Source organism: Acipenser ruthenus, chromosome 23 (genome assembly GCF_902713425.1).
Source record: "Acipenser ruthenus chromosome 23, fAciRut3.2 maternal haplotype, whole genome shotgun sequence".
NCBI lineage: Eukaryota > Metazoa > Chordata > Actinopteri > Acipenseriformes > Acipenseridae > Acipenser > Acipenser ruthenus.
The window spans coordinates 5,519,123-5,660,708 of record NC_081211.1 but is presented as its reverse complement, the minus strand read 5'-3'; the positions used below and the strand labels follow the sequence as shown (position 1 = coordinate 5,660,708).

Genomic DNA, 141,586 nt, shown 5'->3' with positions numbered 1-141,586 from the left:
GTTTTTTAACCATCAATTAAAGTAAGTATCCTTCCAGAACTGTGGAAAGCCTATATAAAAAACCTAAGAATCTTCCACTTCGGTGTGGGATGAACTTGGCTCTTTTAAACGCATGCTCTAGTCTGAAAGCAGCCCCAGAGCGCTATCTTATAGAAGCCTGTCTCTCTTCATTCCTGAGTAACTGCACTAGCGGAATCCATTCTTCTATACACAGTCCCCATGAGATGGACACCTAAAGGGTGTCCATCGCCCTTCTTCCACCTGCTGAGAATCCCCCTACAGACTGTAGGCTGAAAATGTCTAGTCCTGTTTGAAGAAATGTCACTCCAACAACTATGCAAAAGAAAGGGAAACTTCACTCTCATCAAACAGCCCCAGAGCTACGTTTTAAGACACAAGGTTGTTCATTCAATGCTGTAATTGAATGCACCTAAGACAGTAACAATAAAAGGTGATTGACAATACAGATGTTCTCCACATGGTTTATGTACAGCAGAGATGTGCTGCTATTCTGAGCCTTCTCCAGTGGCCTCTAAAAAAAAGTCCATTATTGAAATATGGTTGAATGTTGGATAAATATCAGTTGGGGTTTAGAACTAACAGTAATGGAAATGCATAGCTGACGGGTCTATATTAAGATCACTTCCCACACCCCACACCCCCTTCCATATTGTATAATATTATTGTCTTTTCATACATTTCTTTACAGTTACTTCTTCACATATAAAGCAGTGCTCCTCAGAAAATAACTAGTAAAATTAATAATAAGCCAGAAATCATATTCATGGAATGAGCAGAGGTGTTCTGATTCGATCTGAAGAGATAGCGTGGTGAGGAGGAGTGATTCCACCGTGTAACAAATTATTATTATTTTTTTTGTTCCTGGGTAGTAAGTGTTATTTCCTAATTACTTATGCCTCAAAAGTATAGAAAATGGCTATTATTCCCCACAAACTTTGCTTTTGTGACCAGGACAGTGATATTTTGAAATTTACCTATTTTCCAGAACATTCCAGATAGATTCAGTGCTGAGTAAACTTGGAGTAACTTCTAGAACTTTCTAGAACTTTCCAGTAATATAAATAGTAGTATAAATACAGGGGCCTTAAGCCCACCAGTTCAGTTTAGTTCCAGCTGCCTAAGTGGATACATATCTGCATTTTACTGAGATGGCATCAAGAGGCTGCAAGCATCCGGCAGACGCATTTTGCTATGTCTGCGGCCAATTTATCAAGACAAGAGCGAAATAGTACTCCGTGGAAGCATCTGCTAAGATGTGTGAGGCCTACAAGGCATATTTCGGCATGCCTGTCGGGGATCAAAAAAAGCACTGCAAAAAAACTCTGGAAGGTAAGATGGACAATTGTTGCTCGGAATTTTATGTTATAAAATTTGTTAAAATTTTTAAAATTGTAAAAGTTTTTAATTTTAAAATGTTTTACAATTTTCAATGTTATTGAAAAAATATATCATATATGAAAAATGTTGCGAGAATCTCTTACACATTAGTCATGGGTGAAATAAATGTATTTTTGTAGGGGAAAAGAGAGCCATGAAGTTCGCTATCCCAAGAATTTGGCGGGAACCCACTGACCACTCAAGCAACTGCTACTTCTGCATCCAACTGCTACTTCCAAGCAGACCGAGATCTCTGTTGGGAGGAACAACGTCAAGTGGGAGCCACTGGTGGACCCCTGGAAGGTGCTGATGCCACCACTGCACATCAAATTGGGCCTTATGAAACATTTTGTCAGAGCTCTAGATAAGGAGTCGGCAGCCTTCAAGTACCTTCAAGACTTCTTCCCTAAGCTGTCTGAGGCAAAGGTCAAAGCCAGTGTCTTCGTCGGACCACAGATAAAGAAGATCCTGGAGTGCAATGAATTCCCCAAGAAGCTCACTAGTAAGAAGAAAGCGGCTTGGAACAGCTTTGTCGCAGTGGTTCGGGGCTTCCTAGGCAATCACAAGGCCAAAAACTATGTGGAGCTGGTTGAGACTCTGGTGAAGAACTACGGCACAATGGGCTGTAGGATGTCCCTCAAAGTCCATATCCTTGATGCTCATCTTGATAAATTGAAGGAGAACACGGGAGCGTACTCGGAGGAGCAAGGCGAGCGCTTCCACTAGGATATACTGGACTTTGAACGCCGCTATCAAGGACAGTATAACGAGAACATAATCGTAAATCTCGAAAAACTTTTGTAGTCATTTTTGTATTACTTTAGTATAAATACATCTTAATTTGGATTCATATGTTGTTTTTTTCTGACTTTATGTGAACGAAAAGACACAAATTCGCCTGTTTTCTCATTGGAAATAGGTAAATTTCAAAATATCACTGTCCTGGTCAGAAAAGCAAAGTTTGTGGGGAATAATAGCCATTTTCTATACTTTTGAGGCATAAACAATTAGGAAATAACACTTACTACCCAGGAACAAAAATTGTGTTACATAGTGTTCTCAGTGAGTTTGAAAAGGATTTCCATCTCTTTCAAGGCTTCCTGTAAGAAAACATTAAGTCTCACTGTGGTTTCCAGTAATGCAATCTTGAGGGGTCAAAGTGATATTCTGCCACACTGAGATTTCATTTTTGAGTGTGAGTGAGTGTGTGTGTGTGTGGGCAGGTATTACTATCAATGTGCAGACAAAATTTGAGAAAATGTCCCCACAAAGATAGTAACTCCTGAAAAAACAGCGTTGTGGGGACATCTCCCACTTTGTAAAAACACCTTTTATAAAGGGGACAGTTTTTAGCCACCTATTGTCCTTTGGGATGGTTAAACGTAATTCCGTCTATGGCTATTGCATGGTTATAAACCATCTATAATGCTTTATTAACACTCTATAACATAGTTATTAAGCATCTATTATCTATTTATAAAACAATTATAAAAAATTAATAAGCAGCACCTTAGTATAAAGTGTTACCGAAATTGTAAATAAAAATATAGTGAGAGTCAATGAGAAGTACCCACAAATATAGGAATGCAAACAGGTGTGTGTGTGTGCGTGTGCATGTGCGTGTGCGTGTGTGTGCACGTGCGTGTGTGTGTGTGTGTGTGTAGATTGCAGTGCATTCTACTATACTGTGCATGTGGAGCTCATAAGAGAGCTGTAAACATACTTATTGCAGTGTTCTGTGTACTATATGGTGCTTGTCTACTTTACTTTTATTTCCCAAAGTGATACAAAGTGGGGTGACTGTGTAACAGGTCAGAGAGGCCGGGGCGAGGACTGGGCAAATTCTTAAGATTCTCAACAGTGTTTTTGATCTCCCCTTCTGTATGTAAGGCAGGGAATTAACCTGTTCCCTGTCAATTTTATTTTTTTCAAAAATAAAAAGTTTTTCTCATAATTCAAACATAGGTATAAATGAATACTGATGGTGGGCTCCCAGGGCCCCAGACAAGCTATCAAGAGTGCAGGGTCTATCCACCCTGCCACAGACTGATACAAGTGCTAAATATTAACCCAAGTGTGTAATTAACGAGTGGGATATATTCTCAGGAGCGTGTCCCTATTCACTCCCATTCTATTCAGACTGGAGCATTTTAATGTGGTGATAATAATCAGAGGGTGGCATTAACTGAAGTGATATTAAGGGAGTTTGACTGTTATTGCTGCGAGGTGGGTAAAAGGGAAATGTAGATTATATGTATTATAATGAGTTTCTATCTCCGAAGTCCTCTGAAGGAGCAATCCCTGGCTTGAGGGTTTGTCACAAACCTTTTTGTTATCTGTGAAAGATCATCTAATTCCAAAACAAAGATGGATTCTGACAGCTGGGTAATGTTATGCAGAAAAATGAATTTATGTTATTTGTGTTAAAGGGGGAAAGGAAACTGTTCATTGAAAACATTAATAAATAACTAGAATTTTTCTTTTACATGTATTTCATGCCCGTTCTATAAAACTTGAGCCTGACGAAATCTGAGCTCATTCCTCACATTTTACAACCCTGTATCAGACTCCTTTCACATTTTTTATTAATATGAAAAACAAAAGCAGGAAGCAGCATTTGCAGCATAATAGTCCTGTCTTAATTTAATTTATAATGAAGTAATGATTTAAATTTGTAAAGTAATGTAACGTTACAAACAGAATGAACTTTATGAATGAGGAGGAAGATGATACATTTCCATTGTTGCACACAACCATATAATTGCAGAAAGCAGAGCCTTGGAATGAAAATTATAATTGAAATTGTTTTTGTTTTTTTTGTGGATCAGCATCTTAAATGGATCAACAATCTAATTACACTCAGATAATAGAGTAGCTGCAATTATCAACTTGGATCAGAGTACCATAATTCTCAGTATATAACACGCACCCAGTGCATTGTGAGCATGATTGAGCCATTCGTTTAGCATCTTATATACAGTAAAGTGTACCCCTTGTATAATGCATACCCCTTTTGTAAAACGCTATCCCCTTGCTAAACGCTCTACTCTGGTATGCTAAAAGCAGAAGGGTAAATGAAAGAATGACAAAGCTCTATGTAAACCATGATAATTTAAAAGGTAACTCACCTTCTTAACCCTTTGCGGTCCTATGTCGGACCCTGACCGACATCATCAAAAAGACATAAAGCACGGGTCTCTAGTAGTTTCTTCTCTGGAAAAAGCCGAGAAAACCATTTAATGGCCATGTGAGACTGATAGGAGCTGAGTGAAGCCAAAAAAAAAAAAAGAGGCAGATCTGAGCAATTCACATAGCCTGGCACCATAGAGATGAAATGGCCATAAACAAACAAGATGGCTGCTTCCACATCCAGCGCTCAAAGAATATCACAGACATTTGCAGAGCATTTTGAGATGTTCTAGTAATAAAATAATGACTTGGATCGCATTATTGAGGAGTTTGGTGATAAAACAAGTGATCAGGAGATGATTTATCAGTATGCACGACAAGGAAGAGATATGTGATAAATACAGCGAACAAGGGGTGGGGCGGGGCTGGAGATGCAGTACTGAGTGTCCTGTTGATATGCAGTGCCTTTTAAACCTGTTTTACTGTGAAAAAAATACTTTTAAACAGCGCATGTCAAATAAACAGCACGTGTGAAAATAAATTGGACCTGACGCACCTGAGACGCGCTGAATAAATGGACCACTAAGGGTTAATATAACAAGGGTGAAGACTGAGGCATCAGTCAAAAGGAACTATCTACTGGGTAATAAACTGGATCAGAAATACCAGGAATATTGATTGCCTCGACTGAGGTGTCTGGTTTAAAACACAAGAAGAGACTTGCCCACTCAGAGTGTATGATACACATGTAGACTGCACTCTAGGATAGCACAAGCCTCTATAACATTCATCCTGGGTATAGTACAATATTGCGTAAACTACGGTAAGTGGCAGTGCAAGTGGTTAGTCTTTGAGAACAGCAGTCATCTTTCATTTCTACCTTGGAACAACTTATATTATTTTGCTACTCAGCTGTTAAAACATCACTGATACATTGCTCTACAGTATTTTGGTGAGCAAGCAACCCTTTTTTAACCACCCTGCTAAAGGCTCAGATCAGCTTGGATGAGTGGTTTTCGAGTTGATATCCCATTACTGTCTCTCCTCACCTCTACAAGAGGCAGCCTTGTCCTTTACACAGTGCATCACAAGACAACTACAACAGTTTAGTTTACAAACTATATTCTGGAGATAAAGAGGGTTCTTTCTCTGATCCAACATCACACTCTAGCTGTGCCTTATTTATACCCAAGTTATTTACATCTTTCTACTCTTTCTTCATTTCTCTAAGTGCGGTTTTAACATTTTCACATTTTCAAATTCCCCTTCCTCTAGTTCACGTCTCAGAATTTCTGTACATTCTTTGCGAAACAAGCCTTCAGCATCATGGCAACTCATGGGCTCAATTACCCATATCCTGCTGACAGACATTTCAATACAAAAGCCTGTAAGAATTCATACAACCCAAATAGTCTATCTCCTTCTCAGTTAGACTCCTGCTCACAGTTAGACTTATTCTTACATTCTAGAATGTCACTGAAAATTCTTGTCTTTACTGAAGCCTTCAATTCAAACAAAGTACAGAGAAAATAGCAATCGATATTTCATATCATAACAGAATCCATATACATACTGTTACTGTAATGTTTTTTAAATATAAATGTTTCTGTGTCAATGACACTGCAGGCCTAATACAGCCCAATCAAATACCACTTTGGGCAGCCAAAATGTATTTTGCATTGCAAAGATGGGTACTTATGATTTTAAAAACAAAGGCACCATATGCATTACACTGTAATCGGAAGCCTTGTGAAGTGCTAGGGTACACCAAAACCATGTAAGCCACAGCTTAACCAACTTGTTCATTTTCAAACAATTTTTTTTTAATTTTGTGCAAGTTAGGGACATTTGTTTTAAAAAGTCACCTAGGACTTCAACTGGCAGATAAATCATGTTTATATCCCTCCCTTAATTGTCAGAATCAGGCAGCCAGCACTGACGGCAAGGAAATGAAAGCTCCTAAGGGAGACAGCATTTCATGTTTCACTCGTAAGTCCAGACATCGTTTGAATAAAGGATTGCACAGCTGCCAGGTGCCTTTCTGATCAAATAGGATCAAAAAGAATCTTTCACGGTCCCCAATGACTCCCTCCTGACTGCACACATTACTCATCCCATTCTGTAACTGAGCATCTGCTGTGGAATAAATCCTCTGACAGCACAGCCTCCTCTGAGCCTGTAATGTCCAGGGCTGGAAGCAGTAACTAAGCTGCACACAATTGATTTCATTTGTGTCCCACATGATTATCTCCATTTTAAACCACCAGTATTCTGTTTGAGAGGCGTACAAGCACCTGCCTTTGTATAATGCACCTGGAATACTGTGCTCAGTTCTGGGCACCACAGCACCAAATGGACATTGTGCCCCTAGAGAGAGTCCAAGAAAGAGCAACCAGACTAACCACACATGGCTGAAAGGACTGGGCTACAAAGACAGGCTGAAAGAACTGAATCTATTTAGCCTGGAACAAAAAAGCATTAGACATTACTGAAGTCTTTAAAATCTTAAAAGGAGTTGACATAGTTATCCCAAACCAATACTTTATGTGCAGTACAGAAACCAGAACCAGAGGACACAGTTGGAAATTAATTAGAGCTTAACTTCGGACAGAGGAAAGGAGACACTTCTTCACACAGAGGCTGGTGGGAGCATGGAATGGTCTGCATAGTCGTGTTGTTGAGGCAGAATAACTTGGATCCTTTAAGACCCAACTTGACAAAGTTCTGAGATCACTCAGCTGCTAAGAACTGGACGAGCTTAAATGGCTCAGAATGGCCTCCTCTCTTTCAGAAATGCTCTTGTGATTTCTGTAGTATTTACTGAGCATAGCCTTGATTGGAGGGGTTTCTCAACATCACCAAGAGAAAAAGAATTTCTCTTATACAGATTGCAGTGTATCCAGATCATGATCCCCCCTGCAACAATGCTGGTTTTATGTCCCCACAACACGCCTCTCATTTCAATCAGATCACCAGCATTGTTGCAGGAGGGAGCATGAATTTGACACACTGCCATATTTATAAGAAGAAATCTCTTGGCGAATGTTCCTGAATAAAATGTGAAAAAAAGTAATTCATTTGTTAAGTTACCTATAATGTGTGAATAAGAATATCAAAACAATGAGGATTACATTTAAAAATGTATTGATGAGATATGACCAACATCGGATACAGTAAGTAAATTCATGTGTTTCTGTAAACACTGCAGGGGGGTCAGAAACACTTTGTGCTGAAAATAACTTCCTTAAAGAAGGAAATAATGTTCTGATTCTCTTTAAAAGAGAAAGCTGTCTAACTGATCTTTAACTTTTAAAGCAAGTGTTGCAGTAAAAGACCAATGGCACATAGAGCTCGCCTAAGGACATTTGTACTGTATTTCTTTTTGTCATTCTCACCTGGGTTTCTTGAGAAACTTTTTTTTCATCTAGTTTAAAATACAAGCTTTGAAAAATACTACAGCTCGAGTATTCATTAAAGTCTTTTATCCTTTTTTAAAACCTTTAAACCAAACTTCTTACGTTAACTTCCCCTTTTTTTCTTTTCAAAGGTAATTCACGTCCTAGTGTGAGCTTGAGATAGAGAGTTTAGCATTTCCCTTCCTATTGAGGCAGTAACAAGATAGGTTTACGTCTGTTCACAGCTGATAACATGGAAGAAGGTTTGAAGTCAGATTTTTGTGAAACTGTTCAAACAGAGAAAGGTAAAAAGAAAATTCTCTCTGATGTCAAGCAGGGCTGGTTTATATATAAAGAGAGCAAGGTTATGCATTTCTATTTCAGTCTATAATTATATTTGTGTGCTATTCGATTGCACAGTGAACTGAAATTGAAGACTTTAATGATTCAAAAATATATACAAACACTTTCTCAGTTAAAAACTGCTCCTCTCCTTAACAAAAAAAGGCAGGAGCTAAGAAAAAATAGATTGTCAGTCATACTGTATGCTTTCTGAAGTTGCTAAGAGTGTGAGATTTACCTACTTAATACAATGTCTGCTTAACATTTGGTGGTGGTTGCAAAGATTTTCCCTCTCAATCATGTCATATTTAAAGGTGTATTTCCTGCTTGAAACCTTACAGAGCTTTACATATGATCATACCAGCTGTGACGCATAGCATTTACAGGTTTCCTGTCTCAAATAAAACACTGGGCTTACAATTCACTTCCTTATCAACAACTCTCCTTCAAGTAAAAACATGACTTGGAACAGGCTTCCTTCAAGTCAAGTTAAGCTTTAAAAAGAACTCTGTAAGCTTGTGATTAAAAGCTGAAGAGGTTCAAGGCATCTGCTTGTGGGTGTGATTGCACATTATCCATGACCTAAATCTGTCCAAGGCTTGTATTTCAAACATGCTTTATACACGTTTTGTGGCACAGGTCATCAGTGGGCTGCTGTGTAAATATACCAATATCCAACAACTAAAATGATACATTTTGAAAAGTTAAAATGTAATAAATCGATATAACACACACCTCTCTCCCCATCAAAGCATTTTTCTTTAAAAAGTTAGTGATTTAACACTGGGACCTGGACCCTAACTGTGGTGCAGCATTTTTCTTAAAATGTTGTGTGCTTTGGATGTTATTGATGGTTTATCTCTGAGGCCTGACTCAAACAAACCAGGTCTCATTACAAAAAGAGTTACTCATCCTTGGTCTCTAAGGATATTCATGTTGCATCTGAACTTGAAACCTTCCAATGAACGACAGGATTCCCACTTTTCATCCTACAAAGTGTTTATCAGGGGAGCTGTGGTGCAGCCTGTAAGGGTGTTGTATATCTATGTGTATCCACTTGCAGCTGGTAAATAAACTTCCTCTAAAGAAGATGTGACTCATATTCAGTACAGCTACTAGGATGCAATTGCAGGACCAAATACTATCACCTAGCTTTAAAGAGTAAGTAGCGGGGTTCTGAAAAATATAGTGTTACCTTACCTTAAACCTGAATAGTTTACTTTTATTCTGATACTAAGAGCATCCTTGTTTGACTCGATAAATGGGAGGAATACTCCAAAGTCCATAGAGTTAGAGTTAGGGTTAGGGTTAGGGTTAGGGTTAGAGTTAGGTTAAGCTGGCGACTAAAAAAGGAATATTATTCACTCAGTATGCAATCCCTAAACTGAAAAACAATTAACCCGAAGCATGCCACAAATACTGTAGCATCCGCAATGCCTCAAGGGACACCTCAAACGTGAACCCCCATGGACTGGCTTCACTGCCAACTATCCCAGGTCTACCCTACTCTACCACAGGTGGCCAAACCAGTCCCCAGGCTTTGTCATCCCATCTTACATGTTTAAAATCTTATTACTGCATGTCATTTCTCATTTCCCATTGCTGTTTCTGCTCATCATTACAATATCTTGATGCGCACTCGGTTGCTGTTCTATTTAGATATCCTGTGAGTGGTGCTGAGCCCTGCAAGCAAGGGCGCTTCCCTGCTGCTCTCCAGGGTGCTGAAGCGGTCAAGTGACATCCGTGATGCTGCCTTGATCTCCCAGAACGGGAGCTGGAAGGCCAACCCTCTGGAGTAGAGAAACCAAGCTTTACTTTCTGTGTAAGTCCTGACTACAGCGCATTGTATTTTGTAAGACCTCTGTTGGACAGTTTATTTTTGATTACTGTCCCCTCTGAAACTGTGATTTTCGTAAACAGATTTTCCATCCATTTTACTAACTCATTTTTCATTCTTTTCAGAAGCAGCCCCTGTGATTGAAAAAGAACCTTAGTCAGTTAATACACTTGAAAAATAATGATCTTTGCAGAAACAACCACAATGTAAAATCCATAATTGAAGACACTGAAAAATTAATTTTCATTGAATTCATGAAGTTCCTTTTAGAATGTCTGAATTTTAGCACCTTTGATTGTTTAATATGGATAATTTACAGAAATGTTTGAAACCTTAGCAGAGCCATGTACGAACCACAGCATCACCAGTAAATATGATCACAACATTACCACCATTTTACCAGTACTATCAAACCAGCTCTGGCCTCTGTCTCCTCAGCTTTAACAATTTCAGACACGTTTTGTGCTAAAAGGCTCTTAATTATCTTTTTTATGGGTCTAATCTGCCATTTCTAATGTGAATCATACACTCTCCCTGTATTAACTGCTGAAGGTGGCTGATTTGCACAGTTGTGAGATAATGAAAAGCAGGCATTGGGGATGCACTGAAGAAAGCTGTCCCTACTGTCTAATGCAGCCTGACTTGGAAACTCTCAGATGGCCCAAACTAGAAGCACATGTTATTTGTTTCTGTCTTTGTGGACAGGCAGCAAATCAAGAATTATCACATGTCCAGGGGCATTGGCAAAATATACAGTAGCTTGCATCTGGTAACACGTTAAGTGTTTTGATTTTAAGCCGGAACACTGCCAGACCTAATTTACTGTAATGTTAATAGACTGCTTATTTAGTCAAATTATTCTGCTTGCTTTTTATAGTTTTACCTTAGAATTCTGAAGAAGCGTTTTGAAGTTATGGCTACGCACTGTGGTTGATCCCCGAAGCCAGCATCGCAGCCGTTGTGTGTGCTGATGCGCTGGGGAGGCAAAATAAGCTGATCCCTGGAGCCAGCATTACACTTCAGCCATCAACACCAGACAGAAGGATATCTACATCATCAGATGGAAGGAAACGCAAATGGATGGAGACGCAGATGGATCACATTAGTTTACTGTAAAGCTACATCTTAGTTGGTGCTTATCATGGCGAGAGCCGAGTTCAAATCAGCATGAAGTTTTAACATCTACTCTCATGTAATGGAAATCAGTGTACAAGGGAATTAACCAACAGCCTTATTTGACTCTCTGGATCTCACTATGTGATTGTCCTCTCCATCACTCTGCTGTTTGGGTTTACGTATCTTCCTCCATCTGTGCTGCATATTACACTTGCTATTAAGTAATGAGAAATAATGAACATTAAGGTTCCCTGCCTTTGGTGCAAAAAAATATTGTACTAAATGTTAAGCTATGCTGGAAACTCTAAATACATTCGAGTATGCCCACCTACAGACAAGCATAGTGGTATTGCCTGTATTTATTGCCAACATCCTGCTACTATGAAAATCTTGTATTCTTTATTGCTGAGATTCAGCCAGCTATGATCGATTCAATGTGTATACAGAGCTGATCATAATCCTTTAGGTGAAAACAAGCCTGGCCTACAGCCTCTTTTTACAGTTCTGGATGCTAATCCTCATGCTTGTCCTTATTCAAAAGGTCCTTCAATAAAAATAAAAAAAAGCTTGAAACTTTATTCTTTTTTCATAGCCATGACTGACAGGAATTTCACGGTCCCCTGTAGCTAACAGTGTCATTGCTGTAGGGGAAAGCCGCGGGGCAAAACTGCCTCCCAGCCAGATAGCGAGAGAAGCGTCAGGGCTGCTCAGCCGTTTCCCATGGGCAGGACTTTTAGCAGCGTCCCCTCTGTCTGAGGACACCAGAGTCAGATACAGCTCCTCAAAGCATCTCTTCTGTTCAAGCGTCTCATTTAATCTCACATGTCAGGTGTCATCTGAGATATCTGTCTTAAGGGTTGATACGGGATGCGCTGGCTTCTCTTTTAAAGTTTCAAATGGCTCTTGTCCACCTTTTTTATCAGTTGCTTTAAACATGACCTTTTCAGCCATTCTGTAAGTACACCTAAGGCTCATTTTGTTGTAGCATACGGTAATTCTTGTCTTGCCAGAGCTTGTTTGTTTTGGGTTTTTTTTAGTTACATGTTTTTTTTCTTCATTCTAGGAAACTTTACAGGAAAAACTAAATTGGTACACTGTTACAATAGCAGGTGGTATTGATACAACATACAACCAGAGTGGGAAGATTTTCATATTTTAAAATGCTGATGGTAGTGCTGTGGTATGGACCAATCACACTGGTGTATAAATATTGGTTCCAAATCCATTGTGTTCTCATGCTGGTAATGTTGTGGTCTGTTAATGCTTCTGCCAATGAGTCTTACTGGTGTTATGGTATCTCGTGTACCACAGCTTTAAGAAATCATTTCCAAGGTAGGGTTCTAGATAATGGGGACCCCATTCCCAGCTTCCCTGAAGGTAATATCAATACACCGTCTCACAGATGTCTGCTGCTTTGAACTCTACAGGCTTGATCTCAAAAGCTTCTGATCCATTTTTTGCAAAACCAGAAGTAACTCCAAATGTCAATGTATTATGTACAGTTGACCCCATCCCAGTATTCTTGTGAGCACTTCTGAAGTGCTGACGAGAGGATGGTCTCATAAAGCAGTGGTATTGATGCTGATGCTGATGTGATACAGCCATTGGCTTGAATCAAATTGTAATTTGTTCTGATTTGATGTAAGATCAGCTTTACTAGTTAATTACTTTTATTGAACAAAATATAGAGCAACATAAAATACCATGCCACTCCCATGGGGCTGATATCAGTTTACATAGCAATGCACTGCATACGATATTCTATATAAACCATGCTTATTAGAAATCTTTGTTTTAAAAATATTAACCATTTATTTAAAAAAAATGCTGGCCCTAATTACATGAAAGAATAAGGATTAAAAAGCCACAGTGCCTCTTACAGTTTTACAAATATTTATACAAATGTAAGATAGTTATCACTGCTTAAGCACATGCTGTTAATATGAATGTTAGAGAGTGCATACCTGATCAGTAAATGACAATACAAATGAAAGAAACATTTGTGTATATAACATTCTGACGCTGTTCAGTTTACTTTCGAGTGACGCAGTGGGAAGAAAGCTTTAAGAAGGAAAGAAAGCTGAAAAACATAAGCAAAATGAGAAGCCATGTCTGATTTCTGAGTACACAGAAGGCCAAACTGTGGAAGAATCTAGTGAAAATCCACCCAGGATGAATCATGATGGTGTAAAATTGAACATGGATGTTGAGCACTTTATAACATTGATAGGTTTTCCCTCTCTAGAGAATATGGTCCAAACATCAGATTTCAAAGCACTAGCCAGCTGCAAGACCATATTGCTAGCCCCCCATGGGGAATTAGCCTGTATAATTTATCAAAGCACTCAAAAACGTTAAGCCAACATTAAAGCCACAATGAAATGGTTGCGCAATAAGGACTGGACTCGGAAGTATGATGAGAGTTCAGGGGGGAGCAGCACACTTGAATTTAAATCATAATATGGGCCTCAGTCAATCAGGTTACAAATAGAGCATTATCCAAATCCTGACAGGACTATAAAATCTTCAAACTCATTTTAAATGGTAACATACATTGCAGGCAGCCCATATGATCCAGTCCAAAACATAGCTTAAAAAAACATCAAATATGTCTTCATTGACATCCTCTGCCATGGTCAGCACCCTGCCTTTCGTTAATCCCTTGCTTTCGGCTCGGGACACTTAACTGTCGCTGCATTCAATCATCTATCTGACCGCTGCGTCAGACATTAATGCTTAAATAAACCACCGTGTGATATTGCAGTTTATTAGCTTTCTCCTTGCGAAGAGGGTTGCTACTCATAGAGACGGGTCTCCCATTAAACCTAAATCTATTTGGGTTAATCCTATTGCACCAGGAACTGTCCAAAGCCCAATGCTGCCTGACATCTCATTGGTTAAAGCACAATGCTGCCTGACATATCATTGGTCAAAACACAATGCTGCCTGACATCTCATTGGTTAAAGCACAATGCTACCTGACATATCATTGGTCAAAACACAATGCTGCCTGACATCTCATTGGTTAAAGCACAATGCTACCTGACATCTTGTTGGTTAAAGCACAATGCTACCTGACATCTCATTGGTTAAATTAGAAACTGGTCTGCAGTCTGTTGTGTTAGCTGGAAAGAGCTGGGTCAGCATTAAACTGAGTAGACGGTTCAGGATTGAAGTGAGGGGTCTTCAGATCAATAGACTGCCTCAGGTAATGGGATACTGTCCTATCCCATTATCTTATATATTTGACATGAATTCATCTGACCAATTATTATTGCATGTACTTGTATACAAGGCCCTTAGTGACACTTATACTGCCTTATTCTCCATGAGTTTAACAGAGTCTTATTTATTCCTAGCAAGAAAAATCTAACTCATGTTACTGAACTAGTAATATACAACTAAGGTGTATGTTGGAGTTCGTAGGTTTATTTAAGTTTTGTAATATTGTAATCCTTGGAGGAGAATGTCATCTGTCCAATGGCATGAACCAGCAGAGGGCCATCAATGTATTGCAGGAGACTACAGAGTAAGCTAGTGCCTGGAGAGGGAGGAATGACAATGGGAGTTACCATCTTAATATGCTGTGATCATATGGTGGTCACAGCAAACCACCAGAGATGGGCAGGAGCTGGTGGTAAAGCACAGTCGGTACTAGCTGCTCTAGATGGAGTAGACCCACTGAAGTGCCCATGTAGGGGAGAGGTTTGCCAGGACTGCTGAGGGCCGGTAGTGGACAGCAGAAGACCTGAAGCACTGAAGTGGCAGTCGACATTAATAGAATGAATTATTATTGCCTCAGGAAACTTTGATTGAATTTGCTGTGGAACACAGAAATAATGCTAATGGAAAAAATCCCTGCTGGCTGTGCTTCCTCAGCAGGGCTGTTGTTTTTCATTGGGGTAGATGATCACATACATCATCCTGCATCTCCAGATCGCCGGATGACTCAGCTGCCAACAACACGTGTCAACAGACCCTGAGGTCTTGAAGGAGCACATCTTTAAATAACTGTGCTTTGTGAATAGAGCCCACTAGGTAGGTGGGGGAATTGTTTTGTATAGCAACGTGTAAGCACATGGACAGGAAACAGCTCACAGTCGGCAGGTAGGGTCAGTTGCTTGGTGAAGATGGGTTCATCTGGGCTGTCATCGCTACAGAGATCAGTGTTGTAATTTGCACATGTCCAAAGGTCATCTGGGTACAGAAATGCCAGAACGGAAATGCCACTGAAGAGGCAGAGCAGGGGTTTTGGGATGAAGGAGTAGTTTGCTCTGTTCAGGATACCCAAGGTTTTTTGCGGATGTATAACATTGCACCTTGACTGGTTCCTCCACCGACTTTTCATTCCCAAAAACACAAGGCATTCTTTATTACACTCAGATAACCACTGGGCATTTTCAAAGGGACAACTTGGCCAGCACCCTGGCAAAGACTCCAATACGCAGCAAGCGTAGCCACTGGAGAAGCAGGAAACCAACTTTGAATCAGGTTAATTGGGAAGCAACTGTCTTAAAAAAAAGAATGCCAACTAACAAGCAGCACCCAGTTCCCAAATGGCAGCCAGACAGAAAAGTGGAATAGTGTGGTTCCATTGTGCACATGTAGTTTTGGTCTGGAAGTGTAAGACTGCCTGAAAATAAGGAATGCAAAAAGAACTTTCTTTAATACCATATATCATTTTTAGAATGAAAGTATGTTTGCTTTAGTTTGCTTCCAATGCATGCTATTCACAGGTACTATTTATGGGGGTATTTTATAGCTAGAACCCCTTCATGGTCACCTCACTTTAAACTTCCTATAAAGGGTTCACTCCTTTTATCTGAGAGTTAGTAGCCCTCTACTATGCTGGCAAGGGGCCGAGGAATGGGTCTTGAAGGAGTTTGAAGAAAGAAAGAAACAGAATGAAAAAGACCGCATGAAAGTGAGAAAGAAACTGAGGCAGAAAAATGGAGTGTGCAGAGGCAGTAAGGAGATTTTCAGTGTGAGTGGGTGAGAGAAAATTCAGAGCGACAGCAAATGAAACTGTATCTCAAAGTGCGAGCTGCTATTGAAGGCAGACGACAAAGACAACAAGCCTTGAAAGACAAAGAGGAAGAAAGGGGAGGCAAAGGGTCAGGGAAGAAGGGAGGCGAAATAGAGATTCGATACTGTTACAATAGTGCAGTGTCGGTGTGTTTTATACAAAATGGTAGCTTGGCTATACAAACATTTTATGTTCTAATACTGCAGATCTTACCTCCGTTCTAATAAAGTCACCACAGGTTGTATAAAGAATGGGAAACACTGGAAGTAAAAAAAAATGTTTTTCAAACAACTAGAAATGTACTGTACAGAATATTGATTCGACAGGATTTCTGCTTTGAATTCCTCTGTGTACTTCTATTTAATTTTTAAAACAGTTGCATGTCTTTTAATTGCATGCTCATCGATACTCCCAGTTAGGTAACCTGAGGTTAATGATATATCTGATGTTTGCATTTTGTGGTGAAGGGAAGGGGGAAAAAAGCACTTTTAATTGATTGATTGCATAACTAAATAATGAACTAAATGCAGATATTTAGTAAGCAAGTAAGGTCGCAATATTGTTTTTTTTAATTATTATTCTGAATTATGTATCACATGAGGTCATTATTGAATATTATCATAATTTTTGGAACCAAACCAATTCTAAAAATGATTGATTTGATTAATGAGGTGTGGATTTTCAGGAATGCCTCGAACATAGACAACCAATGTCATCCTTAATTTAAAAATGAATAACTGTGACCACAAGAGGGCACTGAAACACGCTGACGAGCGACACCATCACCATGAGTCTTTGAGTCCACTAGAGGGAGCAATAATGTATCATGATGTTGCCATCTAGTGTAAGCCCAGGGAAGAACACGACCATGCTGCCTTATAGGTGGTGCCACAGTGGAAAGGGTCACCTTGTATGTCTGAAGACAAAAACACATTATGCTGCTCTATTGAAAGAATGAGATTTGCATCTCACGTGGGACTGACTGGACTTCATTAACTTCACTTGAGGTCATACTTTGGATTGAGGGCAAATCTAATCTAATGTTATCGTGCACATTAACGTTTTCGCATGCATGCTTTTTTAATATGCTTACCATACGTCCATGGGGTTTGCAGTGACTACTATGCTTTCCCATGCTCTCACTTTGCTTTAAAAAAAAAAAAAAACCTCTGGTGTCTGCTTGAGCTTATCTAACCTTTAACCTTTAATATAAAACATTGTTTGGCGTTTCTGTGAGAGAAAGGATTAAGTGTGATCCTGCTGTACTGAGTACCATCATGGCACAAGATTTATTTTTTTTTTTTTCTGACAGCGTTTCAATATCCTGTACTATTTGTTGAAATGTAAGTCAGGGATTTCTTTTCAGAGAACACCACTTTAGCTGATATAAGAAGAGATCATTCTTCTAAGTGTTAATTCTTCTGTGACCGCTGAAGAGACAGCTTGGGGATTGCGCTCTGACTCCAGCTTCTCTTCACTTTAATACAATGCGGCATTTAATACAGTGCTAAAGGTCTCTTTGGTGCTTCTTTACAGCGTCCCCATGGTTTAGTCATTGACTGCACTTGGTTAGGTCACCTTTCTCTGCTGAAACTGACAGCAACTGCTGGTGGCTAGCATACATTGGAGGATACCCAGCACGTAAATAAAAAGTGTATTTAAGATTAATAAGCAATTGTTCTCAAACTGGACAGCTGTTCAACCAGCATTAAGAGCTACCCTGCAAGAAGGAAAGACAAATAAAATAGATAGCCTATTTGAAATTAACAAAATACCGCCATTATATCAGAACACATTTCCCCCTAATCCACACACAGGAAAACTGTTTTATTCTGTCACTCCATGCAGACTTGCTCTATAAAGAAAACAGGTCAGATAAGAGCAGTTCTGGAACTGCGCAATGTTTCAGTCAGCGTGCTAGCGGATTAGCAAGCTCTAAAGCACATCAGACGGATTTACTGCAAACTGATCATCTTAAGTTGAGAAAAGGAAACTTTTCCTCCTTTTAGCATTGCATACAGTCCGATAGGCTTTCATGAGCCTGGTCTTGAACCAATTTTCTTTTTATCAGGTCCAAATGTAATGCCAACAGTAGTAGCAGGGGATAGCGAGGAGTATGTCTGGAGCTTTGCTGAAGCTTTGCTGTCTTAAATGTGAACTTGTAAGCCTATGCTGACAATATCAGAATCTATAGGTATTGCAGTACCTGCAATACTAGGCTTCATGAGCAAAAGCAGTTAATGGGGTCTGTTAAATTATGGAAATAGTGGTGGATTTAAATAATACTGCACTTTAACAATAAAAACACCTTTTTAGGGTCTATTTAACCTGAAAAACAAAGCTCTATGGTCCTTGATTTATATAAACCAAAATAAACTAACTTGTAGTCTCTGCTAAATCACATGTGATAGCAACAGCTGCCCTAGAGAGATACAGAATGCAGCAACGGTGTTAGTTCCAGGACTGAGGGACTGTGAGTTATTCAGGTACTAAGGACATCTGTCCTTGTCTGAAATGTATCAAAGCAGGTCATCCACAAGTTATAAATTGGTTGAAGTTTATTTTATAATAAATGGACTTGAGTGTTGTTGCTTCTTGCACAAAACTGCAGTTGTTTGCATTTCCATTTCATTCATAACTATAAAACACTCAATAGTGGTACATTTAAAATTGTTGAAAAAATAACTTTACTAGTTTTTATTTCATGAGAAGGTCAAGGCAGAGTTGTTCAGGATATTACAATACATGTGAGTCAGTAGGTGGCGCTGTGGTACAGCAATAAGAGTCATCACTGCTCACACTGAGCATGAACAGAGATCTGTATAGATTTGTTTGACAGTTAGACATCATTTCTGTTATCAAGTTTATGAATTCTTAAACGCACTTTTCAACTGAACTGAACAGAACTGACAGGTCTTTTTGAAAGTACAATCTATCATCGTTTCATTAGAAATTATGAAATTTGTACGCATCTTACTGATAATAAGCAGAAATTCACGGTGCATTAACCACACAGACACTGCAGTATTGCTTTGTTAGTTTTACATTAATTGAAACAAATTCTTTATGTGCCTCGGCTCTTCCAGCAGCAGAAAAAAAAAAAAACCTTATACTCCTATGCTAAGATTCGGGGGGGTGGGGGTGGGGGTGGGGGTTGAATTTATTTAAACCTCTATAAAACTCATCTGTTTGCTGCTGATTGCAGAAGCAACTTCACCCAACATCTGATTTCCCAAACCTGCAAGTTTACTGCAGTGCTTCCATTCAGTCTGGTTCGATTCGAACCAAGGTCTCCAAAGGAGAAAAACCTGAGATGCTGGTTGCTGTGCCATCTAGTCCTCTGCGTTTCGTATGAAAAGCCTTTTCTCCCTGGAATGAACTTTCCTATAATCTTTATCATATAACAAAATTAGCTTTCACAAATGTGATTAAAAGATATTTGCGTGACAGCTTCAGTTATATTCAGGTCCTTGAACACTTGACCTAATGAAGGAGGCTGTTTCAAAGGGTATTCTGTTATGCAGACATTTCAATGTTTGTTTGTTTTTTCACAATCTTGTGCATCAGTTTGCAAGACTAATCTCATTTGTACCATGGTGGAATACCTATAAGAGTCACTGTTGTTTTTGATGGTCTTCTTAGGATAAAATCTTATACCTGTGTTCCTGTTGTCAGCTTTCTCTGAGTAATTAGTTGAGTCATGGATATGGGATTTATATAAATCTGGTAACTGTTTTTGTAATGGTAACTGACCAGACTGGTGCAACGTTCAATGTAATAACAGACTTGGCAGCTGGGGTGCTACAACTTGCTCATTCAAACCTGCAGTATCTGGGATGCTATTTACTGTATTATGAGGCACATACAGTTGTACCAAAGGAGATGGTTTCATCTAACCCTATCTCTCCAAGTGCAGTCTAATTAAATAAGCCTTTATTGAAAAACTCCCCGCTCTTTTCTGCTTTGTATCTTGAGAAGCATTGCGGATTATCCTGTTTACCTAATGTCACATGGATATGTAGTCATCTGTCACCCCTAATGGAATTTATAGAAGTAATTGAGTGGTTCACCAGGGTTCTGATCTGTCTCATATAATAAGCATTGCAAGCGAGGCAATTTCATTTGTATTTTCATGACAGCTGGATATATGCAATATGTTAGTGTGACACACATACAGATGTGCGGACGTACATATGACTGCTTCCACCATTAGAGATAATTACCCTCTGCAGCTAATGCTTCAAAGTAATTTCCATGTGAGGTAGGTGAAGTTCTCTTTGAGTGAGGCCAGGTGGCGCTACAGGCTGAGTCGCTAGCCTTTCATTATTTTCACATGTGGAGGTTGGGATTTGAATCTGGACCAGAGCACAAGTGAAAAGAACTTGGTGCAAGCCCTTTATTGCAGATTCCAGTGTGATAAAGAGAAGATGTATTCTCAGGTGTAGCAATGAAACCCTGTAGGATCCTGTCTATATAGAACTATTAATGCTGGACTCACAGAGGACCGACAGGGAGGGAAATATTTTCTTTGTGAATGAAGAATCAGAGCAGTTTTTATTCCTTTGAAAACTGGCACCAATTTCCAGTCTGTAATATCACAAAACCTTGTAGATAGATGACTTTGAGATACAGGCTTTTACACCGAATCACAAGGGAAAGTATCAGAATACACAGCTGATGTTTCGACAAAATGAAGTACCCACCTGCGCACTGAAAACGATTTTGTCTGTGTGTGATAAAAGATTAATGTGATCGATGCTGACGTAAACATAAATCGACAACAGATGCAGTTAGATGTTTGATTTTCAGAACCTGGATACACAATGGTCCCTATATTAAAGTGATTGTATAGTGAATGCAATCACAAGTCTCAAATGTACACTTTTGAAAGAGACACGTTATAACAGGACATCTGGTCCTGCATTCGGTTAAAGAATGTTCTCAGTTTCCATGCTTTGGTCTTGGGGAAATCTGTTGCACTTCCTAGGTCATATTCACCTCAGCAGTCTTTGGGGTCAAAGCATGTTACTGGCTGAAAGCATGTCAATCAATAGAGAAATGACCAAGGAAGGAAGTCTGTTTGAAAGCAATGCCTACAGAGACTTCTTTAAAGTTATCTACTGGATATCATGTTTTTAAATAAAATCTCATGTTTTACTTTAACACTTCAGACCTTTACAGCAAATACAGTACTTCAACCTTGTTATCTGTAATATAAACTGCAGTGCAATGCAGTATTTTGCACACAATTGCATTTACAGTACAGTAATACTACTGTGCAAAACCATACTTGTAAATGTATTCTAGCTACCCTGCAGTACTATTGCAAAGCCATTGCATACAGATACTGCAGTGCTTTTATGGAAGGGGAATGCATTTGGAATAATTATCAATGGTTTGAGATCTGTTGTCCTGCTGGAAACCTAACTGAATAGTCTGGTTTGTCTGTGCAGACAAGTCACTTTTCTGCAGGCAGCCCTCTCAGTACGAATCATTATAATGATCGCAGATCCTGGCAGCACTTATTGTAACATGCTAACAATCACAATGGGATGTTGTATTTATGATGGAGAGTGGTCCCAGGGCACCTCCTCTTCTCATCAGGACGTGTATTTTTCCAATCAATTTCTCCAAATAATGAGGGGTTATTTCATTTAATCACATGTGCACTGCTTGGTTTGAAAAGCATCTGCTTTACCTTTTGCTTACCTAGCACAAGAAATAGGCTCCCTCACAAGCGCCATTTGTTCACTGTTTCAGTATTTCATAAGTCAAATTTCTGTATAATACTTAACATAAATGCAGTCGCTGACATACAGTAAGCATTGCCATGAGAAGAGCTTGCAAAAATCAGCATTACCATATATGGCAAAGGATTTTTTTTTTTTTTTTTAAGAAAAAATGTAGTCACTCAGCAAACATACTGCTCAGTCAATTCTAATAAGTGACTACACTGCTGTTAAACCATTCTACAACAAAATTAAGTGTAAGAAGTATAAATAAAATACAGGTGTGTACCAAATGTGAAGACATCATCTCAAAGTGTGTATCATTTATATTACCAGAGGTTAAAACCATGTATTAGAGCAAGTTAGTTTACTGGACATCGCCTGTAATGGAACTTCAACCATAGAATACAGCTGTGTACCAAATATGGCAACAATATCTCAGTGTGCTCTTTTATCACACAGCAACCACATGACCTCAACTGAACCTAATTATATATAGGAATTAAAATGTGCTGTTTTATTTTTTATTTTATTCTTATGTACTGGAAACACTAGAAGTTTGTATCCCTAGTCATTGCCGTCTTTCCACACAAATAAGTTTCCGTTTAATACTTGTAAGACTCATCCAAGTGGAGGCTCAGTAAAAAAAAAAAATTCTGCTTTTCACATCTTTCACTTGAAAGGAGCGGGTGTTTTAGCGCTGGGTTGCCTTACGGTGCTGTTCTGATTTAGTTATAAGAGGCCACTTATAACTAGATCTGAAAAAAAAAGTTCTTTTAACTTCCACTACTTTTACATTTGATGCATTTTTATAAAAAGAAATACATGTCAGCCCAACTCATGTCCTCAAATGCGCATGGTACTCTGTATGCAGGTACACTGTACCTGGTTGAATAGTTTTGTAGTGCCCTCTAGTGGTTTGTTTCTGCCACAGCATGATCAGCAGGCCAGCCATGTTTCTGCTAGGCTGAAAGTAATTACACTTGCCTTGTTTCCAATAAGAAAAGGAAGTAAAATGTTACTATGATATAATGCACTTGACACATTTACAGTGCAGGGTTGGATTTATGTTGTACTGTCATTTGTTTGAAAGAAATTGCAGACACAATGCAGAATGCTTCTTCTCCTAAATACCACCCTCACAACCAAAGTGCTCTAAAACCCATAAAATATTCTTACAGCATAGTATTGTCTTTACATAATCACCAATGCAGCAAATTGCAAGAACACTTAAAAAAGAAATACGATTAGTAAAAAAAGAAGAAAAAAAAATCCATTTTAAATAGTAACAATTGCACATTTTATTCCCCAGTTTTTATTTATTTATTTGGCTTCACACTGCTTGTTTATGTGTTCCTTTTTGGCATGTATTATTCTGCCTTAGGGAGTATTATGTTTTTTAGAAACAGCTTTTTATTTTTCTACATCAAGATAATAACACAGTGGAAATGATAGCTATAAATGCACGACACCCCCCAAAATGTCCACAATGAGGTGCTGCAACATCAACTTTTAACAATACACAAAAAAAAAACCCTGCAGGTTAAGGGTTTGGTGTTCTAAGTGTGATGGCACATCTTTTGGGTGACCATTGTTTTGTATTTTAATTTATATTATTTTTGTTAATACAAGTGCATACACCACTGCTTTAAATGCTACCCTTTCTGCCATTGCAATAACGTGTGGTAAAGAATTGGATAAGATGTGTAAAAAGAAACTGTGACTGCCACCAGCCTCAAACACCTACCTATCATGAACTTCCTTCAGTAGCAGTATTTGCATCCTACGTTGTTTAAATCATTTAAATAGGCCCCACTGTCTGTAAGCAACCACTGCATTCACCTATATCCTCTGCCTGTACACATTTTGACACATCACAATAAAACACATACATTTACAAAAAAAAATCACAAATGGAATTAAGATTAAATAAAAAGTCCAGACTTGTTTGAAACAAACACACTTTATTTATACATGAAAAACCTTAAAGACGTTTAACAAAATTACTTTGCTGGATTAAGTAACTACCAGAGCTGCTACAAAGCTATGACTTTATATACCTATAAGACCATTAAACCCAGACTAAGTTTTATTATTAATTTTTTTTTTTCACTTTCAGTTTTCTTGAATAAAATATCCCCAGTGAATATCTATAAAGTATAATGCATTAAGTTAATTTAGGATATTTAATTCATATATATAATTTTGTATTTCAAATAAACTTCATTTCTATATTGAATTCAGTTTGTTATTGTTTCGAAATTACAATTAGTTATAAGTTGTTGTTACTGTCGGGAGTGTTCTAAAAATGTGCTTCTGTTCCACACCTGGATTTGAAATACATTTTAGTTGTCATGTACACTTCAGATTTCTTTACATTTATTGCACTAAAACAATATAAACTAGTGTGTCTAAAAGATGTGGAATCAAGAAAGTCTGTAATAAATAAAGACATGGAAAAAAAAATAAAGAAATCTTTTGAGCCCACCTGTCAGTGATGTCAGCAACAATCAGCATATTCCCCAAAGGTCATGGAAGAGTACCACCACAAGGGGGCAGCACCGTCAGCACACCATGCTGTCCCGCTCTTCTGCTATGCATGGGAAGGGAAGCTTTGCTAAACGGTAATAATTAAATCTGTTTAGCTGTACAGAAGGATATACGTATATTATGGTACACTTTCTCAAATATCCTGTTTTCCCCAGGCATGCATTTCAATACCTAGTAGCACTAGCCTCTTTTCATAGAAACCTATATACATCACAGACAGCTAGAAAATATCTGAACTATCAGTGGGGGATCTATTCATTTAGCTCAACAGACAGACTACTGACTGTTTTATACTAGCACAGCCATCAGCAGCCATTTCTATGGGCTACTCTGCAGATCCATCAAGAGGCATGCTCTGAACTGGATCATAAGCTGATTCATAGCCATTCGTTTATACTGTATTCCGCTTGGTGATGTCAAATGTCTCTGACAAAGCAGAAAGGGTTAAAAAGCAGTGGAAGAGGATTACTATCATTTGGTAGATCCAAATTAATCAAGAACCATCTCTGGGGTATTGCATACTTTTAAAAGACAAAAGGAGAGCCTCAAATGCAGTTAAAAGATGTTGGTTTGCTTAACCTTGGTAGACCAAGGATCCTATTGTAATGACCTAAACAGTTTCACTGTTGAGATCAACTGAATACACCTCAGGTCTGTTTTGTTGCTGTCGAACGTGGTTGCTGCATTGCATTAAATGCTGGTCATCTGCTCTGGGTTACTGAGCTGTGGGCTGAGATGTCAAATACCATGACCGCAATGTCTCTCAAATTATTTTACCAAAGAGGCAGGACTTGGTACCACAGACATGTATTATGCTTCACATGCAAGCCTATAATATGGCTTCTGTAAATCAGCTTTGTTTAAGCGACATGGATACACTGTACTTCATACATGACAGGTTTGTTCATAACAAGATCATTTACAGCGACAGCTGACAAGTCGAGTGTTCCTGCTGCTTCAAACTAAGCAGAAGATACAGTGTGAGGGTATCTACTGTAAGGTAATGACTGTTGTACTCCTCTAAATGTGCACTGTATTACAGAAGCTTATTTATGCAACAGCTTGAGTTGCATTGGTTTATTTATTATAAATATTTAGCATGTTATACAAGTAAGCCTAGCCTTGAGAAGCTGTGCTCCTTGTTAACAGTCATACCAGATGTCAATCTCTAGCACGTCCAGGAAACCATTTGATCAATGCTGTGTGGGCCAGCAGCCCGTAACTCAGGACCATATGTGACACTGGCGAGACAGTCTGAAACTGGATGATTTACATCAGCCTGGTACTCTATCAGAAGCAAATGTGTCTTAGATTTGCCAAGCCTGAATTTTCGCTCAGAAGACACCTCCGGGCTTTACCCTGACAACCAAGCAATAGCGTGTGTGTGTGTCTGTGTGCGTGCGTGCGTGCGACTCTGTTTTTGGCTGAAAGCAATTCAACTTGACTTGCTTTTTGTGTAGGCCAAAATTGTTCCTCATTATTTGTTTATTTAGTAGACGCCTTTATCCAAGGCGACTTACAGAGACTAGGGTGTGTGAACTATGCATCAGCTGCAGTCACTTACAATTACGTCTCACCCAAAAGACGGAGCACAAGGAGGTTAAGTGACTTGCTCAGGGTCACACAATGAGTCAGTGGCTCAGGTGGGATTTGAACCGGGGACCTCCTGGTTGCAAGCCCGTTTCTTTAACCACTGGACCACATAGCCTCCTTATGTGCCCCTAGAACCAAACAACTAGTTAATTTGGGGGCACAAGCTTGCTTTGCACATACCTTAAATATACATTTTTTTGTTGGATTGATTTGCAATCTGAACACACCTTCGTAACGGCAGGGGAACGAAACATGCCCAACAGTAGACTGTTACAGCAGACTGAAACACCCACCCACTGGCTATAAATAGATCTATGAGTATAACTGTTTGCAAGAGCACACTGCTGTGATTTGCCTTGGTAGGAAAACAGCTTATAATATAAAGGCCTCTTAAGCACTGTTTATTTATTGTATTGTAACTAATATGGATTTTAGGAGTACATTATCAACTGGTTGTAAACAGCTTTGATGATAGGTTTCTGCAATAGTGGCTGTGAAGACAACACTTCAGCTTAGGGAACAACCTTGTGATGAAACTGAATTTTCCCATTGTAAACTTTGGAATGTCGTTTAAAAGAACACCCTTTTGGCACCGATAGAGATTTTGTTTTGCAACCCAATAACTCATCATCATAAAACTCAAATTCAAATGGTTTATTCAATCTTTTCAAAACTGACTTGTCATCGCAAGAGTAATCTGGAGCTGCTGCTGCATTTTTAACATGTGTAGGGATGCTGCTTATAACGATTGTTATAAAAATGAATTCTCCTCTTCATAATTCCTGTTATAGTCACTGTTGCATTTTTACTGTCTGTAGGAGTGCTTTGTTAATTTAGTTTGTCAGTTAGTTTATTACTGTTAGTTTGACTGTTAGTTTATTATTATAGTTTATTAACAGACACTTGCCTACTGTTTATCTCGTACTTATTCTGTTCCTTTCATATGCTGATGCACGTGCGTCATGGCATAAGTGACAAATACATTTGTATTTATTACTTGATATCGTTACTGGCCTTGGCATATTGTGTCCGGTGGTCATCTCTGTCTTAGCCAGAGACGACTGCATATTTTTTCTTTGTTACAAATCATGGATGAATACACTCTGTACTGGGTATTTTATGCTGACAAGAAAATATATCAAGACAACTCTGTTAAATGAGTGAAACAGAATCAGTCTCAGTCAAGATATGAAGGTAAAAACAAGTGACATTGTTTTGTAATTAACAGCTTTTCTGAGTTTAATGAGGAAAAACAGAATCGGCTCAAAATAAGTTTAAAGGGACGTCATGTGATCAAAAATAAAACCTGAAAACCTCAAGCCCTATTTATAGCCTACTGTGCAAGTGAGGTAAATTACTTTATTTAACTGTGCTATCTATTACATCAACATGAAAAGTCCTAGTTGGCTTGTATTTTCTTTTCAAGCGTGCCTTGTAGACAAGTCTGCGGCAAATGTTCGTAATGTTTGATCGAAACATATTTAGTCTATATTTAACCATTGCTGTAGTTTTCATTCAATGTACATTCTTATTTGACTACTGTATATATATATAAGAATATAGTATAGGGTGCTATGTAAGATACAAGCTGATTTTCATGAAGTGCTGGACAGAGCGGCTGGCGAACTCTGACCCCTCGTAAAGTGGATATCATCTTGTAGCACCCCATACAATCCCTATATATAATATTCCTTTATCATTTTTGATAGAATTGGAATTTGAAGCATAAAAATGCCAAATTATTTGTTTTTGTTTACTTACATTAATAAGTATACCTTGGCAAGGGGAAAAAAAAGACATTCAAAATCCATTCTTACCCTGGTGTCCATAGTCTGTCTTCATCACAGACCCCACCTAGCAAGCCGACATCATGACATGTCAGGTCAGGTCAGGGCAGGGCAGCTTCAAGCACGCTTCCCTGATAGATAGTCAGGTGACAAAAGGAAGGAGTTAAAACACAAAAATTAAATACTTACATACTTCTTGGAAGTCATCTGAAAATCAGATTTTTCTTTTTTGCTGGATTTTTTTGTTGTAAACCAAGAGAGCTGGAAACAGCACATGGATTTCTGTGTCAAAGCATTTAAACTATATTGGATCATTTTTTCTGCTTTCAGCATATACGTAGATTACATCACTCACAATTTGTCTTGACCAGTCAAACAATAAAATGTTTTTTTGTTTTTTTTTCTCACTGCGGTCGAACTGTTTCTGCATTTCATTAACAAACAGAAACCAGGCAGTGACTGAATTTATGTTTCTCGAAGTTCTTGGATGCGAGTCATACAAGGAACTGGATTTGGGTCAATCTTTTATGTCAACACCCAAAGGGCTGCCAGTTTGAACTTGCCAATTTTACTGTACAATGAAACACTAGGGAATGTTCTATGGACATCATTTCCCATTCTAATGCAGGATCTGTTACTGAAATTAGGAATATGGCACTTGTCATAATATTAGTATTACTTGGAACAATCTCGACATTGTACTCTAAGTTTTGATGTCTTCTACTGAAAATGATCAAATTAAATGTCTGTGACATGCTTACTTGACGGGGTAAGAAATTGAGGGCACTTTATGTTCAGGATTCTTTTTATGTCATCATGTAAAATTTGATGAAATATGTATGAAAAAGCACCCAGCATATGGTCTGTAAACAATGTATGTGAGTACAGTGCATGAGTGATCAAACAGGTCCAAGATTGTTTTGCTTTTTTTCAAGCTGGGTTCTGCCAATTGACAAAAATGGGAGGGCAATTATTATTATTTTTTATAGTTTTCCAACAATAACAGGTTTTAATGAAAATATGCATTCCAATGTATAAATTAAGAAAAATTGCAGTAAAAAAGTTTGTATTCCAATACCTGTTGTAGAAGAAAATACATTTCAATTAATTCCATCTTCCACAGTATTGAACCCAGTACCACTTAAGTTTGCTGTTTTTAAAAGTATTGGTCTACCTCAATTTAGATTGGTATTATCAGTGCAATGTGTTTACTGCACAACTGTTTTTTTTAAACTACTTACAAGCAACCTTTTTAGTGACAATCTGCACTATACGTATTCAATACTCTGAAGAGTATCAGATTATTTCTCATAGCGATGTAACATCAGGGACTGAATGAATACAAATCCATTTTCAATTTTTAAAGAAAAAAATATATGATAAAATGTGCATGCATATGCCAGCTCTTTAATAGATTCAGCAAAGTCTTAAATCATGTATGCACATGGAGTTAATCTATTTATAACATGAGAATAGATTCTGTTTAGTTTTTCAGACAAGGGCCAAATTACAGCAAACCCAGTATTTGATTAGCATTTGGTGATTATCAAACTGAACCGAATCTGTTGCAATTGCTGGTGACTGACAAGATAAAGATTGATACATACTGGTTTATATAATGTATACCTGGAAGGCTGACCACACTAAACTACATAGCAGCAACAACCGTGGGAGAATAGCCCAGTAAATAGATTACAGTAATGCACAAATAAAAATGGCCATCACAATTCAAACAAGCTATTTTCCATGCACAAAAAACATGAAAATATTACACGGTTATCCCTCTATGTATGTTACAAAACCATATTACTAACCAACACAGGGGTAAACTTAAAAATAAAAAGATCAACACTGATGTGAACTGCTAGTAGGTTTGACAAAGGGGCAGAGCCAGGACAGATGTGCGATTGATAACCAAAGAGGATAGAAAAAGAGAAGGAGATGTGACACCTTTTACTGGACTAACTAAACAATAATTAAACCAAAGAGGAAAACACTTTCACCTGTTACGGAAAAATAAAAAAAGTTGACACTTACCTTTTCAGAACACATAAACCCTCAGTTTAGATTCACTAAAGGTCTGTGCAAGCACCACAGCTCAGATTTATTCACCTATTCACAGTATTCACTTGCAAAAATAAAAGAGACTAAGACTGATTGATAAATAGGGGGAAAAAACTAAACTAATTATCTTCTAAAAAATCTTCAAAAGCATTGAAGGTTTAGTTGTTTTATTCATTGTTTATTTAAGAAATGTAATGTTTCTTTCCAATCCAATTCTTGCAAATCCTTTTGAATAGTACATTTTCTTGCATAAGGTGAGAAGTGGTTTTGTATTCTTTAATGTGGTTATTTTTATGTGTCTGGGCTAGCAGGACAAACACGTTTGCAGTAACGTTTTGACACACTGCATGCACTGTGAGTTTATTTTTTTTTATCATATAACAGCCCGAATCCAAGAGGTGACCTAAACATTTAGAGATTTCTTACCACCTATCAGTGGTTGTTAAACAGGGGCTTGTGCTGGCAGCACAGTGGTCACTGACCATCCCAAGCAAGCAAAGACCTCAAGGGGAAGTCAGTTTAACTGAAGTATATTCATAAAGAGCTTTCTATTCCATCTCGTGATAAAGTTATTGTTGGGTGGGAGCATGTCTGAACTGCAAAACATTTAATACTTTGCCAATTTTTTATTATTTTTAAATGCTGGTAACCATTGGACCAATATACAAGTTCAAAGCACAAGCTTTCAAAACAGGTCTATTCATGTGACACTCTTGAATTTATGATATATGCTGGTTCAATAAAGATTCTCACCATCTACATTGTTCTTTTTTTTTTTTTTTTCTGTACCAATATGACTAGCACCAAGTTTTTCACATTCCCATACAGATAAAAGGGGTTTAAAATGAATCATGCCAAGTCCTATGTAGAAAATAATGAATCTGTAAACTTGACCTTTACTGTGATCTATTTGTATCACCAGATCTTTATAGAGAATCCTTTTGGTTGAAATATGACAGAAGAATGGCTAGTATTAACCTTTAATATTGCATGTTTATATAATTAAAAACAGGCTAATAGCTGTTTGATAGAAATATGTATGCAAATAGGTTCTGGTCAGAGTTTTCGAAGAATTTGAATAGTGAGAGAATAAAGAACTTGTTTCATTATGGGTTTTAGAATGATACCCAAGTTTGTCCTCACAGCTGGCATTTATTTGTTATTTTATGAAGAAAAGTCTAGTTCTACCTCTGTAGACACGTTCCTGATAAGCCAGCTTTAGTATAGGAATTTAGTTAGCATGGGTAGTTGATATAAAAAAAGTTGTATTCATAAAGGATTATATTGCCCAGGCACAGGTTTTTATATTTACTGGAGCCCTCATGCTTCACACTATGTTTACTTGAAGAAAGTCATTAAAAAGGGCAAAAACTAAAACTTGACTTTAGTATTACAGAATGGATCTACCTCACAGGACATTACCTGCACAGAGAAAAAACCCTGTCTGGAATCCTGACTGACAATATATTCCATCCAAAAAGTACTTACAAATAATGAAATAATGCACTCCACAGTATGGGAGATTACAAAATTTGGTAAAAGTTGGTTTTTGCAATGTATTAAAAAAAATTTTGGTGCAGCCCTTACATCCATACACAGTACTGTATCATCTTTTTTTTAGTTTTATGAACACTGTAAAGACGTTACTGCTAAAATTATAAAACATGCAAAATAAGCATATACTATAACAGAATAATAGAGCGAGTAATTCAAATGTAGGTCTATTCTAAATTACATAAACAGTGATGAATCATGACAGTAGACACATTATCTTGCTCACCATACTATAAATTAGATCAACAAAATATTGTTTATCTAGCTAAATGATATAATCACAATATAAATAAAATAAATATATAACTTTTACATGTATTGGCATATCCACCCTATACAATAGCCGGTGCCCGATCATGATCAATGATCAATCGGGTTGTCCGTCCAAGTAATGTAATGCACAGGTTTGGTGCCAATTGTACCAGCAAATACATGGAACTGGTTAGTCCTCAGATTTAAGAAATGTAAAAGAAGAGCCATGAGGCTCAACTCAGTGCTGAATCAATCTTCTCAGGCTGGGAAAATCCTTTTTACCAGTAACAACAGAACACAGTGGACTGCTGCCAAACAAACTGGAAGAAATGCATGTTCTTTGTTGTTTAACCTTGAAGTTTGCCCTCCCAGGGTATCAAGCGCGATGGTCCTGACTGCAGGACTTGGGGAACGTTTTTTTTAATACATCCAATAGAAATCCGCAAACACATATAACAGTCTTAAGTGGACTACAACGTGTTAACAGTTGTGCTTAGGGCCAACCTTAACAACATGTTGCAGTTCAGAGCACCGTCTCCTGCAGATGTGACTATTTTACAAAATTTGCGCCAGCCTGCTATTTGTGTCCGAGGGTCACGGATTCCCTTCAAGACATCCATCCGCAATTCTGCACCCAAATATAAATATATTAGGCAGTGCGTGCACCAACTGTAAGAAGGCTTACAGCTGTACTTGCCTGCCATTCTATAATAACCTTTCGTTTTAAATAAGGTTTTTATACTGTTTGGGGATGCTTCATAACTGAAGTCTTCATCTGAGGACTGAACTGTTCTTGATGTTTTGCTCAGTAAATAAAACGCTTACTCTCTGTTGCTTGTTGTCTACCCTGTACTGTATCTTAAACTGATTGAAGGATTGAAATGCTCATTAGCCTGGCTATATCAAAAACTGACCAAGTACTTCTGATTATTTTTCTTTATGGCAGTTTGGTCAACTTGCCATAAACACTAGTTGCAGACATACTGGGAAAGTGATGGATAAGTGGTGGTCCAGCTTTCCTCACAATACAGGTATTTCAATCCTTGTACTGAGCAAAACATCCAAAAAATGAAAGCAGTGCCATAAACCCCAGAGGAAGAAACCCCTCCAGTTAGTCGTGAAGAGTTGAAACCAAGCTCACCCTTCATGAAGAACACAGCTGTGATGTGTTCCTCACTCTATCGCTGGAGATGCCGCTTCTTCACCTGGGTAATTTGGAATAAAAGGAGAAACTTAAAAAACCGAACAAAAGTTTAAAAAGAAAACAAAATAAACCAAAAGGTCCACCAGGAGAGAAAAGATGATAAAACAAATATTAAAAGAAAAAAAATCTTAAAAGCGGATATGCATTTCATTTCTGTTTGTAAAGACATGCTTTATCTCTAAGAAGTTTAACCCTTTGGTTTCCCAGGAGTGTGTAATCCAGAATCCTGCAAACTTGTCTGTATTGCCCACTAGATGTACCCATTGTTTTGGGTACCTGCTCGTCTTTCATCAAATGTTCTATCTCAATAAGCTAAAAATCACTGTTTTCAATAAATAAACTTATTCTGCATAAAGATCCCAATAAACAGTTTCTTGCTAGATTTTCAGAGCTATCAATTTAAGATTTAATTTTACTTGCTCTGCGTTTGTCTATTCTCCAGCACAATACACTAGGATACAAATATAAAATTATAAAATTACACTGGCAATCAGCGGGTTAAACTTTTGTCAGATATAAATTTCAAGTTTGGGAAGGTTTATCCCATCTAGTTTTAATGACATGGATGATGGCATTGGGCCTTTTATCTCCATAATTTCAGTTTAATAAACCTTTTTTTTGGGGGGGGGAAAATGGCTGATTCAAAGAGACACAATAAAACCAAAATGAACTGCCCTTCTAATAATTTGGTGTCTTAAAAACAATTACTACTTCATTTTTGCCATTATTATTTAAAACATTTGTTTTCAATATTTGTTCTTCTTTTAAAGCATTGTTTGATTATAGCAGTCACATACAATTTTTCATTCAAATAAGGTCCTTTCAGATGTCACAATTGAATTAAATATTTCATAGAAATAGCCGATTATTGAATGATGTACTTTTTAGTTTTATTGAAATGTAACAAGAACAAGTTATAAATACAATCACATCAAAGAACAGATTGCCACGTCTCTTATAGTTTAGCCAAACCAAATTCTCTTGGGCAGATTTGCAAAAAAGGTTTGAAGTTAGAACAGTTTAAAAAACACAATTAACCTACTTCTACAAATGCTAAAACATACAATTTTCCGTTAATTCCCAATACAAAAAAACGGTCTTTTTTTTTTTTTTTTTCTTTCATAACTGGAACCCCCCCGCCCCCCATCTCTTTAAACCATTGAGAATAAAGCACTAGCTTTAGGCCTTTATGTACAAGCAAATCCCTATGGCAGTCTATCACAAATCTGAAGGGAGAAAAAGAAACGTTTGATTCCTGCAGGATAAGCATGATTAAAATGTCTCCCCAAACTTTTTGGAAATGAGTGTCCACCTTTTAAATGTTAAACTGTAGCCTTAAAAAAAAATACAAACAAAAAATAAAATATAAGCACTTTACTGTCATGTTTTTAAAGCCAGAAATGTCCCAAGTAACACAAGGAAAGGAAAAAGGATAATAAGTAAATAAGATGTGTATATTCACATATAGTGATTCTCATCTTCAGCCCAATACATACTGCAGCCAATCGAAACTTGAACGGTGAAGAGTTTAAGCCAATTTATTACATTTTGTTATGTTTTTTTTTTTTTTTTTTTGCAGGATGAAGTAATTTAAGAGCCAATCAAGTTGTTGCCAACCTCCTTTTTTTCCAATGCCCTCACTTTGTCTACTTCCACTGTTGCCCATAAGAATCCTGATAAAACTCCTGGTTGTCATTATTGTAACCATAGTTACCAGAATAGTCGCCACCCTGCTGGAGAGGCTGCTGAGCGATGGGTTGGGAGCCCCAATTCTGCTGGTTGTTGGTCTGGCGGCGCTTGGAATCCGGCTGGTTGTACACATCTGCCTTCCTCTTTCCCCCTACGTTCCCTCCGCGGTTCCCTCTGGCTCCCCTCACACCGCGGCCCCTCTGCTGCTGGGATGGACCCCCTCTGCCACCTCTGCCCCCCCGTGGGGCTCCCATGGGGGCCCCTCGCTGGGAATAGCCGACTCTGCCTCGTGGCGGGGGAGCCCCACGGCCCCTGGGGAGAGGGGGGGGACCCCTGCTAACTCGGCTGCCTCTTCCTCGAACAGCATAGCCATCATCGTAACCGTAATAGGGATCTTCATAGCCACCACGGTAGTCATGGTAATCACATCCATAGTAATCATCATAGTATTCTTCATAGTTGTAGTAATCTGGAGGGTACACATATCCACCTCTCCCTCCTCTACCTCTGCCTCTAACAGGAGGGGGCATGCGTGGCGGAGGATAATAGTAATAATCTTCATACCTGAAAAAATATATAGGTAAATGTTGAGAGTGGAAACTGGAAAGCATACCTATGCACCACCACCAACTAACTACGTCACCACCAAATACACTGACAAAACTCCTCGTTGATACATTGTTCATGTTGCTATTAGGTAGGGTAAAACTAGTAAACAAATGTTTTAGAAAATGTTTGAATCAGTTACACACTATAGGCACATTTTCTGATCTGTTCAACTGCAGTGTTCTTTGAGCTGGGTGTCTGTAGCCAGGGCTTACCCTGTGTTTCTGGTAGTCTGTCTGGCAGCCTGGCGCTCCTTTCGTTTCTTATCAGGGGGTTTCGCAAGGACTATTTCAATTTCTTCTCCCTCTAGTTCTCTCCCATTCATTCCCTGCATAGCCTGGAATGGTATTTAATTATTTACAAACAGAGCTTTAAATAGCACAACTATCAGCAGAATAGAAAATGACAGCAGATGTTATCTTATCAAATATTGATATTGCACTTCCCTTTTTCCTCTGTATGATTATTACTTTTAATCCCTGCCACACATATAAAGCAAATATATTTCACAGCACATGCTAATGCTAAAATGTGTTGCCATCTTGCTTTTGCAAACTGTTCAAATGTCATTACTTTAAATATTTGTACAAACCTTCACTGCAGCATTCCTGTCCTCAAAATGAACAAAAGCATAGTCTTTAAGTTTCTTCACACGCTCCAACTTCCCAAATTCAGAGAAAGTCTTCTCCAGGAGTTCCTCAGTTACAGGGGTAGCTAGATTTCTTACAAAGAGAACCTTGACCTGATAGACAAGAAGGTGACATTAGCATATCTCACACTTTTTCTGTATGTATTTTCCATTTCTAATTGGACAACACCTGTAATCAAAGGTGGACCAAATGTGAAAACACTCAACTGGAATGTAACGGAACTTGACGACGAGAATCATACATGAAGTTACTATCTTTAGGTCCTTATAATATGGAAATCAAAAAAATGTTCAAGTCCCTGCCCCACAATACATACCTTAGCCATAATGTCTGGATCTGGCTCCTCAACAGGGTCAGCCCACTCGACAGTGACCGGATTGCCCCATACTTTGACCTTCCCACTCATGAGTCTGCGTCTTGCCTGGGCTGCAGATTTGTGGTCTTCGTATTCGAGGAAACAGAAGCCTCTGTTTTTCTTTTTGTCGTCAGGCTGATGGTAAAGAATCACATCCACAAGACCCTCTGGAAAAAGCAGGGGGTAAAAAGGTCAAAAAAATGTTTTACCTCCCAACACAATTCCATGCACACATGAATCTCCATAATATGACACGTGAAAATCTAATTGAAAAAATGTAAATAAAGATAATACCTGAACTTAAATAAGACCAAAAGGCAATGCCTCATAGTTGCTTAGAAGACAAGTATACATTTCTCCAAAAAAAGAGATAATGAAGAAAAAATATCTGTCCTTCCTTGCATTTCTAGCTGTCCTATGAATAGAAATATACCAAATGGTACAAAAACAAAACCACAGTAAGGACAGTAGCAAGGAAGGACTCATCTTTCTCTAACCTGTGACTTTGCTGAAATCTTCCAAGATGCTTTCCCTGGTCTTGTTCTTTGGAATTGATCCAACAAACAGCCGATTGTTTGCAACAGAGATGCAGACACCCAGGTATTTACCAGACCGGATTTCATAGTTATCACACTAAAAACAAAAGGTTCAGGGGGAAAAACAAATCCCCCAAGTTAAGAGCACAAGAGCTTACAATAGTCAAGAAACTTATTTTATTCATTTTATAGATTTGGTAACGGGCCTCAGAAAGATCTTTTTGTAAATGTTTTTTTTTAAAACCTCTCTCATAGTTGTATACGGGGGAAAATGCATCTTGAAGAACCGTAAATGTATTTTTTAAAAATGTATGATTTCTTACAAGTTTGACAGCCTCCTGTGCTGCGTCTTTGTTGCAAAATGTGATGAATGCATATCCTCTGTTCTGACCAGATAATGGATCCATCATAAGCCGCAGATCCCAGATAGAGCCTGCTTTCTCAAAGAGAGGTACTAGCTCATCCTCGTACAAATCTCGTGGAATCTTCCCAACGAACACCTGCAAATAAGAAATAAAGAATTTAGGGACTTTTTTTTTTTTTTTTTACAGAAAGCTACTGTATATATATTATGTTCTGCGAAATGTAGCTGTATTCTGTTCATAACTGTTTGTTTTTTTATTGAAAATATTGAGGGTTGGTCTTTTTTATGCCCACTCCAATTTATTTGGATCTTTCTCCTACATAGACAGGACAAATGCTGACTGGCCTCTCATTGTAGTAACTGTGGGTTTATTTAGAGGGTTAAAATAAGAATGCAACAGGTAAAACCAGCTATAGAAATTTGGAAAGCGAGTAACGAACCTCTGTTCCAACTCCTGGCTGTTGTCCCGAATATATCTCTTCGGGTGGAGGGCCCCCGTACTTCCGCTGTCCTGTGGTCACATCCAGGGTGTACCCTGTCCGATCCAACAATGCCTGGAAAACACCCAATCAGTCAACAAAAAACACAATAAGCAACCCATAAGATACTCTCTGCACTTGCATTGCATCAATTACACTCAATATAATCACAGAACGTACAGTATTTTTGTCTTGTAGTTGCCTTCCATCACATATAATTCTATCATTAAATAAGCATGTTTAATCTATGACGTGATAACCTGTACTAAACCCATGTAATATCTCCACTACTGCATCTACCTCTATTTCACTCTAGCTGAATATTTTAAATCAAAATCTCGTTGTTGCTAACAAAAAGGGGCTAGTTGTTTGAGCAATATAAAGCAATACCTTTAGTTTAACTGCATTTCTGACAGCTGCTTAAAATCAGGTAATTTTCCATTGTGGTAAAGGACCAGTTTCTTCACAGAAAAGGCCACATAGGTTTTAGCGTTAAGTCTCACTAATGCTTTTTACAAAAGTAATAAGTGGTAAGAACAACTTTGGTCTTTGGTCTATCTATTTCTTTCTAGATCAATGACTTGTACTGAACAATGTAAGCGTACAATGTAAAAACAGGTGGAGATGCACATTCTATGCAGATTTTGATAACCAGACATACACACTCATACTGGCTCCTCAATTATATCAGCTGCCACTAATATAGATAAAGGTTTCGTTGTAAGGGCAACAGCAGCTTATAGCAACTTCACACTTGTTTTTATATGAAGCATAATAATGTGCTTTATTGAACCAGCTACAGTATAAACTCTTACCTTAATCTTTGACTCATCTGGCCCTTTTGTTGATTCCTGTACCTTATTCCCTTGTTTCTCCCGCTGTCTGTAAGTTTTCATAACACCACATAAAAATGCACTTTTATTCTGAAACACATATAAGAATTACGGTTCAGTATAAAAATTGATACCCTTTTGTGCAGTTATAAAACTAAAACGTTCCATAAATATTGAACACGCATTTAAAAAGTATGAGAATGTAAAATGCACAAAATGTATTTCCTATTACAAACATTAAGGTACTGTATATTCATTAGGCTATATATTAACAGCTCAGTGTACCAGAATAGTTCTAAGGAAAATAACAAAAAATAGAACACAGAGAGATAAACGTACGCCTTCTCTCTCCTGGTATCAGTTCTGAAGATTATAAAGAGCAGCACATTTATCATTTTGCCTCAGGCCCAAGTTTATACATTCTCTGTAATCTCACATTACATACTACTGTACAACGTGTTTTGGCCAAATCTCTCCATTGTGCAATCATCAGCTGCAGGAATATGGTACCTTGGGGGAGTTCCTCCTCACCTGTACGTGCGAAAGATCACTTTCTTTAAACTGCTGCAGCACAGACATGGCCCCTTCTTCGTTAAACTCTCTTAGAGCATCAATGGCCCTCTCATCTAGATCAGCATATGCCACCAACCCTGGGAATTACACAGCCATGGGAGTGGTATTTATTATGCAACAAGCGATGTATGACTTTTAAATTATTTCTCTGTAGTGTAAATTTGTGTGATTCTGCAAACTACGACTTGTTAGAATCATAATCTGCAAACTATCATAAAAACATTACAAAACATAATACCAGTGCACCATGTATCAAGATTTAAAGTCTTACCACTGTAGTTTCCTAACCACTCTCCCACATTTAAAAACCAGGATGCTAGTATGATTACTGTCCTGTTATATTAAAAGCAGCTTCAATGGAAGGAAAGGGCTACTTCATTGTTAAAACTCCATGTCGTACTATAACTTTCAATGTCAAGCAAAAACTAGAACTGTACTTGCAGGAATTTCAAAAGGTCGAGGAACACATTTTAATTGTTGATTAAAAGACTAAATCTAAGTAGCACCAAGGGCCTAATTCTAATAAACTTTTGTTCTGCTGGGAAAAAGGTTAGGACGATAAAAATTTGCACAGTAATGCTTCCAATGAGACTAACCCAGCACATCGCTCGCCGGTGCCTTTGCTAGGTGAGCCACTAAGGGGCCGCCCACCATGCCATGTTTGAGGCATTATACTCTATGTGATGTTTGACAATGTAAAAAAGGCAGTTTTGTATTATCAGTTTTTTTTTCCTTCTTGTTCTATTTTAAGAGGTTTTCTGCTTAGAAACAAGCCCCAGGCTAATACACAAGCTAAATTCTGCTTTGTTTGTTTTTTCAGTTATAAATGCATCTCTCAACTGAAGCATGAAGAGCACAGCATACCATATGACAGCCCTCTCAAACTATTCAACATACAATGCTTTTTGAAAATCTGTAATTAATTTTTCTGTTGACTACACCTGTCATAGCAGAAAGCATTGCGGCAACAACAAATGTACACCTGCAAGAATTAAAAAAGAGGAAGAGGGATTCAAAGATCAGTGGAAAGCTATGATAACGGACTGGCCCATTGGTATGAGCAGCCAAACAACTGAGCTCATAGGATCAAGCACAGTACGTTTTCTACATACCATTTATGTCTGAATTGTTAACAATGTAATTAATAGTCAAATAACCACACACAGCAAGACAGCGTATCCTTGTGCTGGTGTGAAGAACATACCTGTTTGAAAAATATCATCAAGTCTCTCTGCTACTTTCTGTGGCAATCCAGCATCTATAAGTGTCTGGTAGTGCTCTGTGTGAGTTACATTTGAGATATCCATGGGTTCCTCCTCCTCTTTAGCGTGGGTAGAATTGCCATTCACCTCAGAAGCCATTCTCCAACTGAAGCTGTGAAGAACAAAAATAAAACACACATGAGTAGGGACCTACCTAAATTGCAATTTCGCGGGAAATCGTGAAATTGAGGGATCACCGCGAAATTCACCTCTTAGGGGACAATGCATACAAACAAGTACTGAGAGGAAGAGAAAAAAAAGAAACCGCGTTTAAATGAACCACTGCACAATGCAAGCGACGCAAACTACGTATCTTCCTTGTTTAGATAGCCCGTTTTTATTCCTTCGCCGTCCCGTGTGCATTGCACTTAAGCAAAAAACAAACAAACAAAAAACGTCCACAAATAACATAAATTACACAAAAAAATTCTCCAAAGCAGTTAACGTTCTTGTTTACTATTCAAATGACAAAGTTTTAATCAGCCTATCAGTGCGTCTTTACTGCTTTTATGTGATCTGTACTGTGCAGTAGGGGGTGGGACAAGGTTGGTGCTGCATTGTTTTGGTTTATCTTTCTTAAATCTAGTTTTAAGCATTGGAGGTAAAATAGTAGAAATGGCCGACAAAAAAAGCAAAGTATATTTCGGATGATGATCGTTTCAAGATATTTCCCAGAGAAACTGTACATGCAGACTGAGGTAATTGTTTTGCATATCTTAATGTGTATTTGGAGAAAATACGATCAATCGCTATTTAACTTTAGAATCACATATTAAACAAAAGGCTACCACAGAGGCTGCTGAACAGAACGTAAAATAAACAGCTTTCAGAAACCAAACTGGAAAGTCAGCCCAGACAAAAAGTATTCCTGTCTGCAAGTTAAATCAGTACTAAAACGATCCAGCACAGCCACCTCGCTTCAACCTGCTGCTTACAGTTGTAATTTTAGACCCAAATAGCCACGTCTTCTTTATTTTGACTCGGTACTAATAAAATAAATTATTGGATGGGACAAATAACATGACAACGAACGTACTGCATACATTGACTTTATTAAAGTATGCCAGATACCCTTGTGTAACCGAGTTTTTGGGCTGTTTCTAATCGATTTCCACATCTGTATAACTTGGCAAAGCTTTGCCTCATCTTCCAACCAATTAGTGGATGCAGACGTGCAGTGTCAATGTATGGGCAAGTCAACTGCAGGGGGATGCTGCATACTCGCCTTTAACAAATGACAGCACTCTGTTTTAGTAAGGAAGCAAGTACCGCTATTTTTAGGCTTTTATAGTGCTCTGAAATACTGTCTACTTTGGTTTATTTAATGTTTAAACAGGTCCGCGAAATCCTAATTTTATTCCGCAACATACCCGTGAAAAATACGTAAATTTCCCACGATTTAAGTAGACCCCTACACATGAGGCTAGTTTAACTCACAATCGACACCTGTGACGCATTCCCCATTCTTAAACAAATTCAACCTTGTGTTAGATTCCATATTCAAATGTATAAACCATGCAAAACCAACTGCAGTTTACACAACACACATATTGACTGTACCCAATTCACAACGGAGACCAACTCACGCTTTGAAAAAAGCAGCATTAAGAAATTGTGTGATTAAACTCTACTATGCTAAAACAGTACATTGTGTACTACATTAAACTGTGCACGCAACAAATAAGCAGATTTAATATAGTGAATGAATGTAGTGGATTATAAATCTGAGTTTGGTTTAAAACATTTGGCAAATGCCTAAAAAGCTAAACTGATAAAGCGCAACATAAAGGTAATCCATATGGACAAATCCATTCCAACACATAAATCAAGGCTGGGGCAAAGGCAAGGCTCATTTAGGTCCTGAATATCCACTCAGCAAATTAGTGCAAAGCCAGCTTTAACAAACTAACCCTTCAAACACATTCATTGAAAACACAAAATAAAATGTTGCCATGTTCACGCATACTTTCCTTTTTTTAAATGAAAGTTCTGAAAAACATTAATTTGCACTGTTATTGCACTACAAATGCAAGATGTGTGGGTGGGGGGGGGGAGCTAGGATGTTTTATAAATTTGCATTAGGCCTACTTAACATCAGCATGGTAAGTTTTCATAGTAAAATTCATAATAAACCACATTTAAGCCTTGCAATTGGATTTCAAATTATTTTTTTTTTGCTTTCTTCCTTCCCTAAAATAGTCCACCATACAAGCCCCTGTGCTTACTTCCTTCAACAGATCCCAAATACATGACTGAGGAGTTTCATTAAACACTCTTTGTATAAAGCACATCCATTGTAAAACTAGGAATAATATTTAGTAGGATAAATAACACTTTACAATGCACAGCTATCAATTGCACCAAAACTATACACTTGTTATAAAGTCAGACAATCCCAATCTAAAAAACTTTGATTTTAGTTGTATTTTAAACATTAAGAAAGACTTGACTGTGTTTATTAATTATTTATCTAGTCAGTGATCTGCAAGTCACAGATGAGTATTTCAAATCTGATTAGTTAGTCATGTTTTAATACTTTAGTTATTCATAAGCCACTCCAATGTTTTGCAAATAATGCAAACATGCCTAATAGACAGAACATTTAAACAAGGTGTTACCTACTTATTTCATAATAATAATAATTGCACTGAAGTACTTAAAAATGTATTTCTATTATTTCTCAAGGGGGAGTTTTATTGGAACTTGCAGGGTTATGGCTATGACAACAGTATTCTAAAATATGATTGTGCTGTATCTAACACAAATCGAGTTAATTAAGAACTGCGCTACTGGAATACTATTCATTTTGAATGAACACTTACGCAGCTATTTTTAATTCATTGTTTTTAGTTTGCATGCTTAAATTCATACTATATATATATATATATAAAAAAACTATTTAAGTGCATCCTGTTAACATTGGTTAAAATCAGTCGGTAACATTATTGTGCACTTAATAAACAGATTCATACATGGTAGAGGTGTAATAATTTGTTGTCCATCAATGAATAGTTATAGTTCAGTTTACATTGTGGCTGTACAATAGTCTCACAATTTATTACACTTAAAAGGTGTGTTTTCAATATTGTATCATATAACAGTATCTTCAGTATGAACTACCGGACCCGTACAAAAGTTGTTGGATAGAAAACTATAATTTGTTAACAAAGGAAAGAACAGTGTCTAGTGTTGCATTTACTGTTGTAGCAAGGGCATGCTTAAGCGTAAACAAGTCTAACAGAGTGCACAAGAAGTCTATTAAAAGTTGAGTACAAACACATTAAAAGTGGAGTACAAACACATGTATTAGTGTTTAATTAAACGTTAACACAGCTTTTACTTTATTAAATCGCCCTATGTATACAGAGTTGGTAGTCTTTTTACCTAAACCTAAATTAATTATAATAATGAGAAAAAAATGCATTGGATATAGCTAGGTTTGACAGCAGTTTGAAAATATATACCAATACTAAACAGAACAGGTCTGAGAGACAACGTTGCACAGCAAGCATCGGACCCAATGCCACCCAAAATATTATATAACATGTCACCGTTAATGCCACCGCATTTATTATGCTTAGTTCATGCAACATTATGTTGGACATTACCTTATCTTCCGCGTGTGCTTTTTAAAAATATAAGTATCGGGACTAGGAAATTACACAAAATGCAAAGCAACCTGCACAAATGCATACAGATGCAAAATTAAATGCGGTACTGTATTGTTAACAAAGGCTTGTTTGTTTGTGACAACTGCATTTTTAATGTAAATTTGTAAGTTATGTACCGTAAGATACGCAGTGCAAGCAACTCGGTTGAACTAATAATATATAATTTGACAGCTCTGGGGGAGGGGACAAGGTATTGCTTCAATGTAAATAACTCCACATTATGTGCAGACAGCATACAGCAAAGCTCCCGCCCCTTTTATTCCATTACAGGCCTACAAACTAAAACAACAACGAAAAAACGTATATATATATACAGACAATGCATTACTCCACCACCATTATACAAAGCGGATGCTCACATGCATCCGGTGTCGTCGCGTTTTTATCTTTATTAGAACACGTTTTATTTAAATCCATCTCAGGGCCTAGACCCTCCCACCCACCCCTGAAAAAAATACCACCAACAGCCAACACTTACCGCTGCTGTATATTACAAATTCCGCTGCCGACACAGCCACTTCTTGTCGGCTTTATTTTGGTTTCAAGACGGAGTCGGACGTGTTTTATTTAAAACTAAACTGATTTATGGTGGTTTTTGTGTGTGTGTGTGTTCCCGGGATAAGAATCAGACAACGCTTGCCCACAAATTCCTCGCGGTCAACACGACCCTGTCTGCGCGTGCGCACGTCTTTGGGCCACGGGGTCTCCCACACTACCTTACAGGGCGGTGCGAACAGACAGGAGGAGAGCCAAACACAAACCGGGAAGCAAAGCCGGGAATGTTTTTTAGACCAATGGAAATAAACAATTGCAACAGACCACCAATTAGAATCTGAGATTTGCAAGTAGCGCCCACTCAAAGGACAAGCCGGCCATTTTCGAGAAACAAATTCAGCAGCATTTCTGTGAACGACCAATGTTCTAATGCCTGTGGCAAGACACTTAAAATACAATGTTTTAGCACGTGGGGGACACAGCATATAAAAATAAAATAAATTAAACCCAGCATATAGGTGATGCTGTACCTCATCCCAGCACATTCAGATTAACTTTTATTTAGGCATGCATATTTTGGCTGAAATATTTGTTTAACCAAAGTACTTAAGTAATGCATCATTTTACCAACCTGGGAGGAAAAGGGTGAAAGAGAGCTGTAGTCAGTTTAATGAAGATTTAGTTTACAAGCCCTCTAAATTTAGGGGGCCTGATCTTTTATTGGGGCTCCAACATAACATGCTTCTACCATAACTGCCATGTCAAACAGCAACCTCTTAATGAAAAATTCTTACCAAAACACTGTCCTAAAGTCTATATCTATACAGGTTAGATTACAGGTTAATCTGGAATTGCACTGCTATATTATTTGAACACTACACCCCACATTCACAGCATATTAATGGCATTTTGTTCCATCTTGACCAGAGGATTAGAAACCAGCTGCAACCACATAAAACTGGACCGAGGCTGGGTTCACACAACCTCACCAAAACTACAACTTCCATGCATTGAGAATTGCAAACAGGAAAATAAACATCCCAAAAGCAGCCGGTACTTTTTATAAACATTTATTTTCTTTGTCTCAAGAAAGCCATCTTAAACAAGGACTCCGTATTGCTTCAGGACATCGGTGTATTTGGCGATTTTGCTCTCAACGTTCTTTTCAGCCACCTTCGTCAGCTTCAGAGTTTTCTTCTTTTTATCATAGTGGATCTTAGCTTTAGCCTTTCGTTTCTCCTCCAGGGTGGCAGTGATGGCCTGGTACTTCCAGCCAACCTCGTGGGCAAGACGGCCGAGGAGGGCAAACTTGAGGAAAGGAGGAGAACAGGGATTTAAACTAACTACAGCCCTTCTAAAAAAAAAAAAAAAATTCTGCGCAATAAAAAGACCGGTGTCTGGTTTCACAAACCCAGATTATCTATTGCTTGGCTATAGTCTAAGATTAGTGCCAATCAGGGACGATAAAGCTAATCCTAATTTTGTGCTTTCTTACTTAAATGTTACAGCAAAATAATTTGACTGGAGTTTTTCTACCAATACAGAACTTGCATTAAAAATCAGTCAACTACAACACAAGTTAAAAATGTGACACACAAATTGTGCAACATTGTTTCCAAAAGCCAATGGTAGTGCGTGCAAGATATTCTCATGGTGGCGAAACTCAATTGTGTATCACCGCCAAACCAGCACTAAGAAAACTCAAAATCATTTTCTAGAAGTGATCAGCAGCTTTAAAATGATTTATTGAAGTTTACTGCGTAACCAGTCTCTCCTGCACTGGTTTTTGGGTGCAGGTAGCAATTGCCACAGGACAACCAAATAAGGGTTAGGGCTGAAATGTACCTTGCGAGTGGGTTTCAGACGCACAATCTTCAGAGCTGCAGGGACCACCATGCGCTTCCTCTGTAGAGAAAAAAAAAAAAAAAAAAAAAGAGTCCAGGGGTTAAGTAACAGAAGATAGCAGAAAAAAAAAAAAACTTCAAACCAAAAAGGGTCATGTCTCAGATCGAGTAGAATGTTCTCATTTACAAAAAAATCAAACAATGTAGGTAGAATGACATCACTGACAGGACAATAAATGAAAGCGTTAAGCATGATAATTCAACAGCAATGACCTTGTCATAAGGAGGGGGGATTCCATCAAAGACCTTCAGTCTTTCCAGGGCAGCCTGTCCTCTCTTTGTCTTGTGAGGAAGCATACCTGCACAAAAGTAAATGGGCTGTTAAAAGGTGTGACTGCAGGCTTCCATCTACATGCAATGCAAAAAATAGATTGCACTATATCCCCTACCCTCCCAAATCAAGTAGGTAAAATTCTTCTGCCAAGGACTCCAAGGTAGAACCTTAATCTCCTGTAAAATTACAAATGTATGCAAAAGTATCGCTCACTCAGTTTCACACGTAGTCCTTTATACCTCTAGCATGACTCGAAATTGCTTCATACATTAAATCAGTTTCTGTAGTTAAATATTTCACGTTACCGAGCACTATACACTAGTATCCACAATGGGCATGCACCTCATTGGCTGTGTCAGGAAAGTGTGGGGAATACAATGACACATTTTGATAGTTTCAAAGTTTAACCAATTAACATCCAAACTCAGCAGTCAGATCCATAAGGTGCCTCATCAGAACAGGTCAGGTTCGGGATTGACTCATCATGGTTCAGAAGACAGGTGCCCTATCCTTGTGTGTGTGTGCGCCTCACCTCTCACTGTCCTCCAGAAGATCCTGCTGGGGGCTCTGAAGTGGTAAGGTCCACGGGAGGGGTTGGTATTCATCCTCTTGCGCAGGAACGCAAGGTACTTCACTATAAACAAACAGAAGCTATAACCACCAAGAAACCCTCAAAGTACACAAAGAATGGTGAATTTACCAGAGTTGTAAGTCACAGAAAGTATTTACATATGTTTGGGGCTGCCCAAATCTAGCACAGATGGACCCCTTAGGTTTTAATGGCAAGTTTACAATATATGGTTTTGTTGATTGATAAGCAAATTAAATGTGACCCCTCAGTTATGCTGCGCTCAAATTACAGTAAAGCACCATTAACCCCACAGCTTTACTTCGTCTGCTGTCTCAGATGGTAGTGCATGTGAAGTATTCTCATGGTCGTGAAACTCAAACACTCAACTGTGGAACAACATCACTGACATGCAGCACTGAGTTTTGAAATCTGAAGCCAGTACCTGCTACAGCACACCAAACTTATGATACCTGTCGAACCAGCGAGAAAGAGTTGGATACTTACATTTGTTACGGTAGAAGTTACCGGAGATGTTGATGCCTTCGCATCTCACAATCACCACTTTGTGACCTGGAAGACATTTTGAATATTGTTACAGGCATTCAGCTGGTAATCTTGAAATCGTTACACTGTGAAGATGATCGACTCGTCTCAGATGGTAGTGCATGTGAAGTTCTCTCATTGTCGTGAAACTCGAAAACACGTTGGAAAAGCATCATCACGGACGTTGGTCAATTCCTTAGATAATAAAACATTTACTGCAGGACAGCAGCCTCAGTTAATTCAGATTTCTGTTGAGGGTTAGATTATAGGAAGCTCTGGCACATTGCTCACATTACCAGCCAGCCATTACAGGTGTACTACTTTCAGTTTGTTAAAGCCAAGGGTTTAGGAGTTTAGTGGTGCATTTTAAGCTTATATTAAGAGTAATAGGCAATTGAAATCTTATTTCAATCCTTGTACGGTCCAGTTGATATAATGGCACAGTACAACAAATGCATCCCAGATATGCCAGCTTATTGCAAACCCAAATTATCAAGAGTCCAAAAAGGAACTTACCGAGCAGAACTTGCTTGGCAACTATGGCCGACAATCTACCAAGGAGATGGCCTCTGCCATCGATGAGCAGAACCTGTAAAGAATACAAGCTATTTAACATACAATCAAGAATTGCAATACAACAATAAACTGCTTCCTTGTGGTCCACAAAACACACTCCAGCATCCTTCCACAGGGACAGAAAGGAGACTCCCATTACAGATCCCTTTAAACCATTCTAAATTTTACCAAGAGTTTAATAAGAAACACCTGAGCGTGTTACCTGTTCTCTGGCTACTCAAATTCTCCTGACAGTAACACAATCCACGCTGAATGAAGTTTCGTTGTCGGACGTTGCGCCTACTGTACTGTTAGTCTCAGATGGTAGTGCATGTGAAGTATTCTCATGGTGGTGAAACTAGAATACTGAACTGCGGAACATCACCCGACATTCAGGGCAGAAATGATACCTTGTATGTCTTACAGGGTAGCGTAGACTCAACGGTATTACTGTCTGAACAACTTTAGCATCATGTAACACGCGGTGCTTACGACAGCTACCGTGTTTTGTACGTGTACACTCAGGCCGCACACGTACAAGTTAAAATGACCATCTTTGTTTTAACTCGACCAAATATCCAGCATTCATTTAAAATGTATAGTTTGTTATACATACGTCATTCAAATTGGCTTCCCATGATGCATTTAAGTAATCAACAAAGTTATATACCGGTATTTAGAAAAAACAACCTTTAACTTAAAACGATAATCATTCAAGGAGCATCCGTATTTCCACTTCAATTTAAGGCAACAACAGATCATCCAGGCACAGTTTCTGATTTTAACCAGGCCCCCCTCATACACATTAAAACACCAAAATGTCACTTGCACTACACTGGGCATGGCATTTCAAATCGCAGACTATTTGTTTACGCACATTGCAAGTGTGCCGTGCTGGGCCTTCACAGCATGTACAACCCGTCTCATTCTACCACACCGAAAAAATAATTACTTTATAAAAGCCTGACTACCTCGATATCAAACAATGTAATCATAGGGACACTTATGTACATACTGGCCGATCATCAGCACCAAACACACCGTTTTCCGCTGATATTTGATCAATTTTTAGCAGCACAGTAACGCACCTTATTGAACCGGTCCGCCATGATATGGGAAAAGAGAGAGAGACGGGTCGACAGGGGCTAGAAAACAGGGGCGAGGGAGGGGCTTAAGCCAGGGCAAACGTGGAGGCGGGGCTAAGATGCCGTGCGTGCAGCGTGGACCGTGAACACTGTGGTTGTCAAAATCCCCGGGCTGACATCATTAGAACGCGGGAGCTGTGATGCTGGTAAAATAGAAACAGCAGAAAACTAATGCGAGGACCTCGTGGCGCAACGGTAGCGCGTCTGACTCCAGATCAGAAGGCTGCGTGTTCAAATCACGTCGGGGTCAAATTTTTTGATTACAATAAATATGTTCTTTATTTTCAGAAACAATAATGGCGTTAATTCAATGCTAACTGCACATGGATTTCGTTTAGAAACTTGAGATACGTTAAAATGCAGTTAAAGGGCGTGAGTTATCTTGTTCGTTTTGCAGATTTATTGTATGCGGGACGTTTAGCTTGCTTAAGGATTTGTGTAAGTGCAAACGGAAAAAAAGGATCGGCAAAACGAGCTGTATTCTGAGAAATACATTTTTAAAATATGCATATGCATTTATATTTAGGATATATTTACAGTGTATTTTCTCAAAAAGTACAGTATATATATTGATTTATTTGTTAATATATAATTGAGAGATTGTGTAAATAGTGGGGCTGTGCAAAACAATTTAAAAATGAATATACAGTATAAACTTACTTTTAATGCTGTCTCGTTGACATCTTGTGCAGTATCACCAGCAGACTGTATATTAAGTCTTGATGCTTTAAGTTGAATACCTGTACTGTAAACCGCTGATAATTTGTAAATGTCGTTTTTGTTTCAATGGATATTGCAGCAGTACATCCCTGGCATATCTCCTTCTGTAGTCTATTTGTTTGGAGCAGTTTTTATTTTTACATTTTAAGAACTACAATTGATAAAGTAACCTTCACAGCAAAAGGTGCAATCGGTCAAAACTACAGGCAGGAAATAACAATGTGTCACGGTTTTCTGTATAATAAATCAAAAAATATTAACATTAATAATTACATTTCCCATCAAATTGGTATCAGATTAAATGCATAATAAATTACTTTCAAAACATGTTATAAAATAAGTGAAAATGCTGAATACATTTTGACACCCCATATGCAAACACACACACGTTTCAGATGCTGAATTGCAAACCAAACTCAAGCAATTCCTTCTTTCCAAGTGTCCAGGAGGGTGGAAAAAACACTTGGAAAGAAGAAACTAGATAGGAAACCAGGCTGCTAGTTTCCTCAAACAAGTGTCCATGTCAGTATTACTACACACACACTAAGTAAAAGAATGAGACTTGAAGGAGTTCAAATGAAAATGAGAAGTCATTTTATTTTTGATGTTCAGTTACACAGCATGCTTGTGCTCAGCGAAGGGCTGCAGGTTCATGGTACAGTGCAATGGAGGGACTCTTGCAGGTTCATGGTACAATGCAGTGGAGGGACTCTGGCGTGCGGGCAGCAGCACCAGCCTCTCAGTCGTCGTGTTTCAGAGCCTTGATCTTGCTCTTGCGCCGATCGATCTCTTTCTCCAGGCGATCAATCTCCTTCTTGTGGTGGCCGATTTCCTCCTCGTGGTGCTTCCTCAGGGCATCCAGCTGCTCACGCTCCTTCTTCCTAGAAACAAGAGACAGCAGACCGAGGGGCTGGCATAAAGACACTTCTATTTACACAAGGGGCTTATTTAGGAGTGTTGGAATTCGGTACCTGCACAGGCAAAAAGCAATCCTATAGGGAGACAACAGAGTACCAAAAAATAAAAGGATTCATACGTTGTCGACACACACATCAGAGGGTGAATCAATTAAACTAGGATTACCATTACAATAATACAAATGCTAAACTACCTCACAGCTGCTCAGGAGCAATTCAATCATGCAATATGCACATATGGGCAATTTCTTTTATAACATACTGTGATGTCAACCATCACTACTAAGAATCTGCAGTATCAACAAATCACAGAGTGTGCCCTCCACCACCCAAGATGCTAATTGAACACTTGACATACTTGAAGTATTGCTCCTCTTGTGCTGCTTGTCTCTTTCCGAAAGCTCCTCCGGCTTCCCGGATCGATCCTCCTCCACCGCCCCCCTTCCCAGCTCCCTTTCCCAGCTCTCCCAGCTGCAACGCAGAAGACAGGGTGCATCACTAGAACAGGGAAGAGTGGCCAGGCAGCTCCAGGAAGCTGATCTGGGAATTCAAACTTGACGACCAACAAGTTCCCATGGGGTAGGCTGCATAGCTTTCAAACTGCTGCGTTCACTATTATTATATTAATACTGTTTGGTTTTGACCCGTGTCCTTGATGGGTAAATGCTTACAGATTGTGAAGCACAATATATACAGAACCATTCTAGCTTGGCAGCCCTAATGACTCAGCTGTGCAACAGGTGTTGTCACTACATTACTACATGCATGAAGCGCTGTGATCTTTTTTTTTTGGTTTAGAATCGGCTACTGCTAAAAAAATAAAGTGTAAACGACGAAGAACATCAGGGAATGACTAGTTCAATTTCACCAGATTACCCAAATCCAACATTTTCCGTTACCCGCTAAATGCACAGTGCGCATGCTTCAGTCACATACTGGGAGAAGGTATTGGGTTTGCTACTCTGCATAGCAAGGTGCGGCTTGACTGTACAGTAGATTATTAGTAGGTCTGTTGTAATAGTAGGCAGTTGAAGCCAGTACATTCCAGAATAATCTACCTGCTTGCACCAGCCCGTTCAGTAAGCAGATCCAAGGATACAGATCTCCTCTTAAATTGGATTAGTTACATTTATCTGCTATAATATGGAAGCCCATCTGTGAAACAAAACAAAGTCCAGCCATATGCTCTTACTGTACTGGTCGGCTTCTCGATTTCATTGCAGCAATAGCCACCGTTTTGGCCAATTAATCTACAGTACTCGATGTAGTTGCTGAAACAAAACGTCTACAGTAGTCTAACAGCGCACACTAACGGGGTCTAACACGTTTGAGATTATATTAATAGCCCAGTGGAGATGCAACATAGTTTAATGGTTCAGGCAACTTGTCACCGTTTAGAAAATAAGTCATTATAATACAGAACAGCAGTAAATATGTATTGTGTGTGTGTGTGTGTGTGTATCTGAACTTTTGTGGGGTTTTGCACACGACGCAGGAGTGACTAGGTAAAAAATTCTGTATCGTTGTTGTGGGGCAATTACTGACGCCTCGATCCCAAACAGACTTCTGCAAAAATATTAACATGTAACTGTTTCAACTGGCTAAAAATGAAAGGTTGTGTTAAAATATCCACTAGAATTAAGTCAACAGGTACGGTGCATCATCTTGAAAACATGTTCAAATTAAAACACTCGTTTAGCAGCTTACATCGCATATTTCGTTTGTTCAACACAAGAAGCAATACATGCATTATTTAATCAATAATAGAATGGAACTGATTAAAAAGCAAACCGTGCTTGACACACCATCACCTGGTATGAAATCGTGGGAGACTACATTCCTAGGCCTGCAGTTGCAAGTCGCCATCAACTGTAGTGTAACTTTAAATCTGCAGGTTAATAACATATTTATAGACTATAACGTTTTTGTGACAGCAGATGCATTACCTGACTGGAGTCAGAAGACATCCTAATTTGCGCAACCAGGACACTTCTTAGGTTCGATCTCAACAGCCTTGCCATATCTTTCCGTTTGCAGCCTAAATAATAATAGAAAGGAGTTTGTCCTTGTGTTTTATAGAGGGAGCAGGGACCGGCACTGACTTACACGGGGAAACTTAAACTTTTCAGTAAAACAAATACAAGACAATGACAAATCCACCAGCTCCCCTGACAGGAAAATGGCGTGTTTGTGTTATTTTAAAAATTAAAATATAATGAGCGTGTATCTGTTTGTTATTTGCGGTGTGTTAGAATGAACTTGACATTTGTAGCCTGTCACTTTGGGTAAAACTATAGTCGGCCCCTTATTGCAAATTAAAGGAGGACATTTATATCTTTTAAATGTGGTTGACGGTGTTTGACTGCTAGAGGGCGGTGTTGGGACAGGAAAATAATATATATTTGAAATACATGTAAATGAAATATAATACGTAGTTATTACCTTAAGAGATAAACATAACTGAATGAATATGGGTAATGGAATTAACCGGGCTGAATTCAAAATGAATTACTGCAGAACTGAAGGGAAGTGAATAAGATATTCAGGTTTATTCCTGTGGTATTCAGTCGTAATTCATTTTAAATTCTACCCACCTGAAACTTACATGGTCTGAAAACGTTCCTTGGTCATTACCTCTTTTAAGACCAGCGCAGACTCCTGACAGTGTTTCCTGTGTACACAGCCAAAACACAAAGCCAAATGTTATCTGTAAAAATAATAATAATAAAAAATCTGCAGCTATCAACCGTGGTTTTAAAAAGTTGCATTTCTTTGCTAACATCATTGATCTAAAGCTCAAAATTGGTCTTGGAGACGTTTTGACAAATCTTGGTGATCTTAAAAGCATGTACCGATCTTTCAGAAAAACACTGTGGTTTGACAGACTCTTCTCTTTACCTTTGGAAAGGTGGTGAAGCCGATCGTTTGGATGTTGTCTTGGAAAAGTCATGATCGTATTACCGGTGTTTGTTTTTCATTTGCGGAGGTGGCTGGTCAAGCAAATGCATCCGGCTGTGTTTATGTTATTTCTCAAATAGTGTTTTTACAGGTGTTTTCTCACAACTGTGATGTATTGACCTCTTTATTAGCATCACTAAATACAATAAAGGCAGTAGAAGGTGTACCAGAGCTTGCATGCACCTGCACGACACACCCCTACAATATCACACCAGTGTTTCCAATAGAAAAACACATCGCTGGTTATTTTAGAAGATAATGGCCTTATTAAAGCTGCATTTGACATTAAACTGTTGTGTTTTGCAACTGTACAGTTTCGCTGTGACCAGGCCTGTGTTACCATCTATACATGTGTACAGCAATGTGGAGACACAGCACACAGAGATCAGTCATTAATTGTGAGCTTTTATTCACAATATTGCAAAAATACATCCATTGGTTTAAAATGAAAATTTGCAAATACATAACACAGTGAGCAGTAGTTTTCTTTGCATTGTGCTGTACACAAGCGCCAATGCATCTTCTTCACACTACACTCGCACTTACACACAACAGAAATGCAGGTACCAAAAAAAAAAAAAAAAGGGTCACATCAATTAGAAGTCAGTTTTTTTTCCCCTCTTATTTTTTCTCCAAATTAAATACATATTTACAATTTAAACATGAAATCCATTTTTTTTTTTAAAAAAACATAAATGTTTAAAAATAAAAAAGTGGGATCACAGGAAAATAGCCAAAATCCAATGAACCTTTTAGGATGCATATCAAATTAAGAAAATCAGAAGGGGAAAAAAATCAGGTTTCGGATTTCAGGGTTAATAACCCAAACACTACTTAAAAATTCAGGTCATTCTAGACCCCAAGCAAGCACAGGTCAGTCTTGCTACCAGACAGACTGAATCAAATCTTCAGTGTCATGGAATATGTATATGCTGCTGCATATGTTTTGAGAAAGAGGATGGAGTGAGAGAGAGCGTTTTCATGTACCTCATGTAAAACACTTGGAAAAACCTCCCCCTCAGAGAAATGTCTGTCCGGTTCACTATTCTTAGTCAAATTCGGATAAGAATTTGTGTATGTGTACCTTCTACATGTGTTATGTGTGCATCTATTTGCATGTGGAGATAATGGGGAATTTTACTTAGGGGGTGGATGGGTTTCGATTGTAAGTCGCCCTGGATAAAGGCGTCTGTTAAGAAATAAATAATAATAATAATAATAATAATAATAATGGGTTTCGATCCTGGAAGTTTTGCTTGTTGTAAAACTGTGGTTCCTTAAGATATGCGTTCCAGTGTAGATGAGATTCTCTGCATCGCGTGTTTAAAACAAAAACAAAGGAATGGAGAATGAAAACGCAGGTCAGAGGGTCTGGAGGAGACGGCGGGCTCCTCTCCTGAGCCAGCGCAGCAGGGGGACCCCAGTCCCAGGCCGTCAGTCCTGTTTGGCCCCCTTGAGGGCCCGCAGCCGCTCCAGCAGGGGAGGGTGGGAGTAGTGCCACATGGAGAAGAGCCAGTCTGCCACGGGGAAGCCCAGGTTGTCCTTGTTGAGCTTGATCAGGGCGGAGTACAGCTCTGTGGCCTTCCCCATGTTGCGAGCGAAGGCGTCTGCCTGGAACTCGAACCTGCGACTCAGCACCGTCAGACAGAACGACAGCACCTGGAAATCATTAGAGAAAGAAATTACAATGAAATACAATCTAGAGGGGTGTTTACCTGCACGTCAATTCAGAACAATGCTATAGAATATTTTAGAAGAGTCGCTGGGAGGATACAAAAAAGATACAAATGTTGTGCAACCCACAATGATGCAGCCAGAAAAAGACAAGCACATATTTGTATCACAATACAGTATTTTGCTATCGGTATAATGAGGTGTATTACCTCATTGTAGGGGGAGAAGATAAACTGGAAGATGATCATCAGGCCAATCAGGGTGGGCTGGTTGTCATAGAAACCAAATGCAGTGAAGAGCTCCTTTCGGCCAATCAGAACAGCAAACAGGAAGAAACACAGGAAGGAATTCATCTGCCAAGACAAGAGAGACAGAGATTTTAATGATTCACTCAAGTTGGTTCTTGCAAAGTAATTACAGTACTTGGCCCAATGAACTTTGTTAAAACAGCATAGATTACCAATAAAATCAGCAACTTGCTGAATAATTCTAACATGGTTCCCCATGTAATGCAGATCGGTACTGCTCTGTGAAACAACCTTGCACCCATGCTTCAGGAGAAAGCCTCTACCTCTGGTCACTAAGCAGACCCCTTGTGTTCAGTTACCTGGCTGATCACGATATTCTTCACGGTGTGGCCCAGTTTCCAGTGGCCCAGTTCATGCCCCAAGACAGCCAGGATCTCTGGGTTGTTGCAGCCCTGCTTCTTATTCTGTGAACAAAGGAGATATGTTACTTTGTTGTAACCTATTAAAAGCACCACCTACCTAGATGAAACTTCTCTTTCATAGAAGATACCTATCTTCAGAGGCCAACAGCAACATTGGATACAAAGCACACATACACAAATCCTAAATTTCTGACCGACGTATAATCTAATGTAACAAGATTCACGGGTGAAAGTCAAGACTCTTGTAATGTGTAATTTACATATGTTGTGCCTGCTTATAGTAATAGTGAGACTTGAGGTCCATGTATACAGGTGGTCTTTGATGAGTAGGGTTGACAGCATGTTCTACTTCCCCTTCAGTTTAGACGTTCAGAACAGCAGGTGCTGTCTTCTTTGTCTAATGGTGAACACACTCACCTTCGGTTTGGCTTTGTTCTCAGTGCTATCGCTTTCCCCGCTGTGCTCGGGGACGGGCTGGGGCTCTAGCCCTGGCTCCCCTGCCCCCGGCTCCCCTGCCTTGTTCAGAGGAGAGTAGTCCTCCAGGAGTGTGTCGAACAAGACGATCCGTTTGTTCTTGAAGAACCCGTAGAAATAGGCATTGCTGTGGGAGGAGCGTTTGGAGCCTGAAAGACAGATGGAGGGTTAAAAAGATGGTTACCGATTTTTCCCCACACCAATGCCTCACTGGAAGTCAGTAAGAGCCAGCAGGGATCATGGACCTTAAATCAAATACAGACACTGTGGCTCCAAACAAAAATTCTATACAGCCTGATAGCTTTTTATATAACACTGTTTTTGTCAATGCCTCCTAAGCACCTTTCACACTGGCTACCCGGGTCACAAGCCTGTGTAATGTGAAACCACTTACCTGGTTTGTACTCAGGTTGACCCAGATCAGCAGCAACCCAGCTCAGGATGTGGGTCAACATGCTTTGACCCAGGTCGAGCGAGACAAAATGCATGATGGGCGTTTGTAAGCGGACGAAGTAACAATCAGCCATGCCTGTGCAAAGGTTTCACTTCTTCAAGGAACATTTCTGTTTAGCCATATTTCTGTTGATTGAAACACACTAGGGGGCAGATTGCAGCAGGGATGTAGAAACATTTGCTCTAATCAACATTTGGGCTGACGATTCAATCCAGAGAAGCTGACCAAATGAAAGGGTGGTCATGTGGACGTTGATGCTTCTGGGGCATTGCGTACGCACATTGTGTAGTTGCTTCTGTCATCCAGGTTGATTCTGCTTCAGGTCGTAACCTGGATAGGGTCTGACCCAGGTAGAGTATGTTAGTGTGAAAGGGGCTCCAGTCATTTTGCTTTTAACTCTCTACTGGTGATCAGTGTAAAGTTAGTATTTCAGTGCATTTTGCATTTGCTGGTTGTATTAGTAATGTCTGATTCTGAAAACAATATGGTATTATAAGTGGACTCTGAATTTCAAATCCCATTATCTTGCAATAACAGGACGTGGTATAGTTTGGATAAACAAACGTTCCATAATCAAAGAGCACTTGGATTTTGCCCATTTAGTTAGCAATTACAGGCACCTTACCTTCCACCACATAAACTTTGGTGAGGGGGAAACTGATTGACTTCGCCATAGACTCGATGTTTCCCCTCAGCTCCCCGTCAGGCAGTGGGGTGAACTTGTCAAACAAAGGAGCGATGTAGTCTGCGTAGATCGTTACTAACACCTGCCAACACACAGAGAGAGAGACAGAGGAAATCAAAATACTGAACATCACAAACGATTTCACAATCCAACAGTGAGATATGGGGCTTATACTGGCTAGACGTCAAGACCACATGTTGTAGGCCTACTTTTTGTAAAAGACAGGTCATTATTTTTTTAATGTCCATCTACAAATATTGAATCTTGATTTATATTAGCTGTGTTGTGCAAAATTTTCAACAGTTTTCAAGGCAGTAAAAGTATGCATCTTCTTAGAAAACTTAACACATCTTGACCCCCTTATTCAAATTCCAGCATGATGAACACAATGAAACAAGGGGTTAAACCTTGTTATATAAATCGGGGATCACAATCTGATACTAGTAAGAGCTCTATTTCCCCATCCCTTATATTAACCCTAACAGATCTGACATAACTCCAACCACATCCTGGAGACGCTGCATTCATGCTCAAGATCAAACGGGAGTCTGTTTGAACATCTGCTTCATTTAGATATGAGTCACGCACAGGTACGTCATCCCCGACCAGCCCCTTTCTTCTTCTCCCTTTTAAAACACAGACCCCCCCCTCTCATTATGTTTGAAAAAATTATGAAATAAAAATCCCTCACCAGAGAGACGCCCAGGGTGAAGAGCCAGGCGTAGATAAAGAAATAGTCGCCTCCGATCTTGATGATGTACAGCAACAGCGAGGTGACTGGCAGCAGAATGCACTGTGTCACCACAAACTTCTTCACAGCATCCTTCAGGAAGAAGCCCAGAGTCTGCAAGAACAGAGGGGGTGAGCTCTGGCTCTAGACTCCTACCAGGGAATCGAGCAAAATGGGAAAGTGCATGGCCAACAGGGTGACAAGTTCCTAGGCATTGCAGTTCAGCCATTTCATGCTTTACCATGAACTTGACGTAGTGGCTAATTAAACTCAAGCCTACAATCCCAAGGGGAGTCACCCTGTAGAGCAACTTACTTTCTAGAAGAGGCTGTGCTTGGGCTCAACAGAACTTTCAAATTCCTGTGCAGAACCTCAGTTAAGGCAACCCTAAACGTGCAACTTTCAACTGGCTACTCCTGAGTCATAATGAAACATGTTCGCTGATAGCTTGTTCTTTCCTGAAAATTACCCAGAATGCTCTTGGGGTGACCGGCTGTTGTTCCACCAGCATGTTCACTAGAGAAGCACCTGCACAATAGTGCTGATGAGCACCAACACTGGAGGTCATGCAGTTTAACAGACAAGGTCATGAGACAAGCAGGTGCCACTATTGTTTGCTTGTAACCCAATTTCTGCATGCAGTCACACACCAAAAGTGCATTGTATAATATGTACTGTGTCTCGACAAAAGAAGATGCAGGTCCTGCTGCGAGACAAATACAGGAATACGCAAACACATATGAAAAAGGACCAGGAAGAGAGAGAAAAGAAATGTATCAGTGATAGCTGTAGTTGAAAGTGTAAACCATAGCTTAGATTGTATGGATAAATTAATATGATACTGTAAGGTTTTGGTCTAGGTGTCCATTTTGTGTATAGTATTTGCAGTGCTGTACTGTTTGACTGTTCCCACCATGCCAAGAACCCACTGAAAATGACAGTAAATATTCAATGGGTAGAAGTTTTTTTTTTCTATTATTTTTAAATATTAAGTTTCATTTTATTTTTTAAAACATGGACACCATCTCGCTTCTATCCACTGGAAGTTCATTTTCAGCACAAACCAGTCCCTGTATCGGTGGCGGTGATCCCTGCTGGTTACCTGCTGGTTAAAGCCATGCTTCTCCTCAATGACGAAGGTGTTGTAGATGCTCCAGGGCATGCCAGTCACTGCACTGAACAGAGTGGCCAGCAGCAGGAACGCCAGGGACTGAGTGATCTGGAAGCACACAAACAAACAAGGCAGGAGAGCGTTCTATCAGACACAATTTTACTATGAAAAACAACGTGTTCTTTATCAGTTTGCAACATTCTTCCATAGTTTGGTTCGGAATCACCTACCAGCAGAAAAGATTTGATTCTTGAAGACCTTCCACCTATCTGAAGTGTTTAATACTGGTTTGACACATTTCATTCCAGCTCAATTGGACCAAATAGGGCTGAACCTTTGAGTCAGTGGCTTATGACAAAGTCCAAAAAGCTTACCTCATACTCCGGCCCAAACCCAGCCCTTCCAATGAGGACTCCAGACAGCTTCCATAGGAAAGGAATCCCGCCTAGCAGGAGAATCAACTGCAAAAACACAGGAAGTTCAAGAGGAAAACATTCTCCAAAGACAGCTCTATAACCCTGGTACCACTGACCCAGGACTAGGGGTGTTTCATTTTTAAAAACTATTAGAACGTACAACTTTAAACATTTTAAATGTTTCAACATATTTTGAATGTTTGGAACCAATAAAAATACCCATTACAAGAAGTCCTCTAATATCAGAAGTGTCTTTATTTTGTAATTATTATTATTTGTTTATTTATTATTATTTGTTTATTTAGCAGACGTCTTTATCCAAGGCGACTTACAGAGACTAGGGTGTGTGAACTATGCATCAGCTGCAGTCACTTACAACTACGTCTCACCCGAAAGACGGAGCACAAGGAGGTTAAGTGACTTGCTCAGGGTCACACAAGGAGTCAGTGGCTGAGGTGGGATTTGAATCGGGGACCTCCTGGTTACAAGCCCATTTCTTTAACCACTGGACCACACAGCCTCCTCGTAATACTTATACAAATATGTGGAAAAGACTGACAGAAATATTAATTGAATGTGGATACATACATGTATTGTGTTGTATTCTCCATACACTGCTAAATTATACGCACTTGGCTAACGTTTGAACTGAAACCAATTAGCATGGGTCATACAGTTGACGTTAATATTGAAATAATCAAAATATGTTAATAAGAACATTAACACACAAAAGGTAGCAACACATTTACTCGAGGAAAAGCTATTAAACTCAAACCCCCGGAGTTCTGTACGCTTTGTATTTGGACAGGAACCTGTGGATTAGACCCCAGTGAAATGACTTTGTGTGGATGAGAATACTCACCGTCCCCTCGGTCTCAGAGTACAGCCCTGACCAGAAGCTGAAGGTGCTTTTGTCCAGCTGGTAGAGGCGAGATTTCTCAAAGGTCTCCGTGTCCATGATGTTTCCCAGCTCCGTCGGCACATGGGTCGTGGACCTGTACACCTTCCGCTAGAGAGACACGAATTAAAGAACATGTTTGCTTAGGTTTCACAGAAAGCTTCGGCACACAGGTTTCTTACATTCTAAACCATACCCTGCTGCTATCTGACGACTGTCATCTCCATGCTCCGCTTAGGATCAAGAAAACGAAACGGTATTGTAAACAAAGGAAAACAGGGGGTCCTACTGTATTATCACAAATAGATTAAATATTAAAATATACAAATAGGTTAAATATTAAAACATACAAATCGCTTTTGAAATGCTGCTGTTATAAAACCACAATGTTAGTCTTTACATCTTTAGAGTTACCGTCTTTTCTTCTGTACAGGCACAAGGTTTCATGACAATAATACAGTAATATGTTCTAGACGCTCAATAAAAAATGTGTCTTCCGATTTGTCTCCTTATCTTACCTGTCTGTAAGCAAGATAGGCCTCCCATAGGTAGACGGTCCACGAAAACAGTAAAACCGAATAGAAGATCTTATAAGAAATGGAAAGATCAGCTACAGACTGCAACATTTTCACAAAGGCTGTCTCTGCTCCCCGGTTTCAGAAAAAGAAAACACACGGTCAAGGTCCGGGTGATAATTGAATGAAGATAGCCGCCCTGCGTCTCTAATATATTCCCTACAGTGCTCAGATGCAGAGGATTTTTTTAAATAAATGCTCAGATGCAGAGGATTTTTTTTAAAATATTATTTTATGAAATGACACCTCACCCTAATTACAACCTCCTTTCCCTTCCATGCCCAACTGCCTGCGCTACACTCTACTAATCCGTGCAAAACGCGTGCGTCAAGACTACTGACACCTTAGTTCCGAGAAGATAGGTTCCGTGGCTAATTATTATTATTATTATTATTATTATTATTATTATTATTATTATTATTATTATTATTATTATTATTATTATTACTTAGCGTAAATTTGTCCTTAGGGCCAATTTAAAATATAGATTCCGCTTAATATAACAGGAAACCATAATTACATAACGGCAGTGATTTTTAAAGACAGGTGGATTGTTATGGTTTTCAAATATTTCACTATACAAGTTTTGAAAAAAAATGTAAAAGATTATAGCAGTATATCTATATCTACATATCTATATAGATATATAGATACTGTATATGATAGAATATTTGCTACCCTGAATATGTGTTTACAGTATAGACTCAAAAGCTAACATTTTCATATGCCGCGCATTAAATGTTGCATGACAGGTAATTCAGATCATTTATTTGTGTTACATGACGAGAATGCATTATTTCTAAATATCTGGTAACAATTACCCAGGTCTCAGGTCAAGGTAAAGTTTACCCAAGAAGTTGATACAACGCTGCAAATATTTCTGTATCTCAAATAGTTCTTTAGATTAACTCAAGACTGTGGATTGCTATTTGCTGTGCATTTCACACACTGTGAATACCGTACAGCTGTTGAATAGACGACTTATCCGACGTCAATAGTTTAGTACGTCTATTTAAAAAATACCTATAAACTTTGTTACCTAACACTTGTGCATTTATTGAATATTTGAATGCAGAATAATGCAAAAAATAAATCACTTTTATACTTCATAATCCTAGCACTACACATCAATATCAAATACAATTAGTTTACAGCGGCGATCCTTTATTGCAGTTTTGGCGATCCTAGTTCCTGCTTGCTTCATGTTTAATGTCATTATCATCACGCTGAGAAACTCTGTTTGCTTTCTATCCCGCCCTCCTCTCCGGAGCTGCAGCGCGGGCTGGAGCAGTCTGCTTCAGCCATACTATCGGAACATTGGTCAAGCGAGGCCAGCCTGCCGGCGCGCCGGGAATAGGGATGCTGGCGTTTCTTCTGCGTGTAGTGCATAACCAATTCCTCCATCGCCTGCACCTTTTGCTCCAAGTGCTGGATCTTCCTCAGGACCTTGTTCTGGAGAACGAGCTCCCGTCGTAACCTCCTTCTCTCGACCACCGTTAACCGCTTCAGGGCGCCTGGAAGCCGGACTGAACTCAGACGGTATCGACACACGTTGAAGCCTTCCAGCAGCGACGCACGCAGCTCCTGCAAATATAACAGGAGCACTATGAATAAGAGACAGGTATCCGTGCATGATATGTGAGGCAGGACATGCGAACAGCTGATCATTCATGTGATTTATCCATAGACAAGCAGACACTCCTCTCAGGTGGCTGAACGTATATATTTCTATACTGTAACCTACATCATTTTTATTTTTATTTATTTTTTGTTTATAATCTGCTCCTTTAAAAACGAACTAAATGGAGCGGGCCAAGTCTTTATAAAGATATTGAGAAGAGAGCTCAAATATGCGCATGGAATAAATTATTATTTATTTCTTAGCAGACATTATCCAGGGCGACATACAATTGTTACAAGATATCACATTATTTTTACACACAATTACCCATTTATACAGTTGGGTTTTTACTGGACCAATCTAGGTAAAGTACCTTGCTGAAGGGTACAGCAGCAGTATCCCCCACCTGGGATTGAACCCACGGTCCTCAGGTCAAGAGTCCAGAGCCCTAACCACTACTCCACACTAAGCAAACCTTACACCAGGAGGATAGCGCTGCAGTTAAACTATCCATTCTATTACATATCTATTACATATATATATATATATATATATATATATATATATATATATATATATATATATATATATATATATATATATATATATATATATATATATATGCAACTCACGCGTAGTTGACGTTGCACTCGATCCCTGTATATGAAAATCAAGCAACATACTACTGCTAGAACCGCGATAAAACCATACAGAATGCCATCCTCGCCAAGCCAATACAAGTCTAATAATTCCAATTGGGGGTTGGGATTACTGCTCACCGCGGGGCTAAACCCCGTGTTTTTGAGCATGACAGTGCGGACCCTAGCCCAGACTGCTCCGCTTTTATCCGACATCGGTTCTGATTTGGAATTCGAAACCGGTTGCGGAACTAGCGAAGCGAATATTGAAAAAAAAACAACCATTGATGTAGGCTATACTGCGATCACCTTCATGTAACTAATCACTTTGGTAAACTTGTGTTTTTTGTTTTTAGTTTTTTACCTCCGGGTGCAGTGACCGTTTGTGTCACGGTAACGTTTATGAAGTCAAAAACAGCATAACATTTTATACCGCCCATATGAAAATACTAGATGAACATACTGAACATATAGTGCATTTTAATCTGTGATTAACCAATGAGCGATCGTTCATTAGGATGTCACACCACAACTAACAATGATGTCAGCGTGGCCTACTTTTCATAGCACGGGTATCTGATTTGCTTTGTCATTTGAAGTCTGTATATTCAGAACTGCTGACACGTTTTATATACTATACCAGTTGTATATTTATGTAACATACAGGTATATATTTTGTAACCATGTTTCATGCGCTCCCAGCATTGAAGTCCTAGTGCATTATGGTTTGTTTAATGTTTACAAACCAGTTTGCAATACGGTGCGTTTCAGCCGGCGTTTTAACACCCTGTTGCCATGGACGCACCTGCCTCTAAAAATCCCAGCACCCTCTGCACATCGTTGCCATGCAACAGCAAGTTTGTTGTTGCAGACTGAGATAAGCCGGTTGCAAGAATGGACGAGCAATCGACAGAAGAGGTAAGTTTATTTGTTTTAGTAATTGATTTGACCTTTTATTTCTTAATAAGTGTAATTCATAGCAAACCGTATATATGAATCTGATCAGTTGAAGGTTTTAGTTGGAACACGGTTTATAACTCCCTGTTTTGTATTTTTTGTAGACAGCATTTGTTGTGGATGATGTCAGCAATATTATTAAAGATGTAAGTATAATTTCAAGCAGCATGAAATGTCATTGTATTCATTTGTCCCACCTTTCCCCTGTTTTTTAATTATGTTTGCAATCACTGACAGTGGTTCTGGCTTCTCATGAACCAGTATTGAGTATTGAGTAGAGAGTGTTTCATTGTACGTTTGTGTGTTAATACAGTATAATAAGATGGTACGGTTTTCTGTTTTTAGGCAGTGGAAAGCACGATAGGGAGCAGCGCATACCAGCACAACAGGGTTAACCAGTGGACATCCAGTGTCGTGGAAACAAGCCTCAATCAGCTCACCAAACTGGGCAAACCTTTCAAATACATTGGCAAGTCTTTTTATTATACTGTATGTTTTGATGTAAAAGTGACCAAAACTCCGGAACACTTAATGATTGATGGGACTGAACTGATGGCCTTAGTTTGAGCTTGAGGGGATGTAATCAGTGAACAGTAGAACATAATGGAAGTTTTTGCTTCAGTGCAAAGTTTTGCACCCCTTTTAAACAGAGTAAATGTCCAGTTCACAGTATTTCAGGAAGTTTCTGTGGCGCACAATCCTTTTTCCAAAAAGGTTGTCTAGTGTTTTTAAGTGATGTCTTTTTTTGTCTGAAAACCTTGTAAATACACAATCTGCTGTCCTGCTCTGGTTTAAAAAATACTAAAACAAGGGCAATGGTTCAGAACCTGTTGGGCTAAGAGCCATATTCAGACCAACGCTGTGTGTAATAAACTCTCCAATGCTAAGTGTTGTAGACCGCCCTTTTAATAACTGAATCCCTTAAAAGACAGCAGATCCCTATCTAGATACATTTCAGAAAAAAAAATGCTCTTCTATTACTTAAATAATGACTACATTCTGTTTTAATATTAATAGTAGATGATAAACTAATATGCAGCTGGCTAATCTGAGTATCTGTGGTTTTGAAATGGCAGCAATGTTCACTTATTTTTTTAGCATACCTCTATATGGATTGAAAGAACATTTTTAAAAACAGTCTGATCTAGTAAGTATTTACTGTTAGGTTTTCTGTTTTTAAAACAGACCATGCTAGTGAAATACATATTCTCAAAGGTTGATGTATTCATGTATTTAAACATGCCAGTGGGGTGTGCATGTCTCAGTCACATGGGTCGATAAGCTGTATAGTCTGGGGTTTTAAACAGGTAATTATTTCACCTGTAATGGTCTATTGACAAGTACCATAGTATTACGTAAGGGTTTAAACATTAAACAATCAGCTACAAACTTCAGGATCTTGTAAATAATCTTTAACGGCTCTATCCTTTTAGTGACCTGTGTTATTCTACAGAAGAATGGGGCTGGTTTGCATACAGCAAGTTCCTGTTTCTGGGACAACACTGTTGATGGTAAGGGGATGAACGACAGGCACTGATGTGCGTACCTTTCACACTAAGGATTCTAGTGCAATTCAGTATTACGATTATGCTTTTTAAACATGCTACTGAACATGATTGAACTCCACTTTGATACTGTATTCAAGAAGGTTTGCACAATGCCTTAAGTCAAACCCTGAATTGACATGAAAGGTTCCCTTTCAGAGACCAATGTCTGAATTTTCACAATTGACGCGACAGGCTTTCCTTTAAGGGCCAACATTCACTTACGGTGGTTCCCCTCGACTTCCATAGCTACCGTATAATCTTGTGAAAACACACTTCCGCTTATGTACAGTATGGGGGTGTGCTTATACACGTTGTAAGAGTTAATAACGGCATTGTCTGGTTTGTGGAAAACTAAAGGGAGGGGGTATACCTGTAGTCCAGCAGCAAGACAAGATCAGACTGCAGGTGCTCTGAGCGAATTGCCAGGAGCAATGGGCCTTCAAGGCCACAGAGGAAGTTGCTGAGTTGGCTCTAAATAATGGGGTGTAGCTGAACAGAGTTTGAACAAAGCACCTACTAACATGGGCAATTAAGATATTCAGCAGCTTGTAGAGATAGAATGATATTATATAGACATGTACGCTTGCAGTAGTTATTTGTTTAGAATATCCCGCTAAGTCCACATGGATTGCCTCCCTGTTGTTTTCTCTTCTGTGCCAATAAAGGACACCTTATTAACCAGCTGCTGTTGTTCCTGAATGAATTCCTTACAAGATAAGCACATGTGCTTGTCTGCAGGACTGTTTTTGAAAGGAGTTGAAGAAAAAGAAAATTCTATTAGAAATCCAATTACGAGACTTCAGTGTTACTGCCACACACTACATTGCTTGGTGTATAATAATGCAGATTGTATCCCTCCCCCTGCCTTGCATTGGCATTTGATTTAGCTGTTGGGGCATTTCTACTTGGTGTTGAGGCTTATACTATATATGAAACCAAAAGTGTACCTGCATTTTCTAAGAAAACCAAGTATACCCAAGTGTAAGCCTATGTGCCTCTTTGCACAATTATAGTCTGCTTTACTGCACAGAGGAGTTCAGAACTTCGGTTCATCTTAACCACGCTATAGGTAGCTGGGTGTAGTAAGATTCAGGTGTTGATATGCAGTTCAGTGTCAGTATCTCCTTAGATCAATTGTATTTATTTACTGAGAAAATTGGCATAGCAATTTCTTGCAGTATTAAAGGTTGCAGCTGTTTCAAGCGTTTTCACAATTGCTCTTAGTTCACTAATACTAACCCTTCAGGGAGTAGCACACCCTAAAAAATATTTTTTTGTAATTTAATTGTGATGAATATAATACTGATAGTGTTGCTACAGGTTATTGTAGATGCACATTTTTTTTGTTTTGTTTTTAAAGCTTTAAGTGTAAACGAGGGTCTCCTCATATACAGATCAGCCTGTAGCTTGTCACGATCTCTTATAAAAATGAATCCACTTTTGTCTCTTTTTATAGGAAGCTGTACAGTGAGGTGGGAGAACAAGACCATGTACTGCATCGTCAGCATCTTTGGGCTGGCCCTTTAAACACAGTGTCACACTACGGATCTGTCTCAAACGGGGAAAAAAAAAAAAGAATAAATAAAAAACCCTAGTTCTTGCTTTAAATTGTGATCATCAAGACAAGCTGGGGTAAATGAGCAGGGACCAACGTGAAGAAAGTTGGAGTAAAGTGATAGATGTGGTTGCAGATTTACATTATTGAACTGGATGCCATTTAGGGATTGCTATAAGATTATGCTATTGTGCCAACTTCATTTTTAACTAAATACCAGTAGTTTGACTTTAAAATCTGATTATGGTCATTTCATTAATCGTGTATAAAATCACGTCAATCACGAACAGTGCTCCATTTAATGTTTCACAGACAAAAACGTCACATCACATTAGTACAGTATCTGCAAAACAAATCTCACGCCTGTGAAGTGTTTAATGTGCCAAGAAGTTGTTCTTCATGAGACGGACAGATCCAACCACATTTTGTATTTCTTGTATGTTACAGAACAAATAAAATCAGTGAGCCGTATTTTCACAATTTTTTGAAGATCTACATTTTTTTTTGAGATAGAGTATGAGCAATGTTAAATCAGAATTTAAAAATTGGATATAACTGTAAAGGTTTTTTGTATTGGAACAGCATATCTTCTGTCTGGCAAATTACTATAAAGTTAATGAAAGAAACAGGGTTCAGTACTTTGCTACAATTGACAGAGCCTTCCCTTTAACTGAATATTAACTGTCACTGCTTTCAAATGAAGAATCTGCACCTGTTTAAACCACAGGTACTTAGTAATGCATCTGTGGTATAAATACTTTTTTTTTTCTTTTAACAGAAACTAACTGCAGAGATTTTATTTATAAAATAAGCCCATTTAAGAGCCACATTAATATGAACAAAACACAACTTGTGAATGCTCAATAAACCTTTTCACTGTAAGTGTTTTTCTCCTTTGAATACAACATTACAGAGTGCAAACCTAGACCTTTCCATTGGACTCCTATTGTCTTGTACTGCATGTTACTATAAATACTCAATAAACAAGCAGCAGAATCTAAGATTTCCGGTTGATGCTTATGGTGTATCCAGCTTTAGATAAAATCGTGGTTTAGTGCACGTGTTACTGTGGGAATTGAGCCATGATCATAAGAGGGGGTTGACTACTATTTGTGTTTCTCTGCTACTGGAAGCAAAAACATTAATCCTACCATTAAGTGTCGGTACCCAAAACACTTTGTTCTTAATTTATATTATTTTTACAACACCCATTTTCTTTTGATTTAAAAAAAAATAAAAAACAAAATAAAAAACGTCTATAGAACAGAATTATAGTTTTGTGAAGATTTAAAATGCGCCTGAAAAATACATATTCTGGTGACAAAGGCACTCTGAAGAACATCTACAGCAAATAAAGTAATTGAAATAACAGCAATATTTGAATAATGACCTATATTAAAATCACTTGTAAATTGTTAACAGCCACAGACCACAAGGCTTTTTTTTTTTTTTATTAACATCCTTTTGAGAAACAGAAGTAGCAAGATTTTGAATTGTAGCAAGGCAGTTTGGACTGCATTTTTATAGGATTTCCTTAGTTTCGGTTTAATGTTTCATATGCAAACTAAAGCCAGTTTAGGTTCAGTTTGTAGTGGCACTTTTATTTAGAGACGAAGGACAATTTATGCCGTTATGCCTGTAACATCTCAGCTGGGTTATCCTGGGTAAAAAATAAAAAGTTTATAATAAGAACTACTGTAGTATGTAATTTACAAAATTGTCATGTTTCAGCAATAAGTTTCCCAATGTCCTGTTATAACTTGTTGAAACTTTATTACCAAGATTTATTGTAACATTACCCTGATGCTTCACTCTACAATCCTGGAATTACAAGATGAAGTATGAAATATGAAGAATTACTTTAAAGACAACATGTAAATGTCATCTGAAAATAGAAATGAACTCAGGAACTGCTGATGAGGGGCAGCTTTTAGGGCAGCCAACGTTTCAGGTTGATCTTCTGAAAATGCTTGGATTGGTCAGTTGTTCTTTGGCACCATGAATCAGAATCTATCGGACAACATGTCATAGAATTGAGGTCTAATTAAGTGTTACTAAGCATTATTAATTAGTACCCAGATGTACTGTTACAACCTTTTTTTTTTTCAACTTTAGTCTTGGTGGGTCCTCCCTTAGCATTGATCACTGCCTGGTAGTGTGAGGAGGTATTCCCAGTAAACCGATTATTAATTGTTTCATTTCTGCAATGAAACAACCGTGCAAGTGTTACACCATTTTGCTGCAAGGACAAGAGGGCACAGAAAGGACAACAGTCAGCAAACTTCTCGAAGAAGTAAAGGCAAAGTTTCTAACCACAGAAATGATGAAACAGGACTTCTTTCGGACAATCAGTTACAGGCTTTTACAGAACTAAATCATATTTAGAAAAGGCTGTTAAACCCACAAAAGGCTAAAAACCGTTGGAACTTGAATTATTACCTTATGAACTCAAAGCCCGTGTTGGACCACTGTTATGGTTGAAGAATTAAAGAGGACAACGCCCAAAGACTGTGGATCCCATTAAGATTAAAGAAGCATCGTGGAGAGGACTTCAGATTATAAATCACAACCAGACAGCCACTGAGGCAGTGTTGCCTCTAGGTGCAGTCTCCACATGAAACACAACTAAATAAAATAATTGCATGAAACTACAGTAACAGAATTACAGTTACATTACCTGTTAAGAGTAACTTTCAATGAACCTTAATAAGCAAGCAAAAAGTTAGTACAGATGAACAGCTTTTAAGTAACTGTAAACAAGTACATTTAGAACAGTTAGAGTGGAGGTTTGATACGATTGATCATCTTTGATGCAAAGCACATGATTTGTTCTTTTGTATTTCTGTATTGAAAAATCTGCTGCAATTTATTGAACTTTCCTCGAGTCTAGTGTGGGTATTTAGAGTAAGTCCTCAATTTCTTCAAACTTTATATAAAATATTTCAAAATGGAAACTACACAACTGTCCCTGCGGCAGTGTTGAGGCAAAATGGTCTTGGCTGTTCCTTTTGCCCACTTCATGGTGCCATTAAGAGGATCCTACAGCCCTATTCTGATTACAGGTCTGGTTGGTTCAGTCATATTTTGTTGAGAAAAAATGCAGATTTTAGTTAAACAAAAATGTTAATTAACAGAAAAAAGCTGCAGTATATTGACCACCATTATGAATGCGGTGGGATGTTTGAAACTGAACAAACAAAATTCATCAAGTCCACACTAAACAAAATTTTCTTTGATCTTCAAAAACCAGTCACGACAAGGAAAATGTCTCCCTTCTAAAATCTCCAAGAAAAAAAGGCATTTACATTAGGAAAAAGAAAAAGTTGATTAACTTCTGTTCTTTACCCTTGGTTGTGATAATCCACCGTTTGCATACAAACTCACGGTAATACTTGCACCTTACAAAATCTTTAAAAAAAAAAAACATCCAAGTGTTACTGACCTCCACAAATACTGCGGGGAAAAAAAAGTAAGTAATTTATTTGGTATTTAAAACTAAAAAAAAAAAAAAAAGTGACTTGTAGTGTACATTATATTACAAGCACCCTTGGAGTGCACATTCTATTTACTTGTGACATCAACCCCCCCTCCAAAAAAGAAAGATCTTTCTATGTATACGTTCAATACGATCATGCAAAATTTCATAAGGAAGCCCCAGATATCAATACCGTGTTTAATTTAGCACCACTGAACTTAATTTATTAGAATTCTTTATATAAAAAAAGAACCCTGGGGTTTTACATACAAACATTCTGTTAACACCTCATTTTACTACATGTTTTTAGAAAGCAATACCTGCTATTATTTATTGAAGGTACTTGAGCTTTTACAGTTTGGCAACTTTTTTTTTTCTTTTTCTTTTTTGATTAAAAACAATAACAAAAAATACTGGAATCAAAGTCTTTTAGTTAATTCTTGGTTTTCAAGAACTCGCCAGACAAAGTTCATCTGCCTTTTTTGTTGGAAACAGATCTAACAAAGATGTCGAAAACTTAGACCTCTCAAGCACCACCACTGGCTTGAGATAATGCAGCTGTTTGAGGGCTAGGTCCCCACAGTCTGCCAGTGCTTTGTCCAAGATGGACCTCAGGTTCTGCACTGTGGCAGATTCACCTGCAGACAGCAGAGGCTGAAACGCTGACAGCTTGCCATGTACCAGCGAGCCATTTTTGTTTCGCCCCAATCTTCTCCGACTGTTCTCTTTCACAGAGCAGCCCCGCCTGTGAGCATCCCTGCGTTTAATGACAACCTGGGGCTCAGGGGGGCTTTCCTCAAAGACCTCATCCTTGCCCTCACTTTCCTGGATGAACTTGAGGAAGGATGACTCAAAGCCCATGGGTTTATAGGTCTTCAGGTCGAATGTCCTGGGTGTGGGGCTCCGGTTATGGAGGTTGCGGGGGCATTGATAGTTCTCTTTGGCTGTCAGGAGGGGGTCCGCCTGCTCATTCTTGCGTTTCAGGGGTGGCCTAGAGACGCTGGAGAAGGACCCCGTCCCCTTGCCACCTCCCTTGCAGGTTAAATCCAGAAAACCGTCCTCTCTGCTAAAACAAAGCAATGTTGGGGGTGGAGGTGGTGGTGGTTCTGGCTTCTTCTCAAACCCAAAGCCGTTTCTCCGGGGCTGCCCCCCATTGCTGCTGTAGCATCTGCTTTTCTTTACTGCCTCACCATAAAGGAGGCCATCAGCGTCCAAAGTAAAGTCGTTTTCAGAGACCTCTTCTCCAAAACCCAAATGGTCCTGCTCATCCAGGGATGATTTTATGGAAGGCAGGCTTACAGGCAACTCTGAGGCCAAAGGGTTCTTCAGCTCCTTTTGGTATTCCATATTCACTGCTTTATCTAGCAGTGTTGGGACAGGTGGTGTGGAGTTCTTCTGGATCGTCGCCTCCAGTTTCTCTGCATTGTTGACCAGCTTATCATAGTGTTTCCCCAGGTAGGTACGTCTTATGTTGTGACAGTGCTTGTAGTGACGGATCAGGCTGCTCTCTAGTGTGACCACTGACTCGCAGTCCTGCACCATGCAAGGGTACGCCACTGGAATATTCCTGTCCTCACACATCTGCAGGGCCTCCTCGGGTGTCCTGAGCAAAAGATTGCCTTTCATAAAAACCTTCTTAGCAGGCCCTTTTCCCTGTCTTGGAGGTGACTGCAGTGGAGGGCTGACACTGGGAGATGGAGTGGCAATGACAGAGATTAATTTTTTTTGGCAACCACTGGCCCCTTTGTTTCTGTCCTCTTCCTTCTCATTCTGGAGCCGGAGAACAAAGGAGTCGTAGTTGTTCCTGTGCATGCAGAAGACATGCTGCTCGTAGTTATTGCGGTGGGAGAAGACTCGGGTGCAGCCTTCGTAGGTGCAGCGGAGGTTGCTACGTGTGCGTTTCCTATTGCATGGCTGCAGGGTCTGGTCCCTGTGTAACAGGTGCTGGTGCCGCAGCAAGCTGCTGTAAAGGTGGTAGCTGGCTGTGCAATCACTGTAGCTGCAGCTGAACTGAGGTATGGGTTCCTCTGAAGCCAAAGTCTGCGCCTCCAGGGATTCCTCTGGCTCTGGGGTTTCCTCTGGCTCTGGGGACCCTTCTGGCTCTGGGGTTTCCTCTGGCTCTGGGGATCCCTCTGGCTCCGGTCTGTGGAACTCCTCACTGTGCCTAGCCAGGCCAGATAACCTGCGAAAGCGCTTGCTGCAGTTCCTGTCCTTTTTGGCTCCCCCACCTTGTTGCTGGCCACCCTCCATACACAGCTGATCTCGGTTGTAGCGGTGCACTAACCGAAGGTGCCTGATGAGGCCATTCTGGTTGGTGAAGGCTGAACTGCAGCCCTTGTGCACACACTCAAAAGGCTTGTTGTATTTGGTCAGGATGTAACACAGATTGCCTTTGGCCACCAAACGTCTGCTTCCCCGCCCCTCCCTGGCCTCCTCCTCGCCGTTATCCTCTATGGCAGGTAACATGGCTTTTACAACAGTCTCCTCTTCCTCCATCTCCTCTTCCTGCAATTTTTTCTCAAATTCAGTATTGTAAACCCCAACCCTCCTACGTTTTTGGAATTTTTTCCCCCAGTTTGAAGCCTCCTTTTTCTGTTGCCCCTTTTCTGGCAGTTCTGGATCAAGGCTTACGCCACTGCCGTAGGAATCTGGCACTTTCTCTGCATTATTCTTATCTCTGTCGCCCCTCCTCTTCTTCGAACAACTCATCTGTGCTACCAATGTTTCGCTGAGCTTGTGCTGGCTCATCAAGTGCAGCCTTAGTTGTGATTTCCTGGTAAAAGCACTAGGGCAAAGGTGACACTCAAAGGGCTTGAACTTCCTGTGGAACATCTCCATCCCCATCACCTTATCCTTGGACATGCTGTGCTTTTTAAGGTAGTGAACCAAGAGAGCTGCCCGAGCCACACTCCTATACTTGCAATCCTTGAGTTCGCAGAAATAGGGCTTATTGCTGGCTTGAACCAGAAACTGGGATACCTGTTTGTTGTGCTGCGAGGGCAGCTGTGGTGGCAAAGGAGGAGTTGACGGTTCCTCAGCCGTTGCTGCTGGTAGTTCCTTCTTGTAGCCACACTGGTGAGGCTGGGATTTCAAAGCTGCCTTCTTGCCCGTTGGCTTGGTTGGGGGGTTATCACCAGCGGTGGAAGGAAGAGACACCTGTGAAAAGGAAGACACCACAACAGAATGGGTCGTCGGAGAGGAAGCAGCAATTATGGGCGTCTTCAAACTCAGCTGGCTCAGGCGTGCCAGTATTTCTATCAAAGACTCCTCATTGCTGGAGCTTGGTTGAGTTTCAGCAGGGTTTGGAAAGTCTATTTCAGTAGAAAGGGGATCACTGTGTCCCAATTCAGGGTCAGGCAACAAACTGGAATGGCCGCCTGAACTGTGTTCCTGAAAGCGAAGTGGTTTTCTGCTCTGGCTCTGGTGCTTTCTACTTGAGGCACTTTTCTTGCACATTTTTTTGGTTCTCTCTCCCTTTTTATGGCGCTTGAACTGCAAAGGATGAACGTTCTTCAGATGTCTCTGTATGTCTCTTGCCTGGATGAAGGTCAGACCACAGCCCTCAAAACCGCATGTGAATTTTTTGCCGTCAAAGCAGACTGCCACACTGGTCAAGGTGCCAGTGAGTGACCCACTGGCTGGAGGAACAGATGCAGTGGTGGGGTTCTCAGCTAATTGTGAGAAGTCTGGAGTCTCTGTTTTTATTCCACTCACGAGTTCTTCCAAGATGGATTTTGGGACATCTGTGTTTTCAGCTTTACTTCCTTCAACAGGACCTACAACAGATTCCCCTAGTGGCCCCTCAAAATCCTGTTTTACTTTCCTATAAGACATTAAGTTATCCTCAGAGAAGGTTAAACCATGAGAGGCCAGGTGCTTTGCAAACTCCTTCTTGGAGTAATAGAACTTCTTGCAGCCGGGATGAATGCAGCTGTATGCAGCATCTCTGAAGTGCTGGGCCTCATGGTGATAGAGCTGCCCCAGATCGCTGAAAGTCAGGCTGCAGCCCTTCAGCTCACATTGGTAGCTCAGCTGGTAACCGTGCGCCTGTTTATGGGCCACCAGTTCATTGGTGGAGTTGAAGCGGGCACCACAGCCAGCAGCCACACACATGTAAGGCAGCTTTCCGTAGTGCACACGCCTGTGCTGTCGATGGTGAAAGGGGGTAAGGAAGTGGCGGCGACAGAAAGTGCACTTTTCCCGACGGTCCTTCATCTCCAAATAGTGCCTTGCATTGACGTCTGACTCTGGGTGCTCCGCTTTGAGGTGCACACTTAGGTACTTGAAGTGCTTGAATAGTCTAAGGCAGTCGGTGGCAGGACAAGGGTAAATGTCTCTGTCCCTCAGCTCAAAATTCTCAGCAATATAGCTGAAGGTGATGTAATCGTCCTCCGCTGGCTTCCTAGAAGACTGTAATGCTTCATCCTCCAGGGTGGAGCAATCAATCTTAATCTCTCCTAGTTCTAACTCCTCCATGCCTCCTCCTTCCTCCACTATTTCCACCTTCACCTTTTTCTTCTTTTCTATTTTTTTTTTAGGTTGTTCACTTCTCCTGGCAGGCATGCGAACATGCTCTGCGAGGTGTGGCACAAACTTGTGCTTGCCCTCGAACTTTTGGAGGCAGATAGGGCAGGTGAAGACACCATTCACCATGTGTGTCTTGGCATGGTGCAGTATCCGTGCCTCAATCACCTCCCTGCTGCAGATCACACAGGAGAACTTGTACTGCAGCCACCTCTTGTATCGTTCAGAGGTGCCTACTTGCTTTTTCTTCTTTTTCCAACCCGCCTGAGTCTGTGTCACTTGCTGCTGCTCTTTCTCATCCTCCTTGTCAGAAAGGAAGCTCTCTCCTGAATGGCTTTGGTGGGCTACACTCTCCCCTTGATCGTTTGCTTGCTGCTCTCCATCATGGAGCTCCTCTTCCCCAGACTCATCCAACAGCTCCACACCCAACCGCTTAAGGCAGTTGCGTTTTAAAGTCTTCCAGTCCCAGAATTCAGGGTCGAAAGGCCAGTGCGCTTTGAGGGCCAGAAGGACTTCGCAGCGCAGAGAGATGGGGACGATGCTGTTCCCTTCGTCGTATTTCTGGTCAGGCTTCAGGTACAGCTCTTCCAGCAGGTTGTAGGCCTCCTGTGTCGGACCCAGGAGGAACTCTGTGAGCTGGCAGCCACGACGCACTTCCAGGTCATCAGGCAGAAGGCAAGCTACCATTTTGCAAACAGACATCTTGGTGTCTGCATTGTCCTGGGATGGGATCTGGAGGGCCCTTACACAAAGCTCAACTGACACAGCCAGACCAAGCTCTTCTGTCTGTTGGGTAAAACAAATAAGATATCGGATCAGAATTCCTTCAGTATAAGAAACTGTTGTCATGAAGGTTTACATTTCTATACAATAGAATTTTTTTTTTTTTCCTTTTGCGAAATAAAACAAAAAATGTATTTGCATTTGCTTCGGAATTAACCCTTTGCGGTCCACTGTCGGACTGGGTCCGACATTGCAATTATTCCTCACAGGTCCTTTGTCGGACTGGGTCCGACATCATTATAGCAACGCAATAAACGGGTGTCTAGTCGTTTTTTCGCCGGAAAAAGCCGAGAAAACCATTCAATTGCCGAGTGGGAGCGACAGGAGCCGAGACAAGTCGAAAAAAAAAAAAAAGGCGTATCTCATGAATAGTCATACATGGTATCAGGTATCAGATAACGGGGGCGGTCTGAAGTAAACAAGTTGGCTGACTGAATCAGTGCACAGAAAACACAGACATTTGCAGAGCTTTTTTGAGATGTTATAGTAATAAAATAATGACTTGGATCGCATTATTGAGGAGTTTGGTGATAAAACGAGTGATCCGGAGATGATCGATCGGTATGTACGACTATTATTATTATTATTATTATTATTATTTATTTCTTACATAGGTGAACGCTATAGCAAACGAAAGGGTGGGGCGGGGCTGGAGATGCCTAGTGAGTGTTTTGTTGATGTGCAGGGCCATTTAAACCCGTTTGACTGTGAAAAAAAATACTTTAACAGCGCGTCTAAAATTAACTGCGCGTGTGAAAATTAATTAGACCTGGCGTGCCTGACGCGCATTTAATAAATGGACCGCAAAGGGTTAAAGCTTTTTTTTTTCAAATATAGTAAATCCAATGTTCCTTTTTCGGTACCTTTTTGTTTGCAAATTAACCTCTGCATGTACGGGTGCAACTATCAAACTTTAGTGGCCTTAAATTAATGCTCATTCCAAATGCATCATCTCCAATAAATTAATACTTTCCGTAACTTTGTAGCTTTTTTGCCTGAAACATCGTAAATAAAGGACAATAAGATAAATGTTAGAATTTGCCACTTTAGGTAGCCTATAAACACTTCACACTAAAATTGATTATTTTAAAGTTTACACAAAGTAAAACAAATCTATTCTTACAGTTCACTGATATTCAGAATTAATGCAGGACAACCCGGTCGCATAACTAGAGATCAGGTTAAGGGTTGTAGGAAAGCAGAGAAATAGTATATAACATGGGCAAAATGTATAGAAGGTAATGTTTTCTTTTGCTTGAACTCTTCTTTTGTTTACATGTGCATTTACATTTGCTAAATACAGTGTATACAAATTATGACCGATTGCTAAATCAGAAATCTAGAATTACCTGCTTTATCCAAGATGTACTAATCCTGGTTTAAAACTGTGGTGCATAATGGAAAAACGTAATGGATTAAAACATAACCCCAGATCAACTAACCACAGATTAGCACTAAACTAAGTTATTTAATCCACGTTTGTGCATTCGACCCCTAGTGCATAGCAATTTCATCCATTCCAGGTTTTACTACGAGCTTCATTAGCCACAGTGTATAGAGAACAGGTACAGGTAACAAGCTCAGGTGTGTCTTATTAAACTAAAAGCAGGAATGGATCAAACTGCTATGCAATGGGGGTCTTATCTGCAGCAAAAAGATGGGGTCCAAATACCTATTGCTCATAGGGTGTGCATTTAAAAGCATGGCGGCAGGTTAAAAGGTACTTCACAAAAATCCAAAGGGAAAATAAATAGTTATGAACCCTTTATGGAGGGGAGGGGTGTCGTAGGAAAGAGCTGGAAGTACATACCTCCGTCTGAATAACTCTGACCAAGAACAGCAGGTGGTATGCTGTTTTAGCTATGACACCAAACCTCCGGCAGCGATCTAAAAAGGTCTCCAAGGAAGGATCGATTCTTCTTTGTAACTTGCTCCAGAAAAGGGTCAGCTCCCTGTGAAAAAACACAGAACGTTTCTTACGTTAGAAAGACAAGAATTGAATACTTCAGTTGCTGTAAAGTAATCCTAGAAGTGTTGTATGCTATTGCTTCCACCAACCAGGTAAAAACATTGTTGGAAGATACGACTTTGCAGCATACATGTAAAAGTATGAAGACATCAGTACTTGTGCAATGCAGAGAACGATGCGTGAATGTGTGTTTGGGAGCCATTATCAAAAACAAAACATAACAGGCAGCTAAAAAAGTGTGGGACAGGCAAGAATGTTTCCATCCTCAGCAAGGTGAATGGCAGAGAATGGAGAATGAAACGCTACAATAAAAGTTCAGAGTAATATCAATTTAGATATTGATCTATAAACGTGCATTTTTTGGTGGAACTATTTATTTTTCAAGACCCCAAGTTATTAGTAATAATGCAGTCTAGTAAGACTCACCATGAGCAATACATATTTCCCTTCTGCAGCTGCTGTGTGAGATATGTGGTGCAGAGTATAAAGGCTTGATTCTCCTGTCCTTCGGCCTCCAGGTTACAGACCATATCCAGAATCTCTTTACAGTCCACATTGGAAATCTAGGATACAACATACCAGATATATCACATACTAAAACAGTGCTTGGAAAATGCATTTAAAAAGGCAAGTTCAGTGCTCCAAATGTTTTGATCAAAGGTTCAAGATAAGACCGTATGCTACCAACATGTTCAATATTACTGTATGTCCTCACTCGGGTCATACCCATTGACCTGAGGTTACAACACCTATTCTGAACTGGCAGTGATATTTCCAAGTCTAAATCATATTGTATGCAAAAAAAAAAAAAAAAAAGCATTTGCATTTTTTATTTATTTAACTGTCACTGCAATTCCTATGCACAACTGCTAGTTTTCATCTTGCTTGGTTTATCTGCAACACCAGCCACGATCTAGACTTAAGATAATATAATAAGCGAGTAAGTCGAGTCCCCTGGTTAATGTTTTAATTAATTGACTTTCTATTGGCTTTCTATTTCATGGCAGCACATGAACAGGCAATATAATAATGTTAACGGATTCATTCCAGGGGAGCTTCGCCAAAGACAGTCTACAGCTAACCTAGTGGCATTGGTGGTTTTTTGTAATCGTCAGTTACCAGCACATCAGTTAGTTCAGACATCGCTATTTAACCTTGCTCAAATTAGTTCCCGATGATTCAGCTCACGGCCTTAAATATGAGAAAAAAGTTAAGAAACTTAAGATTTCACTCAACTAAAATGCTTCCAAATAAGATAACTTTTCTCTATAACATCACTATGCTGCCTAAATGCATTTGCAGTACAGACGCAAACACACACACAAATAACCCCTCCCCAAAAAATATCTAAAACACACAAACCCTGCGTTTGGCTGCAAGGGTAAATGTGTACGTTACCTGAGCACATTTCAAAAGGCTAGTATTCCAAATCTCTGTCTACATACAAAAACAGATTAACAACATACCTGCATGCAAACTTTATATATTCTGAATACAGAACAGACATTCAGAATATGGGGATATTCTTCTGGCTTTCTTTACCTAAACGACAGACTTGTATATATAAATTTCACCAAGTGTTACTGCTGTGTACTGACCTCCTGGATAGCCTCCTCGCTGGGCAGCATGTCACAGAGATGGGAGATATAGACCTGGCGAAAGGGCGTTTGGTGCGCAATCTCGCAACTCTCGGCACACAGCTTAGCCAGCAGCATGGCCTGAGGTACGTTGTTTGTCTTGATTAAGTGCTTTATCCGCATCTCCAGGAAAGCAGGACCTTCCCCTGCAATGAATTTACTCACTAAAACAGAACAGGCATTACTCTTGTAGGCAGTACTTCAAAAGGGTTCATTTTCAATTAAATTAAAGTCAGCGAAACTAAACAGATCCAAAACAAATGCAACTACAGGATGCATACGTACATGTGGTCAGTCAGTCATGTAATAAAACCATTTCATAAAAAAAAATCTTCTGCATGTACTGTATTGTCAATGTAGCTATTGACAATTCTAAATTAACACAGACAAGCACTGCTATTTGGTGTATGTTTGAGATTGCAATGTGCCGTGCACAGCAGCAAGTACAGGTCAGTGTGAACGGCGGATTGCAATAGAATACTGAAATGTAAGCATTTTATATTGAGACATAGGCCAGATTTAAGAATTAGTTCAACCTCACTAGCCAATACTGCCTCGATTTCAAATCATACCAATTATTCCCAAAAAGCTTTATAAAAAAAAACAACCTATTACATAAGTGGTTGTCCATTATATTTAATTTATAAAACAAGACCCAAAATAATGACCTTGGCCAATTTAGGTGGTTACTTTGTCAAAGTCATATGTAATATTCTAAACATATCCTATTGCTGCTGAATTTACAGCTGCATTTTTTTTTCTTTCTTTTTTTATAAAGCAAAAATGATTCCCTGGTCAATGGGAAATATCCTCATTTATCACTGAGCCTTACCTTCTTGTGGTTCAGTGGGCTGCTGAGTGAGAATTCTTAAGAGCACTGGGTTCCTCCAAGCACCGCCTTCACTGGTGATCTCCAGCAGAGCTAGCAGAACACCGTTACCAAATTCCAGCAAGGCTTTGTGAGCACTCTGCAACACCAAACCACTGAGGTCAGAGTCCCAACGGCTTGCACATAACTCACTCTCAGGCTATTCTGTTTAACCCAGTAGTGGTAGGCATGTTCGTGGAAGCACTGTACTTCACATCTCAAATCCAAACCACAATACCTCATTTCAGGATTAGCGTCAAGGCATTTTAGATTTCATTTTATGACATTAACAGAAACTACTAATTTTATATACTACAGGTTTTTGTAAGCTATATCCCCATTGTGCAATCCTCATACCATGATGTAATGTTACTACTATAATTATCTTTGTTAAACAGTTATATCCCTCTAGTTTACTCTCGCCCCATAAAACCAATTGTTACTCACCAGTACAGACTGATGAAACTGCAGCCAAACTTCATATGGTATTTCGTTTTCAGGCACTGAAAGTAGCAGCTCAAAACAGCTCCTATGAACACAAAAGGAAACCGGATAAACCACATCACAGAATGTATATATAAAATCACCAAGTGTTAAGTTTCTGCAGTTCTTTCCAACTTCAGAGCTTGAGCTAAAAGGAAATGAAACTTGAAGCTGACAAAGTACCACACTTAATCAAACTTCAACATGTTCTAGGACTGCCAGCTTCATGCCAGAGGAGGCACCATCCTAACATGGAAGTATAAGCTTGTGCAAAGCACTGCATGTTCCACTGCTTTTCAAAACTTGGTGTTGTATATTACTGCAATGTATATTGTGTGCATGAATCTTTCTTTAGTTTGGCTGAATAACACTCTCTATGTACATCTACTATTTCACCCCCCCTTTTTTCATGAACACACACCTGAAAGGAATGCTTGGCCAATGCACCCAGGTTAGTCTACTCATCTGCTTAAACAGATCTTTATAAAATTAAGTCCTTCATTTGTAAGCTATCTTGAAGAATTTCACTCTGAAGTACACAACTCTTGGATTTAGTGCAAGCAGTCATTTGGAGGCTGACAGAGACCAAAATAGAAACCGTCTTTCCTCTGGCAAAATCATTACAGAAACTATGTATAGTTGTTTAGAGTGCTGATTATATCCTATTATGTAATCTTAACTACTTGTAAATGAGGTCTACTTTCCAGTATAAAATTAAAACAAAACCCCCAAGGGGCTAAGCAGCACAGCAGGCTAACTTGAGTGAAATGTGTTTGGTTGTCTTAACCTAGCTGACAATGGTCCACATCCCAAAACAACCTCACATTTTGGCATAATTAGTACTAGTCTTTGCTTGAGACAGTCCCAAGACGGAGTGGCAGCAGGAGGTGTTCAGGTCCAATACCATGAAGTATTGGAAACAAAGCCCTTGTGCAGCCTTGTCAGCTCTGCACTCAGCTGTAACCAGTGTCCCAACATGGAATACTTACAGCGCTAGCCGTCCGAGTACCAACAGCACGTTTTCACATTCTGTGGTGAGGTGAGGCCTTGCAAGAGCAAAGCTCTGTATGGACAGCCGATAAACTTCCAGCAAAGACAGGCCATGCTCCTGAGCATTCCGACTGCCAGCATACTGAACAAGCATCTGGAGGAGAGTTAAAGGGAAGGGGGGGGGAGATTAGTGCTACATGATTAAAGCTTACAACGCATTCCTTGCAATCCGCTTGGCATGTGCTTCACTTCTTTTTAAACCTAACCACCACCAATATAAACAAAGGATGTTATACAGGACTTTAACTACCATACCATTGTTCCAGAATACCTGACCTAGTTAGGAGAGAAAAACGCTGTTTAAATGGCTTTGTTTAAAACAAATTATTCAGTCTGTGATTCGTGGCATTGGGGACACAATTCATAACATTGACATTTAGGTGATTAGTATTATAAATATATATTGTTTGAGATATATATACGATTGAGACACAAAACCATTTGCCTTGAGTATCGTTTTGTGTTACCGACTCTGCGTTAACCTTGTGCCTTAATCCAACTGAAGTGAAATTTACATCTAGTAATACACTTTTAGAATATTGTGGCAGCCCTGCTGGTGTAAATAGCGTGTGTGTTTTGGATTTAAGTTTGGCAGGGATGGGGTTAGCTCCATATTAACCCCATCCCTGTTTATAGATAAAACCATTTCCTCCATGGAGCTGCGATTACCGTACAAGCTGCAGTTTCCTTTAAATTTTATGCATCCATAATAGTTCAAACTACAACTTTTTTTATAAATCATATTCTTTATTTTCTTAAACATTTGACCTTGTATCAAATATGTATATACTGGTACTGTTGTAAACTTCAAATGTTACAATCATGTTTTAAAGATGCAGTACATGATGGCACTTCCTGAAAATCATCAATGAGAGACCAGTACATTCAGTTAATCTGAGTCAAATACTAAAAATGTGTTTCAGGTTTCATTTCCATTTACCGTTTATTAAGATATCAAAAGATACAGAGAAACTACACTGAATAAATCTTCATTAACAAATATAAAACTACACAAAAGTCTTGTGGAGAACAGTTTCTTTATAAAATATTTTGGTGTTTTTGCTTTCTTAATGTGAAAACCCATTAACTTGGCACACTTAAGTGAGCACTAAGACTCAAGTTTCAGAAGATTACTCTATCAATTTCCAGTGGTGTTGTGATTGCAAAGACAAAATACATCAACCAAGACTCAAAGAAAGTTTGTATTAATATTTAAAACAAATTTGATTTCCCAAACAGCTTTTCAGCTGGGTTCCATCCAATAATCGGATATCCAGTCTGTTTCTCATGTGTGTGCATGTGCGTGTCGGTGTTCTTCCGGGACATGCCTTCTCATTTCACTTGCCATAGGAGTTCCCTGCAGCCTGGCATAGCACCGACAATGCTTCAACCTGCCTGCAGCCTTATCTGTGCCTCTGCAAAGCTGCTACACAGAAGAAAACAGGCACAGAATAGCAAATTCAACACTGCCCATAAAAATGGTTAAAATATACACAGCTGACACCCATGGCTGAAGGTAAAGGGCCTATTTTCTGCTGGCAAACGACACAGAGTTTCTCTTCCTAAATACACAAGCCTCCTCCCACGATACAAAACTGGTGCACAGGCAGACAGACACCCCAATATACCCGATACCCCAAAATAACTTTTGCTAAAGAATGTCCAAACCAAGTCTGACTACTTGAGTTAGCAATTCTGTTCTAGATTTAAAAAAATAAAATTAAAACCTAACAGACAAGGGGGCCTCCATGTAACCCACGATTCTGATAAACTCTTGTGCTAATGGCAAGATTCAGTTGAAATGCTTCAGTATCATAATGAAACACTGAGTAGTACAGATTTCATAATTCAATAATTCAGTTTTGGTTAATTTTACATACAAAAGTTGTGCCTTTAATATTGCAATTTATTTTACTTTCTGTATAGACAGTAAAACAACACAGGAAGGAAGAACTGAACATTTGCGCAAATGTACATAAGAGGAAGTCTTGTAGATGTTCCTTATCTTACCCCGAATCCCCCCTCCCCTGGTTAACTGTGCATTTATTGCTATCTTGGAACGCGTCTCTCATTCTCCTTCCCAAACTCTTCCTGGAAAAGGACATCGCACAGTCAAAAACTAACCTCTAAAAATGTGCTTGCTACAATCTACACCCCAAACTGGTACTAACCCCAGGTTTGAAGAAGCCCGACATGGTGCTACCTCAATAACAGAAATCAATTCACTAGACAAAAAAGGTTACGGCTGTGAATGAAGCTCAAGTGTCTAGTACATAACCACGTTCCTGACCACATTAATTGAAAATAAAAACACAACGATCACTGCAGGTTTGATTTTGCAGTAAAATCAGCTGTACTTCGAAATAAAACAAAACATTTAATCTTTTCCAAAAATAAAAATAAAAAAAAGCATGCAAGATACGTGCAGACCTCACCAGAAAGGTTTCTGACAGTTTGAAACCACACAATGAGTGTACAATAATTGGAGTTGGGGGATTTCTGTAAATGGTTTTCATAACCGCTCTCAGTCTCTGTACCATCTGCACGGCTCTAGGCGCCAAGCTGAATATGCCTGTTGGCAACCAGGGAGGCGTTTCAGTGTCTGATCAGATGGAGACAATTCTCTGGTGTTCATAAGTGGGACTGGGACTACCCGCTAATTTTGATTGATGGCTACTACCTTCCACATATAAAAGGCGGCCAGGAACATCTTGCTGGACAATAATAATTGGAGAGTACTGAATTAGTTACTGGATATACAATAGCACTAAAAATAAACTATTTAGCAAGCATGCCGTGCGATGTTCACCCTCTATAAAAAATACAATACAAAATCTAAAACATGAAATAGTAGATCACCGCTTTAAAATCTACTAACATGTAAAGTTTGATAAAGACAAATGGACAGATGCTGTCCACCTCTACTTTATCCCCCCCAACAGGGATATGCATCCCCAGTGGGGGATCAGAAGATTGGAAAATGTTTCAATGAGAAGCTCTCTTGTGTTGAGACTCCTAGTTGAAATGTTTATTTAATTCTATTACCAAGTTTGTTTTGATCCCCCGCTGGCCATACATCTGTTTCCATGTATGTCAATGTTTTACATCTGTCTAGAGAACTGTTACGTGATGAAACCTGCTGATATTCTTTAAGTTACTGAGCGGATCACAACATGAAGTATATGGAGGCTGCTTGTCTGTTCGTCCGATGTCACAGTTTCATTACTACTAATATCTTCCAATGTTTATTCTGAATGATGTTAGGACATTTTTAAACCAAGTTGTGTGAAAGTATAAAAAAAATCAGGGGGTATATGGAGGATGTTTGATTTCTGATAGATATTTTTTTGTATTTACAGCTGTGGCGGATGAAGTAGGTTACTGGCATACCTGTTAGTACTACTAGATCAATTATTGGCGAATGTTCAACACAGTTATGCCAGCTGTTACAATATACACCCGAGATACGGTAAACGCTGGCAAACTTCCTAGCCAATTTACAGCACCTGGAATCCCATTCTAATGAAGTCTGCAGTTCCAGACTGTTTGGCTTTTTGCAGACAGGTACAATTGGGGGCATTTAAAAAAGCCTGCAATCAATCACAGCGGCATAGTCTACATTCAGCCTCAGGAGAAAAAGTCTGTTCCAACTTTTACATCAGAACACTAAATGTAGGTTACGGTTTTCCACCAAAGGTTATGGAGGGATGGGTTTGGGGGGGGGGCAGGGGTACGACGACGACGACGACGACGACGACGACGACAGGAATAGATTAGTATTAAAGGCTAGGAAACAATCTCACCTCTCATTTAGCAGGGGAAATGGACAGGCTGGCCATGAGGGAGAATATTTGTACTGTAAGCTGCAGTTGTATCATTACCATTGAAGAGAGCATGCAGACAAAATATGACCTTGTAGTTTACCTGCCGTACTAACATACTGCAATTATGGACCTTGCAGCTCTGATCTCATACCTGAGTGTAAGCTCATACCTGAGTGTAAACTGCTGCCATACTAACACTTAAAATGCATCTTAAATGCAACAAAACAATACAAAACAATATCTCTAGCTTAAAGTAAAATGAATTCAGTGCAATAACAATACCCTGGCTTTTATTTAATTTTGTTTGTAAAAACTGTCTAACCTGTATCGCTTGGGACTGGAAAATTGCTGGATTATACAGTGTGCTGGTTTATACAGGTACTGTAAAATCTAATATTGTACCAAAAATAAAAAGGCATAAACATCAAACTACTTTAAGGCTAAACATCAAACAGCTCTCTTGCCTACATTAGCCAGGACCATTTTATAATCTTCTTTGAAATTCATCTGGCAATGTACGATTAGCTGCTACTGGGAATATCAGTAGTACCTTACATCACTGAGTGTTCAGCTTTCTTTCCAAGCTGGGACCTACTGCATTATAGCTGGCTGCTGTCCACCACATCCAGTGTACCCTCTTTCTGCATCCAAACAATAACAATAGTGGGTTGTACAACTTCACTTGTCAATTATCAATCCAGTTGTGAATATTATAAAAAAGATATTTTCCAATACATTCCACAGTTGAAAAGGGATTTCTCTGACATAGGCGATTTACAATTCCAGGGTAGGAGTTTGTTCAAACAGTTACATTTTGTGACAAAACAAAAAGCAGGATCTGGACCACTTTGGTGAACACCAGATTGTAAGTGAATAAAAAAGGAAAGACAACATGTCTGTAATTGAACACAAACGTAAATTGATAGCAACTCTGCTAATGAATTATTCACAGGCCAGCTTGAGTGCGTCTCTGCAGATTTACACTCCACGCATTTCGTATTGATCAATTTCCCATTTTCGTAAGGGAGTTAAAAGAACAAAGTGAATCCCAGTGTAGGAGAACAATCCCATTATAAAAATTGTTTTTATTACTTTGTTTTTAAGGTACTGTGGTCTGTCAAACACTATTGAGAAAAAACGCTGGCAATCAAAAGGTTAAAAGACAACCAGTGTTAAAGAACCACGTGTATACTGTGACCCAGAGATAGGCAAACTTACTTTACTTCCCAGTCATGCAGATATTTGTGCGCAAGCTTGCAGCCAACACAATGTTTTTACACGGTTCTTGTTTGGTGACCACTCCAATGAATCTTTAACTATCCCCCAGCTACTGACGTTTTCTTTAAACAAGCTCCTAAATGTAGATTTCTCAGCAGGAGAACAGAGGAATCACTTCTTCCACCTTATCCAGTAAACAGCAAGGTCAGGGATTAAGATAAAATTCTGCTTTTATGTTTGCCTTTAGATACTTTTTGGTTGCCCACAATTGCTACAATGCTAAATCTAAAGAGAGAAGACACAAACTGTGATACTTCCACTTTTGATTTGTCTTTAATAAATAACTGCCTATATGTACGCTCTTTGGCTATCTGTTGTCAGATGTAGCTGTAAAGAGATTTGCAACTTAATTTGACCATGAATACCACCCATCTTTGTTTAAAAAGGTGTTTGGCTCCAACCATACTTTTGTGTTTGCTGCAGACAGAGCTGTCAGGACATATGAAGGAATGTCAGTAAAAGACTAGCTGGGATTACAGTTGATATGCCTTCAGGACCTGAACTGATTCCCTAATCACTGGAGTGGATGGCCCTGACATAGCCATGATAAAGTCTGCCATGGCAGTGCCATTAACTTTGATTTCACTAGGGCCACAATAACCAGACACGATATAAAGCTGCAAAATATTAAGACGTCGACGTGACCAAATTGTGCCTTATGTTCATTTCTTGTTTTAATATTTTCTACTACAGTAATCCGTTGCATATCCGACTGTGGTGGGACCAGAGTAAGGACGGATATGTAAAAAGGCAGATGAATGAATCCTGTTTTAAATACCACTATACACAGCTGTAACAATTACTATATTGATCATTACTGTTTTGGGATTCGTAAATCCCTTGTTTAGAAAGATACAGGGCATTGACAGAGTAGCTGTCTGCCGTGTGGGAGGATGCATTCGCTGCTGAGTGACAGGCAGGAGATCGAGACTGAGGTTGAAGTTGATACACCCTGCAGGCAAACAGGATTTATTTACATATCAACACACTGAACAGCTCACGTAACACTACAAGCAGCGCACGGAGAACATACAATGCAGTGTACGAAAACTTCGGTAGGATCTACAATTTCTGAACTAATATTCTCTGTTCAATAATAAAACTAATGTTGCTGAAGAGGTTGATCATGGCAGATAAACGGTTAGGACAGATATGCGACGGATTACAGTACTCCTCTTTTTAAACTTTCCTGAAAATATTACTGTGTTCTTTCTTGCCTAGTGAGATGTTTGGCTGGTTTCCCTTTTGGTTAATTTCTTACTCCACCTCTGAATCTTCTATATATAACCGGTACATCTCAATTTTAATTTGTCTCCTTTGCTTTGACTCATAAAACATCCCCTCCTAACTTTCAACCAACACTGCCAACGTAAGGACTTAATTATTGTGCCCACTTACCAGCACAAAAGTGCTGCAGAAAACCTACCCTTTTGAAAAGGTGTGGAATGCCCTACTGAATTATTTTGAGTCATCACCTCTTCACTGCACCAATTACAGTTGGTACTGTACTGTGATTGTGACAGTTCATTTTAAGTTATTCTTAAATCAATCTATTTTTATAGAACATCTTTCATCCAAGCCATCCTAAAGCGCTTTACAAAACAAGCAAACTCATTCAATAAAAGAGGTTAACATTTTGAATATACTTCCATTAAACGCAAATTGTTTTTACAAAAGAGAATCAACATAATTTCTTGATTTATAAATAACTTCACATATTAAATGGATCATTCAAGTTAATTCAATCTTTGACAATGTATGTGAAAACAGGGTAAACTCTAAAATCAGAACCAACACATATGAGGAATCCAAAATCCAAATGGATTGATACTTATTTTTGCAAGAATTTTTATTTTGCTTTTTTTATTAATGATACATCAGTAAGAAACTGTCCCTTGCTTAGAATGAAGGCTCCTTGTAAACAGCCTTAAAAACTAATTTGTCAGGCAATATCTCTAGGGTACTCAATGTGTCTTTATATTTTCAAGGAGGCTGTGTGGTCCAGTGGTTAAAGAAAAGGGCTTGTAACCAGGAGGTCCCCGGTTCAAATCCCGGCTCAGCCACTGACTCATTGTGTGACCCTGAGCAAGGCACTTAACCTCCTAGTGCTCCGTCTTTCGGGTGAGACGTAATTGTAAGTGACACTGCAGCTGATGTATAGTTCACACACCCTCGTCTCTGTAAGTAGCCTTGGATAAAGGCGTCTACTAAATAAACAAATAATAAATACGAGTTTGCATAAGCATAAGAAAATATATGCATATGTATATACATTTGAATATTTAAAAAAGGCTAGGCAACATGAACCTGTAATATACAGCTGCAGCTGGCAGCAGTATAGGCCTACATTTGGAAAAACAAACCTACATCATAGTAGTTCATTTTAAAACAATAACTGGCAGCTTTGGTTCAATATGTTGCGTTTTTTGTTTGTTTGTTTGTTTTTTGCCCGCCACATCCCATAAAGATTCAATGCACAACGTGTACCCCCGGGATATGACTGCTGTAGCGTTTTGCATTATTCAAAGAGATTATTGTTGGCACGCCAAAAATATATATTTCTGCAATCAAAACCACTAAGCTCATCAATGAATACAGAACCAAAGCTATAAATAAATAGAAATACACCGTATTTCTATTTTATTTATTTATTTATTTAAATCAATCAATGACTGATGATTTTTGCAATAACACAACACTGCATGATAAACGCACCCTTTGATCCCACCCCGCCCCTACAACTTCCACATTCCTCGGTGTCTCGAGGTGAGATGATCTATCAATTCTAGTAACTAATTCACGCATGCATTATCCAATTATATAATTACACCGCATCAGGAAGCATTAAATACCGTTGTTCTGTGTTACCGTTATTAGCTACCTACATACATGTCAGAATTGAATTAAAAAAAATGTTTAAACGTCCCAAATAGATATTTGATAATGCAAGACAAACACGTTATAATTTTACTACAACTACGACTTGACCAATCCCCTTTTACTGGTAACAATAAAAACTGGTGCATATCGTTTTGGCTGCCTTGTAACTGACTCGAGGATGCTCGTCATAAAATCAAGTCCTTCGGTTTCCTTTCGGCCCAGTTCCTTTTTAGTATTTCTTCCTCCGTGTGTACCGTAATAAAATCATCAATTCTGACATTCCGCGGACTGTATTTACCTCACAGAAGCTGCTGCAGTAGTCGCCGGACGAAGTAACCGAGACGTCCTGCTGCCGGAGCTCGTCCTCCAGCTCACGCAGGTTCTTCAGCAGGCTGTCCAGGGCGAAAGGAGAATCCTCTCCCGTTTTTTCTGCTCGTTCTTTCGGCCCCATCTCCGTTTCTCCCTCCCCGTCCGCCATCTTCTCTCTCAGTCACGGCGCGTACGCACTCACGTCATGTGGTCCGCCAGAACGGCTTCAAGTATCGAGCACATCAGCGTGGTCCGAACGTAGCGCTCGGCAGTTAAAGGTGTAGCTATAGCGGTCTTCAACTTAGCAGGAAGTGTATCCTGCACAGACAATGTAAATAAACTGGTATGGCAACAGTGTCAGGGTTCTGCAGATTGCACAGAATGCCAAACTCTCTTTTTTTTTTTTCTTTTGGGCATGCACTTTCAAAAAGGAAATTACAAAAAATGAATGCTCTAAACCAGGGCTTCTTGGTCCTGGGACCCCCCTGTGTCTGCTGGTTTTAATTCCAAATGAGCTCACAATTACTTAGCTAGACCCTTAATTGAACGGATCATTTGTTAAATTAGACTTTTTTTTTTACTTGTTTTCAGCTCTTAAACAGTTGCAGATTTCAAGTTAGCTCTAACATTTTATAATTAACTTGACCTCTGCAACTGAGAGCTGAAAACACCTAAAAAGGTTTAATTAAGCAAAAAATCCATTTCAATTAAGGGTCTAGTTAAGTAACTGAGAGTTCAGTTGGAATGAAAACCCCAAGACTTCAAGGGGTCCCCGGGACCGGATTTGAGAACCCCTGCTCTAAACGATGTGTTACCTTTGTTTAAAAAAAAATAAATAAATAAAAAAATTGCAACTACCGTCCTATTTTAAGGCTCACCATTAAAATACACTCGCGTGCTACAACCATTCATTACACCAAATGCTAACCTGTGCGTATGTTGTATTGTTGTGCTGTGGTTGCACCCTACAGGTCGTCCTCAGTTATGTACGTCTCCTTCAAGCGGTCCCTCGTTCCACCCGGAACGGTTGTTTGATGCACAGTGGCTGAGGTCGGAAGTCAGACACGTGGGATAAAAACAGAAGTGTACTTACAGAGCTGACACGGAAACAACTACTAGAACTACTAAAAAGGTACCGTATTCATATATTTAGTTGTACAGCCTGTGTAGCGTTGTTCTGGGTTTTTTTTAAACTGCGTGTGCGTAGAAGAGTTTTGTAGTGACGACAGTGTGCGTGCAGTCGACACTAACATTCTAAATAAATTGGCCTAGATTAAAATAAATCGCACAGACTCAATGAAGATGCAGTCTACAGTGAACATATTAAAATGTAATCCCAATATGTTGAATATTGTGAATAACTAAAACATAACTTGGGGGGGGGGGGGGGGGAATTAAATCCCATTTTGAATTTCTGTTTTGAATCCTAGTTTAGCTTTAATTCTTCCGAAATTCAATGTCAGAGTAAGCAAGCTGGAGTCCTCGGTTCCCCTGTCTATAGAGAACAACAGGTTGGGTTCACCAGACATAGTTCACGGTACATGTGGTGGTGCTGAAGTGTAATACGATAGGACCACTTCTGTTTGAATGCAAAGGTAAATGAGATAAGTGGAGAATGTGTTCAAGCCAAATATCCATTAGTTGACTAAGTGAATACACGTGATGTCACAGTATGACGTATACATGACATCATATCACCCCTACCTATTGCCTAACTGTTATAGCTGTTGTAATAAGGTATGAAGTGCAGCGTGTAACTAGTATAGAAGATTGTAGTGAACTGCCACACAATACCTGTAATTACATTTTAGTTTAAAATTAGGAGGACAAGAGATTGCAGGTTTTAATTAAGTGTTGTTTTTGTTTGTTTGTTGTAAATAGTTGTGTTTTGATATTTAGCTTGATTTATTAACATGTACATTTTTATTTGAGTTAAGCCATGGGTAAGTCCAAACAAACGGGCAATCACAAGAGCGACAAGAAAAAGAACATAGCGAAGCTCTGGAAAACCAAACGGAGGACCAAGGACTTGGATCAGATCCATCATGACATGAAGCCAGAGGTAGCGGCCAAGCTGCTGCACCAGGAGGTGGACTATGACGTCACTGGAAACGCCCAGCACTACTGCCTGCACTGCGCGTGAGTACGGCACTGTTTAGGGTTCTGTGTATGATTTTTATTGAGAACCCCTGATAAAACAGAGATCCAACACGAGACATTTGCTCATCAAGCTTACCGTGCATCCTGCGGTTCCCCTGCTGTGCTGTTATTATTTTCATTTGAGCTGTTCTCAAGCAGTTCTCAAGTCATAAATCATTGGTTTGTGACCCTGACAAAAGCCAGGTTCTGTAATTCCTAAAATTTTATAAAACACTCAATGTATATGTTGTAAGATGCAATTCCAAGTCAGGCGTTTCACACACAATATATATAATACATTATTTTTTTATTTTTATATTCTGTTTCATAAATAGGCGGTACTTTGTGGATCTGAGGAGCTTGAAGGAACACGTTAAAACTAAGGTGCATAAAAGGAGGTAATGTTTTATTGCTGTCTTTCTCTTGTTTTTTGTTTTCCGTCCTAAGGTTAAGGAGTTTGCAGTGAAAGTAACAGATGAAAACAGGTAGAAACAATTATTGGATTTATGTGATAAAAAAAAATAACTGAAAGAAAAGGACAGATATGAGTTTAACAGGTAAGAGAACTGCAAATGCGACACCCCATTGAAGGGTGTGAGCTGCTCACAAACAGCATTGGATTTGAAATCAAAATTGCAACATTGTGATTCAATATAAGAACCTGCTTGGAGTAAAAACCTGGACTGGGTTGGATCTCGAGGGCCAGATTTGAGTACCACTGGCTTAAATGAATCTCCCAAAGGGTTGCACTGAGTACAGTGCTTGATTTCTATCATAAATGCAATGTTCGTAAAAATTGGAAATATCTGAGCTGTTACGAAAATGTAATCCAATGGGGTCATTGTAGAACTATTTTAAACCACCGTATTTCTGATGGGGACTGCTGCCTCCGGGAGCGTGTATGAACCCCCCTCTGATCTGTGCTGTCTTTCTGTCCATGCGTCTTGCTTGCAGACTGAAGCAGCTGCGGGAGGAGCCCTATACCCAGGCGGAGGCTGAGAGAGCTGCAGGGATGGGCTCTTACATCCCGGCCAAGAAAGTGGAGGTGCAAACCCAGCCGCTAGAGGAGGAGGCCGAGGAGATGAAGTGAACAAGACTGCCTTTGCAAGCCCCAGTACCTCTGCCGTCGTCTAGTTGTGATAGCCTCCAGGGTGCGTGGTCTGCCCCAGTACGCCTCCCCGTGCTGCATTACACCACGCTAATTTGGTCCCTTTAAAACCACAGTAACATTTGCAGGGCTTTGTTAATCTGCACATTGCCTGTCTTTGAGCATTCACAACTGTTTGGCAGTTAAGGGGTAATGGTCCTTTTTTTTGTATAAGCAGACAGTCAGTACTGCAGGTTTAGAGTGTGTTTTGTAAGACCGGGTCCTGGTTTCAAATACCCGTTTAGTAACTGATGTACTAGTCTGAGTGTTAGCAACTTACCATACCTTGTTCATGTGCCTAAACCCTGATCAGCTATGCAACATGAACCACACTGTAAATTAAATGTGACAGCATTGTTTGGATATCCAGTTTAATTATTAATATTGCAAGGGTTACACACCAAAAATGTAAACTGCTACAATGCTGAATAGGGTGTTGGGGCCACCATGTGTAACCAGGAAGGATGGATTTGGCTGCATTTTATATATATAATATATATACACACACACACACACTTTTTGTTCTCATTTATATTTATACTGTAGTGCATGAAGAATTGTTTGGATAGGACGGATTACTGGAAATCATCATATTGTTTTATTATGCCTTCAATAATTTGGGCAATTTTGTCTGACGGCACCTGCAAACTGTCAGATCTGAAGTTGACTTTTATGCATTACAGAATGCATCTCACTGATGTAATTTGCATAACAATGACTGTCCTGTGAATAGACCATTTGCATGCTATATATTGCAGGAGTTTCTTATTTTGTGTCCAGTCCTTGTATGTGTTAATGATCAGTTCTTCACACCACGCAGAAAAAAGAACATTTTTAAGATCTAATTTCCCAAAAATAATGTTGATGGATGTTTAGGCAGATATCTGCCTCTATGCTACACATCACCCTGGTAAACATGTGCACGTGTGTTACAGGTAATGACTGTGCTGCAGATCTTTTAGGAATGACTATAATTTGTATGCTACTGTATATGAATGTGTACAAATAAAAGCTGCAGAAAGAGTTGTGCTTTCCGCGGGTGGTTTTCTGCAGGAACAGCAGGGAAACATTCTTTGTAGGTAGAGTGGTTGCACTGGCATCCACCAGTACGTCTCTTGTGAAGTCACTGTGATCCTGCTTTCCAGGGATTGTTTCTGAATAGTTGCACTCTGCTAATGCAGATCGAGTGCATCACATGACATGTGACTACATACATTCACAAGCATTGTATACCAGGGGGGGTTGTTATTTTGCATCTGTTTTCCAATGTATTGGTAATGGTATACAGTAGATACAGTCTGAGAAATTCATTTTTCATATTTCTTCTCACTTCTAAAATGGATTATAGTAGTTGAGCACACAGAATTTTACAAACAGAAATAAATAGAGGGAGTCAACATAAGTAAGTGTAATCTATTAGGAGAATAAAAAGAACTTTTAATGATTTGAGGAAAAACATGTAGGCCTATGTACAATTATGTTTACATTCCTGTGTGTTTTTCTTTTGGAAAATGTTGAATGGCGTGTTTGCGAGGTACTGTTTCTTTAAGAGGTACTGTTTCTTTAAGAGTGTAACAACACAGTGTAGTGCTTTCTCCCTGGGGATCTGACCAGTGGAAACGAGCACAATGCAGCTTTAAGACTACAGTGTGGCTGACTGTGTTAGTGCCACACACTATACACTACACGAATAACTTTCCCATGCACCATTAGACTTTGCACAAGCAGCAGCGCTACAGGAAAGACATCAAAGGCATCCAGTGTGCCCATGGTTTTCAGAAATGGGGTCAGAGCAAGCATGAACGGTTGCAACACGGGTAGATTCCGAGCCCAAGGAGGCACTTGAATGAGACATGGCCATGGACGTTAGGAAAAGAAAGAACGGCGAGAAGGAAGATTTGGCCTCGGATGATAGAAACCCGAAGTCGCCGGGAAAAGGAAGCAAAGCACCGCACCCTGAGCGCTCCCATCGCCGCCGCTGTTCCAAACTCCTTGCTATATTGTTCTTACTTTTGTTCGTTCCGATTGCTTCGCTACTCGGAATAAAATACTACCGCGATGGGCTGCACGCTAGTCGTCACGTACGTGATTTTTTTAAAATATGTATTTCTTTAAATGTATTTAGCACATTTTTGTTCTCTTTTGGAATGAAATAACTTCTTCAAGATAAACGAATGTGCATTGGAAATAGGTATACATAAATAACTGAATATGATTTTTTCATTAGAATGTACAATCGTTTTTTTATTTTTTTTATTTGTAATGGCACTTTGGAGGCTTCCAGTGTATGTTATTACTCTATGGGGTCAGAATGGATGGTTTTTCTCTCTCGGTCGCCTTCGACCGCACAAAAGCAGTTTGCTTTTTAAGAAGATGAATGCACCAAATGCTCACTTAGGGAATCCACTGACGCGCTACTTTCGTACTCCTGCAAGTTTTATTTAAACAAGCATTTTTAGATGGACCGCACTTCACTATACTGTTTTCAATATAACGTACAATTCTAAAAATAACAGTGTGTCAGACAGTGAGCGTGTTGTTGTATTCAAAGGCGTTTTGCTTTGCTGCTAAGGGATAGGGTGTGTGATAGCCTACTATAAAAAGTTACTTTGTTGCAGTAACAGCGCCAAGTCCTTTTTAAAAAAGCAGCTTTGTTCACAAACAAACGAGACATTGTTTACAAAACTGTTTAACAGGGACGTTCGGTTTTAATTGATTTTATTTATTTATTTATTTTATCATTGCTTTTTTACACCAAATTGTTTTAATTTGCAATGAATTAAATACATATCCTGTTTTATGTAAAATACACTTGTATAAAGCTATTATTGATTAATTTCAAATGCAATACGTTATCCCTGTGGGAGAGCAGACTCGCATTCCAACCCTCGTTCACTTTAACAATGCTATTAAAATGTGTATTTGCATATGACGGTTCTGCGTTACCACCTGGTTGATTAAAACACATATTTTAGTGAATCGTGCAGTTTATAAACGAGGCAGAAACCTTCAACCCAGACATCGCCATGGGGGAGGGGTCGGATGACCGGTCTCTTTGTTAACGTGTCTCTCTCGAGTGTTGGTAGCGCCAGTATCTGATGGAGTTACATTGACCCGTTTATTATATAATTTATGAAGCCTAACTTTATGTTGGTGTTAAATATGTGGGCAAACAAAGGACCTGACACTTGTAGCTCACCAGTGTGCCTTGAAGTAACTGCTAAGTCTAGAAGTGTTTTTTTTTATTGTGTGCTAAAGCTGTGTAAGCGATTTACAGTGGCTGCCACAAATTCCTTCAGGGAAGTCTCCTGCACAGGCAGCCCTATCACAAAACTGTAACAACCATTTTAAATAATGTTTTAGTAAGGACTCTGTGCAATGGGAGTCTTTTTTTCTATCCCTGTGTCCAGATAAATAAATTTATTTCCAAACGCAACATAAATTGCACAACCAACTGCCAATTATCCCCAGAGTATACTCTGTTAAATCTTTGTATTGGGTTCGATAATCCCTGAGAAACTGAACCAGCAAACTGCTGGCCTTCGGTATCCTATATATCGCATTTGGAGCTTCTAGAGAACAGAGTTTTGTATCGGTGGGGGAACAAGTTGCAGATTTTGGCAAAATGTAACCTCAGTTGGAATCTATATATTTCATATAATTCTGTCAAAATAAAATAAGTGCCTCCGTTGAAATGCATGTGTCAGTTTTATAAGAGGGCAATGTCTCAGCTTAATTCAGCCATTCTTAAAGTCTTTAAAGATGCCTCGGGTTCATTTATATAGTATGTAATGAATGCGTCCCCCCTGTTTGTTGGGTAACTCCAGTGGGTGTTGTGCTGAAGCAGATGCAGTGTGTGGAATACAAGCAGACAGGTCTCAGAGCTGTGTATCGTCTTTCAGGAGGCTGCCCTACACTGCCTGGGGAATGAAGGGCTGTTTCTCTTCTCCTCGCTGGACTCTGATAATGACATGTTCCTCAGCCCAGAGGAGTTCAGAACCATTGCAGAGAAACTCACAGGTGTTTTAAAATAATTCTTATTTTGCTATAGAGGCTTGTAATGATACCTATGTGTTTGGAAAAAAGAGAACTTCTTTAAACCTTTTCATTTGACAGTCTTACACAGAAATGTAAATGGATTATTAATACATTAAAAAAAAAGTAAAAGTCAGGGAACTGCTTTGTTGCCAGTGTCAAATTATCTAACATATGCAGCTAACCTACATTGCAAGGCACAGTTTTGGACACAAGTCTTTTTGAGCACTGTCTGTGTGATGTACAGTAAGTCAGGAAAGCTGCACAGACAGATAGAGTGGCAATAAGAATAAATAGACTTCTAGCCCATGTATTTACTGAAGCTGTAAAAGCACGGCGCCTGCTCTCTGCCTTCTCCAGGTATCTCCCCACCCGCGGAGTCCGAGGAGGAGTGGGGCCCCGATGAGAACGGAGAGACCCTCACTGTTGTGGCCAAATTCCAGCCTCTCGTGATGGAATCCATGACGAAAAGCAAAGACGGGTTCCTGGGGGTGAGTGAGAGAGAACAGAGAACCCTGGAATAACAATAGATCCCATTTCTTCATGTGAATCTGACATGGAAGACATGCTGAGGGTTCACATGTCCTAGCACCGGAGATAATAACGAGTATGATTTCTATTGAAAATCCCAACATCCATTTCAATAAATACACACACACAAATACGCACTGTTTAAATATATATACAAGAAAAGTAAACCTATGAAGGTCGCAGAATATTTTTGACAGCCTTTAAAGATGATACAGGTTAAACTAAAAGAAGTGAAGTCAAGTAGACAACATTTTTGACTTCTCAGAGGTAAATGCATCATTAGGGTGTTCGATTCTGTTTCATTTTAATATTAAACATGTTTGTTTAATCTTAAAATGAAACATGAATATTAGATACATAACCTTAGAATGGATAGTTACTACTGCATAAAGGCCAACATCTATATATTCACATGCATATTTCTAATAACGTTTAGACATTTTGACAAAACTATAAACTTAACATTTTGGATAACGTTTAAACATTTGAACTCTAAACTATTACTAGTGTACAAGTTTGTCTGTACCTGAGTGTTTCAACCTGGTGGTCATGATGCACAGGTTTGGGCAGTGTGGCTGGATCCTCTAAGGCAGGGGTCTCCAAGCCTGGTCCTGGAGAGCCCCTATCCAGCAGGTTTTATAGGTGTCTTTACATCATCAGTGACTAAAGATCTGCAACACCTGTTCATCTTGACTAATTAAGCCAATAATTGGTGCAATTAAGTAACTGAGAGATTGGTTGAAACGAAAACCAGAAGCTCTCCAGGACCAGGGTTGGAGACCCCTGATCTAAGGTGATGGTTGACCCCCCATTTGTACGCTGTGTCTCTGCAGGTCTCCCACAGCTCTCTGAGCGGGCTGAGGGACTGGAAGAGCCCTGCTTCCCCCTCCAGAGTCTACTCTGCCAGCCAGTTCAGAGCCTTCCTGCCCCCCAAGAACAAGCTGGAGGTGGGGGAGTCCTGGTGGCTCATCCCCAGCGAGCTCAACATCTTCACAGGGTACCTGGCCAACAACCGCTACCACCCCCCAGCTCCACGGTGCAAAGAGGTGAGGAGCGTCTTCATCAAGCGTTCCTTCCAGATCACATTCCCCTTTCTTATTCACATTGGACATGGGCTCAAATATGCTGGTTACTGTGCAACATGCATTCCGATACATACGGTGGTCCCGAGGATCACAAATCTCAATGTCACAATGTGAAGGAAGTAACACTTTGGAGGGAAGTGTCGGAAACATAGTAATTCTGTACCAGCCTTTCAGCATTTTCTTTTTGCCCATCCATCAGTATTCTTGTGAGAATTCCAGTTTTCTTCTTTACAGCCAGGTCTACTGGGCAAACAGTTGCTGGGCCTATTAAACTGTGAACAAATCTATCGTATTTTAAGCGTGGGTTGGGACATGACCATGAAGAGGCACCTTGAAATGCTCCCCCTCGCTTTGTTTCTGCTGATTTGGTTTGTGTTTGTTTCAGGTGCTCATTCACAGTCTCCTGAGCATGTTCCACCCGCGTCCCTTTGTGAAGACCCGTTTCGCTCCACAGGGGGCAGTGGCCTGTGTCCGAGCCATCAGCAACTACTACTACGACATCGTCTTCAGGTGGGCAGGCAGAGGGACTGGGCATGCATACCTCTCTGTGTATCACACTTAAGAGCTTTTTCAGAAAACAAACACCCTTGTTAATGCTGACTTGAGTGCTGCTTCAGAATATGGCCACTAGAGTTTTATGTAAACCGCTTGTCCACTTGCGATGAAACTTCCTAAGGAGATTCATGGCTCATATTTTTTCATGATGCTGCTGGTGCCAATTTATTCATTTATTTGATTTTTTTGGGCACTTCATATATGTACGTGTCACGATTGCTTACTTTTCATCACAGTCACTTGAAATGTGGCGTTTATATCTTGAGGGATATACACTACCCTCCAGCAAGCACAGTGTGTGTGTGTGTGTGTGTGTGTGTGTACATGTCTGTTGCTGACGCGCCGCCTTTTAATTGGCTCTTCAGGATCCACGCAGAGTTTCAGTTGAACGATGTTCCAGATTTCCCGTTCTGGTTCTCTCCCGGTCAGTTCACAGGAAACATCGTCTTGTCCAGGGATTCCTCCCACGTGCGTGAATTCCGTCTCCACGTTCCCAACAACAGGTCTGTGGTTGGATTTCCCTGCTCCTTTTATAACTCAGACTGAACTCTTTCAGCAACAAGTCACTAACTGCTCTGCAGACTGCACTGACGCTGATGTTAGCTGTGAAACATTTAATAGTTTGCTTTAGTTTTCATCAGTAACGATTAACAATTACAAACACTTGCTTATATACTACATAGCAGGTACTTCAGGGTACAGTACGTGCTAATTAAGCACTGGAGCTCGACAGGGTCTATTCAACCAACCTATTACCATATACAATGGCTGTGAGGCCCTTTGACCTCACATAGTCCATTGAAATGAACAGTAGGGCAATCCTTGCCGTTGTATAATAAGTTATCGCACATGTGAGGATGTCCTGACAGCAGACCGATGACGAAGCCTCCAGTCAGTCTGGCTGTTCTCACACTAGTCATTTCTTCTGCTCTCAGGTCACTGAATGTGGACATGGAGTGGCTGTATGGAGCCAGCGAGAGCAGCAACATGGAGGTGGATATTGGCTACCTGCCCCAGGTACAGCAGAGCTTTGCTGAGGGAATTCGGACAGGTCTGTGCGGCAGGTTTTGCTGATGCTGGGTTTTTGGTGGGTCAGCCCTGTCTTCACATTTCAGGTTATATGATCATTTATGTGCAGCTAATCCCTATAATCTTGCTGTATACCTATTTGGTTTGTATAACGGGAATCCTCAATGGAAAGACTCCCATTGCACAGCAGTTTGATCCATACCTGGTTTCACTATGAGTTTAATAAGACACACCTGATCTATGGCTAATCTGGCTCAGAACCTGGAATGGGTGAAACTGCTATGCAATGGGAGTCTTGTTTCCATTCCATTTTGTTCTACCACCACATTTAATCTGCGTTTGTTACAGATGGAGCTTGAAGCCGCCGCCCCTTCGATCCCCTCTTTCATTCACGACGAGGAGGGGAATGTGATTGACAGCCTGGACGCCAACGGAGAGCCAATCCAGTTTGTGTTTGAGGAGATTGAGTGGCTCTCGCAGATCACGAGAGAGGAGGCGGGCCGGCGCCTGGAGGTCACGCTGTACCCCTTCAAGAAGGCAAGTCTCCTCCAGCAGAAAGAATGGGGCACCAGAGGGTGTTGATACTGCAAACGTTTAGCATTAGCCTGTGTTAACTGATATGCATATGAAATATTAATCTTACCCCTCCTGCCATATTGACAATGAACACTTGAGTCATGCAGTGTCCCCCTTTTATAAGGCATTATATTGCAGAGCCAATTATAAGGTCTATTGATCAGGTAATCCAATGACAACGCAATACAGGGACAGTTCAAGGCTTCAAGGTTTTTATTCTCAGCTGCTGTGCACACGTTTAGTGGACCCATGTCCTTCATTGGCAGGTTTCGTACCATCCCTTCAGCGAAGCCTTTGACCGAGCCAAGGCAGAGAATAAGCTGGTGCACTCCCTCCTGCTGTGGGGGGCCTTGGATGACCAATCCTGCTGAGGTGAAGGGGGGTGAGGGGATTGACCATCTTCATTAACAATACTGTCTTTCACAGAATCACCATAATATCACCATTTTAAATTGTGTGATTGTTCATAGAGGTCATTTACCTGGATTTCTATTGTATGTTAATAAATCACTCCAGAGAGAGAGGTGCAGTGCAGTACAGTGCAGCTGGTATGTGATACTGGGCTAGCAGAGCTGGGTGTAATGGTTTCCTCGTCTCTCCCTCTGTGTGGCAGGTTCGGGGCGGACTCTCCGGGAGACAGTCCTGGAAAGTTCGCCCGTCCTGACTCTGCTCAATCAGAGCTTCGTCAGCAGCTGGTCTCTGGTGAAGGAGCTGGAGGAGCTGCAGGTGAGTGACTCTCTCTGGACCACACCTGTGGGCAATTCGAATTACAATTGCAGCAGAATTGTTTGTAATTTACAATTGCACTGAAAAGTAACCTGAACAACTACTCACATTAACATGTTTACTCTATTTATTCAAAATCACCCAGCAATAATCACAGCAGCAAATACTGACGCACACTCCTGCACACACACTGCGTTTTCAATTTTAATGATACAGTCTAGTTTTGTAACACTTGAAATGTATTTGCTTACGATTGTAAGTCGCCCTGGATAAGGGCGTCTGCTAAGAAATAAATAATAATAATAATAGTTTTGTTTTTACATCCCGATTGTGGGATATTTATTTTGCTGTTGTGTAATATCTTTAGGTTTCATAGGAAATATTACAAGTAACAATACCCATTCTTGTTTGAAAACATTCTGTTCACATTGAAATGTGAACAGATGCATTTTCAAAGTTGAATACATTTTCTGTCTCTGATTTAATCCAGCTCGAGATAGCTTCGCAAACAGATGGGCACAGACCTATTTAAAGGCCAGGGTCAGTTGAAATGTGTTTTTGTTCCAGAGCAACAAGGAGAACCCTGCCCACGCTCAGTTAGCCAGCCTGCATTTAGAGAAGTACAACTTCCCTGTGGAGATGATGGTGTGTCTGCCCAATGGGACTGTGGTAAGTCTCCATTTCTATAGAGCCCTCACTATCTTTGTATTTTTAATGCTGTATAGTATTGTACTCCATCATGTAATTATATATTTTTACAGGAACACATGAAATGGTACTCTTTTGTTGTTCTTGCGCTGTAGAATGAATTGGCTATGGTTTGACATCACTTCCTGTGCTGCAGGTCAGATTCACTTGTCTATGTGTATGATTTAAGCCCTTTAATTGTTTTGATCCTGCTCTTTGTGTTGCAGGTTCACCACATCAACGCAAACTACTTCCTAGACATGACTTCCATGAGACCCGAGGAGTCGGACAAGGGAAACCTCTTTGATTTCTCAGCGGGATTTGAGGACCCCTCCACTGCCACATACATCCGCTTCCTGAAGGAGGGGCTGGAGAAAGCCCAGGAGTACCTGGGGAACTAGAACGCACAGGAGAGCTTGGAAAGACTCCAATACCCCCAATGCTCTTCCAGACCAGTCCAAGACCTTATTTCAAGGGATATAGCTAATTAAATAATTCCCAAGAAATCTGTGCAGTTTGAGCAAACAGAACGGTTCGGCTTCACTTCTATAGTTCTCTTGCCCAAACTGCACAAGATGAAATGTCTTCTACTACGAGAGACCCCTGCACACAATTACTGCCCTGTCATGTTTACCTTCCCCTCATTCAGGGCAGTCTATTGTAATAGTTTCTTGATTTTCTCCCCTGTATACCGAACCAGCTGTTTAAAGTGTAGAAGGGTCGGTCTGTACAGAGGTCATTCACGGATGTTCTATGCGTTTGCACAGGAGCGAGAGTGAATTGCCTATTAGTCCAGCTGGATCACAGCCCCCCTTCAAACTCCTCATGCACACAAGAGAATAGACGCCACCTTGTTAGTCAGTGGTGGGTCTCTATTACCCACTTGTTGCCCTTGTTACCTGCCAGGATCGTGTAGGTTCTCTATGCAAAGACTGAAAGGATTGTAACCTCTCAAACAGGAGGTATGCTGAAAGAGAGGTGGCCTGCTGGCCGCCTGGGGGTTTTCTATTGGTTGCCCAGCAGGTTCCATGGTTAGTTTTGTCGTACTGGGGTTTAACCCACACACACACTCATTATATAGGTCTTTTGTTTTTAAAGAAAATACAATTGCATTTTAAAATGGTATCTGATTCTAAACAAGGCTAAAGAAATGTCTGTTTACAAGCTATGCTTACAGACTGTCTTGTACTTCCTGGGTCATTTTACCTGGAGGGTGAAGTTGTCCCCACCCCTTCAATGGCTTCTTTCCTGTCAATAGCCAATCAGCTGCTTCCCCTATTGGCTGACATGCTTTCAGCCAGTAACATGCTTTGACTCAAAAGCTACTGCCGAGGTGAAATGACCAAGGAATTTCTACTATTAAGATCTGAAATTCTGCCTGGAAAGATCCCAACTGGAGTTTGTATCAGTCGAGGCAACAACTGGGATCCCTGCCGACAGAATTTCAAATTGTATTGAACGAATATGTTGGAATTTAAAGTAGTCTGCTGGGCAATCCAGCCTTTTTTGTTACATGATTATTATTTTTTTTTTCTGGTTGTACCAAAAATGACAGACTGCAAAATGTACTGTAAGAATGTATGCGGTATGTATTGTTTTTATAATTTTACATTGTGTGTTTTCTATGCTGCATGGTAGACAGCCTGCTTTTTTATGTAGTACCATGGTAGCCCCATAGAGGGCAGTGTAGCGTGGACATTTGGTTCTAGAACCACTGCTCTTTGTGACGGCCTGCTCTGAAAGCCCTCTGTGGGCGGGGATGGGCCTGATGTTGAGTAGTTGTGTCTGGAAGCAATGTCCCCTCTCTGCTCCTAGAGGGAGATGGTGGGTTTCTTCATATATAGAACAATACATTTCCATTATCAAAATCCTAGTTCGAAAAAGTGTATTTTCCTTGACAGACATTTAGCAGATTTACTTTAGTTGTTGGATTCAAACGAATAAAGACATTGACAATGTTTTTTGTCTTAAACATTTCTTTACTTCACTGTCATATGTGACGCCCTGTAATGCTGTTAACACATTCATCATTCTCTCAACTACAGCAGTTAGTTACCATTTTAATTTGCATTATGGTCCCAGTACAGTGGTGGCCAACACTACTCCTCAAGCATCTGAGTCTGTATCAGCCAGGAGGCAAAAGTGAACCAACCCTTATGTCATGATTTTAAAATAAACTGTTCAATTACATTATATACAGGTTTGTTCAGACTTCATATTCACAGGCTAAATATGCCAGTAACACTCCCATTGCAATGAGCCACAAAGGACTTTTTATACTGTTTCAAACACTATAAACCAACTTTATTAATGCTCCTTTCTTTTTGAGCTGGATACTTAAGCAATACTTTTAATTGCACTAAAATTGCTAGTTATGAATTTCTTGTAAAACCAACCCGACTATGTTGAGAATGTTCAATGGTACCCTTGAGTTGATACAGAAGGGCTGGTTCATTTTGTACCATGTTAAACACTGTAGTGCTTGCTCTCAGTACAGATACTGGGGTTGACAATCGCTGTAGTATTCAAAGCCTCTACGTCTGCAAAACAATTATTTTACTAGCTTGCTGTTCAGGAGAAAATGTGGGAGTCAACATGCATTATAAACTGCATAAGACACATACTACCACTACTTTTAACTAGCCATGAATATGTGAATGTAATGCAAGTTGCTGTACAAGCCCTTCAAAGAGCATTATGTTATTAATAAAATGTTATTTTTCACTGTTGTGTAGGACTATTTTTTTTTTATATATATATAACTTTAACCACCTCTGCCCTAATTGTTACTTTTGTCTTTTTGTGAATTGTCCCATTTCAAATTCGGTTAGGTTCCTCAGTGCCTTAACTAAAAAAAACATTTAACAAATCATTTAGGCATTTTATTTATACACGATGATATTCATGCTTGAGCAGTTTTAACTGTGCGCAGTTTATTGTTAAAAGTAGAAAGATCTAAAAATCATACAAATAAATATTATACAACAGTGCCTGAAAAGTAAGACTGAGGGTTTTTAAAACCCCATTGTCTGAATCAAACTAATGTAATACACACAAACAGCTTGGCAACAAATTCGCTCTAAAATGGGACGTACTGTACGGTCCACGCAGAACATAAATGAACGAATGCTGCAGCTTTAATCATAGTGGGTTGACAGGACCCTTCAGTACACAATAATCAACATGTGTTAACAACAGCAAGTGCAGTCAGAAGCTAAGTGAAGCAAGTACTCTCCCAGGGTATGGAAGCAGTATCTTTGACAAGAGTGGCAGATGTGTCATGAGTGTGCAGCACAATTCTAGAAAAGAACCCCATTCTATCGCCCCGCTGCAGTAGCCCCATGGGAATATTCTAGTCCAGTACACAGCATGATCCCCAAGTCTTGGCTCTGGTATTCTCCTTGGCTCTCCTTCCAGGCGACTCCAGTGGAAGCTTGTTCACGCTGCAGTATTAATTTAGTTAACTAGTTTGGTTATACTGTGAAAGGGATGTTCACTGCAGTGCTGTGGGTGGTCCAGCAGGATGGACTTCTTGTGTCCAGTAAACCCCGGATTGTTTTTCGCAAGAGTGTTGCTAGTAGAAGTTCCACACCTCCAGCTCCAGCACTCGGAAGTCTGCCGTCTCCGACAAGGTGTCGTTGTCGAAGGTGCTGCAGGGACTGCTCCGCCCCAGGTAGAGGTTCTCATCCAGCCACAGCCCAAAATGACCACTGGGACAGAGAAGGAGAAGGGTTAGACCTCTCTCTGCACATCTGTGCTTCAGAGCTTCTAGTACTGTGACTTACGTACTTCCCTCTGAACCAGGAGTACAAATACAAATGAAAAACTCTTCATACATACATCGGCTTCACTCTAGTGACTGTAAGACTTCAGCAAACTGCAATGCAGACTTGCAAGAAAAACACGAGAGGATATTCAAATGTGTTTTAAGGTCTTACTTATTTATAAACATACAGGCTATGAAAAAGTGGTGTAGTTGGTTGAAGATACGCCCTTACCTTCCTCCACCAATTGCAACAGAATCCAAATCGCCTTTAATGAAGAAGGAATTCGCTCCCGTCCAATGGAAACACTGCAGATACAAGAACCAATAGCTGAAGCTTAGCTTTTGCTCAATAGCACACATTCTGCACTAGAGAGAACACTGAATAGCCACACATGCCATTACATCATATTCACAGGCTCTCTTCAGACATTGAACGGATTGTTTCTCCAGCTCAGTTTTCATCCTGATGCAGGATATTACACCTCCACAGCCACACTGCCTCTCCACACAGAGATCCATATTCAGTGTGTATCATTGTGTATATGGGCTAGCCCTCACATGCCTCATTCATTTGTTATGCAATCTGAATACCTGCTATGTAATCTGTAACACATACAAGCTGAATCCCACAGACTCCAATAGAAGGCTAACAGTGGGTGATTATTTGCTTGGTTAGTTCCAAGCAGGGATTCAATACTTTTTTAGTATGCATTGTTTTCCAGTGCACAAAATACCTCATTTGCAGTCTATGACACTTTAAACAGGGTGTAGCTCCTAATTGCTCGAGAGTCTACGTTCATCACTGGACTGCTATACAAATTGGAAAAAAAAGTAAAAGATGAGAACTGGTTGATAGAAAACTTTGGGCTTGTTGGTGGTACTTGAGGACCTGGCTGATCTATGAGCCATTCTGAAGAGCATGACAGCAGGTTTCCACCCCCTATCTCTCTCTGTGCAATTTAAACAGTTGTGCCCAATAGTGGACCTACACCTTACTGAGGCTGTTATGACATGGAGATGCCTACGACTGTTTCATACTTGTTCATGCAACACTCTGGCTCTGGTGCTTTGAGAATCACAAAGCGGGCGCTGCTCCAGTCATATTTACCTTAAACTCCGGGTAGAAAGTGAACAAGAATGTTTCTCCCGTTCCATAGAATGAGTCGCTGAGCCTCAAAGGGTGGGAGACGAAGCATCCAAAAATCTAAAACAAAAAACAATATATCCTAATAGTTGGCAAAGTTGAGGCTATTGTTTTTCCCCCAGTATCTTTCATTGCTTTCATAGACTGAGCTTGCTCTGTGTCTCTGGTACCTGGTTGTGGAAGTCCTTTATCACCAGCAGTGCTGGGGACTCTCTCTGTGACAGCTTCCTGTAGAGAGTCTTCAGGCTGGAGCCGTGCAGGGAGGTGCTGTACGCTAACTGCCAGGAGTGGATCAGGATCCTCAGGGGAAGGTGGCTGGAGAGCTGTGTGGGGCAACAAAAACACAAGGCACTTCAAACTAATGCATTTAATTGATCTCATCTTGAAGGCTGTGCTGTTCGCTATGGTTCAAAATCGTAGTTATGACAGAACCACAATCCATGAAACTAATATCTTACAGTAACAGGAAATTCATCAACAGCTTCAAGAACTTTGTTTTAGCTTGTCCCATGATTTGCCTGCATTATTTCTGGGTTGCTTGCATATCACTGATTGGAGAAAATTCTCAAAGCGATATACTCCAAAACTGTTTTCCCAAATTCTAAACAGAATACGAAACTACATTCATTTGCCAAGTTGTTTATTTCTGGCAACATTATTGGGTGCATTTTTCCTTTCTGAAAAAAAAACCCAAAACATCTCATAGCGACAGCTTGCTGCTACATGGATAGGATGTTCACAAACTTAATGATTTTCCATACCATGTTTCATCCCAATGGGACGATGCTTCTGGTTTAGTGTGGCCCGTGTGCAGACACACGTCTGCGGGACTGCCTCACTCCTCACCTCTCGGATGTGACTCTCCTCCATGATGTTTGACTGCTCCAGGATATCCGTCAGGGCCTCCGGCTCTTTGGCCTGCTCCCCTCCACCGTCATCCACAGAGATGATCTGGACAGAAAAGAGGGGCACCTTCATTCCACTGATGCTGCATTGCTGTGCACGTGCCTGGAGTCTTTTTTTAAAGTAGTTTCATATTGGTGCGTTTGATTGAACAGTGTCATAAAACTGGCTAATAAAGCAGGTCTTAAAGGCATGCTGTCCTTTTTAATGGAATCCAAGTATTGAATGATCTGTCAACACCTCACCTCCCAGTCCTCCACCACATGGGGAGCGCTGTGGTTCTCAGTCGGGGAGATTTCCTCCTCATCATCCACCAGTACAAACTCCTCCTCTTCCTCTTCCCCGCCCCCCTCCATGATGTACAGGTCAGGCCTCCAGTAACTCAGATAGGCATACAGCTCATCCGACCTGCCAGAAAAAACACAGGCAATAACACATACAGACCAGAACTGGAATCATGGTCTCTACAGCCATCATCTTATACAGAAACATTACCTGCACTGTGCTTTGCAAAAGAAGTCGAGGCACCTACTCTATAATACATGGCTCTGCAGCCAACTGATCTAGTGTCTGCATGGTGTTATAAAACACGTACGTTCTACCACTTGCTTGAAATCATTCACATATATTTAAAAATGGATACAAAGATGCTGAGTAAGTACGGGGTAAAACAGGTAACACATTTCCTGAATCATTAGCATGCATTTTAAAACGGACACTAAAACGGATATTTAGTAAGCAAATGGTCCAAGGGTAGAAAACAGGCAGCAAGCCAGCAGGGCAGGCTGAATAATCGAGTTACTATACAAGACAACGACTGCTTGCCTGCTTGGAGGGTTTTATTTTGTTTTCTGTATTTAATGTCTATTAGAAGACATGTTGTTATTATTATTATTATTATTTAGCTGCAGTGGTATCACTATCCCCAGGGCGTACTTGTCCTGAGTGAGGGTGAACCAGACGTCTCGGCTCTGCTGTCTCTTGTCAGCCCTGTGCTCCGGAGAGAAGACAGATTTTCTCTTCAAGGGGACCTGGAGCCTCAGCCGAAGGAACCTCAGAGCAGAGAGGGCAGCAGGTTGCTTGGAAGGACCTGGGGAGGTTACAAAGAAGGGGCTTCTTATCACTGGGAGAAACAAAGGGTTACATATCAGTAACACTGGCCTGCTTGACTTTCTTATACTTTTAGTTCAGAACCTATTGACAGTGTGGTGAAAGGTACTTCTTCATAATCACTGTTACAGATACACTGGCACAAGCTGTGCTATGGTAGCTATATGAAGGGTATTCCCTACCTGCGTAATGATCCAGGTAACCCTCTAGTTGTGGTTCTGTGGTCCAGATTTACAAAACGTCCTCAATTAAATCAAGTTTGTAGTTCATGAAACCTTTTGTTTGTTTTCGGGTTTGTTAGTTTATGGTCATTTTTCAAAGCCCTGTTTTAAAGCGTTACAGGACCCCCCTGTTTTGTGAATAGGAACCGGATTTCCTGTATGTCTGTGTACTTTTGAAGTCACAAATATATAGTAATGCAAACTGCAATAGTGATTTAATATATTATGGTCCATTTTAAATAGGGGTGATTACTTTTAAACTAGTTGTAGTTAGTATCTCTCTCTTCAGTTACTGCACAGAGTTACCTGTAGCAATGCATAACACTCACAGATCAATTCAATTTTGAGCTATACCTCTTTTGAACTGTTTGTCCAGCAGTGCGTTCTCCTTTTCATTTACTCCAGCTTTCACCTTTTCCATACGGATGCCTTTTCCTGACCACTCTGCTCCACCACCTCCACAGCAGAAGGTGGCAGCACTGCCCAGGACTCCTGCTCCCACATTGACATACCCCTCCTCCAGGTTCTCTCTGCCTCGAAACTCCCCCAGCCTGCCGCCCTGGCCTTTGAGGAAGAAAACAGTGAATTAACCAACTTGGAGGGTGAACTGTATTACAATATCAATTTGTCTTTACTACAGTATGTAAATGTTAAATGCGTTTTTTTACCTTGACCAGAGTCCATGGCGGCCCATGCTGTTTGAGAATGAGCCAGGGTTTCCTGGGGACCTGTTAAACACTCCTGCCAGATGTTTTTGTCTTCAACCGTCAGCTTCCGGCCTAAAAGCGAACTCAAGCAGCTGTCTGGTGGAGGGGGAGATGTGGGCAGGATGCTGCCCGTGTCCTGCTGGGGGTCTGAAGGCGAGGCTGATTTAATCCCAGGACTAGGCCTCACTCCACGTTTGAGCGACTCCAGGTTTAGTGCTTTGGGTTTTTTGACCTTCTTATTTCTCGCCCTGTGTAGACAACATTTACAGAAGACATATTCAGTTTAGTGCGGAGCTGGCAAATTAACTCCAGTTCCACTTGTTCTACAAATCTCACAAAACCAAAACAGAAAATGTTCTTTTGTTTTTATGTGAAAAATGATTCAATATTGTTAAAGAAACATACAAGAAGATGATTAGCATGCAAAGCAAGTATTCAATCACATCTTACTATCAACATGTTCAAAACGTGTTTTGAATAAAATATATTAAAAAAAAAAAAAAACAGTGTTAAGCCATCCCACTTAAAGATAAACTTGGTCTAAAATATCAGTTATCTTAGCTGATGCGTTTAAAATAAAACTTATCATTTTCTGTTTCAGTCATTACATCCTAGGCACTGAAAAGTTACAAACACCCCTGTGGACTCAATAGAGCGCTTATAAAAGCTGACCATGGTATTTTTGCATGGTATTTTGCAGTGTTCCCACTCTTTTCCCATAGTTATACTATGCATTAACCATAGTCTACCATGTTTTTGAATATGCTTTACCTTACCTCTCTGGGCTTTACAGTGCTTACCTATGTGTAACCATGCTTTTACTATACTTTTCACATTTTGCTATGCTTTTACTGCGAGTAACTTTTATAAGGGGGTACAGCTGATACACCACAGAGTAACCAACACTCTGCCCTTAATAAACCTAAGAAATGCAACAGGTGTTCTGCGTTTAATGCAGATGCTGGCAGGACCCTCTAGTATGGTATGGAGCGCTTGGTGAGAGGGAAGCCTGTCCTGTCCCCCAGGGAAGCTGCACTCACAGTGGGGAGGCTCTGGTGAAGTGCACCCCAGAGATATCGCTGAAGAAGGAGACCGAGACGAGGCTGTCGATGGCACAGGACAGCAGGTACTCCTCACAGCCGTGCTCGAGCACCAGGGGGTGGGACTTGTAGGGGTCGAAGAAAATCTTATTGGGCGTGACGAGCAGGATCCCTGTGACCACGCCCTGGAACCCAGAATCAGAACCAATCAGTTACACAGGAAGTAAAACCATGGCAATGGCAGCAAAATTATATTTGAAAACAAATGTGTCAACACTTATGGGCACCACTCAATGTATTTATCCAACGCCAGCCAATAAAAAAGATACTAACATTAAAAGAATACTTTATATGCGCTATACAAATCGCAATTTCTGAAGCAAGCTTTCAAAATGACCACACAGGGAGCGGTCTGACCTTCCTGTCGGTGATGTAGCGGCAGCACAGCTTCAGGTAGCGCACGGCGACAGGCTCCTCCTCCTGGGCGGCAGAGCACTCTGGGGGCAGGGCCAGCAGACAGAGCTGTCCATCAGGCATTGGGACTGCCTCCACGTCCTGCACACAAAAAGACAGTCTGGAACCTTGGGAGCACCGGCGTGTCAATGCAAAGTCCCTGGAGACCAATTTTCACAATAGGCCAACACAACCGGGCTAGACTCACCGCTATACTTTAAAATCAGACGAACCATCATATTTCTATTGCTGAAACAAAATCTTTGGAAACAGAGAAATTTCAAACAGAAAAAAAAAAAATGTGTTTAGTGGTAAATATGTCTGGGGGCTTTTTTGCTTCTTTTCCTAACTCTTCAGGATGTCTATATGACTGAAGCAGGGTCATTAATTCTGACCAGGTCACAGCTCATGTAAACAGTGAGAGAAAACCCTACACAATGCATGGAACCCCCTTGCCCTAGCAGCCAGCTCTTCTTACCAACAGCTTGTCATATTCCGCATCTAGGGAAGGAGTCAGAGGGCTGCTGGGAGGACACGAAGTGGGGCTGTCAGGGGCTCGATCACCAGGAGGAAGAGACGCAGCACCCTGAGGCGACGGCAGCTTCAGAGCGGGAACATACAGCCGCTGTGAGACAAGCAAAGAGACCTGCATCAGAGGAAGCCAGAGCTCCAAGCATAAGGGAGCTCTGGCATGGCTGTAAATTCAATATTAGACCTATCAGTATGACAAAAAAGTTGACAACCATGACTTACAACACTGTATATAATAGCACAGAATATGAAAATTGGATATGTGGTATTAAATGATAAGTGGCCTCAACTATATCCCTGTGTTGTCACTGGAAATTATGTTTTTATAAATTACATTTTTATAACTGTAATATGCCCTTCGATATTTCTAGAGTTATTTTAAAATGTGTTTTATAAATGTGCTGGTCAATTCACCCGTCTGGTAACTCTGCGATCAGCCAGTAATTCTTTATGATAGAGCACGGTGTGGATACTGGGTCAGTGAGTCTGCTGTACTAAGCGCTTACAAGCCGCAGGGTTAAAAACCAGGACAATGTAGTTGTATCTAGCGCCAGGGCATTACAGAGACATACTACAAGTCTGCAATCAAACATCAGTTTAATTTTCCTTTTCACAAAAAAAAAAAAAGGTTCAAATTGCACACTGGAGCACAACGTTTTGAGAAACAGGAATCACATGGTGCACTGGCCTGTACCCCTGCAATTTAAAACATAAAGACCCCGCACAGTACCTGTCCTGGCAGCAGTGTTTGAGTGTACAGTCGGTTCCATTTCATCAGCTGGCTTGGGGTGGTGTGGAACTGGGACGCTACACTGAACAGAGTGTCCTTGGAATGCACCTGGGAGCAGAACAAACACTCAGGACATACCGTACACGACTGCAGGGCTTGACAGCTATCGCTAGTCCTCATCCTTCACAATCATATACATTTATATTTCATCAATGCCTATAAACCACTCAACGATAGTATCTGCATTAATACCAAAATTCTACATTGAAAACACTGAGAAAGATTTCAAAATGTTTTGTCAAGGAATGGTATACGTTTCTTTTAGTACCGTTATGTAATTCTATGACAATTGAAGTTTTGAAAATAACAAGAGGGTTGATTTGCACACTATGGCATGCAGATAGCCAATAAAATGTTTGTGTTTCAGGAAAGATCTTCTGCTAAACAGATTGTGGAATTATAAAAATAAAATAATCCCAAGGGGTGTTGCTGGAGTATTTTAAGACAGGAGGCACATTAGAGCGACACAGACTGGTGGAAATCAACACTAATCCTGTAATATCCACAGCACTCACTGTGTATTCAACTGTTCCGTGAGGCTGATCCCAAACTGTGCCTTTAGCCTTTGTTTCTTCTTGCAGTGGAATGGAATCTAAAGAAATAAAAAGGAATGGTTCCTTTAAACTGCGAGTTCAGAGGACTGGCTTTTTGTAAGCCTTGTAATGCAATTGTTCTATTCAGAAGCACACTTCAGCACAAGTAATTCAGTTAAAGGGGAGCACATAAGTGTCCTTGTCATAAAAAATTAAAACTTGTCAAGCAGACAAACATTTCTTGTCCTGAAGAGGGCACTAGCCAAAATGTTGTCTGCTTCTATCTTTGAATTCTGATTGAGTGTTCTGAAGTTGTGGATGTTTTTTATTAGATTATTGTGCAATCAGAAACAGTTAAATATTAGCACATATGGTTTATATACTTCCTGTATCTTCAGCAAATTAAAAAAAAAAAAACATTTTATATATATATATATATATATATATATATATATATATAAATAAAACAAGGAAACACCTGCAATATGTACTAGTTTACACTTTTTGTAAATGCACCATCCCTCACAAGTTATGCAAATGGAATGTCAGACATGCATTCTGTCACATAACAAGACTGCATCTCCCTGTGTCCGTCACGCCCAGCTAGACAGCACATGTATGAGGGCTGATTTCGGCAAAATACATCTCATGTAACTCAATCCTGTCAGAGCACGGTTAAGAGACCGGAACTCCAAAGCTGTTTCTGAATCAGAGCCGAGACGACCAAGGTGGAACAATGGCTCTGCTGTGTCAATGTACAAGATTGTGAAAGACACAGGCCTTGATACAAACACAACCGGGCTCCTTCGATCAGCCTCACAGTGCTGCACACTAGAGCAAAACCCTCTCAGTGTCTGTTCCAGGGTCCAGCCTGTGTAAAGCAGTGCTAACCCAGGTTTTATATTATAAAACCTGGGTTAGCACTTATAAAACTAGAACCACTAGCACCTCGCCCAGTTAAACCGGCCCCTGGAAGACCAAGGCCAGCCCTTGAGTTTCTCCTACAGTAAGGTACACTGCAGGAGAAACACTGCCTGCCGATTTTGCCTCCCTAGCCCATGGAGGCGTCAGAGCCTATGCGACGCTCCCTGTGGAATCCCCAGCTATTTCATTCTCCAATTTCTTTCCCACTCAGTTTAAATGCAGCTGACTTTACCCATTAAGTAGTACTTGCGGAGCTCCGGGTGGCGGATGGGTCTGGTGTGAAGGCCGCTCCTGTTGGGGTTGCTTGGCGGTGTCCAACAGGGGTCGCTGTCCTCCCCTCTCTGCTGGCTGCTCGGAGGCTGGTCTGAGGGGCTGGAGGGGCAGTCAGCTATCTGCGGGGTGCTGTTCAACTTGCCTAGCCTAGAAGTGAGATTTGTTATATAGCATTAAAGAGCTTTAACATTTCCTTTCTTTAAGGAGTGACAGTGCTACAATTGAGACTGAAAAGTTCCTACAATGAGTGAGACTTGGCATGTCTGGGTGTCAGTTCAGTTCTGCTGTAACCACTAGTTGGATTTTAGACCAAACTATAGTTGGCGAGATGACATTTTACGAGTTATGAGCTATTTAAAAATGTTTCTGAATAAAAAAAAACTGTTTGTATGGCTGTCCTTTAACTGAGGGAAAAGGGGAAATAAAAGCAAATATGAATATATATAGTCATAAGAATTAATAAACCTGCCTCTCATCACAACAGTAAAATACCACTTCTTACAATAAATAAATCAATATGCTTTACAAAATAGAACTTTCCAGAATTTCAGTTGTTTTCTTCTGCCCATTCACTTCCTGTGTTACACATTAAAGAACCCCACCTGACCCCCTTAAGGCCTTCTAAAGTCAAACGTTTCGGAGCCTTGACCTGAAACTTTTCATTTAGAAGGCAAACATAATCACTACAGCATTTTTTCTTTTAATATACAACGATAAATCTAAAAATAAATGCATGCTTCAGTTCAGTTCTTTGCTTTTAACACTGCTAAAAAGACACAGAACAGAAGGCTGTCAGAATGACATCACTCCCGGCCTCCTACCTGAAATCACAGGGTGTCCTCTTTCAACCACAGCCAGATCTGTTGCTCTTGCCTTTTCTAGAATGGGCCCAAGACAGCCCCTGCATATTTACATTCTGATGGTGTTCAGGCAGGAAAACAAGTACAGATTCCAGAAATGCTTTTATGTACAGTACAAAGCCCCAGAGTTGATTACTGAATTCTCTTTAAGAACCCGGCTTAAAAAATAGAACTCCCTCAGGCGTTCCAAAGTGCTTTGTTGTAAACCCCACAGCCTGTTCTGGAACACTGAATTGATCCCTAGTCTCCCCAAGCATGCATGCTACAGCAGCATCCGTAATGCCAGATCCTTTACATGCACTTGCACGTACCCTACAGAGAGTGCAAGCAGAAAACTAAAGCAATCTCATTTCACCACCACCAGCAACCAGCACTAACTCTGTTACCATTCATTTCATTTGCAATACACTTGGAACCAATACGCCATATTAAAAGCAGCTGTGTGGACTGAGCTGCCCACGTACAAAACAAGCAAATGCCATCTAGCAAAATGCAAGTGCACAGTACATACATTTCCGTCACGGAAGAGATGGGCTGGCTAGTTCGTAGAGGATGCTGTTCTTTTTTTCTTACCGCTGCTTGCTTGCTTGCTTGCTTGCTTTCAACATAACAAATGCAGCTTTGCTCACTCCCATGAGAAAATCTGTCCTCCACCTTACCTTAAACACACACACACACACACACACACACACACACACACACACACACACACACAATAGCACTGCAGAGCTTGTTCAGTCTTGGTGAATGACGGTAGAATATTCAATCTGCTAGACCACTTCTCTGCCATTATCTGCACTTAGCTTTGACAGCTCGATACATTAAAAAAATGCTTGCCTTTTCAGCTTTATAGATTTTAAAAGTCACGTCCACATTAGAACCTTGACGGGGCGATAATGAGTTTCTAAGCATTTGAAGGTTATAATGCATAATGAAAAACATCCATAATAGAAAATATTTTTTCTTGAACAGTATATTCCTGCTACAAAGTATGATAGTTTCTGAATATGTTGTGTTGTTATTATTATTATTATTATTATTATTACTGGCATGAATAGTTATACAAGTTCACAAGAAGCATATAAAAAGGCAGTGCAGTAAGCTTCAAAATGAACAGAAGTAGGCATTCTCTTGAGATGCACCTGTTCATCAAAGCTTCCGCCAAGATCTCCATTCATTATCGCCACTGTGTGTGGCAGTGCTGCACAAACTGCTTATCCGATTATTCGGATCAAGCTCTCCACGGGTGATGGTCATTGTTGTTCACTGGGCTAATGTACCATTCAAAGTGCAAACACTGCTTGGATCTGTGTGGAGTGCTGTCCTCCACAGCAATCGTCACAAACCCTCACCTGATTGTCAGCACCTGATTTCTGTAGCGAGAGCAATCCAAATAATCGAAGAAGCGGTTCGTTCAGCACGAGCGTGTGGTGTAAAGGTAAGATGAAACGGAGGTCTTTTTAAACGTAACGTGGTAGGTTTTCACCTTGACTTCAATTTCAACACCGCTGAAAAGACTCAGCAGCCGTGAACACTGTTAAGTTTGGGATATGCTAAGGGGTCCTAAAACAAACAAACAAACAAACAGTGAACCCACATGACTGTGGATTTGTCTTTGATTAAAATAAACACACAAGAAAAAATAAAGCATACCTTGCAGTGTATTGAAATATTTCCAGCAGGCAACTAAACAAGCCCAGTTTTTAAATTACAGCCCACATGGTTGCGTGCTCTTTTGGAGGTCTAGTTGGTAAGGCCACTGTTAATATGATTCCAATAACATCAACCTGTCTGCTGAAGTTCCCCTTTCTATACCCATAAGTAAACTGAAACCACACAGTCACCATCTGATTCTTAGAAGCCTATTTTTAGTTGGTAAAGCATAATCAAGCATTGCAGAGCCCAGAGAGGTCTGGTCAAGCATAGTCAAGCATTGCAGAGCCCAGAGAGGTCTGGTAAAGCATAGTCAAGCACTGCAGAGCCCAGAGAGGTCTGGTAAAGCATAGTCAAGCATTGCAGGGCCCAGAGAGGTCTGGTCAAGCATAGTCAAGCATTGCAGAGCCCAGAGAGGTCTGGTAAAGCATAGTCAAGCACTGCAGAGCCCAGAGAGGTCTGGTAAAGCATAGTCAAGCATTGCAGAGCCCAGAGAGGTCTGGTCAAGCATAGTCAAGCATTGCAGAGCCCAGAGAGGTCTGGTAAAGCCAGGTAACCATTAGAAATGCAATAGTGGTTAGATGGTATTGTGAGGCCTGTTTGTTCTAAAGCTAACTACACCCATATAATAAGCAAATCATGAGATTTACAAGGTTTTGAAATGTTTTCTGTTGTGTGAAGGCATACTACTGTGTATATTCGCAATTTGTTTTATGTTAATAACTGTAATGTAAAAACGATGCCTATTCATTTTGCACAGTGGTAGTATCTTTGAAGCAGACTAAATGAATTCAGTCTCAGCTGACAATTAGAACTGTAATTAAATGAAATACATCTTAAATTATTTAAGACAGAACTGAGAGCTAAGTAGAAGTAGCAGCCAGTACAGACAATCACTCCGGTGGTGTTAAATTTCATTGACTCGCCAATACTAGCCATCATTACTGCTAACAAAGGAACAGCTGTGTGTTCTCTGGCATGCTTGTGAAGTCTGTTGAGATGACAGGGCTGCACTCAGTGCAGAATGCAGCTCAGATTTACAGGCTACAGCAGCTCATGTGCTGCTGTTTTCAGTTCGTCTTTAACTTTTCAGATTGCTGCTGAAGTACACTGTGCAGTTGTTATATTGTTGATAGAAATTCCTTGCCTTCAGGTTTTCTCTGGTGTAAAATTCACTTCAGTTTGTGAGGAAAATAAAATGAAATAAATAAATAAAACAGAACACAGTAGATCCTCAGTTCCAGTAATTATGCTTTTCCCATGATTATATTTTAGTTTTCCATTGGTTTGCCCTGATTTACCTTGACTTGACGTTGTTGAAATAGCTCTTGTGCCTCTCCTGTCGCTGTGGGTTACGGTCCATGGCCCCTCATTCGCTCAGCAGACTTGTCACTCTTGCCCTTTTCAGCTAGTCCCACCTCCCTCAGTCCTCATCACGGACAGCCTTGTTCCAGTCTACACCCCTGACAAGACAAGCACCCCGAGTGCCGGAGACAGGAAGGGAAAGCAATGCAAATGCACCGTCACATCCTCAACCCATATCTAACAAATACTGGCTATGAATGGCATATTAATCAAGTCTGCATCCATTCTGAGGTTCTGTTCTGTCGCATCACTCTTTCCCCTTTAGCTACCTCTAACAGGTATTTAGCCTGAAGGGCTGATTTGATGATTAGCACTGTCTGTGATCCCTATATCCAAAAGAATAATATGATATGGTACCTTTTGACTATGTTGTTCTATAGAAAATGCCATTGTCCCAGGAACTAAATTCATGATCCATATCACACAGCCCTGGCGGCCAATGGATTATTCACCAGGTTGTGTGCTTAGCACCATCAACTTAACACTGACCCATCAGTTAAGTAAAGCTATGGTAATACAGACTCTACATTTAAAACTAGGTGATCCAGGAGGTCAGAGGCCAGTATTGGAGCTGCTTGCTTTCTTATTTAATCAGTTTTGGCTCCGCTGTATTGAAATCCGCAGTGCACAAAGGCAGCCACTGTCTCTACCCTGATTCTCAGCCCGCTTGCCTGTCTCCCTGCCCAGAACGAGAAGCCCTTTCCTATTCCATTCACATGCTGCGGTCTGATCAGTGCCAATTACAGTGCAACACTTTCAGCACTGGTAGGAGCCTGCGAAGCATGCTGATCACCACTTGTGCACACTGTAATAGAATACAGTGTCACCAGAAATGAGTCAGGCAGTGACCCTGCTTCAATACCCACAATGTTATTTACAATAGTTACATTGCATTCTTATACCTAGTACCTTGGAAAACATGACGATGCATGCTACAAAAGTATTATCTTCACATCTTGCACCAATGGCAGATCTTTTTTTTATTTTTACTGGAGAAACAAATTCTTAGTTTGCATTTTTGTCTTGCATTTTGAAGTTATGCAGTGCAAACTGTGGCCTTCAATTTGACAATAGAAATCATCTTTCTGTATCTCCACTCCACTTTATCTGAAGATAAAAGACCTGTTAATCCTACAAAAGGACTTTTAGCTGCAAAGACAGCAGTTTCTTTGCCTGTTAAACCTATTTGCCACTTTGGACCAATTCAATGAACTTTTAGCTTTAGGAAAATAAAAATAAACTGAACTAATGCAGAGCAACTTGTATTTCTGCACAGAGCTCAATCTGAATAATCACTTTGTGCAGCACTAGTAAAAATACAGCAAAAATAGTTATCTGGTAGTTTTGTGGTGCATTAGGAAAATGAATAGCTAGTTAATCAGAGAGACTGCAGTGCCTTGGTGTAAGCCCACAAACAGGATGACAAACTCTTTCCAGTACGACTTCATTTTTTCTTCTTGTTCAGTAAGGCTGTTCTGCTCTGCATCACTCTGATTACAAATGCATGAGTCAGTAGTGATTCACAGCCTCCTTCCAACACTCTCACCTCTATCCTACTGAAGAAGCCCTGCTGAAAATGACTCAGTCACTGGTTTCTTACTGGATATAACACCCCAGCACGTGTTTACAGCAATTACATTAATTTAGCAGAGTAGACTGCCAGGGACTAAATCACAAAAGTAGTAATTACTTAGAAGCACCATACAACTTACTGCTTAGGGTTTGACTGCTGACTACTGGCGTTTAGCACAGCAGTATGGGGTAGTAACTTAGCAGTACTGGACCCATTAGTACTTTTTTGTAAAGAGGAGAACACATTGAGATATTAGGGAACAAAATTCTAGTAGAACTTTAGCATCGTGTATGGCGCCACCTGATGGTTGTATATTGTAATTACTCTATTTTACCATTTTGGTGGTTGAGGCCCTGCCTTACCTTGGAACCTCACTGAACTCCTAGGTCTCAGCCTAAGGTAGTGTATAAATGCTTGTAAAGAATATATATATATAGTTCTGTTCTCATGTGTACTCAATAAAAAAAGTTCCTTTTTCAATTATATAACCAAATTTTGACAATAATAATTCAGGACTGAAAGGGTTAAAGGGTTGCTTGTGACTAGTTCAATTGCGTTCAATCTGGCTATAGGGCTTTAATGATGTATTCATCAATACCAGAACCCTGTCACAATTATATAATCCATACATCACAGAACCGTTAGACGTGACTGCAATAATACAATCCGTTATGGTGGTGTGACTATACACTCTCAAATCGTAATTCCGCCACATTGCATCTTTTTACAATGAAATGCACCTACTCTCATAAGTTTATGTTATATAGCGACAGTATAAATCACATTTTTTGGTACAAAAACACAGGCTGCTTTTTTTTTTACACTTCGCAGCTTGCCTTAAATAAATGCGTGGCCCAGGCGTGTACCGTGCCTATCCTGAATTGCAATTCAGACGCGATTTTTAATTTGTCATAATCCACGAATGGACTCTATCAGTACAGGTCAAAATCCGATATCAAATTAGCACTGACATTGACCTACAATCCTCTACTCTTGTAAGTAAGGCAGCCTATATGACGCTTACCTCATTTACAAAATGATAGCGTCTGGTTTCTGCTCCCAATAAAGACATGAATCAACCACGGATCTATTTAAATCGCTTAGTCTACTCGTCAGTATTATAACACACACACACACCTGTTATGCAGAAGTCCTTCACTGAAGTGACACAGCTCCTGGACGGACCACAGAGCTTCATGTTTTGTTTCTGCGTGTGAATCTGATGTTGCTTCTGAAAATTGAGCAGTTCAGCGTCGAGCTCCGCCCCTCCCTACTCTTAAAGTGACAGCGACGTGTTTTTTTTTTGGCGACTGTCGGTTCCAAGAAGGGTCAAATATATTTTGGGTCGTTACATAATTATATCACAGTGCCCTTTACCATACATTTTGCAATTTACGTTTTTACAATCAGAACCTCTCATTGGCTTTAATATCATAGACAGGAACATAACTATATGCAAATATCAATACAATAGTAATTGTTAAGTGCAAAAGGGGCAATTATGCCCTTCATTTTACCCTCCCAAATTAGTTTCGCAATGAGGACTGTGTTTGCCAATCCTGGTAGCGTACAATACAATAGTGGGCGCGTTAAGTGTGGCGCTCAGTTAATTAACGCACCTTTTGAAAGTATTTTTTTTACAATCTAGATAACAAGAAATACTTGTCAATCAGGTAGTTTTTAACATTCTAAAATGTTTTATGTATAAATAACTAATACAAAAATAGAATTAAAAAAAACCCTGACTATGCGGGTATACTGACAGGGGGACCCCGTTTAATCCCGCAGTGTCGTCACAGAGCGACCCCTCAAACCGGCAAAACAGTTTGCGTCCCTTCCCAGCTTATACTGCAACCCCATTGGCTGCTACGACTCAGCCAGCGTGGGGTCAGACCAATCACAGGGCTCGATGTACAACTTGTCTTTGTCGCCCTGTAGAGCAATTATACAACAACAAAGCTATCGGGGTAGGAAGAAGGTAAGCGAAGAACTAAAACGGTTTTAAATTAGGGCGCCCGGTGTTGTAATTTGTATGAGTAATATTTAACAGATTTAGTCTGTGTTGCGTGCGGCAGTTCTGTTTAAGAATGAGACAATGTGTGCAATTTAATGAATGTACGACAACATGTCAGCCAAAGCACTTTTCAGATGTCAGTTCGCATTTAACTCGAGGACAGTACAGTTATGTAATAACAGTGGCGTATAATTGTCATTTATGGAGTCAGTTGTCGCTTAGCTGTCGGTAAATACCCCGCTTTGTCCTAAATGCTGTTTTTACAAAGCCACTAAAGAATTAAACTGGTAGAAAGAATGGACCAGCTGCCATTTTTGTAGCCACTGAATGTGTTTTGACTTTTGAGAAATCTGTGTTACTCGCATTGGAACTAAACAGATTTAATTTGTGTGCTTTTTTTTGTTTTGTTTTTTTCAGATGTTATGTTACCTCTCACATATCAGGTGCTGTAGTTTTTTATGACATGATGCGCTGCTAGTCGTCTAGTTCAGTCGTTTGGACGAGAACTCGCACACGGACTCATCGTTTTTATTTTATCGACTTCTCCACATTGTGATATGGAAACAGACACGGTAAGTAGACTTTATTGAGGTATGGGTTAAATGTCCTGGCAGTATTTTTGGCTGACAACCTTATTAGTACAGATGCTGTGGATGACACGCAGTGTACACAGCTGATGGAGTTTTTACCAATGTTTCAGATCTTGCCTCGTACTGGCACAGAATTATTATCACTGGCCCCCCTGTTTAAAAACCTTTAACATGAATACATTGGCTGACGAATGAAAGATCAGTGGTGTTTTTAATGATGTTAGTGTTCATGATGTATGTGCACCAAATGCATTGCGTACCCTGTATTTTCAGCTCTAAATGGTGGTTTGACTCGGTTGTCGTTTTCTGCCCCCTTCTAAGGTGATTCCTATCTGGCAGAACAAGCCCCATGGTTCCACACGCAGTGTGGTACGGAGAATCGGATCAACCCTGCCTTTGAAGCCCAGCCCAAGAGCCTGTTTCCAGGTAAGAGGGGTGAAAGAGGGCCTTTTTTTATATTGGTCTTTTGAAGTGGCATGGAATACCTTCTGTATATTCAGTTAATGTGAATGTGCTGGTTAAACCTGTCCTAAGTATAATTTGGTGTGGTTTGAGTGGCTGTTGAGCACCCTGCTCAATCTGTGCCCTGTCTCTTTGCCAGGCTCTCCCGGGGTTGCCCCCTCAGCACCTCACAGGGCCCATGGTGCCAACGCTGGCGGACATTGCTTGGATCGCTGCTGATGAAGAGGAGACGTACGCCCGAGTCAGGTGAGGGCTCTGATTGGCTGAGGAGGTATTAGAAGTAGAGATCTAGGAGCGGTCTAAAGAGCTTGGCAAACTGAACACATTCCCAAAAGGAGCTTTTCAATTTCATTACTGAACTGCAGGACTAATGCACAGGCTTCACAATGTCTTGGAATCCCTGAATAGGTAAATGGCTCTGATGTCACATCTTCAAATACTTTAATGAGCAATCCGTCCCACAACAAGCGCAGTGGGCCGACAAATATTACCAAAGCCGAATGTATTGCATGGTGTGCATCAATTGCCATGAAGACAATTAAATAAATACAGCCACTGTAACCTCGTTGAAATTATGTTGTCTGTGATGAATAAAAAGTAACTTCAGATATTTTATGCCAGGGTCTCTGATGTGTCTCCCTGTGTTTCCTGCAGGAGTGACTCGCGCCCTTTCAGGCAGGAGTGGAAGCCAACACCCCTGCTGGTTCTCCATAGAAACTCCTCTGTGCCCAACTTCAGGAGGGAAGGGAAGAAGATGGAAGGCTTGAAGAAGCCAGGTCAGACTGCACTGAACAGAACCACAGCCCTACAGGACGAGCTCAGTCGACTGCGTGCTCAGATCGCCAAGATAGTGGTGGCAGATTCAGGTACTGTGACATCTGCAGCACAGACAGTACTGCAGATTAGCACTATTCTGAACACTGATCAATATTAATCATCCTCAGCAGGGATAGTGTGGTATTGGAGACAAATGGTGTGCATTGGAAGCAGTTAACGCTTTATCTGTACAGCAAACTTAGTTCCTTGGCTAATGCCTCTTTAAGCAGCTCTCCAATTCTTTTCTCTCAGCCCCTGTGACGCCGGACCTCCTGTCCCCAGATGACACCAGCCTGAGTTTTTCGATGGCCCCCTTCGAGTCCTTCCAGCAGGGGGGCTCGTTCGTGATCAGCGACCTCTCTGAGGCAGTGCCTGACCTGGAGTCCGACCCCCCTGCCCTCTCCATGACCGCCTCGGCCACCTTTGAGCTGCAGCGACCCGGCATGAACTGCGAGGAGCAGGAGGAGGACACAGTGTCCCTGTCCAAGTCCACCAGCTTCGCTGACGTCATGGACATCCTCAAGGACATGAAACGGATGAAGATGAGCAAGGACCGGTGAGGGGGATCTGAGAGCACTTTAAACTAAGGCTGCCACATTAAAAAAAAAAAAAAAAAGTACTACAGTAATCCGTCACATATGGGACCAGAATGAGGGCGGATATGTAAAAAGTTGGATGAATGAATCCTGTTTTAAATACCATTATACACAGCTGTAATAATTACTGTATTTACACAATTATTGTTTTGAGATTCAGCTTTTATTAGGGACCGCCCCTAAATCCCTTGTTTAGAAAGATACAGGGTGTTAATGCTTGTGACAGTGTCCGTCTGCCCTGTGGGTGCGTGCATTTGCTGCTGAGTGACAGGTAGGAGATCGAGACAGAGGTTGAAGTTGATACGCCCCGCAGACGAACAAGATTTATTTACATACCAACACACTGAACAGCTCACGTGTCACTACCAGCAATGGCAGCGCACGGAGCACATAAAACACAGAACGAAAACTTTGGTAGGATCTACAATCTGTGAACTAATCTTCTGTGTTCAATAATAAACTAACGTTGCTGAAGAGGTTGATCGTAGCGGACAAATGTTTAGGGCGGATATGTGACGGATTACTGTAATACATGGAGGTTACTGTCTAGAATTTAGTTCTTTCAGGTTATGTCACGTATGATGGAAAATGACCATGTAACTTCCCAAGAGGTGGAGTGTTGAGTTATAGAAGGCAATTCCTCATTAGTGGTGTGTCTAGAGAAGAGATGTTGAAGCTGTTTGACTGCCTGTTGGAATACTGGGTCATAAGTTTGTTGTTGACATTTAATAGGATGTCGTTGTCACGTTTTTGTCTTCACATTTTTGTCTTCATGTATGATGCTGCCCATGAGATGTTGAATATCGAAAGCACAAATTCTATTCTTTTTTGTAAAGCCTTACTCTTCCCTGTTTATGAGAACCACTTTACACAGTGGGATTTCACAACGTTTCCGAGGCAACTGCACAAGTTTAAACAAACACAGTAAACAAGGCCAGGTGAACCAGTTGTTATTGAACTGGAGTGCACCACAGGGAGGCTGTAGGGTTTGTGGAATACACAGTGGATTGAACTGTGGATTCAGAGCTTTATAAGCATCGCAGGGGTTTCCTTCCAGCTGAGAGAAAAGTAAAGCCCTCGTATGGTTTAGGGAACTATTTTGGAGTAAATTAGGTATATGATTTTTGTGGGCAACTTGTATGCACGGTTTTATGCCTTCAGCACTTCCTGTCATAAAGGAATGCAGCCATCCTGAAAATAATTCGGGGAGACTGACTTATTGTAAAAAGGAAAACAATTCAAGAGCCATATACAAAGCAAACTGTATTTAAAATAAAAATAAAACTACAATTTCCTTTACAAGATTTCAAACTACATAGTGGCTCATCTCACCATAACAACCGCTGCTTTTCCTATGACAGCTAATCAACAGGTTTTCAATGTGGACTGCATTCCTTTATTCAAGCGCTTGAAGTTTAAAACACCTCAAATAAAATGTGCCTATCGTTTCCTATCGGAGAACTGGAGACCTCTGAAATGATGCCAGTTCGTATTGGTTAAGCTTGACTGGAATTATTTAGTCAGCTCTGTGTATTTTAACACTTCCGGCCGTTCCCTCCAGCAGGTTCTCTCGTGGCTGCACCTCCCTTCCAATCGAGGACTCGGCCTCCCTCATCTCGGAGGTTTTGAAGAAGAAGTTCACCCTGAAGGACGAGGATTTCAGCCTTCAGGAATAGATTTACCTGTAACAGTAACCATACCAGACACACAAGACAGTGCTATGCCATCAACAGGAAGCCATACAAACCAACATCAGCTGGGTTTCATTGAAACGACCAGAGAGAGAGGTAGCTCATTTCTGTGCCATCCAAACCCAATTCGTTACCGATTCAACACTCAGATGGACAATGTGTTTTTTTTTTGTTTTTTTTTTAAAATTAATTTTATTAAGAAAAAGTCGTATCTGAACTGTTTCCAATTTGGTTGTGCTGAGCATGCAGGGGTTGATACAATAGGGAGGTGACACAGATTTTCCCCTGCCCGGTGGCTTTTGAGACTGAGCTGAGATTTGAAACCAAGTGCTCTGGTCTCCTAGTGGGTAGCTAAAACTGTGCCATAGATAGAATTATTATTTTCATTTAATTTCAGTCCCACTTGTACCTAGTTTTACTGCTGGAGGTGGGATTGGGTCTGTTGAAAGCATGTAGATCAGTGGCATGAGATGTGGTTTGGGTACCATAATCTGCTTAATCTCTAGTACTGAGCAAAAGTGCACGCTATCTTCCCCCAGTCGCAATTAAATCATTGACTGCTAGATGGCACTGTTGTACAGCAAACCACTCTGATACACTAAATTATATTGCCAGTAATGCAGGGCTGGAAAGCCAAGACTAGTCTTGTGCTAATAGCTAGTGTGAGCACAATGTAAAAATTGCATTTGATATGCTGTATCTGTGAGTGTTAGAGGACTTGCATCCACCTTTGCATTGAAACCGCAACAATAAATGAAACAGGTTAATTTAAGAGATCAGTTTATTTTGGACCATGCTCTAGCTTTTTACTCAAGTGTGCACCCAAACTGGCAATGTTTTAAAACTAGAACGAAACATGACGACTCCTCAAAATGTAATATATCTTTATCCATCTTCTGGTTTTTGTGCTGGTGTGTTTTTTCCTTTTGTAGAAAGTGAAGATATTTGCACCCTGGAGTAAAATGAATAAACAGGGCCCTTGTGTTTTATAACCCCTAACTATGGAGAAATTGAGTCTGATTTTTGTGGCTCAATTCCTCTAAAAAATAAGAGGGTTTCAGTCTCTGTGAGCTCCATCCAGGTTGTTTAGACAAGTAGGTGTGGGTTTCTGACGACAGACGAGGGCGTTGTGACAGCAAGTCCTTTACTTCGGTGAATGATTTTGTTTCTTTTGCATGAAATAAAAATCAGAATATTTATTGTGCCCCACCAAAACGGTGTGGCTTCATTTAGAGAGAATGTGACCAACAAATATTACCCTTGATTCGTCTCCCCAAAGCAAGATCACACCTTTTGAAAGACGAGAGACTTGAGTCTTGATCAGGTATCCTGGTGGATTTGTGTATGACTCCAGTCCTGCCCCCCCCCCCCCCCCGGCAAGTATTGGTATACCATGTACATTTTCATAATATTTTAATATCCCTTTTTGCTTTGTTATATTGTGAGCAAGCGCCGTTCTCTAAAATTCCCACCCCAAGCCAATTCTATGTGAAATTTAATAAAGGTCAATTTTTTTCACCAGATTCGTTCTTTAACTTATGTAATAAAAATAAAATAAAAGTATATAACGCAACTGGTTTGAACCTAAAACAAACTACAAAGACCTGACAGAGTGGAGTTTTTAGTGGATGGTTGATTCATTTGGGAAAATGGTTTAGGAGGCTGAGCACAGTCATTGAATCGTTTGGGGAAAAGTCTTTTTAGTGTTCATAGTGGACAGGATCCTACATTACAAAACTACCATCACAGTTTGTACTACCTGTCACTGTTGCAAGGCAGGTATTTCAGAGAGACCCAGGATTGGTTGGATAGGGAGACTGAACTATGTGTTCAGGGCAAGGCGTGCATGTTCATGAGAAACCCCACTCCCAAGAGGAAGGCAGCAAGCACACATACCAGCATGTAGTGGAGAAAGGGGTTATTTCAATGAAACAATCTGTAGATATTAATCATTGATAATTATTTAAAGGGTTGACCTAGAACTTCATTGAAAATAATGTGTGACATATTGTATATGTAATATACTTCATGTAATGTGTATATTTCATGTTGGCGATATTTGATCGCCACACCTACTGTAGGTTTTATTATGGATATGACAAAAGAGACGCACTGAAATGTTCCATGGATCACTAATTTCCAAGTAATTGGTTTTACTGTGGTTTATCAAGAAGTTAGGCAATAAAACATACTGCAGGGTATGGGGTGGAGTTGGTGTGACACAGACCTGCATTGAAAGAGTCAGCCCCCCTCGCCCCCTTTTGTCTTAGTCCCTGCAGAGGGAGCGTGTTCCCTTTGTTCAGCCCCTGTGTCCCTGAAGAAGTCGGGTCTTGCTTCAGTACCTCTGCCGCTCTCACTGTTGATTGCAGTGTGGAGCTCAGTGTGCCGGGGGACAGTATTCCTATGGCGGAGGCAGTCAAGGCGTTTTATATGGCTGCTGTTGGTCTGTGTAATGTGTGTTTGAACTCTGAACATGTAAAGATTCTGCTATGTAAAGTTAAGCACTAAGTTAATAATAAAAAGTTGCATTTTAATTAAAGTGCCTGACTCCCTTTTTAAATAAATAAATCAATCTATTTGGTTTTTGAGAGCTTATATCAAGGGCCTCTGCTGTGATTGCTACATCCTTCACCCAAATGTAAGATATTCACATTATTTTAAAACTGTCTTTAAAATAATCTCAACAGATAACTCTGCCATTGCATATCAGTTCAAGCCTTTCCAGTCTTTACTATGAGTTTAATTAGTCACACCTGAGCCCTCCGATTATGTTACAAAACAAGTACTGGAGCTTCAGCTTCATTGGCCTGTTTCAAAACCACAGGACCTTCTGCTGTAGCCACTTTGGGATTTGTAACACTGCTCGGGTGTAATAACAGCTGGCTTCCGACTCCGTCCACAATCTACAAAATAATAGCTTTAGTCTGCAGACAAACATTTTAATGATGTTTTTATTGGTCAATATGAGACCTGCTGGCAATTATATTTATTACAATTACAGCAGAATTCTTTGCTGAAATTACAATTCCAATGATATTTTGTTCAGTTACAGTTAGTTACCGTTATGCTGCAGTAATTACAATTATAGTTACAATTACACTAAACAGTAAAATAAACAGCTACACACATTAACATGTTTACTCTGTTTATTCTAAATAACCAAGCAATAGTCACAGCTGCAAATACAGATACATACTATAAAACTTTATATTTTTTCTTTTCAAACAAATGAGGCCACCAAAAACGGTTGAACGAGAATGGATCAATTATATGGTATAATTATAATTTCAATGACAATGACAGGCTTAACTAGTCATGTTATTTAGTGTAATTGGCCACTGGGTGGCGGCAGTGCAGTTCAGTGCCCAGCTCACGAGTGTAGCCACCTCTACTGTAGGTCAGAAAGCTTTGGCATTTAGGGGGCTTTGCTTAACAGAATGGAAAGACGAGCTTATCACCTGAAGCCAGGAAACCAGAGTGATCAGGTTCCAGAAATACCCTCCCAGGCACCTGACCACAGCAGCACATGTAATGCATACCCTAAGGAGCAGTCCTTCAACTGACCTGTAGCTTTTTAAACATTACGTGAACCAAGAGATGCTCAGGACTGTATTGTAATATAAATGTAATATATGAATTCCTATGCAGTTTTACACTATATATTTAATATATGGGAGCTGTTTCCTGGCCCTTTCTGCCTTGTTAGCAAGTGTATAATAGTTTATATTGCACTTGGTAAAGAAAAGGATTATCTATTCGTGGATAGAATTGAAAGAAAGAAAACGAGCAGCCATCTGACAGAATCCTTTTTTTAAGCTAACGTGATCATACTGAGTTTCTTTATAGCTGTGGTGCACTGCCAGCACTATACAAAATGGGTCCTCTCCCCTGCTGTGCTGTACGTAGACCCAGCTCTATATCTTCATCCCACGTGTGTGGGTGTTGCAGCTCCTGAGTACAAAAAACTCATTACAAACACCATCCAGGAGAAACACCCACTGCAGTGTCTCACTGCAGCGTGGGAACCCCAGAACAAGGTAGAGAAAAAAAAAGAAGAATATTTCAATATTCCAGAGCACGTCTGGAACCAGGCTATCATAAAACTGGCTAAACCCTGATTGATATTGTAGTAATAAATCTATCAGCTTCTTTCATGAAGTATTGGTTTGTGCTGATTTCATGAAATACACCATTTTTTTGTCTTGACATAAGCAATTTCATAAATTTAAAGAAACTATGTTTGGCATCCGGAAGAAAACATTGATGTGCTTTTGCTACTGAGAAGAGCTATGACCTATGCCAGTGCTCCTGCTGTTCCCAGGGTAAAAAGTTCAAACCTTTTCCTCCATTGTTGCCTGGAACTCAGCAGCTTGTCAAGACTCCTGACTGACTGGAAACTCTTGTAAAAGCTCTGAGAATATTTGACAGACGCTTGATCATTTCACAACCCCACACCCCTGTTTCAGACATTTGATCAGAGTATAGCCCTTTGATTCCATTAGCTTTCCTGGAGAGAAATCCACATTGAGGAAAGAGTCCACACTTTTAAATCCCTCGCAAACTGTTGTTTTGACGAGAGTGAGATTTGGCTTATTGCCAAACAGTAATGGTTAATGTGGGTGTGTTTTTAATTACAGATAATCCATCAAAGGGGAACCTGGGATAGCATGATTATAATCATGACAGTTAAATAAACAGCACTTTAGTACTCTGTAGCCGCGGTGCTTTTAACTATTTACGCTTGTCTGCAAACCCATCACCCTCACATCACGTGTCCTGCCGTGATGCATGTTTTGAAGAGGTTGGCTTTTTGATGTAGCTCTTCAAAAGCACTTGCTTAGTGTCTGGACAATGCAAAGCATTGTTCTTGCCATGTGCATTATGCCTGCACTGTGGAAGGCAGGAGGACTGTCTGCCCACTCACTCTAGTATCATTTGTATTGAGCTGTAAGCCCATTCTGATCTCTCTCCTCCTGGTTGACTCATCAAGACACACATCCCAATTCAAACGAGCTGCAACAGAGACCTGGAAATGAATTGACTGTGATGACTGAATTAAATCTTAACAAGCCACACAGCACAGGACACAGGCTCTTTGCCTACTAAGGTTCCTTAAAGCTGGGGTGTCCCACAATCCTGTGCAATATGTCTGCTGCTTTATTGCTTTATCTGTTATCAGATGTTATTTACAGTCCAGTTTGTTTATATCCCCCAAAGCTGTTTTTTTTAATCTCCCCCCCGCCACAATCTATTTGTGTATACTGTATTATAGTGTAGAATTAAAGCACTGTGTCATGATTTTGTTATAGTGATAATATGTTATTAGACTCAACTACAGAGCTGCTGTCGTCATCGGTTTCATGGGTTTATCAGGGATCTTCTAAAATATGTAACAACCAAATCTTCAAATATTTGCACTGTAAACAGTATAACACTAAAAGGTTTAAAAATCAATTTCCCTTCAGAAATGTCAGTTACCTTTTCAGAGCATTGACAGACAAAGCCTGGGATGAATGCTTTTTAATCTGGGCCTGAATTTTACCTTTGCATTTAGTTCAGTTAATTTTTTTTAATTGTAATCAAATTTAACCATTGAATATCAATGTAAAGGTTTTTCCTTTCTAATTTTAAAGCAGTGCCAGTAAAAGCACATCATGCGATTATAATGTTCATCCCTTTGAAGTTACTTAAAGTAATGCAAAAAGACAATAATGATTATAATGAACCATACAGACCCCTCCACCAGCCCATGCGTCTGTTTTAGCCAAATTAAAATAGGATTGTTCAAATCCATCACCAATCTGCACTGCCCACTGATGTGATAATTAAACTTGTATAACTGAATGGATTAGCTAGGTGGCGATGACACAGTTTCTGATTACTTACCTGTATAAAAGGTTTCAGGAACCTAGATTTAGTTTGTAAATGGAAGCTGTTTAATACGATTTAGCCAGCAAAACACTAGGACCTACCTATAAAGAGTAATTTAAATACGTCATTTTTGATATATATATAAGCAGTCTGTGTTTCTGTTATTGTTATAAACTAGTATTTAAAGTTGTTGAAGCTAATACTATAATTCCATTACAGGTCTGATGCATTTGTGAAAGAAACACATTTTAAAACATCATTCTTGTTTACACTAGGTTAAAGGAATGTCTCAGTTTGCTTTCCTTGCTTTCAGGATGTCAGGTACTGTTTGACGTCCAAGCTTGTTACTGTCTGCAAAGCCTGTCAATCAGTAGGGAAGAAGCTATAACCTGTGTATCTTTCAAAACAGCACATTCATTTGAGACCTATATAGTGAACAGAAGGGCATGAGTGGTAATAATTAAAGCAATCTTGGCTGTCACGAATGTGCCTCAGCCCTGGCCTATCGGGACCCTAATCCGGGCTTGTTTACCCAGTCAGGACTGAGCCAAGCTCACAAAGGAGCCAATTAGTACAGTGTGTCTGGTGTGGTGTAATACAAACTAGACACCTGCTGCACGCACAGGGGAACACTAGTCTCTAGCATACAAACCATCTGCATGTTGCACAGAAGTGAAAACTTATAAGTGTGTGGAGAGCTCTAACTATACCCAGTTGTTTGGATTTCAGACTACAGATACAGTTTTGCTTTTACAGCTTCTAAAAAACAAGATGTATTCAACTATGGCCAAAAGTTTTGCATCAACTAGAAACTACAAAATGATATTGCAAAATTCTACCAGAAGCCATAATAGTAGTTTAGTATTTCATGTTAGATTTTTAAGTGTCACATTTTTCAATTTTGGTCAGTTTTTCATTCAGTACTGATATATGGAAAGCTACAAAACTGTAGGAGGCTGTGTGGTCCAGTGGTTAAAGAACTGGGCTTGTAACCAGGAGGTCCCTGGTTCAAATCCTGGCTTAGCCACTGACTCATTGTGTGACCCTGAGCAAGTCACTTAACCTCCTTGTGCTCTGTCTTTTGGGTGAGACATAGTTGTAAGTGACACACCCTAGTCTCTGTAAGTCGCCTTGGATAAAGGCGTCTGCTAAATAAACAAATTATAATTATGTGATATAATACATTAAAGTGACATTATTCAGCAGGTTTCATTTGACTTTATGAAGCAAAAGTAATTCATTCTGTAGGGTGATGCAAAACTTCAGCTGTGGGTATTCTTTACATTCATCACTTCATTATGTAGACATTTGCTAGCATAATAAAAAATACTTGGTCCAAAGCATGTTGATTTTTCAATTTGAATAACCAAGCTTTTAATTCAGAGCTCCCACTCAGCAACTGCAATGCTTAAAAAATATATTTAATTCAATCTAAAATCATAAGTAAATGGTTTAAACTTTTTATACACTTATACACAATGAAGTTATGAGCTAAATGCTGTGCGAAAGTGCCTTCTGAAGTGGCATTATTATTCAATGTGATACCTTCCTCTAGCTTGAGACTGAAGTGTGCAGGGATTTTGGTATATCGGGGTAGAGCTTGAACTAAGACACAGACTCGCTATCAACAAGTTAAACCACTTTCTTCAAGCTTATAAAACTCCACAATCTGCTTGACACCGTCCAACCTAGAAACAGTCTGCCTTCCAATCCACGCTCTTACTAGAATGTGATCATTACACTTGCAGGACTGAACGGATGAGCCTGTTGGCTCAGACACCATTTCTGATAAGTGCTGTAATCTGGCCGGCGAGGTTTCTGGATGCTAAATATACATGTAATAAGATGCAATGTAATAGTTGCTTTTTGGAAATGACATTGTGTGTTTTGGAATCTAAGGGCCAGTCTGTCTGATTCCGGGATTCCCAGCAATGCGGTGATGTTCCTGCAATTCACTTCTCAGTCTCAGCTGCAGGGCTGGGTAGACCGGTTCTGTGAGCACAATGCAAGCTGTTGGCAGCTTAGAAGGGACTTTTCAGTCAGGGAAATTGTGTATTTTTGTTAATGTCTTTTTTAAGATGTGTTTGTGGATTTTCCTCTGTGTACTTTTCAAAAATATCACTGTACTTACGCCAAAAAAAATCTGCCCTGGAAATTCCAGAGAAGAGAAGTGCTTTGAAAAAAAATCCCCCAACAGAGCCAACAGTGTAAGGAACATCTATTGCACAGTGATCCTGATAAGGTACGCTCTAATACTGCTATCAGTGATACAGTATGTAACCAAGGTACTGCATTCTGATAGGAAGAAAATGGTACCACTGCACCACCGTTCTTCTAACCAATCAAATGTTCTCTACAATAGCTGGTCAATAATCAAATAATAACTAGAGGGGTGTTTGCCGAAGAGGACAAATCACAGCAAAAGTGTGCATATGATTAAAGGTAGAATGCAAAGGGATTAAAAGAGGGTTAGTCTCATACACTCAGGTCTTGTGTCTACTTTTCATCACATCACTGAAACTTAGCTTTAAAAGTTAAGCCTCAGCAAGGGTTATCGCCACAAACCTAGCTGCTAAACACCATGCAGACTGATTAGCCTAGATCGCACTTTAGAAGGGATTTCTGTGTCATCCATGTGAGACTCAAGTTCAGAGAGTGAGACTCATTTGATTGTTGTCTAACCTCTGACACCTCTGCTCACCCCTGCACAGCTGTGGTGTGATCTTTCTGAATCCCAAAACATGTGGTGTTACTTAAAGAAACACATACAAATGTTTTGACTAGAAGTCTTTCTCAATGTCTTTAATGTTGAAGAGACTGAGAAATACTTCAATTTATTTTAAATACAGCTTCAATAACTGTGCTTAAGGGTCCAAACCAGTTATCCATTACGACTATACAGTATCAGGGAGAATAATGAACCGTTCTTACTTGTGAAATATAACCTGGCAATTCCTGCCAGCAGAAGTCACACGACAGACCCACATGGCCGGGTATTGCTTTTCTTTGCTGTCTGTCTTTGAAGACAATCTCTATTGTAAACCCGAACTGCGCCTCTTCAAAGCAGAGTATTCTGACGACAGACGATGATGAATGAGTTTCCTTCAGCATGAAAGCTGTTTTCAATCGGCAGTGTCACGTGATTGTGTTCAAGTTCATACTCTTTTACTTAGTTTACCCTTCTGGGCTCCACTTTACGTCAAACAAGATGGTTCAGGGGGCCACAGCACAAATACTGATAGTGCTTTGGGCTATTTTGAATGTACTACCTTGACATTGTCTCAATTTCTATAAATCATTTCCAGTTCCCAAGCTAACAATATGTACTTGGCACGAACCAACAACCCCTTCTCTCTGGCATCAGAAATCTGACCTGTTGGTTTTTGTTTAAATTCCCTAAAGGAAGTTTCAGATGAAGCTGGCACCTCCCTGAAACCTCTCACATAAACAAGCATGCTCCTGTAAGCTACACTGCCATGCAAACCATGCCAAGGGAAAAAAGAAATAGATCTTATTTTTGTTCTAAGTTTACAGAAAAGTATCCCGCTTATATGGTAACACCTTCTGAAATATGTTGTTCATTTATTTTTTTGTTAATCGATGGGTAGCTACACTTATAAGATCACTTTCTGGTTGTTAACGGGGAAACTCTATAGTACTGGAGCCAGATCCAGAGACGGAGCAAAAGGGTTTGGTACATATTTGCATATGTGTTATCAAAAGAAAGGTTCTCCTCTCTGGAATGACAACACCACATGCATTCTTACGAAATGTGGCTCTGACCTTATAACATAGATTTTAAGATAATCGCTATCAGAATTAATAAACAAATCATATTGTGCAAAAATTTCCAAAACCATGTAGAGACATGAAAAAGGGGTCTACCCCTTAAATCAACAGCGCGACCAATTAACACGGTTTTGATCCCACGTCCATCAATCCATAACTGGAAAATCAAATATTGGGATCAAGCAGTGTGCTATATGCGGACAGCTGCTGGAGGAAGTGAGTGCGCCATGAGATACAACTGAGAGAAGCACAGCGAACACACTGCCAACCTTCCCAATGAATCCTGGAAGATAAAACACTTCTGTGATGGAAAACAATACTGCAAGAGGGTGGCTGGATGACTGCTATAAGATACCAAGCCGTGACTTGAAGAATTCACAAATATGCATATATTTATAGTTCAATTATATAGATGAGGCATTAGAAGTAAAGAATTCTAAAGATTATTAAAGCGCTACATGCTGTATCATCTACGTTTTTCTAGATTTAAAGCTAACAAAATATATTCCTGTAAATCTTACTGTTCTGAATTACTGGGGTTCCTTAGCATGCTGTCTGTTGTGAGGACACAGTGGTGGAAATCAGCCCTTCCTGTTAAGTATAGCACAGACACACACACACACACACACATGGACCCATGCACCACACAAAGACTTGTTTTCATTTTCAAGGAACCAGCTAGGGTTTTCAAGACTGTGAATTCAGGAACAATTAGTGAGAAGGGCTCCTTGCCCTTTGACCCCCTCCCGTTTCATAACAAGTGCCTCAGTGAACCGTATCAGATTCGGAAGTGCTCCTCTCGTTCCTACCCGCGATGGCTCGACCACAACAGACCCTCTGTGTGAAACCCAGATGGAGATAAAAGCATGTGGAAGGATTTACAATGTCAAAACAAGTCAAAACAAACAGCCAGTTCATGGGGTCGCCAAACATGTCAGAGCTTAATTAAGGAATGAAATTCCGGATCAAAAAAGAAATTTGATCCTCAGAAGTAACTGAATTTCTAGAGGAACTTCTGAAATAGCATACTGTATTAAGAACTTAGTGGCTTCCTGTAAACCTGCTTTAACTCCTGGTAACTGGTAGACTGGTTTATTATATCTAAACTCGTGGTGGATGATACCACCTGATCTGGTATTGATAAAGTACCAGTCGATAACCACAGAGCATTGATGCCATTTTGATATATCTAAATAATTTCATTTTTTTCATGAATCCCTGTTAGTTATCAGTTATCGTGTTAACAGCATGTTACCATCTTTCTTTTCATTTTCTACCCCACCCCATTAACACAGAAAATGCACCTCAGAGTCTGTGTTTGCTATGCATATCAAAATAATTATTTATTTTGCGTTTTGTACTGCATATTGTGCGAAGTCAAACCTAAAGGTAAAGAATTAAACTGTTTTAAGTTCTAAAACTGCAAGCTCCTTGCCTGCTGAAACCTGTGCTGGCACAGAACATACAGTACTTCTTGACTCTATTCAAATCATGTGAAAGTGGATACGACTCTGTCAGCCCCACCTACTCTGTCTATGTCTATATGAGGTGGAGCTGGCAGCGTTGTAAGGTCAGTGTTGCATGATTTGAATGGAACGAGGATGTGTGTTCAGTCCTCCAGACAGGCTCAGAGCAGCTCAGAGCAGATTTAGAGAAACATGCTACTAGCACAAGATTGGAGAAACAGAACCCACAACCTCTCGGAATGATTACAAACCCCATCAAATATTCAGCATTACAAATTAATAAGCTACGTACTCTTTCAGTTAAGGATTTCCAAGGCTTTTTTAAAAATAGTTTTGTGATATTAATATATTTTTCATTCACACAAAACAGTAGAAATTGCAATGGTGCAAAAGCTACCTTGATAAATACTGGAAGGACACAATTATTTCTGGAACTGTCCAGACAAATCCTTTAACCCCAAAACTGTATCCCATTAAGGAAAAATGATGGCAGCACCTTTAGTGTTTGTACAATCCCTTATAACAACGTACCATAGTAACAGCATAGCAAAGAGTACAAAAAAAAAAAATTGTGCACGGTAAAGCATAGGTGAGCATTGTAAAGCCCGGAGAGGTATGGTAAAATATATTTTAAAAATCATGGCAAATGCATTGGAAAAGCATGGGAAAACTGTGAAATGACTGTGCAAATTGAACATGGTAAACTATACTATTGCATTTTTTATCAGAGCGATCTTAATAAGCAACAGCAGGATTAACAACTGAGCTGCACAACACCTTTCAAAGTCAGACAACAGAGGAGAAAAAGAATAGCACAGCCTATCAGCGGCAAGCACAGTAAGCCAGGATTAAGGGCCAAGTATAGCAGTGTTTCCATTCCATGGGGTTGTCTGGGGGGGATGACAACCTCTGCATCATGGAAGCTGTTCAACACAAAAAATACACGACTCAGAGCCTTCAACTAGATGCCAGCAAAGTAACTTTGAACTGGGTGTTTCTTACTGTTCTTTACAGGCTACACATGAAACTCTTGTCAAGCTGTAATCGTGAAATTTAATGTTCATCGCTTTGTCCCGCTTGTAAAATTATCTGTCTTATTAAAATTTAGGATGAAGTTAAAGCTTTGGAGAAAAATTGTGTTTAGTGTAGGACAGAAGTCGTTTGTATCAGTTACGCTCGGTTTAAAATGTGCGTGCCTACACGCCTTTAGATTTGAATGAACCGCGTTTGCAATGTAAGTTGATTGGCGGGGATTGACCTTTAGGTAGGGGGCACAGGAAGTGAGGAGGAGAGAAACGTGGGTGAAACGTGTAAGACTAAATGCGGCTCTCTGCTTTTTTGCTTGTGTATCTCCAATTATTACACAAGCCTTTCATTATATCTGGCATTAGGTGAAAGAATCTTCTCAGTTTGCTTGTCTTACTTTCAGCGTGTCTTCGCAATCAAAGAATGTTACTGGCTGCGAACCGTGTAAGTCAACAGGGGAAGCTGCTGGTTGGTTCATGAGAGGAAAGAAGGCGTGAAGGGGTGGGACCAAAGGCAGCCTTGACACCTGCAGTCGGAAACCCTGAAGTCCTTTTTGATCCGGGACGGAGGTTTGAGGTTCAGTGTTCGGTCACCAAGGCGACCCTTCTTCACCTGCCTGCATTCGCCACTTCCCTGTGGAGACTCATTGCTGCCTGTGTTATGTGGAGCTTGGATTAATGTAAAGCCCTTTTGGCAGGTCTCTCTAAAATCCTCTTAGAAAATACCGCCGATAACCAAGGTTCATCAGTATACCACCCCTGCTCTCTGTCTAGACTGAGCAATGCTATATTCCAGTGTGCAGTTTGGGGCTCTCTTGTCTGTCTCTTCACTTTTGGGGAATGGTCTTTCAGTTACAGAATTAATCGTTATCTCAATGCACATACAGTAGCACTGCATGTAATTGCATGCACATGCATGGTGTATTTAAAGGCATCTTTTCTTGCTTATGAAATATAAAGCGTTGTTGATTATTAGCTGTCTGATATTCTTCATTGGCTGCTTATTGCTAATATTCTACACTTCCACAGCCAGTATGCATTTCTTTTTCCTAGCTTTGTGAGTTCTAGCATCTCTCGTATCCTGTCACAGTACAAATATTTTGAGCGAATATAAAGTCAACAGCACATCTCCACTGGCCGGTTAAACACATCTGTTCAGCACCAGAGACCAGCACTTTCCACTCTGGTTGGCTGATGCTGGAATGGAAAAATCAATAGTGCCAGCGGAGCTCTTCATCAGCACATGGAAACCATTGAAAAGCTATTCGCTTCCGCTTTGATTTCACACACGCGTCTCAGACAGGCCAGGTCACTTATGCAACATGCACTGCACCCCTATCCGCACAGTGCTGCTCAGCAAGGGGGCTTTGAGATACACACTCAACCCCCTAGCTGTCTCAATACATTCTTTCTGCTTAACTAAATGCTTCAAATAACTTTGATTGACAATTTTTGACCAGTCCAAAATGAAAAGGAACTATAATATGTTTAGTAAAATCTTGTCCTGAATTAGGACAGGAAGTTTATTTCAGGAGGCACTAACCCTGTATAATGGACTTAGTGCATCATGGAACTTTTGCTGGTGCTGAGAAGGTATTACCCAGTGCTTTCAAGTGACAGAGGTGATGGAGAGAGAGAGAGAGAGAGAGAGAGAGAGAGAGAGAGAGAGAGAGAGAGAGAGAGAGAGAGGAAAGTTAGCATTGCTGCCTTCGTGTTTTCTTCAAGGCCAGTTCTAAAATTTGCATTATT

At 40.1% G+C, this 141,586-nt stretch overlaps 9 protein-coding genes, 5 non-coding genes and 2 pseudogenes across 28 annotated transcripts; 5 read left to right on the top strand and 11 right to left on the bottom strand.

Moving 5' to 3' along the window:
* Positions 1-23,877: 23,877 nt before the first annotated feature.
* LOC131699719 (heterogeneous nuclear ribonucleoprotein R-like) lies at positions 23,878-45,387 on the bottom strand. Of its 5 annotated transcripts, XR_009308277.1 has the most exons (14): positions 44,473-45,387; positions 40,266-40,435; positions 39,020-39,138; positions 38,471-38,578; positions 37,617-37,730; positions 37,136-37,312; positions 36,774-36,909; positions 36,238-36,443; positions 35,864-36,013; positions 35,487-35,608; positions 34,691-35,229; positions 32,914-32,977; positions 27,933-28,033; positions 23,878-24,589 (listed from the first exon to the last, which is right to left on the bottom strand). XR_009308277.1 is itself a non-coding variant. In XM_058997596.1 (13 exons), the coding sequence occupies exons 2-12, from the start codon at positions 40,420-40,422 to the stop codon at positions 32,946-32,948; spliced, it is 1,860 nt and encodes a 619-aa protein (XP_058853579.1). In that variant the 5' UTR covers positions 40,423-40,435; positions 44,473-45,387; the 3' UTR covers positions 23,878-28,033; positions 32,914-32,945. The 5 variants fall into 5 exon arrangements, 3 of the variants coding, with proteins under 3 accessions (XP_058853579.1, XP_058853580.1, XP_058853578.1); XR_009308278.1 differs by lacking the exon at positions 32,914-32,977; XM_058997596.1 differs by having other exon boundaries at positions 23,878-28,033.
* Positions 45,388-45,543: 156 nt separating this feature from the next.
* Positions 45,544-49,522, bottom strand: LOC117414189 (large ribosomal subunit protein uL13). Its single transcript, XM_034908381.2, has 7 exons — positions 49,425-49,522; positions 48,298-48,370; positions 47,743-47,808; positions 47,200-47,301; positions 46,607-46,692; positions 46,335-46,394; positions 45,544-45,797 (listed from the first exon to the last, which is right to left on the bottom strand). The coding sequence occupies exons 1-7, from the start codon at positions 49,443-49,445 to the stop codon at positions 45,588-45,590; spliced, it is 618 nt and encodes a 205-aa protein (XP_034764272.1). The 5' UTR covers positions 49,446-49,522; the 3' UTR covers positions 45,544-45,587.
* On the bottom strand, positions 46,486-46,563 carry LOC117414283 (small nucleolar RNA SNORD34). The gene has a single exon (XR_004546166.3). It is a non-coding gene; the product is annotated as a small nucleolar RNA SNORD34 (small nucleolar RNA).
* On the bottom strand, positions 47,089-47,158 carry LOC117964632 (small nucleolar RNA SNORD50; annotated as a pseudogene).
* On the bottom strand, positions 47,565-47,648 carry LOC117413524 (small nucleolar RNA Z195/SNORD33/SNORD32 family). The gene has a single exon (XR_004546066.1). It is a non-coding gene; the product is annotated as a small nucleolar RNA Z195/SNORD33/SNORD32 family (small nucleolar RNA).
* LOC117414275 (small nucleolar RNA Z195/SNORD33/SNORD32 family) lies at positions 47,884-47,967 on the bottom strand. The gene has a single exon (XR_004546159.1). It is a non-coding gene; the product is annotated as a small nucleolar RNA Z195/SNORD33/SNORD32 family (small nucleolar RNA).
* Positions 48,648-48,729, bottom strand: LOC117414282 (small nucleolar RNA Z195/SNORD33/SNORD32 family). Its single transcript, XR_004546165.3, has one exon. It is a non-coding gene; the product is annotated as a small nucleolar RNA Z195/SNORD33/SNORD32 family (small nucleolar RNA).
* A 137-nt stretch (positions 49,523-49,659) lies between the features above and the next one.
* On the top strand, positions 49,660-49,731 carry trnaw-cca (transfer RNA tryptophan (anticodon CCA)). Its single transcript has one exon. It is a non-coding gene; the product is annotated as a tRNA-Trp (tRNA).
* Positions 49,732-50,772: 1,041 nt separating this feature from the next.
* Positions 50,773-53,223, bottom strand: LOC117413880 (ATPase inhibitor B, mitochondrial-like). Its single transcript, XM_034023281.3, has 3 exons — positions 53,065-53,223; positions 51,477-51,589; positions 50,773-51,082 (listed from the first exon to the last, which is right to left on the bottom strand). The coding sequence occupies exons 1-3, from the start codon at positions 53,137-53,139 to the stop codon at positions 50,941-50,943; spliced, it is 330 nt and encodes a 109-aa protein (XP_033879172.2). The 5' UTR covers positions 53,140-53,223; the 3' UTR covers positions 50,773-50,940.
* A 1,539-nt stretch (positions 53,224-54,762) lies between these two features.
* Positions 54,763-62,116, bottom strand: LOC117412974 (CAAX prenyl protease 1 homolog). Its single transcript, XM_034021644.3, has 10 exons — positions 61,707-62,116; positions 61,153-61,299; positions 60,249-60,335; positions 59,866-59,982; positions 58,725-58,877; positions 57,974-58,115; positions 56,838-57,043; positions 56,358-56,462; positions 55,960-56,103; positions 54,763-55,735 (listed from the first exon to the last, which is right to left on the bottom strand). Exons 1-10 carry the CDS (start codon positions 61,812-61,814, stop codon positions 55,511-55,513), a joined length of 1,434 nt encoding a protein of 477 aa, XP_033877535.3. The 5' UTR covers positions 61,815-62,116; the 3' UTR covers positions 54,763-55,510.
* Positions 62,117-64,743: 2,627 nt separating this feature from the next.
* LOC117413442 (dynein light chain Tctex-type 1-like) lies at positions 64,744-68,963 on the top strand. Its single transcript, XM_034022643.3, has 5 exons — positions 64,744-64,940; positions 65,084-65,125; positions 65,325-65,448; positions 66,413-66,490; positions 67,983-68,963. Exons 1-5 carry the CDS (start codon positions 64,917-64,919, stop codon positions 68,051-68,053), a joined length of 339 nt encoding a protein of 112 aa, XP_033878534.2. The 5' UTR covers positions 64,744-64,916; the 3' UTR covers positions 68,054-68,963.
* A 635-nt stretch (positions 68,964-69,598) lies between these two features.
* Positions 69,599-92,157, bottom strand: LOC117413329 (zinc finger protein Rlf-like). Of its 3 annotated transcripts, XM_058997588.1 has the most exons (9): positions 92,090-92,157; positions 91,151-91,479; positions 82,810-82,964; positions 81,785-81,866; positions 81,302-81,437; positions 80,431-80,633; positions 79,259-79,395; positions 78,674-78,815; positions 69,599-76,866 (listed from the first exon to the last, which is right to left on the bottom strand). In XM_058997588.1, the coding sequence occupies exons 2-9, from the start codon at positions 91,328-91,330 to the stop codon at positions 72,004-72,006; spliced, it is 5,898 nt and encodes a 1,965-aa protein (XP_058853571.1). In that variant the 5' UTR covers positions 91,331-91,479; positions 92,090-92,157; the 3' UTR covers positions 69,599-72,003. The 3 variants fall into 3 exon arrangements, with proteins under 3 accessions (XP_058853571.1, XP_033878253.3, XP_058853572.1); XM_034022362.3 differs by lacking the exon at positions 92,090-92,157 and having other exon boundaries at positions 91,151-91,640; XM_058997589.1 differs by lacking the exon at positions 92,090-92,157 and having other exon boundaries at positions 80,431-80,615; positions 91,151-91,640.
* Positions 92,158-92,181: 24 nt separating this feature from the next.
* LOC117413084 (zinc finger protein 593-like) lies at positions 92,182-95,470 on the top strand. 2 transcript variants are annotated; one of them, XM_034021826.3, is made up of 4 exons: positions 92,182-92,293; positions 93,094-93,300; positions 93,636-93,698; positions 94,255-95,470. In XM_034021826.3, exons 2-4 carry the CDS (start codon positions 93,101-93,103, stop codon positions 94,388-94,390), a joined length of 399 nt encoding a protein of 132 aa, XP_033877717.1. In that variant the 5' UTR covers positions 92,182-92,293; positions 93,094-93,100; the 3' UTR covers positions 94,391-95,470. The 2 variants fall into 2 exon arrangements, with proteins under 2 accessions (XP_033877717.1, XP_033877716.1); XM_034021825.3 differs by having other exon boundaries at positions 92,183-92,293; positions 93,099-93,300.
* A 563-nt stretch (positions 95,471-96,033) lies between these two features.
* Positions 96,034-106,395, top strand: LOC117413002 (selenoprotein N-like; annotated as a pseudogene).
* A 143-nt stretch (positions 106,396-106,538) lies between these two features.
* Positions 106,539-122,940, bottom strand: LOC117413001 (nuclear receptor coactivator 7-like). 7 transcript variants are annotated; one of them, XM_058997591.1, is made up of 18 exons: positions 122,655-122,940; positions 119,881-120,042; positions 116,026-116,213; positions 114,852-114,928; positions 114,277-114,384; positions 113,631-113,640; positions 113,494-113,588; positions 112,980-113,117; positions 112,563-112,747; positions 111,484-111,770; positions 111,170-111,379; positions 110,421-110,607; positions 109,730-109,892; positions 109,428-109,532; positions 108,752-108,904; positions 108,546-108,641; positions 107,670-107,743; positions 106,539-107,381 (listed from the first exon to the last, which is right to left on the bottom strand). In XM_058997591.1, the coding sequence occupies exons 2-18, from the start codon at positions 119,940-119,942 to the stop codon at positions 107,246-107,248; spliced, it is 2,274 nt and encodes a 757-aa protein (XP_058853574.1). In that variant the 5' UTR covers positions 119,943-120,042; positions 122,655-122,940; the 3' UTR covers positions 106,539-107,245. The 7 variants fall into 7 exon arrangements, with proteins under 7 accessions (XP_058853574.1, XP_034764546.2, XP_034764548.2 ...); XM_034908655.2 differs by having other exon boundaries at positions 113,494-113,640; positions 122,655-122,937; XM_034908657.2 differs by having other exon boundaries at positions 113,494-113,640; positions 119,881-120,034; positions 122,655-122,937.
* Positions 122,941-123,388: 448 nt separating this feature from the next.
* LOC131699718 (mitochondrial fission regulator 1-like) lies at positions 123,389-130,262 on the top strand. 2 transcript variants are annotated; one of them, XM_058997594.1, is made up of 7 exons: positions 123,389-123,495; positions 123,949-124,103; positions 124,443-124,547; positions 124,723-124,829; positions 125,238-125,449; positions 125,652-125,955; positions 127,560-130,262. In XM_058997594.1, the coding sequence occupies exons 2-7, from the start codon at positions 124,089-124,091 to the stop codon at positions 127,669-127,671; spliced, it is 855 nt and encodes a 284-aa protein (XP_058853577.1). In that variant the 5' UTR covers positions 123,389-123,495; positions 123,949-124,088; the 3' UTR covers positions 127,672-130,262. The 2 variants fall into 2 exon arrangements, with proteins under 2 accessions (XP_058853577.1, XP_058853576.1); XM_058997593.1 differs by having other exon boundaries at positions 127,557-130,262.
* The last annotated feature ends 11,324 nt before the right edge of the window (positions 130,263-141,586 follow it).

Coding starts and splice junctions, on each gene's coding strand:
- LOC131699719 (XM_058997595.1), bottom strand. CDS start 40,422: ATGGCTTCTGAGGTGAATGGCAATTCTACCCACGCTAAAGAGGAGGAG. Junction 36,444..36,773: donor AGATTTCAGCAAAGTCACAG/GTTAGAGAAAGA, acceptor TGCTTTTTCCAG/AGGGTCTTGTGGATGTGATT. Junction 35,609..35,863: donor ACAGGAATGCTGCAGTGAAG/GTTTGTACAAAT, acceptor ATACCATTCCAG/GCTATGCAGGGAATGAATGG.
- LOC131699718 (XM_058997593.1), top strand. Junction 125,450..125,651: donor GATAGTGGTGGCAGATTCAG/GTACTGTGACAT, acceptor CTTTTCTCTCAG/CCCCTGTGACGCCGGACCTC. Junction 125,956..127,556: donor ATGAAGATGAGCAAGGACCG/GTGAGGGGGATC, acceptor CGTTCCCTCCAG/CAGGTTCTCTCGTGGCTGCA.
- LOC117412974 (XM_034021644.3), bottom strand. CDS start 61,814: ATGTTGCAGTCTGTAGCTGATCTTTCCATTTCTTATAAGATCTTCTAT. Junction 61,300..61,706: donor CCTATCTTGCTTACAGACAG/GTAAGATAAGGA, acceptor GTGTCTCTCTAG/CGGAAGGTGTACAGGTCCAC. Junction 57,044..57,973: donor CAAAGTTTATGTGGTGGAAG/GTAAGGTGCCTG, acceptor TCTGTCTTTCAG/GCTCCAAACGCTCCTCCCAC.
- LOC117413442 (XM_034022643.3), top strand. CDS start 64,917: ATGGACGAGCAATCGACAGAAGAG. Junction 65,126..65,324: donor TCAGCAATATTATTAAAGAT/GTAAGTATAATT, acceptor TTCTGTTTTTAG/GCAGTGGAAAGCACGATAGG. Junction 66,491..67,982: donor CTGGGACAACACTGTTGATG/GTAAGGGGATGA, acceptor CTCTTTTTATAG/GAAGCTGTACAGTGAGGTGG.
- LOC117413001 (XM_034908655.2), bottom strand. CDS start 119,942: ATGGACCGTAACCCACAGCGACAGGAGAGGCACAAGAGCTATTTCAAC. Junction 113,641..114,276: donor AAACACTGCTGCCAGGACAG/GTACTGTGCGGG, acceptor CTTGTCTCACAG/CGGCTGTATGTTCCCGCTCT. Junction 113,118..113,493: donor CGGAATATGACAAGCTGTTG/GTAAGAAGAGCT, acceptor TTTTGTGTGCAG/GACGTGGAGGCAGTCCCAAT.
- LOC117413084 (XM_034021826.3), top strand. CDS start 93,101: ATGGGTAAGTCCAAACAAACGGGCAATCACAAGAGCGACAAGAAAAAG. Junction 93,301..93,635: donor CACTACTGCCTGCACTGCGC/GTGAGTACGGCA, acceptor TTTCATAAATAG/GCGGTACTTTGTGGATCTGA. Junction 93,699..94,254: donor ACTAAGGTGCATAAAAGGAG/GTAATGTTTTAT, acceptor TCTTGCTTGCAG/ACTGAAGCAGCTGCGGGAGG.
- LOC117414189 (XM_034908381.2), bottom strand. CDS start 49,445: ATGGCGGACCGGTTCAATAAG. Junction 46,395..46,606: donor TCCCCCCTCCTTATGACAAG/GTCATTGCTGTT, acceptor TTTTCTCTACAG/AGGAAGCGCATGGTGGTCCC. Junction 45,798..46,334: donor GTCTGAAACCCACTCGCAAG/GTACATTTCAGC, acceptor CCTTTCCTCAAG/TTTGCCCTCCTCGGCCGTCT.
- LOC117413880 (XM_034023281.3), bottom strand. CDS start 53,139: ATGGCAAGGCTGTTGAGATCGAACCTAAGAAGTGTCCTGGTTGCGCAA. Junction 51,590..53,064: donor TGTCTTCTGACTCCAGTCAG/GTAATGCATCTG, acceptor TCTGCGTTGCAG/CTGGGAGAGCTGGGAAAGGG. Junction 51,083..51,476: donor CAAGAGGAGCAATACTTCAA/GTATGTCAAGTG, acceptor TCTTGTTTCTAG/GAAGAAGGAGCGTGAGCAGC.
- LOC117413329 (XM_058997588.1), bottom strand. CDS start 91,330: ATGGCGGACGGGGAGGGAGAAACGGAGATGGGGCCGAAAGAACGAGCA. Junction 81,438..81,784: donor AGTTTCATCAGTCTGTACTG/GTGAGTAACAAT, acceptor TTGGTGTTGCAG/AGTGCTCACAAAGCCTTGCT. Junction 76,867..78,673: donor TCAGAGTTATTCAGACGGAG/GTATGTACTTCC, acceptor TTTACCCAACAG/ACAGAAGAGCTTGGTCTGGC.